This window comes from Vulpes lagopus, chromosome 13 (genome assembly GCF_018345385.1).
Source record: "Vulpes lagopus strain Blue_001 chromosome 13, ASM1834538v1, whole genome shotgun sequence".
NCBI lineage: Eukaryota > Metazoa > Chordata > Mammalia > Carnivora > Canidae > Vulpes > Vulpes lagopus.
The window spans coordinates 27,571,974-27,716,152 of NC_054836.1; positions in this window are offsets into that span (position 1 = coordinate 27,571,974).

Genomic DNA, 144,179 nt, shown 5'->3' on the forward strand with positions numbered 1-144,179 from the left:
TGAAGGAAATGACGTTAAAAGTCTTGGTTAAAGTCACACACCCAGAAAATTTAGAACTAGGTTATAAAGCTCAAAATTGAGGTTCCAGAGCCTATCCTCCTAGGCATGGTATCTGTTCTCACCACTCCCTTGGAACTGCCATCACAAACTTAGTGACTGGCCTAGTGTGGAATGTAGTTAAATTTCTTTCTCTCCATGGAAGCTAGAGGAAACTATGCATTTATGGCCCCCAAAGACAATTTGGCTCTCAAATGCTCTCCACTTATCTTTTTAAATCTCCTTACAGGTTGGCTTTCTTTACAGTTTTCTCTAGCAACTTTGTCAAATGATCTGTTCTTTCCTCAACTTTCCTCCCCTTCTCCATTCCCTCTATCATCAAAATATAACCATGACTCTATTTTATGGAGGGAGTAGAAACTATTTAGATAAATTTCCCTGCACCACTCCCATTCTGTTCTCTGATTTTCTTGAAGAATTTATTTCTCTTAGTGTTTCTGTTACTGTTGTTCCCTCTACCCTTACTTTGATTTTTAACTCCTCCCTCTTGCTTAGGGAGTAAGAAGACCTGCCCTTGTCACTTTGATAAAACACTGTTGCCTCCCTTGTTGGCGAAGTCTTAAGACTTTCCACAAGACTTCCCCCTTCTCTGCTCGTTTCTATTCTCTGTTGTTTCCTTCCACTTCTCTGCTTGACTCTGGACTCCTATTGTTGCATATGGTTCAGTTCTAGCCTTCATTCTCTCATGCTATGCAGTACTTCTAGGCTCTGTAATCCATTCTCAAGGTTTCAGTGATTATACATACTTTGACTAAAAATCTATTTGTGGCCTAGATTTCTCCTGAGCTTTAAACTACTGTATTGAAAGGCAAACAGACATATATAAAATTTTAAGTTTACTTCAGTAAAAATCTATTACAACCAGGCAGCATCCATTATAACAGATAGAAAGTTCCAAGATGCTGTACAAATGAAAAAGCTTCTTTAGGCAAAAGGGAGCAGGATCATTGAAGTTACACTAGGAAAAAAATGGGTTTGTTTTTGCATGCTTACTTTTTTGTAACTTGTCCAAGGTCTCTCACATTTTATTTTATTTTACTTTAAATGTTTAAATTTAAATCCAATTTGCCAACATATAGCATAACACCCATTGCTTATCCCATTAAGTGCCCTCCTCATTTCCTGTCACCCAGTTATCCCATCCCCACACCAACCTCCCCTTCCGCAACTCTTTGTTTCCCAGAGTTAGGAGTCTCTCATGGTTTGTCTCCCTCTTTAATTTTTCCCATTCAGTTCCCCTCCTTACATTTAGCTGGTGGCAGGTGTCTAACAGTGCCAATCAGGTGGTTCTTGATTGACTGGTTTAAAATTTCATTTCCAGGAGAGCCCAAAATGTAATTAAGTTTCAGTTTGGTAACTAACATGGACTTCACATGAGATACTTCATTTTGGATTTGTTGGCTCCTTTTGTAACAATATGTAATAACATTTTGAATATCTTTCCTTGAATATTCCATAAGTACTTTAAATTCACTGTGTAAAATTAAACTTTCATTTTCCTCTACAACTCCCCATTTCCTCCCGTATTTTAGTGAATGGGATCATTTTGTCCTCTTAGTTTTGCAAGGTATAAACTTTAAAACAAAATCATCCTAAAATGTTGCCTTTTGCACAAATCTTACCTTCAGTCAGTCTTCAAAACTTAATTGTAATTCCTATATGCCTTTTGAATACATCTATTGCTAAATTAATTGACCTTTCTTAATATGGAGAATAATATATGTTTAGTTTAGTTTTGCTTTTTTTTTTTTTAATTTTTATTTATTTATGATAGTCACAGAGAGAGAGAGAGAGGTAGAGACACAGGCAGAGGGAGAAGCAGGCTCCATGCACCGGGAGCCTGACGTGGGATTCGATCCCGGGTCTCCAGGATCGCGCTCTGGGCCAAAGGCAGGCGCCAAACCGCTGCGCCACCCAGGGATCCCTAGTTTTGCTTTGACTAAACTCTTGGAGGTAATTTAATGGTCTCCTAATTGCCTTCTCTTCATCCGGTAAAGCCATAATATACCCATAATAATCATAATCTTTCTAATGTTAAAAGAGACATTGAGGCATATTAAACATTGTAAGAATTTATTTGAGTAAGAATCTGTTTGAATCAAGCAGCCCCAGACAAGAGATAATTAGGAGTGTTTCACCAACAGGAGCTGGGGAAAGACTAGTGAAGATGACAAAGCAAAACAAGGAAATTATTTGATTGGCTATTCCTTAAGTGTTTGCTTTATTTGGAAAAGTCTAGTTGGCGGTTTGTGATTGTTTGTCCTTAGATTTCCATTTCTTAATGTGGAGGGATTCCCAGGCTTAGATTTCGGTTTGCTTATATAAGCTGCCAAAACATTAGAACCCTATCAGTTTCATGGCCTCCTTGTTTAATTAACATCAATGAGGAAAAACAACAACAACAACAACAACAAAAACATCAATGAGGAAATAGACTTCCTCCTCCAAAGATTTAACAAAATTTCAGCCCATTAGGGTATGAGGCTCATGCTTGAGGTCCTGAATCTCTATATTTCTATTGAAGCACATATGGTCCCTTTTAATCTATAGACTTGTGAATTGAAGAGACTACTTAATTGCTCTGCATGCATCCAACATATACTAGTGGGACAGAGTTAGAATAATTGCAATGACTCTCCTGATCAACGCAGTGCTGGGGGAGTGAGTGGGTAGGTTTTACAGGAGGCCCAGAGCAGTCACCAGTTCCAAACAATTCTAAAATCTAGGTACATACTGACATGAGAGTTCTATCTATGATCCAATTCTGCTTCCTAGGAGTGGGTTTCTGGCTTTTGGCTCCTTCCTCTGGACCCTTATTTCCTTCCCTCAGTTATCCTTCCTTTTCCATAAGAATGGCTCATGTTCACTGCTGAATAGTTTCTCATTCTGCATTCTTCACATAAAGGTTAAGAACACTGTGTGTCTCTCCATTAACGCTTTCTTTGTCAAAGAATAATAACTCTCAGTGTTTCACCAGTGAAAACCTCTGGTGCTTTATGCTCACAGCTGACACAGTTCACTATGGTGTCCTAGGAGTAGCTCTTGGTTCACCAGGAAGTATATTGTGGTGGCCAGCATGGCAGAGGGCATGGAGAGATTAGCAACAGGTAGGAGTGAAGAGACAGAGGTGGTATCAATGATACATATACCTCCTGCTCTGTGAACACTTTCCTTCTCCTTTACTTAGCATTGGCCTTCTGGAGAGGTTTCTCTGTTTGGAATCATCGTTTTCCTTAGACAAAACCACCCAAAGTAATAATAAATACTAAAACACAGCAACAGAACAGAAAACACCTTCATTCCCATTTAACCATTTTGTTAATTTCTCCAAGAGAAGTAAGTTTTGGTCAGAATAATTTTCACCAAAATATGATTATTTTACTCTACCTGACACAGTTAAAGAATGTTTCTTGTGCTGACTGTTCTTCTGGCCAAAGAACAGAACAGAAACAAAATTCTTAACTCCCCTGAAATGATAAATAAGCTTTTCTAATCCCTTGACTATTTAGAAGTTTAAAAGGTTCACAGAAGCTTTCAGATCTTTAGTCTTAGGGTTAAATGAAAATATTTGAACGTATAAAACTAAAATGGTTTAGAATAACATTCATTTTGTGAGTAAAAGTAACCTTCAGATCGATTTCCCTGAAATATCATTCTTGCAAAAGAACACATGCTAATAGATAATTACTGGTAAGTCTGGTCTTCAATAATGTAATTATCTTGTTTTGAGGGGTATGTCAATTACAGATCAGGTGACTGTCAGGAGAAGTCTGGAGTACTTCTTGCATAAAATCTTTTCTTTAGAGCCCGTGTATATGTCCTTCCCCTAGATCTACTTAAGCATTTTGTACTACTCAAAAAAAATACAAATGTATTTGTCCTCAAAAAGAGAGTATTTTCATTATAATATATGAACATTTGTTCGCAATGGCCAATCTTGGTATTTTTTCAATAATGGTATCCTGTTGGAGGAAACATTAAATTATTTAAAATTACCTCTTCCCTGCCTGACTTGTCTATTCTTCAGGCAGAAACTCTTCAAAGATTAGCAAATTATCACTAAAATTAGACATTCACTCTGAAAAGGGATAACTGATAGTCTTTTTCAATTTAGGGAAATTATAAATTAAATCTTTAGCCACACCTCTATATGGAGATCCTGTCACAAAGTCAGTATGACACTTTTCCCAGTATTATAGATGAAACTAGAATTTTGACTTCCCAAGAGTAATTTGAAAAAAAAAAATCATAATGTTTTCTCTGTTTTACGGGCTAGATTTTTGAACACGGTATCTGTAGTAGTAGTGTATCCTGTGTCAGCTTAGTTAATATAGAGTTATGTTACTCCAAAGCCCCTTCCCTGTGTAGTGTTGAGTTGACCAAAGGAAAAGTTGTGTGGAAGGAAAGTAAAGCAGTAGCAATTGTTTTCTGAAGGTTAGTGTGCTGAGACGTGATTCAGGCACAGATGTGATGGCAGATTCCAGCTTGTTCTTACTTTCCAATATTCAGCATCCTGACTGCTGGCCCTGCTGACCAGCATGGGCTCCCAGGGCCCATAACTAGACCTTTGGCTTCTAAAAGGCGCAGTAGCAGGGGGCGGGGCAAGATGGCAGAGGAGTAGGATCCCCAAGTCACCTGTCCCCACCAACTTACCCAGATAACTTTCAAATCATCCTGAAAACCTACAAATTCGACCTTAGATTTAAGGAGAGAACAGCTGGAATGCTACAGAGAGAAGAGTTTGCACTTCTAATAAGTACAACTCCTTTTTAGCCACTCTGCACTGAGCAAAATGATTAGAAAGAAGAACTCACCACAAAAGAAAGAATCAGAAACAGTACTCTCTGCCACAGAGTTACAGAATTTGGATACAATTCAATGTCAGAAAGCCAATTCAGAAGCACAATTATAAAACTACTGGTGGCTCTGGAAAAAAGCATAAAGGATTCAAGAGACTTCATGACTACAGAATTTGGATGTAATCAGGTCAAAATTAAAAATCAATTAAATGAGATGCAACCCAAACTGGAGGCCCTAACGATGAGGGTTTATGAGGTAGAAGAAAGAGTGAGTGACATAGAAGACAAGTTGATGGCAAGGAAGGAGCTGAGGAAAAAAGAGAGAAAAAATTAAAAGACCATGAGGAAAGGTTAAGGGAAATAAATGACAGCCTCAGAGGGAAAAATCTATGTTTAATTGGAGTTTCAGAGGGTGCAGAAAGGGATAGAGGACCAGAAAGTGTATTTGAACAAATCATAGATGAGAACTTCCCAAACCTGGGGAAGGAAACAGGCATTCAGATACAGGAGACAGAGAGATACCCCCCCACCCCAAAAAAATCAATAATAACCATTCAACACCTTGACATTTAATAGTGAAACTTGAAAATTCCAAAGATAAAGAGAAAATCCTGAAAGCAGCAAGAGACAACAGATCCCTAACTTATATGGGGAGAAATATTAGATTAACAGCAGACCTCTCCACAGAGCCCTGGCAGGCCAGAAAGGGCTGGCAGGATATATTCAGGGTCCTAAATGACAAGAACCTGCAGCCAAGAATACTTTATCCAGCAAGGCTCTCATTCAGAATAGAAGGAGAGATCAAGAGCTTCCAAGGTAGGCAGAAACTGAAAGAATATGTGACCACCAAACCAGCTCTGCAAGAAATATTAAGAGGGACTCTGTAAAAAAACAGGATGCCCAAAGAAATAATCCACAAAAACAGGGACTGAAAAGGTATCATGATGACCCTAAATTAATATCTTTCAATAGTAAGTCTGAATGTGAATAGGCTAAATGATCCCATCAAAAGACGCAGGGTTTCAGACTAGATAAAAAAGCAAGACCCATCTATTTGCTGTCTACAAGAGATGCATTTTAGACCTAAGGACACCTCCAGCCTGAAAATGAAAGGTTGGAGAACCATTTACCATTCAAATGGTCCTTGAAAGAAAGCAGGGCTAGCAATCCTCATATTAAATAAATTAAAGTTTATCCCAAAGACTGTAGTAAGAGATGAAGAGGGACACTATATCATACTTAAAGGATCTATCCAACAAGAGGACCTGACAATCATGAATATTTATGGCCCTAATGTGGGAGCTGCCAGGTATATCAATCAATTAATAACCAAAGTTAACATAATAACATACTTAGATAATAATACACTGATACTGGGAGACTTTAACACGGTGTTTTCTACAAATGACAGATATTCTAAGCACAACATCTCTAAAGAAACGAGAGCTTTAAATGATACACTGGACCAGATAGATTTCACAGATATTTACAGAACTTTACATTCAAATGCAACTGAATACACATTCTTCTCAAGTGCACATGGAACTTTCTCCAGAATAGACCACATACTGGGTCACAAATCAGGTCTCGACCAATACCAAAAGATTGGGATTGTCCCCTGCATATTTTCAGACCACAATGCTTTGAAACTTGAACTCAATTACAAGAAGAAGTTTGGAAGAAATTCAAACACGCGGAGGTTAAAGAGCATCCTGCTAAAAGATGAAAGGGTCAACCAGGAAATTAGAGAAGAATTAAAATATTCATGGAAACTAATGAAAATGAAGATACAACCATTCAAAATCTTTGGGATGCAGCAAAAGCAGTCCTAAGAGGGAAATACATTGCAATACAAGCATCCCTCAAAAAACTGGAAGAACTCAAAAACAAAAGCTAACCTTGCACCTAAGGGAACTGGAGAAAGAACAGCATATAAAACCAACACCCAGAAGAAGAAGAGAATTAGTAAAGATTCGAGCAGAACTCAATGAAATCCAGAGCAGAACAACTGTGGAACAGATAACAAAACCAGGAGTTGGTTCTTTGAAAGAATTAATAAGATAGATAAGTCCCTAGCCAGTCTTATTAAAAACAAAAGAGAAAAGACTCCAATTAACAAAATCATGAATGAAAAAGGAGAGATCACCAGCAATACCAAGGAAATACAAATGATTTAAAAAACATTATGAGCAGCTATACACCAATAAATTAGGCAATCTAGAAGAAATGGATGCATTTCTGGAAAACCACAAACTACCAAAACTAGAACAAGATGAAGTAGAATACCTGAACAAGCCGATAATCAGGGAGGAAATTGAAGCAGTGATCAAAAATCTCTCAAGACACAAAAGTCAAGGGCCAGATGGCTTCCCAGGGGAATTCTATCAAATGTTTAAAGAAGAAACAATGCCTGTTCTACTAAAGCTGTTCTGAAAGATAGAAAGGGATGGAATACTTCCAACTCATTCTATGAGGCCAGCATCACCTTCTTTCCAAATCCAGACAAGACCCCACCAAAAAGTTGAATTATAGACCAATATCCCTGATGAACACAGATCCAAAATTCTCAACAAGATATTAGCCAATAGGATTCAACAATACATTAAGAAGCTTATTCACCATGACCAAGTGGGATTTATCCCCGGGATGCAAGGCTGGTTCAACACTCGTAAAGCAACCAATGTGATAGATCATATCAACAAGAGAAAAAACAAGAAAGATATGATCCTCTCAAATAGATGCAGAGAAAGCATTTGACAAAATACAGTATGCATTCCTGATCAAAACTCTTTAGAGTGTAGAGATAGAGGGAACATTTCTCAGCATCTTAAAAGCTGTCTATGAAAAGCCCACAGCAAATATCATTCTCAATGGGGAAACACTGGGAGCCTTTCCCCTAAGATCAGGAACACAACAGGAATGTCCACTCTCACCACTCCTATTCAATATAGTACTAGAATTCCTAGCCTCAGGAAACAGGCAACAAAAAGAAATAAAAAGCATTCAAATGGTCAAAGAAGTCAAATTCTCCCTCTTCGCAGATGACATGATACTATACTTAGAAAACCCAAAAGACTCCATCCCCAAATTGCTAGATCTCATACAGCAATTAAGCAATGTGGCAGGATACAAAAATCAGTGCACAGAAATCAGTGGGATTTCTCTACACCAACAATGAGACTGAAGAAAGAGAAATTAGGGAGTCAATCTCATTTACAACTGCACCCAAAAGCATAAGATAACTAGGAAAAAACCTAACCAAAGAGGTAAAGGATCTATACCCTAAAAACTACAGAACACTTCTGAAAGAAATTGAGGAAGATGCACAAAGATATGGAAAAATATTCCATGCTCATGGATTGGAAGAATTAATATTGTGAAAATGTCTATGCTACCCAGGGCAATTTACACATTCAATGCAATCCCTATCAAAATACCATGGACTTTCTTCAGAGAGTTGGAACAAATCATCTTAAGATTTGTGTGGAATCAGAAAAGACCCCAAATAGCCAGGGGAATATTGAAAAAGAAAACCAGAGCCGGGGACATCACACTGTCAGATTTCAGGTTGTACTAGAAAGCTGTGATCATCAAGACAGGGTGGTACTGGCACAAAAACAGACACACAAATCAATGGAGCCGAATAGAGAATCCAGAAATGTGCCCTCAACTCTATGGTCAACTAATATTTGACAAAACAGGAAAGACTATCGAAAGGACAGTCTTTTCAATAAATGGTGCTGGTAAAATTGGACATCCACATGCAGAAGAATGAAACTGGACCACTCTCTTTCACCATACACAAAGATAAACTCAAAATGGAGGAAAGATCTAAACGTGAGACAAGAATCCATCAAAATCCTAGAGGAGAACACAGGCCACGCCCTTTTTGAACTTGGCCACAGCAACTTCTTGCAAGATACATCTATGAAGGCAAGGGAAACAAAAGCTAAATGAACTTCATCAAGATAAAAAGCTTCTGCACAGCAAAAGAAACAGTCAACAAAACTAAAAGACAACCTACAGAATGGGAGAAGATATTTGCAAATGACATATCAGATAATGGGCTAGTATCCAAGATATAAAGAACTTATTGAACTCAACATCCAGGAAATAAACAATCCAATTATGAAATGGTCAAAAGTCATGAACAGTAATTTCACAGAGGAAGACACAGACAACAAGCACATGAGAAAATGCTCCACATCACTGGCCATCAGGGAAATACAAATCAAAACCACAATGAGATACCACCTCACACCAGTGAGATGGTGAAAATTAATAAAGCAGGAAACAAGAAATATTGGAGAGGATGCGGAGAAAGGGGAACCCTCTTACACTGTTGGTGGGAATGTGAACTGGTACAGTCACTCTGGAAAACCATGTGGAAATTCCTCAAATAATTAAAAATAGAACTGCCCTACTACCCAGCAATTGCACTGCTGGGGATTTACCCCAAAGATACAGATGCAGTGAAATGCCAGGACACCTGCACCCTGATGTTTCTAGCAGCAATGTCCACAATAGCCAAACTGTGGAAGGAGCCTCGGTGTCCATCGAAAGATGAATGGATAAAGAAGATGTGGTCTATGTATACAATGGAATATTACTCATCCATCAGAAACAACAAATACCCACCATTTGCTTCAACATGGATAGAACTGCAGGGTATCATGCTGTGTGAAGTAAGTCAATTGGAGAAGGACAAACATTATATGGTCTCATTTATTCGGGGAATATAAAAGATAGTGAAGGGGATTAAAGGGGAAAGGAGAAAAAATGAGTGGGAAGTATCAGTGAGGGTGACAAAACTTGAGTTTCCTTACTCTGGGAAATGAACAAGGGGTAGGGGAAAGGGAGGTGGGCGGGGGAATGGGGTGACTGGGTGACAGGCACTGAGGGGGACACTTGACTGGATGAGCACTGGGTGTTATGCTATATGTTGGCAAATTGAACTCCAATAAAAAATATACAAAAAAACCCCAAAACAAAACAAAACAAAACCCAAAATGAAAACACAAATTTAAAAAAAAAGGTGTAATAGCTACACAAAAGCAACTGCCCTTTATTAGACGTCTCCTTCAGCATTATTTCATCAACAGTTTGATATCCCTTGTTTCCCACTTCCTCCTGGAAGCTCTAACTTGTCTACCTGTTCCAGAGCTTTTGGCAGTTGCCAGCATTCACAGCAATGCTTCACAGCAATGCTGTTTGTATAAAAATAAAATCCTTGAGAACTAGTATGAAGGAATTACCTAAGGAGTATTAGCAACAACTCAGTGTATCATTTATCTGTTTTTAATAACAAGATTTGTACACAAATTTAGAACCGTAGCAACCACTAACCATTGTGATGAGGAACTAAATATTAATTTCACTTAATTTTAATTTACCTAATACTTAAATAATTGGGGTAAATAAATGGAAATACTAATTATTTTCAAAACTAAAATTAAATCATTATTTTACTTAAATAGTAAGTATGGGCACATTTTTAAATTTGAAATGAAGGCTTACTACTGAAGCAGCATTGAGTGGAGATGATATTAATAGAATAGTGAGGAGAAAAAAGAGAAGATACATAACAAATTTCATGATGAATGGCAATTGCAGGTCACTAGGACAGAGGAAAACCAGAAAATTTTTTATTTTTGTGTAACAATTTTAAATATAGTGGACAACATAAAGACATTTTCAATAAAATCAGAGTAAATTTGATATTTTATTTCAACAAATAGATTAAATTAGCAGCTTAAAATAAAAATTAACAAATAGGATGAATTGGCTAAAATGAGAATTAAATGTATAATGAAAATTTTAAATTGTTTTTTAATAGAATCTGAATTTATAAATGACTTGAATTTTTTATTCAAGTTTTTAAAAATAGATATTGTAAAAATGATTATTATATTAATTTCATCTTTTTATTTTTACCTTTTTTCAGTGTAACTACCAGTTAAAAGTTAAATATATGGCTTGTATTATATTTCTATTGGATAGTGCCAATCTAAAAAGTATATAAGTTAAAGTTTCATTAAAACACATCTGAGAGGTGCAAGATAAGGTTTCATTTCAGCATTACAGATATTTCCATTTCTAGAGGGTCTTTGCAAAGTATATTTTAGTTTTAACTATGTAGCTTATAAATATTAATAATTTCAATATTACTGGCTTTTTCTGTTTACATGCACTAGTAAATACTGATGCATTAAAGACTATTTCTCCATAAGGGGCACCTGGGTGGCTCAGTTGGTTAAGCATTTGACTGTTGATCTCAGCTCAAGTCTTGATCTCAGGGTCATGAGTTTAAGCCCCAGGTTGAGCTCCATGCTGGGTGTGGAGCTACTTAAGAAAAAAAAAAAAAAAAAGAAAATTTCTCCATAAACTTAGAAAATAGACAAAAACAACCGTATACCATACTACCCTACATAGCCATTGTCAGCATACCTATAGTTTTTCTTCTATAGATAGCACAAAATTTCTTTTAAAGTGAAAATAAGTGAATGTTTGAAAAAGACTATTGAAAATAAAGATTTATCATACATTACTAACATGATATGCGATTTTAAAAAATCCGTAACAGTGTTGCTTACACTTAATTATTTTTGTATATTTTGTATTTAAATAATTTTGTAGAATTTTCAGGATAATACTTGATATCATAATTAGTAACACTGGTGCATCTGAACTACAAGTTTTGAATTTAATAAACTGCTTGCCCATTTATAAACCAGTCTTGGATTTTTGTATTGCTCTGTGGTTTCAATGGTATCATTCATAACCATATTGTGTCATTTCTGGAATGAATTTCTTCCACAGATACCATGTAAGCAATGTCCTTGCAAGACAGACAGTGCTCTACCAACCCAAAGGCTGAATTACTAGGCTTGGCAGCAACCTAATACAATGACCAAACACACAATCTGTAGAAACTTGGACTTGCTCAGCTCTTGAAGGCAATTGTAAGCACTTTAATTCACCAGAGATGTGACCTGTTTTGATGAATAGTCAGCAAGGGGATATTGATTCCACCTGAAGATGCCTATCACCTGGGTTGACATTTAATATCTTTTGAAAGGGTTCTCTTGAAAAGGGAAATAAAACCAAGAAATAAAAAAGTCAAATTTGCATGATCATTCTTTGAAAATATTTATCAACTTGAAAGAAAACTAGGGTTAAAAAGAAACATAAGTAAAATCTTCGTGTAAAAATAAATGCCATTGCTTCCTAAATAGGTTGTGGGTGCCCAGAAGTTGGAAGGGACCTCCAGTGACAAAGCCTGAGTCAGTAGTAGTTGCTTCCTGTATCTTGTTCTCAGGATATATCCATCTTATTTGGAGAGTTTGTGTGCAGGACTGTAATCGGTTGTTGAAATCGGTTCATCAGCCTATTGAAATGGACCCCACAGGGACAATTTTTCTGCTATTTTTCTTATTTCATGTTCCTGACTTTGTAAGGCAGGAGTGAAAATTAGAAAATATATGTAATTCAGAGTGTATGTTTGTGCTACTTAGCTAAATATGAAGCTCTGGAACATGAAGGAGGTGAGACTTACAGAATGGCAGAGTAAAACATTCGATGAGCCCTCTTTCCAGCAAAATACCAATATAACTGGTAAAAACTAGAAATAAAATAATCATTTAAAGTCCCTGGAAATTGTGAATGAATGGAGATACATTCATTTAGAAAATATAGTGAATCTCAGAACAACGAAAAGCTGTGACAGTTGAGTCTTGCACAAACTGCCCCTGTAATCCTGGCTTTCAGCTCTCCCTTACGGAGGCTCCATCCCAGGTGCGCTTCCCTGGGCAGATGCAGCCAAGAAAAATTCCTGCCCTCCCCTGAGCTCCTACTCAGGGGCAAGTGCTTCCATTTCTCACCTTCATCCCAGTCCTGCATTGCAGAAGTTCTTCTGTGCAGATACAGTTGAGAGAAACAAAATTTCCCGTTTTACCCAATCACTACTCATAAAGCCAAAGCTCCCCCTAATTGTGGCAGACTGAAAACCAGTATCCCTCTCTTTCTTGGGTTGCTTGCCTTGTAGTGCAAACATTCCATGTCAGGAGAGGCAAGCCAAGAAGGGAAGGGAGCAGCCGTCCTGACTTTCTCCTGTGGCCACTTAGAGACCAGGGTGCTACTCCTGAAAAAGCAGTTATTTATCCCACCAGTGAGGGGTATGAAGATTCTGCCCAGAAGGAAAGGCAGACCATAATAGTGAGTAGCTGCAGTTCTGGCTGAGGAAATCCACTTATTTGGAGCACAGAATGGAAAATTCTATGCCTATGGGTGGTTTTAAAAATGTTAAATCTTATTCAGGCCAGACAAGGAAGAGTAAGCAGAGAAAAAGAATCCAAGAAATACAGGTGAGAAGAGCCCCCTTAGGATCATAGACCATTCGTGGGGTCAGGAAGACTGTGCATGTGAACTGGACTGCACCTACTCTGTAGCAAACACTCAGAACAGGTGTGGTGGACTGTAAGCATTTTCCCGCTGCACAAGGCCTGTCAACATAGAGCAGAACGCTCACTGCCATAGGGATTTAAACACAACTTGACCAAACACAGATTGAACAAGAAACTATTCTCACCTAGTGACTACTAGAAAGCTAGGTATAAAAATAAAATCACACTAATCCCTGCTAGTCTCGGAAATAATGCATACCCCAGGCTACTGTATCTTGGAGACTTCTAAATGGGGATATCTAAACAACCAGTCTCTAAGCTACTAGAATATGTGACAACAAAACATAAACTCCTAGAAGTCTGTTGGCAGCTGCCAAGCCAATAAGTAGCTTATGCCAAACCAGGGGTTACTTTTACAGAGCCAGGCCAAGAGATAAAAACAATGGAAAGAAATCTGAGTGGGAACATTAGAGCCTGAACACTGGAAAGGAATTAAAATTTGAAGAAGTAGTTGAACAAAGTAGTTAAGCAAATAAATGACTTCACAAACAAAAACAAGAATGACCCTCAGGGAGTTCTCAGTATCCAGAGTGGTACAATATTCCTAAAATAATTAACTTTCAAAAAAACACAAAACACTAAGATCTACAAAGAAGCAACTAAGTGTGATCCATCCAGGGGAGAAAAATAGTAGGTAATAAGAACTGCTTTTGAAGGGGCCCACATGGTGAGATAGGCTTAGCAGACAGACTTCAAAGCAGCAATTATAAATATGATCGAAGATTAAAAGAAATAATGCTTAAGGAATTAAAGGAAGGTATGATGACAATGCCTCATCAGAGTATATATGAAGAGATAAAAATTATCTTTAAAAACACCTGGAATGAGAGGCTCCTAACTCTGGGAAATAAACAAAGGGCTGCAGAAGAGGAGGTGAGTGGGGGGATGGAGTAACTGGTTGACGGGCATTAAGGAGGGCACGTGATATGATGTGCATAGGGTGTTATACTATATGTTGGCAAATTGAATTTAAATGTCTAAAAAATGAAATCATAAAAAAACACCTGAAAACACTGGAGATGAAAAGTAAAATAACCAAAATGAAAAATTCCATAGAGGGGCTGAACAGTAGACTAGAGATCAGAAGAAAGAATCAGCCAATTGAAGGTAGATCATTGAGACCAGGCAATCTAAAGAAAAGAGAAAAAAAATGAATAAAACACTCAAAAAAGTACATGATGGGTATACCAGAGGGAGAGAAAAGTAGGAAAAGAACAAGAGAAAAAGTCAAATGATGACTGGAAACTTAACCAAATGTGAAGAAAAGCATCCATCCGCCCATCCAAGAAGCCAAACAAATTACAAGCAGGAGAAATGGAAAGAGATGCATAGCCAGATACATTGTAGTCAAAATGGTGACAGAGGCAAATATTGAAAGCAAGTAAAAAAATAACTCATTGTGTAGAAGGAAACTCTAATAACATGAAATTACCTTCTCATCAGAAACAGCAGAAAGACAGAGTGCTGAATGTAAAAACCTGCCAAAAATCAACCCTTGTAAACAATCTTTCAAAAACAAAGGTGAAATAAAGATACTACAAAATAAAACCTGAGAATAGGATGCTGGAACTTCTGCCTCACAAGACATAATAGAGAGAGTTCTTGAAAATGAACCAGAGATGGTAAAAGTTAAAGGTGTAAACAACCCATGTGTCTATCAACTGATAAAAGCATAAAGGGTGTTAAATCCACAGCAAGGACTGTTGCTCAGCAGAAAGAAGCAAGTACAGAGACATAGTTACCTACTGATAAATTTTGGGGAAAAAAAGTACATTAAATGTGAGAAGCCAGCCACAAAAAGTGATACACGATCTCTTTTATATGACATGTCTATAAGATAAAGCTTTATACAGACAGATTATATTAGTCACTGCTTCTGGCTGGGTGAGGTGAACCAAAGTAGAAGGATTCAGGGCTTCTTCAGGGGGAAAGAAAATGTTGTAAAATCAGATTGCAGTGATGATTGTATAATCCTGTGAATATGCTAAATCTCACTGAATTTTATACTTTATCTTATTTAACTATGCCTGGCACATATCGCTATAATAGTTTGAGATACATAGCATAATGATTCAAGGTCTCTCTATGTTATGCTCTGCTCACTTTAAATGGCTTTTATGGCATGTGGATGATCTCTCAGTAGAGTGTTTTTTTCAAAAAGCTGTGGCCCATGAGGGCATACATCTTTAAAATGTACTTCTCTCTTCCATTGTATCAGTGTGTCTGTCTTTTCCCTTTGGCACTCCACTCCCCAAATGTTCAGTAGATAAAAGTAAGTACTAGTCTCTATCCCTCTGATTAAAGATAAGAGGTGAAATTGTATTATCTCACAAAAGGACATTTTTAGGATAGAATTTACTTAGTTTGGTTACTTATATGTATTAAAGAAAAAAGTTTAGCTCAATAGCAGTGGTGGTCACGAAATAGGAAGATTCTAGACTTTACCATTTCTGTGGCTGGCTATATCCCCGATGTAACAGCATTATTCCCCGGTCTATAATTTCCATAGAATTTGCTGTTTACTCTCTTTTCAGAAGCAGATTCTATAACAGTGGACAACATTGACACATCACTCTGTATTTCAGTTGCCTTCCTTTTAATCATCAGTTATCTCCCGTAACAGCCATTATTAGGACCAGCATTTATGAAATGCCCAATAGCATTCCCCCTTGTATGTGGGCTTCAGGATTGAAGCTCTTAAAAGAAAGAAACAATGAAGATGTTTGTTCAGCGTTCCAAGGGCACAAAACAATCTGGTGGCATTCCTGGGATTAGTACCTATTTTTCTTATTTGACTGCTGGGTGGCCGACTCACTGGCAGTTTCCCTACAGAAAGTGTTTTACCACATTTCATGTTTCTAGTATGTTTGCTGAGATCTGTGTGTTCTAGCAAATTCTAAGGGGCACAGCTCTATAGTTAAAGTCATGCCATTCCCTTGGCTTGCATTTTAACTACTTTGCCATCTGGAGTTGTTTTCTTCCATGCTGTTCTCATCTTTCCTTCTTCCATCTCTTGCTATGTGGTGGTGGGCTTTATTGCGTGTAACTTGAGTGAAATACGCAAACGTTATTTGGATTTTTCTTTTCTGACTGTTAAACATCAAAGCTTATGTTCTACTGTGCAAGTATGAATTTTACAAAGTCATTTAATGATAAACTAGTTCTAAATTAGGGGTTGTTAGGATTTTTACCCTTTCTGGAAATCAGGACTCTTAAAATTGGTGTACATTTTTAAAAGCCTAAGGAGAAGGACAGGTGTGGAATTTTGTGAGCACTGACGAGACTTCTCTTATCCTTATTTCTAAGATGATGGGAAGGGGATCCCTGGGTGGCTCCGCGGTTTAGCACCTGCCTTTGGCCAGGGGCTCGATCCTGGAGACCGGGGATCGAGTCCCACGTCGGGGTCCCGGCATGGAGCCTGCTTCTCCCTCCTCCTGTGTCTCTGCCTCTCTCTCTCTCTCTATGTCTATCATAAATAAATAAATAAATAAATAAATAACTCTTTAAAAAAATAATAAGATGATGGGAAGAAAGAGTACTGATATTAAATCCTTCATAATAACTAAATTGTTTCCTGAATCTCTCTGAAGGCTTACCCTGAGGAAATCCAGAAATGACCATAGTTTTGTAGTATCCGCTTTATATTATTAACATTTCCTGGCCCCTCCTTCTAACAGCACATAAAGCTTCACAGAATATGCAAAATTGCTCAGTTTTTCTTTTCAAAGATTTTATTTATTTATTCATGATAGAGAGGGGGAGAGAGAGAGAGACAGAGAGAGAGAGGTAGAGAGGTAGAGACACAGGCAGAGGGAGAAGCAGGCTCCATGCAGGGAGCCTGATGTGGGACCCGATCCAGCATCACACCCTGGGCTGAAGGCAGGCGCTAGCTAAATCGCTGAGCCACCCAGGGATCCCGCTCTGGTTTTAAAACCTCTGAATAAGTTTGAAAAGTCTAACCTTTTTGTAAATGACCATACAGATGTTCCATCTTGAAAATGACAGAAGCCCCCCCCCCCTTTTTTTTTTTTTGGCAATGGTATTTACTTTATAATCCAAATTCCAAATTCATTGATTGGATTGCTTCATTTCAAGGAAGCTCTAGGGAGAGATTTCTCTGAAGACCATGAAACATGCAAATCAAACTTTCCCTAGAGATTGTATATGTGTGTGCATGTGTGTGTGTGTGTGTGTGTGTGTGTGTGTAGTTTCTGTGTAATAAGTTGTGGCTGTAAAATTGGGCTGCCCCTATAACATAGACTATAGCCGTCTGTAACTGTGTGTTGTACTTATTTGCTTGGAAGAAAAAATAAACACATATCAGGAACAGAAATTGAAAGCTACATGCTTAAAAGACATATAAACTAACCCATAAACTATTAGTGATTTAGTGTCTTGTTGGCTGGAAACTATCATGATGATACTCATAATTTTCTTTCCTAGATAACCAAATTTTCTCTACCACCAATAAAATTATCAGGCAATATTTGTTATTTATTGAGAATATTTTTTATAACCCTTAACATTATCTGAAATTATTTCTTTTAAAAAAGATTTTATTTATTCATGAGAGACACACACACACACAGAGAGGCAGAGGCACAGGCAGAGGGAGAAGCAGGCTCCATGCAGGGAACCCGATGTGGAACTCAATCCTGGGACTCCAGGATCATACCCTGGGCTGAAGGCAGGTGCCAAACCGCTGAGCCACCCAGGGCTGCCCTGAAATTATTTCTTGACAGTCTTTCCCTGCCTCCCCATCAGAAAGCAAACTTTCATGAGAAAAGGTATTTTATCCATCTTGTTGACCACTGTGATTCCAAGACTTGGAAATAGTACCTGTCAGTATTATAAATGCTTAATAAATATGTGTTGACTAAAAGATGGAAACTAGATGAAATACTGCATTAATTTGGAGATATAGTTTATGTAGACTGGTTCAGCGTTTCAACTGCAAAGGTTTATCATTGAAAAATAATTTATTCATGGAAATTCCTTTTCCCTAATTTTTTTCCTCTAAGAATATTTGTAACCTTAATTACTCTTAACTTGTAAATTATAACTAAATCTGTAAATTCTTCTCGGGTTTAAAACTTCTCAGACACCATACACACACTCCAAAAGTATGATTTTAGTAAAAGAATCCCTGATATTGAAGCACAAAGTGTATATTGTCAGAATTTTTCTCATCTTCCTATTTGTAAAAGTTCTACCTAAGATGTCATGGCAGTGCTTTGTTAAATAGGTTAAACTTCTGAAGTGTAAAGATGTTTTACATGTATTTCTAAATAGGCTTTTCTCAGACATTAGTTTCTCTTTCCCCTCAATCTCCATTGTCTGTCTTCCCCACCCTGTTTCTCTCTTCCCTCTCCCTTCTTTTCTGCCTTCCTCCCCCACCCCCTTCATGGTCACATGAGAATTTGGAATGGAAATTTTTAAAATTAAGACTTTATTTTATTGCAGTTCTTTTTAGGTTCACAGAAAAAAGCTGAAGGTACAGAGATTTCACATACACTTTCTCCCCCCCTCCCCACCCAGAGCCTCCCCCTCTCCACTACCCCATGCATAGCCTTCCCCAGCATGGATATCTCTTGCCAGGTGATGCATTTATCAATGCTGAGGAACTTATATTAGTGCATTGTTATCACTCAAAGCCCAGAATTATCATGAGATTTCACTCTTGATGTTGTATATTCTAGGGTTTTGGACAAATGTTTAATAATATATAGCCAACATTTTGGATATTTGAGTTTTTTAAGGCTATAATTATACTAGTATTTTTGCTTCTTTTTTTTTCATTGTACATAGGAGCAGAGAAAGGTAGAATTACAGACCAGCTAATTTGCAATTTATTTATGGCTTCCCTTAAAGGTATAGGTAGGGAAAAATTTGGAGGAATTTAAGAGCAATCCGTAAGGACTGAAATTATTTGACCTTCATGCTCAAGGATACTCAAACTCACAGATAACGGGTAACCTAGATCAATTGCATATCTTCTTCATTCTAAGAGAATTGTGAACAGAGGCTGGGAAGTATTGCACACCAGTACTTTTGGTTCAGAATCAGGCTACCATCTACCAACTGTCAGGAGACAAAGTGCCAGAAAAGGGGTTTTCCATTTTTCTACCTGGCTGGCTTAGCCACAAGTAGTGAAGAAGAACACAAAGAGTGTAAATAGAGAATAAAATAGATGATTCCATGGAAATGTATCACACTTCCTTACACACAGATGGGGTGAACTGTGTGTATATTTTGGGATTATTTCTCTCTGTCCTATCTTCCTGTTAAATCTGAGAGAGGCTACTTACCCAATGCTTAGTTCTCTACATTTCGTGGTCATGTCTCTCAAATCTGTTAACGTTAGTTCTCTTCCTTGGCTGTACATTATAATCACTGGGAAGTAGTACAGACTATCATAGAATGTACTAATAAAATGACAGAATTATCTCTAAAATACACAAGTAGCCCAAATGAGGAGTGGTTAACTCCATTTTGGGGGGTAGGGGGTGGGAGAGAAAGAGGCTTCTTTTAGGTAATAATGGTTTTGCTGAGTTTTGAAAATGAATATGAATTTCCAGGCATTGCAGACCAGAGACTTAAGAAGGAAAAGTCAATCAAGGAAGAGAACAGCACAGGAAAAGCCATAAAACATGAGGTATTTGGGAATCTCTATCCTGCTTTTGCAGAACCAAGAGTTACTGGAGTGCTGGGACATGTCCAAATCGGTAAACAAATCACATAAGATCCATTCCATCTTAAGAGTTTGGACTTGACCTTATGCAAAATGAGTCAGTAAAATTTTATTGCCAGGTGAGAGACATGATCAGATGTAAATTATAGATTGGTAGCACTTCTGATCTTTTGGAAAGGGGTTGAGGCTAGAGGTCCGTGAAACCAGTTAGGAAGCTGTTACATTTGTCTGGAAGATAATAAAGCCTTATAATAGAAATTTCACATGTATTAAAAATTTTTAAAGGAATCATTTAAGATTTTGATGTAGGAACTGAAATGGACAAAGTTAAGGTGCGTCCTTGATTTCTGGTTTTGGATCGTTGGGTCTATGAGGTTGACCATAACCAAAATGTAGTAAGGATAAAAGAAGTTTCCATGGTGGAGAATGATATGTTGACTGTAATATAGCATGTGTTGAATTTGAGGATATCAAAGAGAAGATATCTTACTAAGTATAGTGTGAAGATCAAGAGACACGTCTGGTTTAGAGATGCAAACTTAGGTGTTACTACCTGGTAAGTTACTAAATTTAGACGTAGTTATTCAAGACAGTTTCATTAATTCTGTACATAAGATTATTACTAGAGTTGTTCTGGAAATCCTCAGAAATTCCCATCCTGTTTTGCACAAGAGAACATGTGAACTTAGACACTCAGCGTGATGATTTTTAGCAAGAGGTTGTTAGTATGGTCTTACAAAGCACAAATTAAAGTTTGTAAAGGATCCTTAGGATTAAAGTCCTAAGGATCCATTTTAAGACCACACCCTGTCTATCCTTAGTCTTCATTCATAGCATCCCTTCAAGTTTTGTTCTTTTACTCTTCAAGTGTTGAAAGATTCGTAGGAACACAGTTTTCTGAATTTAATTTAGAGGATCAATTGGATTTGTCTCCAAAGAGCAAATGGAGACTAGAAGAATTAGATCTTTTCTGCTCTTATTTTCATAAAAATTTCTGCACATACCTGCTACACAAAGTACTAGATGAATATTTCAAGAAGGTTAAAGTTTATTATGATGAGTAAATCTACAGCCTTGACACACACACACACATGCACACACATGAACATGCACATGTACATACAGTTTTTAGGATCTGGGTTCACAACTTTGACAGTGTTTTATTCTTCTGAAGGTCTCTAGGATGTTGAGATTCTAGCAAGACAATGAATTAACCAAGAGACTCTGCCTATTTAAACCATATAACTCTAATCTCTTTAATTTCTATGATGGGCTATGGATTTGATTTTTTTTTATTTAAGTGACTTTAAAACCACAGCCACTTGAGACCAATTCTGAAACATACTGAAACACAAATTCCTCCTATTTCCAGGAGAATCTCTGCTTTCACTTAGAAGTAGCGGCTGAAATCTCATTCGACATGAACCTACTACGTCAGTGCCAAGAGTAGCTCATGCCTCAAGCCCCTTTGCTCTTTACTCACTTGCATTAGATTGGCTTTACCAATAGCAATCCAATACCAATAATCCAATACCAATCTTTGCAATAGCACAGATCATTTTTATTTAGATTATCATCCATAATGATATGTTTTCTGGAAACAGTTAAGGCTTTGAGAATTTCCACTGTAGTTTTAAGTATCATCTATAATGGCTATTAATGTTACATAGTATTTTTTAATATTACAAAATGTGATCTTGGGACCATTAGCACTGGTATCACCTGCGCACATTTTTAGGGCTACAGAATCTCAAATCCCACCCCAAGACCACAGAATCAGAATCTGTATTTTATTTTATTTATTTTTTTTTACATTTTTTATTTTAATTTTAATTTTTATTTATTTTTTAATTAATTTTTATTGGTGTTCAATTTACCAACATACAGAAAAAAACCCAGTGCCATCCCGTCAAGTGTCCGCCTCAGTGCCCGTCACCCATTCCCTTCCAACACCCGCCCTCCTCCCCTTCCACCACCTCTAGTTCGTTTCCCAGAGTTAGGAGTCTTTATGTTCTGTCTCCCTTCCTGATATTTCCCAACATTTCTTTTCCCTTCCTTTATATTCCCTTTCACTATTATTTATATTCCCCAAATGAACGAGAATATACACTGTTTGTCCTTCTCCGATTGACTTACTTCACTCAGCATAATACCCTCCAGTTCCATCCACGTTGAAGCAAATGGGGGGTATTTGTCGTTTCTAATGGCTGAGTAATATTCCATTGTATACATAGACCACATCTTCTTTATCCATTCATCTTTCGATGGACACTGAGGCTCCTTCCACAGTTTGGCTATTGTGGACATTGCTGCTAGAAACATTGGGGTGTAGGTGTCCCGACGTTTCATTCCATCTGAATCTTTAGGGTAAATCCCCAACAGTGCAATTGCTGGGTTGTAGGGCAGGTCTATTTTTAACTCTTTGGGGAACCTCCACACAGTTTTCCAGAGTGGCTGCACCAGTTCACATTCCCACCAACAGTGTAAGAGGGTTCCCTTTTCTCCGCATCCTCTCCAACATTTGTTGTTTCCTGCCTTGTTAATTTTCCCCATTCTCACTGGTGTGAGGTGGTATCTCATTGTGGTTTTGATTTGTATTTCCCTGATGGCAAGTGATGCGGAGCATTTTCTCATGTGCATGTTGGCCATGTCCATGTCTTCCTCTGTGAGATTTCTCTTCATGTCTTTGGCCTATTTCATGATTGGATTGTTTGTTTCTTTGGTGTTGAGTTTAATAAGTTCTTTATAGATTTTGGAAACTAGCCCTTTATCTGATATGTCCGTTTGCAAATATCTTCTCCCATTCTGTACGTTGTCTTTTAGTTTTGTTGACTGTATCCTTTGCTGTGCAAAAGCTTCTTATCTTGAGGAAGTCCCGATAGTTCATTTTTGCTTTTGTTTCTTTTGCCTTTGTGGATGTATCTTGCAAGAAGTTACTGTGGCCTAGTTCAAAAAGGGTGTTGGCTGTGTTCTCCTCTAGGATTTTGATGGACTCTTGTCTCACATTTAGATCTCTCATCCATTTTGAGTTTATCTTTGTGTATGGTGAAAGAGAGTGGTCCAGTTTCATTCTTCTGCATGTGGATGTCCAATTTTCCCAGCACCATTTATTGAAGAGACTGTCTTTCTTCCAATGGATAGTCTTTCCTCCTTTATCGAATATTAGATGACCATACATTTCAGGGTCCACTTCTGGGTTCTCTATTCTGTTCCATTGATCTATGTGTCTGTTTTTGTGCCAGTACCACACTGTCTTGATGACCACAGCTTTGTAGTACAACCTGAAATCTGGCATTGTGATGCCCCCAGCTATTGTTTTCTTTTTTAAAATTCCCCTGGCTATTCGGGGTCTTTTCTGATTCCACACAAATCTTAAAATAATTTGTTCTAACTCTCTGAAGAAAGTCCATGGTATTTTGATTTGCATTAAACGTGTAAATTGCCCTGGGTAACATTGACATTTTTACAATATTAATTCTGCCAATACATGAGCATGGAATATTTTTCCATCTCTTTGTGTCTTCCTCAATTTCTTTCAGAAGTGTTCTATAGTTTTTAGGGTATAGATCTTTTACCCCTTTCGGTTAGGGTTATTCCTAGGTATCTTATGCTTTTGGGTGCAATTGTAAATGGGATTGACTCCTTAATTTCTCTTTCTTCAGTCTCATGGTTAGTGTATAGAAATGCCATTGATTTCTGGGCATTGATTTTGTATCCTGCCACGCTACCAAATTGCTGTATGAGTTCTAGCAATCTTGGGGTGGAGGCTTTTGGGTTTTCTATGTAGAGTATCATGTCATCGGTGAAGAGGGAGAGTTTGACTTCTTCTTTGCCAATTTGAACGCCTTTAATGTCTTTTTGTTGTCTGATTGCTGAGGCGAGGACTTCCAGAACTATGTTGAACAGCAGTGGTGAGAGTGGACATCCCTGTCTTGTTCCTGATCTTAGGGGAAAGGCTCCTAGTGCTTCCCCATTGAGAATATTTGCTGTGGGCTTTCGTAGATGGCTTTTAAGATGTTGAGGAATGTTCCCTCTATCCCTACACTCTGAAGAGTTTTGATCAGGAATGGATGCTGTATTTTGTCAAATGCTTTCTCTGCATCTAATGAGAGGATCATATGGTTCTTGGTTTTTCTCTTGCTGATATGATGAATCACATTGATGGTTTTACGAGTGTTGAACCAGCCTTGTGTCCCGGGGATAAATCCTACTTGGTCATGGTGAATAATTTTCTTAATGTGTTGTTGGATCCTATTGGCTAGTATCTTGTTGAGAATTTTTGCATCCATGTTCATCAGGGATATTGGTCTGTAATTCTCCTTTTTGGTGGGGTCTTTGTTTGGTTTCGGAATTAAGGTGATGCTGGCCTCATAGAACGAATTTGGAAGTACTCCATCTCTTTCTATCTTTCCAAACAGCTTTAGTAGAATAGGTATGATTTCTTCTTTAAACGTTTGATAGAATTCCCCTGGGAAGCCATCTGGCCCTGGACTCTTGTGTCTTGGGAGGTTTTTGATGACTGCTTCAATTTCCTCCCTGGATATTGGCCTGTTCAGGTTTTCTATTTCTTCCTGCTCCAGTTTTGGTAGTTTGTGGCTTTCCAGGAATGCGTCCATTTCTTCTAGATTTCCTAATTTATTGGCGTACAGCTGTTCATAATATGTTTTTAAAATCGTTTGTATTTCCTTGGTGTTGGTAGTGATCTCTCCTTTCTCATTCATGATTTTATTAGAGTCTTCTCTCTCTTCTTTTTAATAAGGTTGGCTAATGGTTTATCTATCTTATTAATTCTTTCAAAGAACCAACTCCTGGTTCTGTTGATCTGTTCCACAGTTCTTTTGGTCTCGATTTCATTGAGTTCTGCTCGAATTTTAATTAACTGTCTTCTTCTGCTGGGGGTGGGGTCCATTTGTTGCTTTTTCTCTAGTTCCTTTATGCGTAAGGTGAGCTTTTGAATTTGAGTTCTTTCTAGTTTTTTTTTTTTTCTTTCCAGTTTTTGAATGGATGCTTGTATTGCAATGTATTTCCCCCTCAGGACTGCTTTTGCTGCATCTCAAAGATTTTGAATGGTTGTATCTTCATTCTCATTAGTTTCCATGAATCTTTTTAATTCTTCCTTAATTTCCTGGTTGACCTTTTCATCTTTTAGCAGGATGGTCCTTAACCTCCACGTGTTTGTGGTCCTTCCAAACTTCTTGTTGTGATTAAGTTCTAATTTCAAGGCATTATGGTCTGAGAATATACAGGGGACTATCCCGATCTTTTGGTATCGGTTCAGACCCGATTTGTGACCCAGTATGTGGTCTATTCTGGAGAAAGTTCCATGTGCACTTGAGAAGAATGTGTATTCAGTTGAGTTTGGATGTAAAGTTCTGTAGATATCTGTGAAGTCCATCTGGTCCAGTGTATCATTTAAAGCTCTCGTTTCTTTGGATATGTTGTGCTTAGAAGACCTAACTAGTGTAGAAAGAGCTAGATTGAAGTCACCAAGTATAAGTGTATTATTATAAAAGTATTTCTTCAGTTTGGTTATTAATTGGTTTAAATATTTGGCAGCTCCCACATTCGGGGCATATATATTGAGGATTGCTAAGTCCTCTTGTTGGATAGATCCTTTGAGTATGAGATAGTGTCCCTCTTCATCTCTCACTATAGTCTTCGGGGTAAATTTTAATTTATCTGATATAAGGATGGCAACCCCTGCTTTCTTTTGAGGACCATTTGAATGGTAAATGGTTCTCCAACCTTTTATTTTCAGGTTGTAGGTGTCCTTCTGTCTAAAATGAGTCTCTTGTAGACAGCAAATAGATGGGTCCTGCTTTTTTATCCAGTCTGAAACCCTGCGCCTTTTGATGGGGTCATTAAGCCTGTTCACGTTCAGAGTTACTATTGAGAGATATGAGTTTAGTGTCATCATATCTATTCAGTCCTTGTTTTTGTGGATTGTTCCACTGAACTTCTTCTTAAAGGGGAATTTTAAGAGTCCCCCTTAGAATTTCTTGCAGAGCTGGTTTGGAGGTTACATATTCTTTCAGTTCCTGCCTGTCTTGGAAGCTCTCTATCTCTCCTTCCATTTTGAATGAGAGCCTTGCTGGATAAAGTATTCTTGGTTGCATGTTCTTCTCATTTAGGACCCTGAATATATCCTGCCAGCCCTTTCTGGCCTGCCAGGTCTCTGTGGAGAGGTCTGCTGTTACCCTAATATTCCTCCCCATAAAAGTCAGGGACTTTTTTTCTCTTGCTGCTTTAAGGATCTTCTCCTTATCTTTGGAATTTGCAAGCTTCACTATTAAATGTTGAGGTGTTGAACGGTTTTTGTTGATTTTAGGGAGGGATCTCTCTATTTCCTGGATCTGAATGCCTGTTTCGCTTCCCAGATTAGGAAAGTTTTCAGCTATGATTTGTTCAAATACATATTCTGGCCCTCTGTCCCTTTTCGGCGCCCTCGGGAACCCCAATTAAACGTAGGTTTTTCTTCCTCAGGCTGTCATTTATTTCCCTTAACTATCCTCATGGTCTTTTAATTGCCTGTCTCTTTTTTCCTCAGTTTCCCTCTTTGCCATCAACTTGTCTTCTATGTCACTCACTCGTTCTTCCACCTCGTTAAGCCTCGTTGTTAGGACTTCTAGCTTGGATTGCATCTCATTTAATTGATTTTTTTTTATTTTTATTTATGATAGTCACACAGAGAGAGAGAGAGAGAGAGGCAGAGACACAGGCAGAAGGAGAAGCAGGCTCCATGCACCGGGAGCCAGACGTGGGACTCGATCCCGGGTCTCCAGGATCGCGCCCTGGGCCAAAGGCAGGCGCCAAACCGCTGTGCCACCCAGGGATCCCTCATTTAATTGATTTTTAATTTCTGTCTGATTGGATCTAAATTCTGCAGTCATGAAGTCTCTTGAGTCCTTTATGGTTTTTTCTCGAGCCAGCAGTAGCTGTATAATAGTGCTTCTGAATTGGCTTTCTGACATTGAATTGTAATCCATATTTTGTAACTCTGTGAGAGAGAGGGCTTTTTCTGATTCTTTTTTTTTTTTAGGTGAGGTTTTCCTTCTAGTCATTTTGCTCAGTGCAGAGTGGCCAACAACAAGTTGTATTGGGAAAAGGAGAAAAAGAGAGAGAGAAGGAAAGAAAAGGAGAAGAAAGAAAAGCAGAAGGAAAGAAAAGAGAAAGAAAAGAGAAAAAGAAAAAAGAAAAAAGGAAGAAAAAAAGAAAAAAAGAGAAGAAAAAGAGAAAGAATAAGAAAGAAAGGTGAAAAAAAGGGTGGTGGAAGCAATCAGAAATCAAAAAGAGTGAAACAAACAAACAAACAAAAAAAAAACACGGGGGAGTATCTTCCGATTCTGTATACTTTAACTCCCTTGACTTCCTCTGGAACTGGTCCGTCCAGCTGGTCTTCTGGGGGAGGGGCCTGTTGTGCTGATTTTCAGGTGTTAGCACTTGGGGGAGCTGCTCTGCCCCTGCCTGGTGCAGGGCTCAGTGGGGGTTGTTCACCCCGTGAGGCCCCAGGAGGAACAGCCACAGTGGCGGGGGCAGCTCTGGAGCCCTGGAGTCAGCCCCCGCAGTCACTCCGGGGCTCTCTGTCTGCAGGGCCTGGGGGCTCCGGGGCGGGGCCGCTGATCTGCTCAGCTCGGGGCAGGAGTGTCCTTGCTGTCCTGGGCCCTCCCGGCCTCTGCCTGTCCCGGGGGGAAGCCGGATCCTGGGCTGTGTCCCGGCGCCCTGTGCTCCGGGGCCTGCGCTGTTGGATTCGGCTCCCGGCGGTGCAGCCCCCTCCGCGGAGCCGCCGCCCGAGCCCCTCAGAGCTGCTCCGGGTCCTGCCGTGCGCGCTGCAGCCCTTAGGGAGCTCGGCGCACTCTCCCGGGGCGCAGGTGCCTGTTACTGTCCCAGGGAGCCCGAGGGCATCCCCGCCCTCCTGGGGGTCCTGCTCCAACTCCCTGCGGGCCCCTTTCCCCCCGGGAAGGTCGGTGCAGCTCCTGCTCCTCCGGGCCGGGGCTCTCCTGTCCTGGGGACACTCGCCCCTGGCCTCAGCCCGGCTCCTCGCGGGGCCCCTCCCCCTCGGAGGCCTTTTGTGTCTTTATTTCTTTTTCCCCGTCTTCCTACCTTGATAGAAGCGCGAAGTCTTCTCACTGTAGCGTTCCAGCTTGTCTCTCTTTAAATCTCAGGCCGAATTCGTAGATTTTCAGGATGATTGGAAGGTTTTCTAGGTAATTTGTTGGGGACAGGTGATTTGGTGACTCTACTCTTCCACCATCTTGCCCCTTCTCCCAGAATCTGTATTTTAATAAGATGTTTACATAATTTGTAGGCACATTAAAATTAAAAAGCACTGTTGTGGGTCATAAGCATAGTCTTTGCTAGCTAGTGGCTCTTAGCACTTTTCTGCTCTGTTCTCTTCTTTGTTTTGCTCTGATCAGGCTCAGTCTTCTTTTACCCATCACTTAGTAAGATATTGAAAGATATTAGGAAGGGTTGCCTATGGTTGAACTGTCAGATCAGAATTGCTTCATTCATACTAAGAGACCTGATCTATATGTCCAAGCATTTTATTTTCTTCTTCTTTACTCTATGATATGGTATTTACCCTTATTATATGAGCAAACATCTTTACCAACAATCTGCAAAGTGGTCAGGAGGCTTAATTACACAGCTCTCTGTTTCTCTATTTTCCTAAACCCTTACTGGAATAGTCAGTGATTGTCATCAAGTGTTACTCACCTTGAAAGTAGGAATAGTCCCAATATTAGGCATGATGGGGTTTCCATAATAACTGTTATTTCTGCTTTTTAAATTCATCACTCTGGCAAAAACTCATGTATCAGGTAGGATGTCTATACTGTGTACTTTTTCAGATTTTCTTGGCTCAATTGTCTCCTGGAGCCTCAGGTGAAATACTTCACCCCAGCAATTACTTGAATCATCAATCGCTTGTGTTTGGCAATATTTTTGCCATCTGAGACCAATGGCTCTTGAGTTTGGTATGTCTCATCACTTCTGAAGTTGGATAAAATGTCACATGATAAGGCATGGATCTTTTTCTTCCAGGTAGAAACATTTCAACTAAAGGTGCTGCAGTATATGACCCAGAACTACAAGGGAGCTAAATCCAAAGGGGAAGAACTTTGAACATGGAAGACAGGAGATGAGAAGAAACTGAGTAGACACATTATCCTTATTTTTCTCCCCCTCATGAAACTTTTCAAGGCACAATTTCTCTATTCATCTTTTCTACAGATTTCTCATGCTGATAGACCTGTGCATGTGAAGAGTTTCTCAGGAAGTAAAAGCCAGCCCACACATCACATTGTTTCATTTCCTTTTTCCTTTTTTGTTTTTCCTGGGATTCCACATTCAAATAAATGACTACCAGTTAATCTTGCTTCAGGATCCGTTTTCTAGGAAACCAGAGTGGTTCTAGAAAGCAAAACCTTAGGACATGATTTGGAAGTAAACTGTTCATCTCTGTAAAAGAAATAAGGACCTCTTTGCTGGCAACACTGGTGTGGGGTAATATTAACTTATGGGCATGTAGTGGCTTTGCAATGCCTTTAAACCTTAACATTGTTAATTGGGAAGAAGTGTAGTTAGAGGGAAGGCATTTAGACATCAAGTACCTGTGGTAATTCATCATTACAGGACAATGGTAATTTTAAGGATAATAAAATAGGGTAACTGTTTTTAATGGCACAGAAGACTTTGAAAAGAAATTGACAGGTATAAGGCAGTTAATTGCAAACTGAGAAGTGATGTTCTGAAGCTAGAGGGCCTGTATGACAGTACAAGAGATTTTTATTTCCTGCAGCCACAGGGCAGGGTTGCTGAACATCAGGCCCAGAGTTTGATTATATACTGAAAGGGAGACTAAATTCCCAGCCTCAATAAATCTTATGTTGACAGCAGGGTTTTAATGGAGAAAGGGTGGAATTCTGACATGTGTATAGTGACACTTCAATGGGTGAGTTTGAGAATCTTGAACCCTAACTTCATCTCCCAGAAACCCCTGTCTGATAGATGTCCTTTACTCCTTGCCAGAGGAGAACCCTGTAACAAATTTCTGTTAACAAATGCCTTCCAAGATGATGCCTGTTTTCTACAAGACATATTAGCACCACTACTCATTGTTCCTGGCCCTGCAACAAAAATCAAACTTTACAACATCCTGAGCAGGGAAGCATAACCCCTTTGCCAGTAAGAAGTAGCCTATACTCCTAAGAAATTGTAGTACCCATGTAATATGTGCTGACACGTTAGGGTTTGGGGGAACCTATGTAGATGTGCATTTTGATGGTGTTAGTCTGGGCAAGGGGTGAATATGAGGCTCAATGGAGAAACGTTTATTGTAAAGGTCTAGAAGGTCTAGCTGTATTTTTGCAGGACCCTCTAGAGGTAAGGAACTGGAGCTAACATGCAGTGCAAACCAGGGTTTGAACATTCTGTGATGGAGTACAACAACATGAGAACTGTTTTAACTTTGATAGTGATGGTCATTAGTAAGAGGATGAATAAAATCTATGTTTGAGGGTTTATCTATGGAGACTGCTCTAGACAAAGGACTAGTCTAGAACTATATAATAAACTGATGGTGATACAATTCTAAAATTAGATTTTCTTAAATAACACAGTATTAGAGATAGGCTTTAGAATAATTTTTATGTTCTCAGTAATTTTCAATAAAACATCATTTGACAGTGTATGTAAACATCAGAGAGAATTACTTAAGTAATCATGAGGGTATATATAATCTCTTTCTGGTCACAATATCAAGAAGTAACTTCCTGGGCAGCCCTGGTGGCTCAGCGGTTTAGCGCCGCTTTCCGCCCAGGGTGTGATCCCGGAGACCCGGGATCGAGTCCCACGTCGGCCTCCCTGCATGGAGCCTGTTTCTCCCTCTGCCTGTGTCTCTGCCTTTCTCTGTGTGTCTTTCATGAATAAGTAAATAAAATCTTTAAAAAAAAAAGTAACTTCCTAGCACCAAGAAGCTTAGACAAGTGTATTTCCACTTGTGCATCCCTCTACACAGTCATCTCAAAATGTATGCAAGGAAAAATGACCAAATAGCACTGGTTTAATCTAAGATTACTAAAATTGCTTGCTTACTTATTAGATAATCCTTTCTAACTGAGGTACCCACCAGGGTTCTAAATTGTAACACTCAAGAACACATTTTTCCAAATTAAAATGAAATCCCGTGTCTCCTTTGCCCACTCTACTCATGTTGTCCAGCCAAGAAATTTCTCAAGGCAGTAATTTGGTTTCATGTTTGCTTTTACTTAGTAGCTTGAGATGAACTCAAGTATTTTTCCTAAATTCTGCATTATTTCATGACTGCTACTGGATATAGGTATTCCCAAGATACAGTTCTTGTTATTAACCCCCCCCTCCCCCAACCTTTATGGTCCAAGCATACAGTGTAATTTAAGATACATCCTAGTCAATCTGAAATAATTCAAAATATTTTTCTCTTTAAAGGGAAGATTGAATTCTTGATCTCATTTGTTCCATAAGGTTCTTGGACCTCTTAGGAAAATTTAGTTGATCCCCTCCAGTTTTCTTTATACTTTCTATACCAGTAGATACTCTTATGACAACAAAAAAAGTCTACCTTATGAGCAATATAATAATTGCTATTTTTTAACTGTTTGCCATGTGACAGTCAATAGGCTAGAATTTTTCTATATAGTCTCTGAACCATCCTCCTAAGTAGACATTGGTGTTCTTATTTTAGGTTAAAATTAAGTTAAAATTTATTTGTCAATATCACATAACCAGTAAGTATCAAACTGAAATACAGACCTTTCTAGCTTGAGCTGTTTCTGCTCATCACACCACCCTGCACTTGTTGAAAAAGGTGAACTTGAAGATTTCAGTAGAGTTGTGTTGTAGGAAGGTAATGTCATCCTACACTTGGATCACTTAATGGCTAGATTTATCTGATGGGACTATACTCTGACATACTAAACTTCGTGGTATGCGGCTAATTAGAAACTTCTTTTCTCCCAGAGCAATAGCAGGCAGAATGGCACAGTTAATGACCAGTCCAAAAATGAGAAATACTGCTTTGGTTTGAGTTACTCTTCAGCATTTAAGGAAAGGATTTCTAGTGTAGACTTCTTTTACGAGATCAAGATGACATTTGAGACTAACTTGGAAGTCAAAATGCTAACACTTATCTATTAGTAATGGAAAGAAAGAAACCTACACCCAAGTGTGGGAGAACAAATTCAAATTTCTCATCCCTAGAGCATCCCTAGAGTATTTGTCTAAGAAAAAGTTCAATCTTCTGAACAATCTCAATTTACAAGTTTTCAGTATTAATTCAGATGAAAATGTGTCAGATACAGTATCAGAGCAAGATGACTCAGAATTCCATGGAAGAGCTATAAAATGCTGTTGATTTCTGGTGCCTGTTGTGAGAAGAGTCGTAATCTTCACATACTGGGTAGAACAATATTAAACATTCCCAAGGTCACTTGACAGCTAGCTCCACTGTGTCATTACTGGGGAAAGAACAGAAAACTCCTCGGATAGTTTAAAAATGCAAGTTCACACCCAGACTATATCTATTCTAAGTTTTAGGCCTAACAGTCTCATTATCTCTAGCAGTGCTTAGAGTATTATTTTTCTAAACAATTTGCCACATTGTCAGGAAAAATTTGATTGGAAGAAACCTGATAAAATTTTAATGACACTTACAGCAAAAGAAGTATCTGCAGTTGTGAAGCTCCTAGAAACCTATATTGTCTTTGCTCTTCAATTGAAACTTTGCCTATCATTCAATAAGTTTTTACTCAATTCTTATTCATTGGCTACATTGCTGTAGATAAAAAGTGTAGATACAAGGGAAATAGCAGGACTGGTATCAGGTAAAACAAATACAGGGGAATATTCCTTCTAGGTTTATGAAAGATGGGTGTCATAAAGACTGTGTTTTAAGGCAGATTTTTCTCACACACTTCTAAAAGCTATTGAGGGGTCTCAATAGATTTTAAAATATAGTTTATATCTATTAATATTTTCCATATTAGAAATGAAAATTGAGGCACATAACATATAATAGGTTTGTTATTGCTATTTTTATTATTTTAATGTAAAATAAAACAATTTTCTAAAAGAAAAGTAATTAGTGAGAAGAGTAGTCTTGTTTAGCATTTTTGCAAATCTCATTAATGTTTGGTTTCAGAAAAGACAGTTGGAATTGAGTATCTATTTCTGTTGTAATATCACATGTAGCCTCTGGAATATTTCACTATACACTCAGGAGAAATGAGTAACACAGAATATAACATCTTAGTATGAAATAGTTTTGATCTCATGGACCTCCTGAAAGGGAATAAGAGACCCCTGGTGGTTCTCTGGACCACACTTTGAGAACCCCTGTTCAAGGCTGAAAGCAGCAATTAGAGATTATCCACCACTATAAAACTGAAAAATGTGTGTATTTGGGTGTGACAGTATTTATGCTAAACTCTAGCTTTGTTTTTGAGAACTACTCTTAAAAAATCTATATTAAAGTATGACCAGTATTAGCAAAATGAATACAATTTGAGGCATTATTCTCATAGAATTTTATGTTTGGTAGCTACGGGAAGATTCATGTGCACCTATAGATAGTTTACTTACTCTATTTAGTTAAATTTTCAGACTATCAGCAAAAGGCACTCCATTGCTTTTTAATTTTTCTGTTTTCATGCACAAGACTTTTCAGCCTTAGAAAGATAGCAATGTTGATGAGTGGCCATTCTCATTGAACAGCTCATTGATTACATTATTTTATTGTATACATCTGCTTTGAACACTGGCTATCTGAAAAAAAAAAGGTATCTTTTTAGTTAGGTAACACCCAGAAGCAGAGACACCCACAATTTGGAATCAAAAATCTCTTGGGAACAGTACCAAACCAGCAGACAGAATGACTTAATGTTGCTGTAGGAATAGCTGGCCAGGTGGCCATCAAGTAGTCTGAAATTGTGATCCAGAAGAAGAAAATATTAATAATTATATTTTTGTTTCACGACATAGAAGCCATTATGCTTTAACAGTGCTATCAATATAGAGTTTGCTTATTTCTTACACCAGACATCTAATACTATAAAAAATTAATCATGGTTAAATTTATAGAATGAGGGATCCCTGGGTGGTGCAGCGGTTTAGCGCCTGCCTTTGGCCCAGGGCGCGATCCTGGAGACCCGGGATCGAATCCCACGTCGGGCTCCTGGTGCATGGAGTCTGCTTCTCCCTCTGCCTATGTCTCTGCCCCTCTCTCTCTCTCTCTCTCTCTGTGTGTGACTATCATAAATAAATAAAAATTTAAAAAAATTATAGAATGAAAAACCCTAATAAAGGGTCAGGATGGGCCACTTCATAATTTTTCACCTGAAATCTAGTAATGAGATGACAGATAGAATATCTTTGATTCCCCCATTTCCTGTAAGTTTGATTGACAGTTTTCAGAATTTAAAATGATAAAGGGAGAAATAGGCCTAGATGGCATTGGAAAAACCAGTTACTGTTGATGTTCATGGAATGCAAAGGATCAATAGACTAGGAATGTTCTTTTTTCTCCTGTTTTGTTTCTTCTGGTAGTAACCTGATAAAATCCCTGATAACCTTTAGGGAAGCAATGTATTTAGCTTCAAAAACAGGTTTTGCAATGGTAGGATAAAGGGCTGCTTATTTTGTGGATGGTTCCTCTGTACAAAGAACTGTGTGTTACTGACAGTAACACAATAGTCCAGCAGGTAATGGAAACTTCTGAATGGAAGGAAAGAAAATGGCAGGAGAAGCAGAAGATAATCTGCATTTCATGTCAAGTACAAAGGCTGCCCTGTTCAACCATGAAGTTCAGATCCAGAGTCAGTCACATTTGGAGGAGCATCTACAGCTTCATCAATACATGAGTCGGGCATCCTTCTTTATCCTGTGTTTGAAATGTTTGTGTTAAAAAACAAACAAGGACGTGAAAAGTAATTAGTTTAATGCTGTCTAGAAAGATGTCATCTTTCTTACTTTTCTTTTAAAAAGTGTAATTCACGGAACATTTGAGAAATCCAGGTACTGTGCAGGCTCACCACACGGCCAAAAAAGAAAAAAAGAAAAAAAAAAAAGAGGCAGTATTAGGAATGATGATATTATCGAGATTTCACAGTCCAATTTTAAGCAGCCTGAATTTCATTCATTCCCTAGAATGTAGAAGACCATTCATAATCAAAGCCAGAGTACAGACTGTTCTCACTCACATGAAGGTTATTATGATAAAATTTTGCATCCTGAAAGAAGAAAGATAAAAGTTGCATGACCCACATATGGTAGCATAAACATGACTGCTGGCACAGAACGTCTCACATAATAACTTTGAAAAATCTGATAGTGGTCACCATACTAACATTCATTTACAGAATGTGAGAAATATGTAATTCAGCTAAAGTTGAACATCCCCTTGATGGTAGGAAAGTGGCGAGATATTTAAATAGTAAGATTAAAGGAGACAAGTGATTACGCTTCAGTCTCGTTTAATGCAAGAGTTCTGGTTAACAAAGCACTGCAAGTTGAATCATTTGTCTTTGACTGCAATTCCATTCTCAGGCTGTTTCTCATTAAACTTTGTAATTTCACATGATCTTAGAATCTGTTTGATAATTGGTTTTCTTGCTGGTCACCTGTTTTGAGGAACTTTTTCTTCCTTTGCTTTTGTACATTTTAATTTTTTTAGCTCCTCTATAATTACAGATGGGGTCTTTGCATAAATGTATATATGTGTAAATAATACACTTTTTTGTAAAAAAAAGCAAATATGTATATATTAAATATATTGTATGCAGTGTATATATAGGTCTATTTATTTATTCATTTATTTATTATTTTTTAAAAGATTTTTTTTTTATTTATTTATTTTTTAATTTTTATTTATTTATGATAGTCACAGAGAGAGAGAGAGGGGCAGAGACACAGGCAGAGGAAGAAGCAGGCTCCATGCACCTGGAGCCCGATGTGGGATTCGATCCCGGGTCTCCAGGATCGCGCCCTGGGCCAAAGGCAGGCGCCAAACCGCTGCGCCACCCAGGGATCCCATAAAAGATTTTATTTATTCATGAGAGACACAGAGAGACAGAGACACAGGCAGAGGGAGAAGCAGGCTCCCTATGGGGATCCTTGATGTGAGACTTGATCCCAGGACCCTGGGATCACGACCTGAGCCAAAGGCAGGGCTCAACCATTGACCCACCTAGGTGCCCCATATAGGTCTGTTTAAATGTGTATTTCATACAGAAATACACATTTAATACATATATATATATACACACACACACATATTTTTTCATATAAATGAGACATACAAGAAACCTATATTAAAGTCTGGAATGACAAAAATGAATCAATTAGTGATAGCTGGACAGATTACCTGGTTTAATTTGTATAACTTTTTTTTCCCTTCTGATTTTTGAGATTGTTTTCAGTGAGATCCATAATCACCACTCAAGGGTGACCTTTCTGTCACTGTCTTTGTGGGCGACTCAGCCTTCTCCTGCACACAAAGGCTATGGTCAGGCCCTGAGAGTGTGGAATGCTTTGGATAATGGGCTAGCAGTCTAATCAATTTGCTACTGATGGAGAGAAAAGGAGAACAGAGAGCCTGCTTTTGAAGTTGTCTCCTTTGTGGGTCTGAGTCACCCACAGCTGTAGGGTTCCAGCATGTTTGTTTTAAGTTTTATAGGAGGAGCAGGAGCTCCGAGTTTGATACTGTGTTTATTTTCTTCAGCCAATTTGAAAGATTCCTATAGAGCAAAGACAAACCTCAGCATGACTTTTTCCTCTCTACACCAAACACTCAGACACCCACATGCCTTAAATGAGTTGGCAAGCAAAGGAAGGAATCCACCTATATGTGCAACTGCACAGAAACATAGTTATTTTCCAAAATAAAATCAGAGTCTTCTTTTTGTATTCTTTTCTCTACCACAGGGGAAAAAATAATATACTAGAAATATATGATCTGTCTCCCTCATTCTTGTTTCTTTTCTTTTCTTTCTTTCTTTCTTTTTTTTTTTTTTTTTTTTTTGAGTATAGGGGACATAAAATGTTGCATCCTCTCTCTCTCTCTTTTTTTCTACACAAGGTGAAATAATGTGCTCTAGGCATCCCAAGAAATTTGTAGAGCAATTACTACCTTCTTACCTTCAACTTCCCTTTCCCTTTGTGTGGCTCCAGTAGGCCAGAAAACTGGAAAGGCACTGAAGAAATGGAATCTTCCTCGTGATTGCACAAGGAAGCCAAGCCTCCGAACTGTGAGCTGCGGGATTAGCCCACCCTGCAACACTGTGCGCAGGGATTCATTTCTACCACTTTCAGAAAATAAACTGTCTTCTTGTAAAGAGAGGGTTTTATCACTGTATTTTCCCTCTTCTATGGGATTTACAAATAATGTCTTTAGTTTTTTATATAATGAAAAGATCCCCATTGACATTAAAAAAGTATTTGCATATGATCAAATAGTTTGTCTAAATTCTATTTTTTATCATCTTTATGTAAATTTAATAATTTTCTTATATAGCATGTTTTACTAGCAAATTAATTTAGGGATCACCATGTCATGTCTGAGTTAAAGATTTACTGTAGATGAAAACGTGGACAAAATTTTAAACACGTGTCAGTACATGAAAATCAAAGAACTGATTGAGCTACTATTTCTAATTCTTGCATTTGATAAATTATTGTTTTGATAATTGATTTCTTTCTTTTTTAAAAAAGATTTTGTTTATTTGAGAGACAGACCGAGCATGAGTGGGGGGAGGGGCAGAGGAAGAATCAGACTTCCCTTTGAGGAGGGAGCCTGACATGGGGCTCCATTCTAGGACCCCAGGATCATGACCTGAGAAACCCAGGTGCCCCTAATTGATTTATTTCTGAATTACAAAAAATATTGAAGTCACTTTGCAAGTGCAAAAAGAACATTCTCAGTAAAGATAGAAAATTTTTATAAAGGAAAATCTAAATGAATACGTACTCTATTCTATTTACATTGTTTCTTAAGTACAAGAAATAAGCTATGTACAAAATTAATGAGATAAAAGTGAATTGTGGATCTTGTAGAAAGGATTAAGAGGGGCCAAATTTTGCTGAGTTATCATTATTCTTATCTTCCCCACTAATTTGCATTTCAGTATCAATGTTTCTTACTTTGCTTAGAAGTTTTAACAATATATGTCTTGGAAAAAGAACAACTCAAAACTGTGTTGTTCCAAATTACAGCGGGAGTCCGTGTATCATAGGGAGCAAACATACCTGGATCTTTCAGGCCTTAAACTCACACTGGACCCACTCAGACGCTCTCAAACTGAACTATTTTGAAAGGAGGACATAAATGAACAATTCGATTGTTTAAAATAGAGAATCCAGCAGATGTTATTTACCCCTGTACAATCCCAAAGTTCTGAATTGTCTTTCTAAACTTCATACAAAGTGATAGAAACAGTGGGGTAGGAATTATACTATATGTATGAATTAATCTGTCACTCACATTTTGTCTTGCATTTTTAAAAGCTGTGGTTTTTGTATAAAGAGAGCAGAGTTTTCTTGCTTCCTAGGAATGGATATGTGTTATTGACATTTCATTTTTATCTAATTATGTAAGGAACCTGTTTGGTTGTGGGAAAAATTTAAAAAATCCCGAAACCATAGCAAACAAAAAATATCACATTTTTTTTTCTATTCCTATTATTTAGGGAAAAATCACTGTTTTAATTCCTATATTTATATATATATTTATTCACCAGTTAATAATAATTTACTAAAAATGGGATTTTAATATAAATATGGTATAATAATATGATTTATTTTTACATGTGATTAAGTATTAATCTTCATGATGCTTTTGTATGTACTCATTTCCAGATATTTTGTTTCATTATAGGGATGTACCATAATTTTTATAAGCCCTTTAATCTTGAATATTTAGGTAATTTTGTTTTGCTTTTACGAATAAATCTGTTTAGGGATCCCTGGGTGGCACAGCGGTTTGGCGCCTGCCTTTGGCCCAGGGCGCGATCCTGGAGACCCGGGATCGAATCCCACATCGGGCTCCCGGTGCATGGAGCCTGCTTCTCCCTCTGCCTATGTCTCTGCCTCTCTCTCTCTCTCTCTCTCTGTGTGACTATCATAAATAAATAAAAATTAAAAAAAAAACAAAAAAAACAAAACGAATAAATCTGTTTATAGATGATGTTTGTAATAATGACTACAGACCTACATATTCCTCTCATTATTTGTTGTGAGAAATTACTGAAAAGTTTTGGGGCACCTGGTGGCTCAGTCAGTTAAGCAGCTGCCTTCATCTCAGGTCATGATCCCAGGATCCTGGGATCCAGCCCTGAGTCAGGCTTCCTGCTCAGTGGGGAGTCTGCTCCTCCTTCTGTTCCTCCTCCCTGCTCTTGTTTGCTCTTGTTCATGCTCTCACTCTCTCAAAAATAAAATCTTTTTAAAAAAGAAATTATTGAAAAATATTAAAGATTTTTTCATAGAAGTTTCCATTTGTTCATTCATCAGAACTGTTTTTTGAGTGCCTGCTATAAGGCTAGGAACCATTCCGGGTATTTGAACAAAATGGACAAAAGTCTATATACTTTAAAGAATGTTTATTTTTGTGGCGGAGAAAGATAATAACTAAAATAGGAAAGTAAAATATACAAGAGCCAAGATGAAAATTAAAGGAAAAATGGTAAGTAGAACGTATGTGGAAAGAAGAGAAAGAGGGTCAGGCGCCACAGCTCCATACAGGTTAGCTAGAGAAAGCTTTGCTCTTTGCCTCCAGAGGGGGACATTTAGGCAAACTCAAATAGAGAAAATAACTGTGGAGAAAGATCTTTTCTACCACAGTGATCAGCAAGTTCAAAATGTCTCAGCTAAGGTTGTACCTCATCTCTGGAAGAAACTGGGAACAGTACGGTTGAAGCCAAATGAACAAGGAGGAAGTAATAGAACATGAGGAGAAGAAACGAGGGCCAGGTGATGTAGGGTTTTCTGCATTATGATAAGAATGTGGTTTATACTCTGAGGTAGATGGAATGCTGGGGAAGGCTTGAAGAGAGGAATGACATCATCTGACGTAGCTTTCTGACTCCTGTGTTAAAAGTGTAATTATTCAGATTATGAACAGATCTAAGGAATCCAGTTAGGAGACTTTTACTATGCCATGGAAGGAAATAATGTCAGTTGAACACAAGTAATAGCTGAAAATAACAATTGGTGGTCAGATCCTAAAGATAGAATCAGGATTTCCCGAAAGATTAAAAATAGAGAGTGGGAGAAAGAAAATAATCAGAGATGATTCCACGTTGTTTTGTTTTGTGTTGTGTTTTGTAGAGTGTAACTAGAAGTATGCAATGCCAATAACTAGATGAGAAAAACAGTGAGAGGCAGGTTTAAGGAAGAGCCTCAGGACTTCAGTGTTAAACCTGACAAATTTGGCATATCAGAAATGTTGAGGAAGTAGTAGGAGCTGGATTCCAAGCACAGAGAAATATTTTTAGGAGTCATGAGCATTGCATCAGTCAGTTATTGCTGTGTAAGAAATCACTACAGAATCTGAGTAGTTCACGGTAAGATCATATTTCTTTATTTTTTTTTCAAGATCATATTTCATGCATACCTGTGAGATGACTGGGGGTTGACTCAGTCAGAGTGAAGCTTCTCTGCGGAGCTCTGCTTCAGCTCAAGGTCAGGCTGGACTTTGCTCCTCACTATGGGTTGGGTTTTGGCCTTCTCTATGCGTCTACATTTGGGGACTAAGGCTTAAGGGGCAACAACTACCCTCTTGTGGTGGTGATAGCAGGTGCGTAAGAGGTAAGTCCCATTGCGCAAGCACATGTCTTCTATCATCCCATTGGCTACACCAAATGACAGAGCCAATCCTGAAGTCAGGAAGTAGAATTTTCATTCTTGGGCAACAAAGGGCGATATTACATAGCAAAGACTGTGGATACAGAGAGAAGTGAAGAATGAGGAAAATGATTCATTCTTCCATGGACATGTGCATCATATTTAAAGCCAGAAAACTAGATGACATCCTGTTGTGCCCAAGATTGCGAATCCGAGAAACCACCAAGGAGGCGACACCGATGCAAGCACATGAGGGTTTATTTACAAGCTCGAGCTTGGGTCCAAGTACCCCGACACAGCGGAGCAGGGACTTGGACCCTGAGGTGGGTTCCAGCTTAGTTTTATGGGCTGGTCTAAGGGACCTCCAGAAGGGGTGGAGGAATTTCTCAAGTTCTGTTTACACTGATAAGGGGCTTTCAAGGGCATTAAGCTCTGTTCTCATTCTGATATGGGACTTTCTACCATGGGCGTTGAGCTCTGTTCTTATTCTAATATGGGGCTTTCCAGGGCGTTAAGCTGTACACTGTTTTTTTTCCTGGAACTGAAGCAAGGTAAATTTCAGCTCTTATTCACAGGGGCCTGAGATGGCTGTACTTGTGCTAACGCTGAACTTAAGGTGGAATGGCCTTAATTTTCTCGGTCTCCACAATCCAAAATGATGGCACCAACTTACTGTCTCACTGGCTATATCTGAGCATTTCTGTTTCCTTTGCTCTGGTCAGCTCTGTCTTAATGTCTTAAAACTGATTTGCCAAAATAGAGCTAGCTTATGACCCAGCAATTGCACTACTGGGTATTACCCCGAAGATACTGATGTAGTGAAATAATAGGACACTTGCACTCCAGTGTTCATAGCAGAAGTATCCACCATAGTCAAACTGTGGAAGGAGCTGAAATGTCTTTCCACAGATGAATAGATAAAGAAGATGTGATTTATATATATATATATATATATATATATATATATATATATATAATGGAATATTAGCCATCAGAAAGGATGAATACCCACCATTTGCTTCTACATGGATGGAACTGTAGGGTGTAGGGTATTATTTTGAGTGAAATAAGTCAGTTGGAGAAATACAATCATCACATGGTTTCACTATATGTGGGTGGAATTATAAGAGATATTGAAAGGGACTATAAAGGAAAGGAGGGAAACTGAGTGAGGAAAAATTAGAGAGAAAGACAAACCATGAGAAACTCCTAACGCTGGGAAACAAACAAAGGGTGGGGTGATGGGGCAACTGGGTAATGGGCACTAAGGAGGGCACTTGATGGGATGAGCACTGGGTGTTATGCTATATGTTGGCAAATTGAATTTAAATAAAAAAATAAAATTGTTTTGCCAATGTTAGCAATGAAAATAACACTTTAACTACAATAATTGTACTTTTAAATGAATATTAAAACAGAAATACTTGGAGTCAGTGTGTGATTTTGGTCTTCCAGGAGGATTTTCTTTCAAGGGCTCATGATGCCATGGTCTAGTGACCAGGAAGAAAAGTTTGCAGTAGATTTTATTCCCTTTTATATTATTTAACCATTTTTACCCCTTGGTAATTATTAAAAAGGAGTGAGGATGAGTTTCAAATGAGTATGGCTTATAAGGCTAATCGAATACCCATAGTTTGCTTTTAATCACTATTTATCAGAAGAGATGATTTGCTGGTGAGAAGCAAAGCAAAGGATGATAAAAATATACTCTGAGAAACCCTATTGAATATTTGACTCACACGTGCAGCATTGGCAATATAAATTACAAATCTGCCACAGGAAAAACTTGCCATGCTTCTCTGCAGTTGGGAGATTTCCTTTTTATATAAAATCATTGTTATGAGAACGTGACCCATGTAGCTGCAGGTAACTAAAGGCTCACATTTGCCTGTTCATTCTCAGCAAAGGGCCTATGCCCTATTTACAATGCATACAATCTGCTCCAGCCTTTTGAAATTCTTTATGTGTGGGCTGCATATATTTTCAATGAGTTGAAAACATCCTTAAGATTTCTGAGGTATGGTAAATTACATGTTTTTAGTGACTGTAATATTTATCTTAGAAAAGAAATTCTAATTTTAGGATCTTAAGCACTGTTCACGTGCAAATTGCACGTGAGTTTAGCAGTGATCCTGGAAACAAGCACGTGACTGAGAGCAAGGGGAAAGCACCAAAAAGGAGAGAAAGGTTTCATTTTCAGCAGTTGTGCTGAAAAACTATGTTTTATTCGTGCATGTGATAAAGAGCACAGTAAGGCATACTTTGAGGATAAAAATAGAAAATCCATTAAGAAATAAAAGCACTGTTGATTCCATTGCTTGAAAAAAATATTTCTCCATTCACAGTAGGTTTGTTCTCCCAGAATAAGACTTTTTGTCTTACCTTGAATTTGTCCCAAAGAAATATGTGCTGAACTTTAATGAACTAAATCATAGTAAATGAAATTTTGCATTTAATAAGTAAAATTTGTGGCTTATGTGCCCTGTTCTGATATCAAGCAGACTTGATCCAAAGATACATGTTATATATGACTATTTTGTTGTCTTTTTATAGGCAGAGGCATAGCTTTGCTTTTTCCCAGTAAATGCCAAATATGTTTAGTGCTGAAATTATGTTTTTGAAGAAAACTAAGAAGATGTGCCATTATTTGGCTTGGGGAGGTCAGCAAGGGGAAGGCAAACACAGCTGGATTCAAAAGGAGTCCAGATCTTTCTTGGAAGAATTTTCTTCCAACCAGGTCAAAGTGCAAAGGCTTTATATGTATATGAAACAACAACAAAAAAATGAGAGTTGCAGTTAATTTAAGTGTTTTAATATAAAATGAAATAATTCAAACCAAATAAAAGATATTGAAGGACATGAAATTTCTAATATCACAAGCCTTAGGTATTGCCTAATAAATTAAATAGGTCAGCTCTACAGTGTTTTTACTATGTAGACTATCTAAGATGGTTATACTCTGTAAAATACGAAGCACAGAGAAGGCAGGTTGTCTTCCACTCTGTCACTTGAGCTACAGTTCAGTGGTTAGCTAAATAGATGGTGAGAATGAATTTTATAAATGCATTTGTTCAGAGTGCAGCTCCTATTTTTAGGACTTATATAAGAAGAACCATTATAACAGCAATAAATCTGTGATTTTAAATGATACAAATTCTCAAAGTTGCTTTAAGAACAATGATCAGTGTTCCCATAAACATTTTAAATATTTGCAAATGTCTTTTTTGAAAGTCTGTGTCAATTTTCTACAAAGTTTTCAAGTGAACAGTTTATGTTAGGGATATACAGGATACAGGATGGGTAGATAAAAAATATACATGTAATGACCTAAAGTGTGTGTGTGTGTGTGTGTGTGTGTGTGTGTGTGTGTAATTTTTTAGTGGCCTAAAGAAAACATATATGTGTATATGCCTTTGTACAAGTATGCATATACATGAGAGAGAGAAACAACTGTGAATTATAAGTTCTGCTAGCTGTTATATTGAACAGTAGGGGTACACTGATCAAACGTTGAAAAAATAGATCCTGCCTTGAGGTCACACACACTTTCACACATCTCTCTTTACCAAGATGCTGTAAAATTAATGCTAAGTTCTCATCTGTGTGAGGGTCTCTTTGTAGATAAAATCCTTTTACATCATAATCTAAAATACATTATTTGAGTTTCATACATCTTTGCATTTTAAAGCCATACTATCCACACAATATGCATATTCTCTGATTCGGCATAGGAGAGAGAATGGCATTTTGATGTGATCCGTTGGGCAATTAATTCACTTTACCCAACTTGTTGACTCAGATACTCCCTTGGTTTGAATAAATTTCAGAATTAAGCTGTACTGTTAAAACTGCCACATGCCAGTGAATGGTATCTCAAACAGGATTTCATTATCTAAGTGTTAAATGAACTTTTTTTTTTCTCTATTTGTTTCTGTGAGGGGATGGGGTAAAAAGTTCTCACAGCTGCCAGACAAAGAATGACTCTATTTAAAGAGTGGTTGGAAGCACAAATGTTGATTATCTGAATGAAAGAATTTAATTAAGTTTCCTAAAGAACAGGATACTACTGACATCATTGATTGGCTAAATGAAGCCGGGAAATACAGTATTTAACATTACAATATTTTTCACTTAATGATGCCAGTATTAGATGTTGGCTGGTGTCCTGGAATATGCACAATGGCTTGGCAACCAATTAATTATTTTGCAATTGCAGATGTGGAGCTTTGGGGTGTGAAAGTCTCTTTGCCAAGATGGTTTTGGGAAAAAAACCAAAGCAATCATTGTATTTCCTTGTCTATGCGCACATCCTTATTTATGAATATGGTTAAAATTCTCGAGGTCAGATGATCATAATATCATAAACAGTGTTTAATTAACCTCTGAAAGGTTCTTTAGCACAACAGACTGGGGACAAAAAAACCAACTGGTCTGGGTCACAGTCCATAAAAATAACTTAAAATTTGCATAAAATATCTTTAAATAGTTTCCATTTTGATCAAAATAGCTAATGGCTATTAGTCCTTGATAATTATTTTAATGAGGATATTTAGGCTAAAGTATTCTTACTGCAACTGAAAATTACTGTGGTAGCCAATGTTAACCTGAGTTGTTGGTCATGTCACTTTTATCTAACCACAAAAATCCTCATCAGTGAATAGGAACCTCACTGTTAAAGTTATCAATATAAAGAACACTGGTAGTGGTATTAGGCCTTTGGTATCAAATGATACTTATCACAGTATTAATATCACATACCCCTGTAATTACTTTAACAGTTATGACTCCAACTCAGAAAAATAAGAAGGTAGCTGTGGTACTGAGAGTACAATTTCTTCCATTCTTTTTCTTTGTAATAGACCCTAAAAATATCAAGTGTAGTGAAGAACTATACATTCATCTTTCTCTGTGGGGTACAGTGTGAATAGAATTAAGTCCTACACTGTTATTAACCACATAAGTGGCTCAGTGATATTTATTTTAATACTGGCTCTACTACTTGTGGTGTGATGTCAACAAGTAAAATAATTTACCTGAACCTCAAGTTTCTAATATAATAAAAAAAGAAAATATTAAGATCTTCCTTAAAAGGTCATTGAAAGATTTAAATAAAATATGTGTAATAAAAAGAGAAAATATTAAGATCTTCCTTAAAAGGTTATTGAAAGATTTAAATAGAATATGTGTAAAACATTGAATATGTTCCCAGAACAAAGTTGGCATTTTATAAATGCTAGCTATATTCTTTCACATATTTCTTTATTCATAAATGTCTGTGTATACATTTTATGTACATTTTATCTGCATAGCTAAATGTGTATGTATATTACCTAAATATACAGAAATATGAATGTGTATTGCAATTTTTTAGATTTCCTATTTATTGAAGAAAGCATGTATCAAACAGTAGAATGTTGTGCCAGATATATGGATCTTTGTTTACACACACCTAACCACCTATTCCCACCACCTTCCTCACCCATTACCTGTAGTTATTTACCTAATAGTATAAATTCAATACAAGCTTTTCTCATGTACTTTGAAACTGTCCAATTTTGACTTTTGCTGATTATGTCTTTAAATGAAACCAAAGATAGTCAAATAGCATTCACTTCAGAGTTGACATATTGAAAGTGCAGTACTCTCCTTTCATTAACATTAGGTTAAACAGCATGGTCTCCCCTTGTCAATTAGCTTGTTAAACAACATGGTCTCCCATTGTCAATTAGTTTGTAGCATAAACTTGACAGAGCATAGACATAAATGAAAATAAGAATGCGGGATTAACATTACACTTTCATTTAGGTGTACGGACTACATATCCCTGACAATGTAATGTGGGCAGAAAAAAAATAGATGATTATCCTATTGGGGTTCTCCAAAATTCTAACAAAAAAATCATTGTTTTATCAAACTTTGATCTGAGAGATAAAAGTATATATATTTTTGATCTGATTGATACAATATTATTTAAAAATGATTTTGGATTCACTTGCTACTTTCTAAAATAGAATTGTGGACTTTCAGTTGTCCCCAAAATTAGTTCTAAGGTGTATAAATTCAACAACATATATTGTGATTACTATTCAAATACCAAAGCTACTCAAGTGTTTGTATGTTTGTGTGTTGCTTCTAGTGTTTATCTCCTTTCTAAATAAAGCTCTTGTCAAGAATTTATCTTTATGAATATCCCAAATTATATATCCTCACACTTGTACTAGAAAAATAAAATCACTCTCTTTTGTTGTCTTAATGTTCATGATAATGGATTCTCTATTGACATAATGAGTTTGGGTCTTAATGAAGATTCCCATTGGGATCTAATAAATTGGAATAGGAATAAACTGAAATTTCTAGAAATATTTTGAGAAGAGTTTGCACGAGAGATATTCTAAATCAGAATTTATGAAAAAATGACATGAATACTCTGAATTTAACTAACATGATTACAGCACTTGGGGAACAATATCTTCCTCTGTGTTGATACTAAGAATCCTGTGGTTTGATTTTAAAATTGATCATTGTTCTGGGCTTAACCTCGGGGATACTGTGGCACCAACCTGAAAATTAAATAATAAAGTAAAAATATCACCCCCTTGAAGCTGAGCCAATGTAAGTTACACTTGGGATATTTTCTGCTCTTTACTTGCTTATGCTTTCAGGAAATTGCTTAAGGTATCTCTAGAACATCTTCATATGTAGAATCTCTTTTTTTTTCCAGAATAAAAAGGAATAAACTCGGCTTCTTTTTCTTACCTTATGTCTTGAACCAAAAATATAATTTAACTATTGCCTACCAACTACCTAAAGAGAAAAATGTTTTTATTCATTATAAACAATGAAAGGGACTTCACCGTGAAGCTGAAATATATTGTGTAATGAATCAAAGCAGCTTTGAGTTCTTGGCTTCCAATATCATTGCCTGTTCGGACTGCTACATGATGAGTCCATTGGTGGTTCCAAGATATTTCATGGCTTCCCTAAGGAGCCATGAAAGAGTAAGAACCTGGGATGTGTTCTGAATTAGAATCTCCTGAGGCCAGTTTTTGGATTTCTTCGAATAATTCTTTACTTTGTCTTTAATGTGTAGATCCATTGAATGACCTTTGATTTGTGGTCCCTACAAGTGGGATCTGATCAGAAATTGGGCTGGGTTAGGGAACAGGAGATAGGGCAAGGGAGCCATTTGCTATGGTTGCCAGGACATCTTAGGGAGATGCTATTCCATCTGGTTGTGTTTAATGTATTTTGTTATTGATAGGGAAGAGATTTTTAAAAGTGCATTAAATTATCCTCATGGGGGATACTGTAGACTACAAAGGCATATGAAAAGCAGTACAAACAGGATAACAGGAAGGAAAGTATATTTTCCTTGGACTGTAATTCCCAGCCCCATTTTTTTAAAACTGGAAAAGAAAAACACAGACACTCCCTTCCCAACAGTTCCCCACCCCCAAACACTGCAGCTTAGGGAGCTATTAATTCCAACTGAAAATTTTGATATTGGCAATTTATACAAATTTAACTTACTCTTCACAATAACACTAAGAGGAGGTGATATTACGGTCACATTAGGATGAGAGGGTTGAGCAAGCAATTTGTCCAAGTATAATAGCTAGTAAGTGGCAAAAACTAAAGCTGAATTTAGAGCTCTCAGACATCAAATTCATTCATGCTCTCCTTCCCTGGATGGCTTTGCTTCTCCAAAATGTAGAATTTAGAGCACATAAATTTAGTTGGGTTTTACTGGTAGATAATAGAAACAGTATTTTAGAACTAGCTAGTTGTCTCTGCTTTATGAAATTCTGTAGAGCTCGTCAGGACTATTAAATATTCTGAGTACTTGTTAAAGCTAGAAATATTGTGATGATTGCATTTCCCAAGCTAATAAAATGGTAATTGGCAGAAGATACACAAATAAAATATTTAGTACAATATCTAAGGAAATATTAGCATAACTTAGATTTATGTAAACTCATGATTTACATAATAATTGGTTTATATCCAAAAATCTTAAAAGAATTAAAGTATATATTTGTGAAACTCAAAACTAGTAAGGAGATTCTAGGATAGAAATGAGACATATAGGAATAAATCTACCTTATTTTCTATTTATATTAATATGCTATTGTAAATTATCTCTAAATTTTCAAAAGCTAAATGGATGGTTAAGGGAGTGAGCTCTAGATTTAGACTATGTGTATTTAAATAGTGTACCAGCTTTCAGCAAGTTGTGTTATTTATCTGAGTTACATTGCCTTCTTTTTCTTTATCTGCAATATGGGCATAATATTATAAATAACCAATATGATAAGGTACAAATGACATCGTTAATACATGTAAATCATTCTGAACCAGTACTCAGCATAAGTCAGCTGGGTGGTAACACTGAGTAAGTGCTAATTATTATTATCAGCTCTAAACATATATTTTAAAATTTGTGTAATCATTAATATATCCCAAAATCGATTTGATAAAGTGCAAATATATTTGTCTTGAATAAAATGCTACCAAGGACATTACAACTAACCTGTAGTATCATCTCTGTGTAAGAGCAACTGGGCTCAGTAAGTGCTAAATAAAAGTATGCCTAGCAAAGCCATAATACTACATTCAAAATAATATAGCAAAATAAATATCCCAAGGACTGGCTAACTTACAAAGCAATCCTTCTTGGGGAGATAGATATTTCAGCCAGAAGACGTTGCCTTTGTTGTCAGTTATTTTTGAGCTATTCTTCTGGAATTTGCCAGTGGCATTTACAAATACATCCAAGAGTCAGTAATTGAAGATCTTCATACTTTGAACAAGATTTCAATTTGAGAAAACATGCATTTGGAGCCAAGTTTCATGAATAAGTTGGTTGATCAAGACTAGATGATGAGATTGATTTTGATGAGTGAGTCATAAATAGTTCTGAGAGCAATTCCAATATTTGTGGTATTGGCAGCAATTCATATGTGCCAGAAACTTTGCATAGGACTTGGCAAACTGACTCTCAAATATACCCAGGATGAATTTAGGGTCAAATCACTTTTTTTTGGCATTGATAACTTTAAATTTGGTGTGGAAAAGCAGTGTCCACTAACTTATATTCACGTGTTATTTTTGCAAATCGGATTTTAAACATATATTGGAAAGGGGCAAGAGTTGAGTGATGCTCTCTTGGCAATTAAAGTTGTCTGCTGGCAGGGAGGCAAGGAGGTATTTCACTTATGTACAAGTTTGGAGCTGCCTTGCCAAAGGGACAATGTTGGTAGGGAATGGTATGAAAAGAAAGGCAAGCATCATCCCATAAAGGCTTGGAGGAATTTTGCATGATAAAAACCAGTTTCCCAGGTCCCTGGATAGAGCTGTTGCAAGGGTGAGAGCTTTGAGGCACAGAATTATTTGGCCTTTTTTAGCTATGTGACATCCCCCTTAAGGACACATTGTCTTCTGGCCACCTTCATGCTTGACTTGAACTCTTTCAGTCTTGAGACAATGAAGGCATGGATGCTTCTTTATGAAGTTTTTTCCAAATGAATGTACTCCAATTTAATTCTCAAAACATATAACTACAGTTAAAAAATAAAGTGCATGTTAAAAATATCCCAAGCTGTTAAGAAATACACTTGGAAATACTGAGATACTTTATTGCCTTATCTGTGTTGAACTGCTTTGCCTTTTGTGGCTATGTTTGTAATTACCCTTCCAGTGACCTCCTTCATTGTTGCTCCAATAATAGTCACTGTTTTCATGGGAATTGGGTAAAAGAAATCAGACTATGCTGTGAATGGAGCACTTCTCCAATCCCATTAATTTGCAGATGCATGAGGTGACGTCTTCTTGCCACCTGCTGAGGAGCAGCAGAGGGACTGCCTCCTCACTCAGCCGGAGAGCCACTGTAGTCCACAGGCTCTCAGGCAGTGATTGTGAATGAGACGCCTCTGTTTCTTTAAAGCCTGATCAAGCCTTTATGTGAGGCACCATAATTCTTCTTTCCTGTCCACTGGCATCAAAGTCTCTTTCTAAACTTGGGTCTCCACAGCCAGAATCAGGCTGGCTTTCTCTCCCAGAAAATATGTTTATTTTCATATAAAAAGATGATCTCAGTTCCCTACAGATGATATTAAAACTCATCTATGCATCATTTACATGTATAGTACATCAGCTGCTGTTCCCCTTGATATGAAATAAAGAACCTTTACTTCAAACTGCTTTCTTAGATGCTATGCTTGATTGTGCACACATTTCTTCCTACATAGAGAGCATCTAATGGAAGCAGAGTAAAAACTGAACCCGTGCTTGTTATTATCTGCTTCAATGGAGACTTTTCTTCATCACTCGCTATTCAGTAAAGTTACTTTTCATACACTGTCCTTAGAAGTTGAGTACTCATTTGTGGTTAGGAAGAACACAAATACCTAAAAGATATTTGTACTAGTTGAAATTTTATATGAAAAAGATTTTTAATCCAGTTAAGTAATAAGCTTTGAACAGTGTTTACTTAACAAAAGCCGTGAAATTGGGCCAGTACATGGAGGGGTGCTCATCACTTCTATAGCAGTGATGCCAGAGTTTATTATCTGGGAGGGAGTCATAAGGGGATCAGCAGCTGTTATAATTTATAAATGTTTGTTTTCCCTCTTGGATTGAGTCCACAGTGTCAGGAAGAACAAATTTTGGTTAAGCTGCATTGGCTTAACAAGGAGACTTTTTGGAATTAGAAAGACTGCAAGGGTTTGGAGGCCCACCTCATGGATTTTGAGAGTATTTCTGCTGCTTACATATTGAATAATCTTGGGAAAGTTACAGATGCTTAAAACTCAGTTTCCTCCAAAAAATCCAATTCAAAAGTAGACTAAGACATTGAATGGACATTTCTCCAAAGAAGACACAAAATGGGCAAAAAGCACATGGAAGATGTTAGAGACCACTAGTTATTGGGGAAATGGAAATCAAAACCACAGTGAGTTACCACTTCACACCCTTTCATATATTATCAAGGAAAAAAAGGAAAAAAAAAAAAAAAAGGCAATGAGGATGAGAAATTTGAACCCTTGTATACTGCTGGTAGGGATGTAAAGTGGTGCAGCTACTGCAGAGATTTTTAGCTCAAAGAGTTAAACATGGAATTACCATAGATTCCACCAATTCTACTTCTAGATATATACCTAACATAATTGCAAGCCAGAACCCAGATACTTGTACATCAATATTCATAGCAGCATTATTCATAATAGCCAAGTGGTAGAAAAAAAAACTCATATGTCCACTTATTTATTAGTGCATAAACAAAATGTGACTTATACACATAATAGAATATTATTCAACCTTAAAAAGAATGGAATTCTGATACATGCTACATTATGGGTAAACCTTGAAAACTATACTAAATAAAATAAGTGAGACACGAAGACACAAATATTGTATGATGCCACTTATACTATGTACCTAGAATAGGCAAATTCATAGATACAGTCAGTAGAAAAGAGGTTAGTAGGGGCTTGGAGAAATTAGAAATTTTTGTTTAATGATTGCATCAAACACACTAATGTGTGGGGGGATGAAAAAGTTCAAGAAATGAAGAAGAGGTGGTGGTTGCAGAATATTGTAGGTTTATTTAATGCCATTGAATTGTATACTTTAAAATGGTTGAATGATAAACTTCAGGTATGTTTTATAACAATTTAAAAATCCCCTCAATTTCCTTCTCAACAAAATTAAAATTCACCTCTCATATGTTTGATAATTAAATTCCATCAAGAAAAAAAAAACACATTTCTTACATTTGATAACTATCTTGGAACTAGAGAAGAAGATTCCCCAAAATATAGCTTATTAAAGCAGACAGTGAAATGGAAAAGAATCTCTTTCTCGTTTTATGGAATGAATTACCAGATAAGGCAGGTTATACTTAAAGCCAGTCCTATTCATGCATTTTTCGGTTGAATAAATACATTTACTACTCATCTCTTGCCTTTTTTTTTTAACTTGGGTTTTCATTTAGTATAATTGTTCTTTATAGGGTACACATTTACTAAACATTAATATTCTTTTATGTCATTATTTGAGATAGAATCATCTTTCCCCAACCCCATTCATCTAACTGAGGACCAATTCCCTATGCTCTTAACTAAGCCTCTTAAAAATAAAAAATAAAAATGCATAATGGTGGGTGCTTTACTGCCAGAGAAAATGACCATGAAAGCAGTGATCAACATTTTCATCTTCTAAAATATCACATGCATTCTCTGGATACATGAAGCAAAGAAAAGGGATAATTCATTCTTGAGGAACAAATTAGTGTTTTGCTTATGGGTGACCACAGCTGCATCATACTCATAGTCTTTGTATCCTTCCTGTTGGCAAATAAAAACTGTCGCAGCCATATGACAGAATCTTATTAAGATTCTACAGTTAAGTCTCATAGTCAGTGACCATGACTACTTAACAAATCTGTCATTTGCTCCCAGGTAAGATAACCCTAAAAGAATGTGTTCTCTACTAAGCAATTATTTTAAAGCCTCTAGAATATAGCTGAAAACCAAGAAAGAAACATACCATGTTCTCAGCCATCAAATGGGATGCTAGGCCAATGCACTCAAGCTTTCTATCAGAACCCATTTGTATTTGTAAGGTATAGATGTTTTGACTGAGTATGGTTATCGGTCCTTTGGACATTCAGAGCAAATTACATTTCAGATAAATATTTGCCATACTGACAGCATGTTACCTGATGTCCAAGATGAATTTGAGGGGATGGTTTAAGTGTGTCAAAAGTATAACTGTCTGTGGCTATATTTCAAATATCCCTAGTAGATCAAGAGACTTAGCAAATTCCTTAAGAGCCTAATAGCTCTCAACCTGAAAACTTCTATATTTGATTATTGAGGATTTACTTGGCTTCTACAGTGAGCAAGGTATTGGACTAGTCACTTTTGGATACAAGGTGAAAAATTGATAGTTCCTGACTTTAAGCCACTAAGAAGCTGCTGTCTTAAGTAAGTCTTTGCAGAATGAAAGTTTACTTAAAATGGCTCTTCTAAAAATTGTTACTTAATAATAATCATCGAACTCTGAGAAAAGTGAACTTTCTTAAATGCGCAGAAATATTTGAGATTTTGTAATTTTTAAAAAATAGGTTCCATGCCCAGTGTGGGACTTAAACTCATGACCCTCAGATCAAGAGTCACATGTTCTACTTAGCTAGCCAGGCTCCCTAAGGTTTTATAATATTTAAAAAGGATATGCTACAATGACTCTTTTCCTGTAGAGACAAAGGAATTTAGTATATGCAAATCGGATTTTAATAATAAATACACACATACACAGAGCTGAAAAGTGTTGGACAAGGACTTCCTGAATATCAATTTTTAACCTGTGATCCCTGAATCATTTCTATTATACTCACAGTCTTTGTTTTAAAAAAAATGGATATTTGAGAACCAGAAACTAGTAGTTCAGGATTGGTAATCTTAGTTTTAAGTTATCTTCTGAAAAAATACTTAGGCATATTAGAGCTTGAAAATCTCTCCTATAGATCATCAAGATGAGCAAAATGTCTGTATTAACCATGTCTATAGCCAACTTAGAGTAGATCTACAAAAGATTTCAGTATTTCTTTCTGCTTTAATTAGAAATGATTATTCTGACTTCTTTTCATAAAAATTTTAGAGAAATGATACACTTGAAACACTAATGTGTCCTTTTTATCTGATATTTAATGTTTTATCCGTGTGCTGACTTCTCTTCAAATGCCTGGAATGCTCCATGCTCATGGCCTTGGAGAATAGAAAACAAAGGAAAAAAAAAGTGTTTCCTTTTGGTACTTAAAAGCTAAAGTCACTAGGAAAATCAAACTAATCTTGGTTTCAGTAGAATAAGTTAGTGGTCCTCAAACTTACTGTATCAGAATTCTGCAGATAGCTTCTTCATTCCTTGATTGCCCTACCCTTCTCCCATCCCAAGATACTGTCATCTTTTGGGTTTGTATATTGAAAGACGGCATTTTTTGGCAAAGATCAGGTAATGCTGATTTTGTTCATATAGGAACTAAACTTTGAGAATTGCATGAATAAATATTTGAAAATAGTGGGTTTGAGGAGGAGTATTTTCCCTCCACACCTCCCTCATTCACCAGTTCCCGATGGACCAGAAGAGATTCCCTCAAGTGGGAGAGAGAAAATGAGAGATGAAGTGATCAAGAGGAGGCAGCAAAATTCAAATAGGTGTGTGTTATCTAGAATAGTGGATTCCCTGCTGTCAATAATGTAAAATGGGACCTAGACTTGCTGTACAGTGAGTCCTGGCAGGCAAAAGCTCCGGCATAATGAGACAGTAGTTAATGCCCTAGACTAGCATGGAATATACAGCATGAGTTCCATCATGTGGGGTTTAGAATTATGGGCAAAATTATTTTGGACCTGAAAAGGCCTGATCAACCAACAAGGTCACTACCAAACAAATTCTCATAAATACTCTAGAGGATCAGACTGGTGAATATACGTCTTACTATTAAGTATAGAAAAATCTGAGAACCAGGTGGTTCCTTCCACTCCAATCCTTTGAAACTAGGTAAGGACCTTGGACATTAGAACTGACCTGGGAAAAGAGAGAACCCTCAGTTGACTGCCGCTAGATTTTTATTATTCCAGTAGTGGCTTAGATTAAAATAGAAACTAAGGTAATTTTATACAATTAGCTTTTATGTCTTGCACGCTTGAGAAGGGCAATGAATGTGTACCACATCTACTGCATGAAGCTTACAGTTTGAAACTAATACATTTCATGTTTTGTTTTGTTTGGTTTGGTTTTATCTCTTGGTCAATATTATTTTCCAAAATAATTCTAGACTCATTAGAAGAAATTAGATCTGGGGTGCCTGGGTGGCTCAGTTGGTTAACCATCCAACTCTTGATTTGAGTTCAGGTAATGATCTGAGGGCCATGGGATCAACCCCACTTCAGGCTTCATGGGGCGTCTACTTGGGATTCACTCCCTCTGCCTCTGCTCCTTCCCCTGCTCACTCTCTCTCTCTCTCTTTCAAATAAATAAATCTTTAAAAAAGAGAGAGAAATTAGATCTGGGATATCCTACTTTTCTCTTAAATGATCATGGTTTAGACAAAAATGGGTTCACACCTGCAGTTGCTAAGGACATACCCTTTCATTCACTTATTTTGTGAACCTTCTCTCCCTACTCATATCTGAAATATTGTTAAGAATGAGTTTAACAAAACATAAAACAAAACAAAACAAAAGAATGAGTTTAACAGAATAATACATTTGCTTACTATTTTAGAATTTTACTCAAGCAGCAAAAGTTTAATTTTTAGAAAGAAAATAAAGTGCAAGGGCCAGTTCGCCCCTGCCAAACGAAGTAATTTTAGCCTACATAAGATTATTTGAACTTGTGAGAATTTATGGAGAACAAGTGTCTGTGCTTTGACTCAATCCTTCTTGTCTGGATTAAAGCTGAATTTGAGGGAATGTACATTCACTTCAAGATTTTGAGAGCAGAAAAACAATTGTACTATGATTCTGTTGACCTGTAAGTGAAGATGAGCTATTATTAAGTAATTGACTTTAAAACCACCAAAAAGTGATTTTTTATAAAAAGGCTGCAACAGCAAGTCATTTAGGGGAAGAGATGGAGTATCAAACTGAAGCAATTCATATAGAAATAATTAAGGAAAAAATTAACATTGCTTTAGTAATGTTTTCCATTAATTTAAATTGTTTTTACAGCAGAGAGTGTTATTAAATTACTCAAAGTCTGAGAACAAGCTAGAGTGAAAATCAATTGTGTCATCAAAAGTTTATTTTAAATATTTAGAAGTCAAAGTAGTGAACAAAGACACAAAAGAAAACAAAAGAAAAATAAAATACAGAAGTACTAAGATTGCCATTCTTCAGCTTTAGCATCCCACATCGACACTAAAAAGTCTCTACATGTATTAACTAATGACATGAAATCTAATTCATCTATTTGTTGCCTTGTTGTAATTCATTTTAATGAAAATCAAGATGCAGTTAGGTCCAGATACTGCACAGCTGCACCGTGATAAAAGAAGGGAAGGTTATTTATGGTAAATCTATTTTTATGTCACCTTTCTACCTTAGGTAGCCAGAAATTGTCACTTTGTTCTTCTTTAAGTCTTCCAATTAAAAAACAAATTCTTTAAAAAATGGTCATGAAAAGCTTTATGTTCAGTATTTTAGTATATTAAAGCATTTTTTTTTCTTTTTAGAGATGGGGGAAGATTGAGTGCAAGGGGCAGGGTGGAAGGAGAAAGAGACAGAGAATCCCAAGCAGGCTCCATGCTGATGGTGGAGTCTGATGCACGGCTCCATCTCACCACCCTGAGATCATGACCTGTGCTGAAATCAAGAGTTGGATGCTAAACTGAGCCATACAGGTACCCCTAAAGCATATGATTTTAAAATGTTGTTGTGTAATTAATATTAGTCCCTGTCTATCTCTGCCACTGCCTTTTCTCTCCTTTAACACTTTATATTTTCCACACTTCCTCTCAGCTTACTTGAATCCTTCAAGTTTTTATTTGTTTGTTGAGGATGGTTGTTATCATTGTCAGTGTGTGTGTGTGTGTGTGTGTGTGTGTGTGTAAGAATGTGTGTTGTTGTTACTGTTACACTCCCTAACACTTTATCCTGAAGTGAGATGAGGATTAAAATATAAGTATAGTCTGGGACTAAGACTTGCAGAGCTGCTTTCAAGGAACTGCGAGTCATAAAATGAAGGAGATTCATTTCTTTTGCCATCTCATGTATACATTAGTGCCCAGTTTGTGAATTACTTAGGATATTCTACTTTTCATTCTTGAACTATCCATTTGATTATTGTTCATAGTTTTTATTTGTCCACTGAGTTGCCAGATTTCTGAAATCATGATCATCGTATCTTCCTTTATATTAATATAGCTTTCTTTAATTTTAGAAACATATTTGTAATAGCTACTTTGTAACTATTTTGCACTAGTCTGTAATAAATCCAACATCTAGGTTACATTCAGGATCAGTTCCTATAGGCTTGATTTCACACATTTTAAAAATCTAAAATCACATGACTCAAGTTTTTGTTGAAACCAGACATTTTTATGTAATGTAGCAAATCTGGATTTTGATTTCTTTTTTTTTTAAGATTTTATTTTTAAGCAATCTCGACACCCTACGTGGGACTTGAAGTCACAACCCCGAGGTCAAGAGTCACATGCTCTATCCACTGAGCCTGCCAGGTGCCCCTGATTTATTTTTTCTGATGATTGCCGTGTGCTGTTTGTATCCTGCCTGTACTTAAACAGTAGAATCTGTCTTCTTCACTGTATGTAGCTGTTGAGGTCTCTACTATTTTCCTTCCTTCCTTCCTTCCTTCCTTCCTTCCTTCCTTCCTTCCTTCCTTCCTTCCTTCCTTCCCTCCTTCCTTTCTTCTTTCCTTCCTTCCTCCCTTCCTTCTTTCCTGCTTCTCCTTTATCTATATTTCAGTCATCAACCAATAATTTGGACAAAGACTATGCTCAAACACCTCAAACCTGTAAGGCTTTGATAACTCTTCAATATTATAATTTTGTGTCGGTAGAGAAATACATTCAAAGGTCCAGCAGTTTTCAAGTCTATCTCAGCTTTGACTTTCCTCCTGCCCTTGAGTCTCTCATGCACATGTGTCTAGTGTCGGAGTCAGCCAGAGATTTGTACAGAGCTTGTAATCTTTCTGTGATTGTCTTATTTACAGGGTCTTTCTGTCACATTTATTGGGCATTCATTGCCTTACTCTGGGTAGTTCTGCACCCTCGTGATATCAGAGCTTCAGGTTTTATTATTTGTTTCCAATCAAGTTTGCTGCTTGCATCGAAAGCACTACTGGGCATTTGACTTCACCCTGTGCTCAAAATCAAATCTTATCCTCTGTCAGTGAGACTGCTGGGCTTTCCAGCCAGTGCTGCCCCAGTACAACTACAGAGCTGATGGATCTGGATGTAGGTGGCAAGGGGAGGCAGAATGGCACTGCAAACTTGCACTCTCATTATCCAGAGATCTAGCACAGTATGGCCATGAGTGAACACTTCTCATTCATGCTTTTCCTTTGGTCAAACTCCAGAGTCCTGAAATGAATGTGTTTTGACTTTTTTTCCATTTTTCCACTTTTTAGAGGAAGGGATTCTTTGACTTAAAGTGACATTGTTGGAAGTCTTGGTTCATTCTTTTATTTTTTAAAAACTTTTTTTTTCTGAAATAATTTTAGATTTATAGAAGAGTTACAAATACTGCATAGAAGAGTTCCTGTATACCTTTTACTCTCCTTCCCCTAAAGTTAATATGTTATATAACTGTTCAAGGAAGAAATTGACATTTGTATAATCTTTAGACTTTACTTGGGTTTCAACTATTTTTCCATTGATGTTGTTCTTCTGTTTCAGGGTTGAATTTTTTTTAAGATTTTATTTATACATGAAACACACACAAAGAGAGGCAGAGACATAGGCAGAGGGAGAAGCAGGCTCCCTGCAGTGAGCCTGATGAGGGACTCAATCCCAGGATCTAAGCCAATGGCAGACACTCAACTACTCAGCCTCGCAGGTGACCCCATGTTGAATTTTTGTTGTCACATCTCCTTAGTCTCCAATATACGACAGCCCCTCAGTCTTTTCACGAAGACCTCGATACTTTTGAAGAGTGCTAGTTGAATGTTTTGTAGGATGCCCCATAACTTGGGTTTATCTGATGTTTTCTCATAACTATCCTGGGGTTATGGAATTTTAGAAGCAATACTCATAGAGATGAAGTATACTTTTCATCACATCATATTGAAGTGCATGATATCAATGTGACTTATTGCTGGTGATGTTAACCTTGATTACTTGGTTCTAAGGTGATATCTGCAGCCTTCTCTTCTGTAAACTTCCCATTTGTTCCCTTTCCATACTAGGTTTATTAAAAGTGAGCTGTTAAATTCAACTAAGATTTAAGAAAACTAAGCTATCATTCTTGGAAGGAGGAATATAAAAATTTGGAGATGCATTACAGCTACTCAGTAATTAATAAATAACCTGAGGGAGGTACTTTAAGGCTATGCAAATATCCGATTTTTCCTTATTACTATGGTGTTTAATGATGATATTTCCAATCTTATTCCTTTTACATGATTATGAACTCTTTTATAAGGAATTTTTTCATTATTTTCTTAAAGATTTTATTTATTTATTCATAGGAGACAGAGAAAGAGGGGGGGGTGGCAGAAGGAGAAGCAGGCTCCTTGCAGGGAGCCTGATGTGGGACTCACAATCCCGGGACTCTAGGATCACGCCCTGGGCTGAAGGCAGATGCTAAACCACTGAGCCACCCAGGAATCCCTCATTATTTTTTTGAAATAATTTTTCTGCTTTATTGACTTTTAGAACACCATTGTCCAAATGCACCATGAATTTCACAGGTCTGGCTTCATTTTTTTTTTCATTAGTACTGTCAAGAATATCTTTTTTTTTTTTTTTCCTCCCTTTGTTAGCAAACCTCTTCTCCTTTGAGAAGTAAAATGCTCCTATTGGGGCCTATGCTCTTAACCACTACATCACATTGCATCACAGCGCACAACCTTATTTGATTTATCTTTAACACAAGAGTATTATAGCTTATTCCCTCCTTAGGAAAAGGCTTATGCTTTGAGTTGAATTGTGTTCCACCAAAGATATGTTGAAGTCCTAACCAACGGAGCTTCAGAATGTGACCTTATTTGCAATAGGGTCATTGTACCTGTAGTTATTTAAGATGGGATTATATTAGAGTAAGGTGGGCTCTTTATCCCATTTAACTAGTGTTTCTATAAGAGGAGAACACAGCAGAGTAACAGGAGATTGCCATGTGACATCAGAGGCAAAGACTGAAGTAATATAGCTGGCTGAAAGACAAGGAATGTCAAGTAAACCATCAGAAACTGTAAAGAGGCAAGGAAGGATTTACCATATAGGTTTCAGAGGGAAAATGGCCCTGCTGACACCTTGATTGTGGACTTTTAGACTCCAGAAATGTGGGACAATAAATTTCTGTTTTAAGCCATCCAGTTTGTGGTAATTTGTTATGCAGTCCGAGAAAAATCCTGGGGTCCTGGGATGAAGTCCTGCATTGGGCTCCCGGGGGGTAGCCTGCTTCTCTTTCTGCCTATGTCTCTGCCTCTCTTTCTGTGTCTCTCATGAATAAATAAATAATAAATAAATAAAATCTTTAAAAAATGTGAAATAAGTTGAATTTGTCACAGACTTGTAATTTTAGGACCTTAGAGAAAGACTTTCTGTTTTTGGTATAGAGTTCTATTTTAAGGTTAGTTACTAAATTCAGAAGATCTGTAGTGTATTCATGTGATCTGCAAGTGACAACACATATCATTCTAGAAGATGTATGGATTTTGGACTAGGGTAAAGAGAGATTTCCTAACATGGCTTTAAATTATTATTAGGATGAAAGGTAACTTCCTATTGACTTCACTGTTAAGTCACTGTTAAGGAAGAATTGAACTAGAAAGTGAAAAAAATTAGTATGCCTTTGGAAATAAAAAGATAATTCATAGAGAGTGGATTATTTATATATATATATACATATATATATATTTGGAACTAGAGTCACACATAGAAGAGATTATAGAGTGTTTGTTTTTAAAGACAGATTTAGAAATTTTATATTACTTTAACTACTAATTACTAAATACTTCTGGTGCTAAATCTATTCATTCTTTAATGTAACCAGCATTTGTTGATTATCCAGTTATGTGCCAGGCACAGTGCAAGAGGTAGGAATATAAAGATGGATAAAATGATCTCATATTTTTCATTTAATAATTAAAAAACAACTTAAAAGTAGGGAAAGCAAAGTAAGAATAACAGTAAAGTCACTAATGTTTGCCATCACGTGATTTTGCAAATGGTTGAGGAGCATTGTTTATTTTAGCCAATAGATATAATGTAACTGCATTTCATGGAAATCTACCAAAGTTATATGTTTCATAAGGGAAATTTATAAAAAAATTCAATGGCTTTTTAAAGATTTTATTTATTTTTTCATGAGAGACACACACAGAGAGGCAGAGACATAGACAAAGGGAGAAGCAGGGTCCATGCAGGGAGCCCAATGTGGGACTTGATACCAGGACCCCAGGATCATGACCTGAGCTGAAGGCAGATGCTCAACCATTGAGCCACCCAGGTGTTCCAAAAAATGCAATGACTTTTAATTAAATAATGGTGTTAGGTCTATTTCAGATTGGATCATTCAGATGCTGATAATACCATATTAAAGTGCATTATGTCCAGTAGTGTGAAAATGCATGCAGAAAAAGCGTTCAGATTAATACAAAACTTAGACTATGTAGGAAGAAATAGAACAGAAAGGCAATACACCCGTTTGGAGAACTACGAGGCAGGGAAGGATAGCAGGTAACCAGGGTCTGATGAAGCTGGGTGGTATGATAGTTTTTAAAATTAATTTTTTTATTAGTTTCAGAGGTAGAATTTAGTGATACATCAGTTGCATAAAACACCCAGGGCTCATTCATCAAGATCCCTCCTTACTGTCCATCACACAGTTACCCCCTCCCCGCTCCTTTCCTCCCCTCCAGCAACTCTCAGTTTGCTCCTTAGAGTTCTGCGTCTCTTCTGGTTTGCCTACCTCTCAGTTTTATCTAATTTTGTTTTTCCTTCTTTTCCCCTATATTCATCTGTTTTGTTTCTTAAATTCCAAACCACATGCTTTTAAATGGCCAAGGTGACAGTCTTTGAACAAAGACAGTAGACAACTGAGAGTGAGTTATTCAGAAATATAGAGGAAGAACGTTCTGATCAGGGTAACTAGTAACCTAAGATCTCTGAGGCAGGATTCTGTTTACCTTTTTGGGGGGAATTGCAAGGGCTCCAGGGAAGTTAACGCAGGGTAAGCAAGAGTGAAAAAAAAGTAGATGAAGTCAGGCAGCTTGTGAATGGCTGGATTGTGTAGGCCTTTATTGACTATCATAAGGACTTCTGTATTACCCAGAGACAGGAAACCCCTAGAAAATTTGAGGAGAAAAATGATGTGATAATCATAGAAATGATAATACATGTAATATTAGAAAGAGACTGGTTTTCTTTCTCTAGACATTAAACTCAGGGAGAGAAACTGATAGGGGAGAACTGAGTGTTAATTGTACCTCTGTGTAAGTGACTTTGTTTTCCTCCTTTGGAATGTTTATAACCTTTCAGGAAATACACTTTTTTTTTTTTTTATTGTTGCTAAATCACAGAGCTGGGCTCTGCTACTCCAAGACTATATTTAAACTTGATTATAAGACAGCTACTAGATATGACGGCTGTAATAACATCCTATCACCATTAAATATAAAAGCTGACAATAATTACTACCCCATCTTGGCAGATGCTGGATCTTTTTCTGCAAAACATGTTTTGTTGCTTACCGCTCTAGGAAACCAAACGAGTTGGATTTTGGACATCACCATCAAAATGTCATTGAGTATTTTAGGCCTATGATTGGTTAAGTAACCATGCCTTAATTGCCAAGTTCCAGTAAATTTAACTGAGAAAATACTTTGTAGAAACCCTGCTATACTTGACTATGTTAATTTGTTGTATTTTTCTATCATAAGTAAGAAATCTTAGCAACTAGTAGTGATCTAAATATAAAAGAAGGCATTGGGCCTAATGGCCTTCTGTTAAATTTTCAAAAGGGGAATTGGACTTTTGTATCACATTGTACAGTAAACAAGACTGGTGGACTTTTGGGCGTGACTGAATGCACATAGAAGGTGGCTGATGGAATTCAGGATGGAAATAGGTTACTCCTGTGTGCTCTGGGACAAAGCATCTCCAAACTGAAAAGGATTCCATGCCTTTTTGCCCCTGTCTCTAGTTACTAGGAAGTTACTAGGTAGGAGGTCCACTAGATGCCAGTAACAACTACTCCTGCCACCCCATCCCCACTTGGCATGAGCAACATGTTTCCAGACAACAGTACCCTGAGTTAGCAACCATTGTCCTAGAAATAGATACATCTAGTAAGTAAAGGAATTTAAAAGAAGCATAGAACAAAGTTCTTAAAATTATCTAAGGAGTTGCTTTAATTTTCTTAATTTCGTATACAGGCATGATCTCTTCAACAGCTTCTGCTTGGGAATCCCCTGATGAAATATTGAAAGAAGACATTTTGATATTAATAATTATCCCCTTAACACTGAGCTCAGGCTGATGACAACTTATTAACGTGTGGATCTTTGGTTCAGGTGAGGGTATATAATTTTACGTGGATCCACCTAAGTCTACTCATTTCTGGATATTCAAACACCCACACATACATGACTTGCCCATTTTGGTAAATGACTTGATTCTTCCTTTGGCTATCAAATATAGTCTTAAAGTCTAAAATCTTATAAAAGACAATTGCATGGATGGGGACAGTGTTTGAAAAATCTTAAACTATTCTAAAGGCCAATTGAGAAAGGACATAGTGAGATCTCAAGTAATGCAGTGCTTTGTTTTGCCTTTTTTTTTTTTTTCCCCTGTTTGGGGCTTCTTTTGCTTTTAGAAAGCTAACATTTACTAAAGGAACTGTAAAAACAGGGGTTAAATAGAATGGATGTTTATCCTCTCTTCAATAGCCCCATGGTTCTTCCAAACATAAAGCAGCTTATGCAATCAATGGGAGTTCTGTGCCAAGGAGAGAGTCACAATGATTGGAAAGAAAATGAGCATCAAATTGAAATATACTCTTGTGGTTTTGATCATTTTGGTAACCATAGTGATGGAAGACCAAAATAGCACTTTAAAAATAACACTCAAAAGGAATTTTGGAAAAATTTTATTTATTGAAATGCTTGGTAAGAATAATACTGTTAATTTGGAAAACCAGTATTTTTGTTGCTGAACAATTTGGGCTTTAACATATTGGCAATTTAGTTTTTCACCTTTTTCTTTCCAAAATTACAGGCAGCAACCTAACAAAAAAGGAAAACTTTTTAAAAAATATTTTATTTATTCATCAGAGACACAGAGATAGAGATAGAGACAGAGGCAGAGGCAGAGGGACTAGCAGGCTCCATGCAGGGTGCCCAATGTGGGACTCGATCCCAGGAATTCAGGATCACGCCCTGGGCCGAAGGCAGGCATTAAACCACTGATCCACCCAGGTGTCCAATAGGCAAAATATTTTTTTTTTATAGAATTCAGTTATTTAAAGGAAAAAGTGAGGATTATAAATAAGGATTACAGAAAGGGAGCAAAAATATATTATTAACACAAATATATACTAATAAATCAAATTTGTTTCTGAACTTCCTGGTACTCAGAGTATAAACACATACAAGTATTCTTAATCTGAAATAATGCAGGACACGAATGAGAATAATATTCTGAAACTAAGCCTGACTTTAAGGTACTTATTTAAAAATTCTGTTTTGTTTCTGTTTTTTCCTCATAAGAATCCTTATAGCAAGGATAAGAACAAGGTTATTAACATCTGTGCTATTTTTTCTTGGAGTAGAGTTAAAATGTCCATTCAAAGACATTTTTGATATTATTTAATTGTACATTTGTGCTCCCGAAATATTTGCAACATAATTTAGTAAATGTCTTTTGTCTAATAATGCATTTTAAAATGAACATGTAATTTTAAGGAATTCTGGGGATTTCAGGTTTGTGTGTGTGTTTTTCCAAGAATTTTGGGCTCAAGAGTTTCCATCATTCAAATAAGGCTGCCATGCAGATCCTCACCTGGGCCTGAAACCTAGGGTTTTATGGATTGGATAACCATTCTATTCAATACACAACTTCAGAATTTTTAAATTAGAATCATTGTAGTGTATGTAGAGAAACTGAAGCTGTTTTAAACTCCTTTTCTCAATGCTTGTTTCAATTTAATTTTGGAAAAACTCTGTGACACAGGGAAATAGGTATTTTCACCACTTTAGTAAATAAAAAATATACTAAGCCACAAAAAGTAAAAAGCAATAATGTAGCAGAGATGAAACCAGAGGTCCAGGGCTCTGACTCCCACTTCTGACTCTCACCCCTTTCCACTATGTGACCCTGAGCCAGCTAGATGATACATTGAGATACAGATAAGTATATGCACCTGTACATAATATGCATATATACATAGGTGTTTTTGTTTAGATAAATATACACGACTATCTTTTTTGCTTATTTTGTTTAAGTTTGATTTAATGGGTTGATACCTCATTGACATTTTTAGAAAATATTCAGAACTGTTGCTGCCTTTTGTAGAGGAGCCTAGGAAACGTGATGTTTGACAGCTCAAAACTCAGTAGGAAAACCTACATACTTAGGTTCACTAGATGTTCTAGTTTGCTTTGCATAGTCCAGATTTTTTGCCTCTAGTCCTGGGAAATAATTAATAATATTTCTTCCACTTTTCAAAAATGCCTTGGTTTGAAAAATAATGATTTAGTTTTTCTCCTAACTTTCTTAAAAACTCTGGAGAAAATAAGTATAGAATAGAAATTGAATCAATTCTAGAGTGAAAGAGTTCCTAAATTGTTCTTTAGGGACCAGAGATCAACCAGAACTTCTATTGCACTGGAACTTTTGAGAAGTGAAATTATTCCAATGTATTGAGCTATTTTAAACAGAAATATAGGCCAAAAGCATTGTTAGTCTTTGCAAACTTTATGGCAGAAATGCCACATTTACCTTCTCTGTGGTTATTCTCCTCTCTAGCACTTTCAACAGGTTAACTCTGGGTCTCATCCTGGGTAAAACCAGGCAAGGAAAATGATGACTGTTCTACTTTACATTTTACTAAATATGAGATTAAGTTAATTTTATAGGACTAGTAATGATTTAAAGAGTGAGTGTCATTTTTACCCTACGAAAGAAAATGTGAATATTGTTATTATTTTTTTTAATAAAGAGAAAAAAATAAGATGAAATAACATTTACTCTGTACTGGAAAATTCCTCAAATCATGAGACAATTTTGTTAGTTATAATTATATTATGTGATTAACTTTTTTTCACTGCCGAGATTTTCTTTAAATGATAATAATATCTTACATATACACATGAAACCGATTAGGCAGGATTTAAAAAAAAAAAAAAAGAACACTTGTTTCAACAGATTTAACCATTATAGCATCTCTGGTTTATTTACATTAGTTAGAATTTTACTTTAAATCCAAGTATAGTTTTTAAATAAATGACTAAAATCTTAGAAAAGCATCAGCAAACTAATATATTGAATTGTTTTGGTTTGCATTGAATGTAAGGATGACTAAAGAAACTAACTTCTCCACTCTCACTTAGTTCTAGCGGTCTTTGTTTTTTACTACTTACCTTGTCTTTATTACTCTAGCTTAACACCTATCCAGCTTCCACGCCATACCTCAATTGATCCTTAAGAATAAATCTCAAATCTAATTCTGTTTCTGCTCTGCTTGAAAATCCTTTACTCCTTTCACTAATACTTTCACCATGTTGATAAACAAGAGAGAAGAGAGATTGCACCAGAAAAAAAAAAAATATTGGGAAGAGCAGGAGTGATAACAATAATAATAATAATAATAATAACAAAAGCAAACATACCTAGCATTTTTTTTAAATTTTCCTTCTGAAAAAATGTGAAAGAAAGAGAGGAATAGTACAGAGTTCTTGGTTACACTATCTCTATCTTGCTAAATGTTAACATCTACACTGCTTTATTGCGGTTATGTAGTTTATTATATTTTTATTTTTTTAATTTTTATTTATTTATGATAGTCACAGAGAGAGAGAGAGAAAGAGAGAGAGAGGCAGAGACACAGGCAGAGGGAGAAGCAGGCTCCACGCACCGGAAGCCCGACATGGGATTCGATCCCGGGTCTCCAGGATCGCGCCCTGGGCCAAAGGCAGGCGCCAAACCGCTGGGCCACCCAGGGATCCCTATGTAGTTTATTATAGTTATTAACCAGGAAAAAGGCATGCTGACTGTGTTAGTTGCCTAGGGATGCCACAACAATTCTTATAGATGTGAACATATACCTACCTATGACCCAATAGCTTCATCATTAGATATTTACTAAAAAATAATAAAAGCATATAAGTACACAGGCCCTTGATAATAGCAACTTTATTCATAATATCCTCAAACTTGAAATAACCTCAAAATATTAATGTCACTTGAACAATTGTAATATATTTATCAATGGAATACTATTCAAAAAGAAAGGAGCAAACCACTGGTATGTAGAACATGAATGAAGCATGATGTGCAGAAGATGGTCAACACAAAGTTGTATATACTGTTTGAGTCTATCATATAAAACTCAAGGTAAAATAAATCTAATATATTGTCATGAAATAAACCAGCTGTTGTGTGGGGCTGCTAGGGTGTGAGTATGGCAGAGTAATTAACTGCAAAAGAAGCACAGAATTTTGGGAAGTACTAAAAAGTTTTATATCTTGATTATGGTTATAGTTACATAGTCATTATATTCTAAAATATATGCTTAAAATATATGCATTTATTCTTTGCTTAAATTTTTTAAAAAATTTTTTTGAAATATTTTATTTATTTATTTATGAGAGACAGAGACATAGCAGGTTCCCTGTAAGGCGCCCAATGTGGGACTTGATCCTGAATCCTGGGATCACGCCCTGAGCTGAAGGCAGACTTCTGAGCCACCCAGACGTCCCTATATGCATTTATTCTATGCTAATTGTCCCTAAACAAAGTTGATTAAAGAAATACATAAAGACAATAAAAGTTATATGAGATAAAGCTGAAATTACAGTCCTGACAAACATAAAAGTAGTTTAATGAGATGATACTAGACAAATGTTCAGAGCTACTATATATATATTTTTAAAGGTTTATTTATTTATTTTAAAGAGAGAGTAAGAGCAGAGGGAGGGGGATGGGCAGAGGGAAAGAGAATCCTCAAGCAGACTCCTGCTGAGCACAAACCTCAATGTGGGGCTCCATCCCAGGACCCTGAGATAATGACCTGAGCCGAGATCAGGAGTTGGCCACTTAACCCACTGAGCCACCCAGGGACCACTGAGCTATTATATTTTTTAGAAAGAATAAAATAATATATTGTCAGGAGAAGAATAAAGGTTTTTTTCAAGGATTTAGCATAAATGCACAAATGGCTGTGCTGAAGAATCTTTTTAAAAAGCTTTGCGATTAGTGTGGTTTTAAAATTGTGCTTTAATTTACATGGGGGGGGGACTAGGTAAAGCTAAATGCTCTCTGATTAACTCAGGTAAAACAACGTATGAGGCTTCTTGGTGGAACACTTCAGCTTTAGAAAGGGTAAATTTATACAATGTAGTGTAAAGTGTCACTGATCTGTTTGATCCTTCTTTTACTTGGTCATATTCTTTGTTAATTTTTTTTAATGATTTTACTTTTTCATTATAAAATATTCCAGATACCTAAAAAAAAAGTACAGAGAAGACTATAACACATTTTCATTTTCTCTAGCTTTGATTAATAATATAATTTTGTCGTATTTGCTTATTTTATAATTTTAAAGAAAATAATGTTATAGACAAAGCCAAGGTAATTGGCCCTCTCTTGTTACTATATTTTCTCTCAGGTAACAACAGTCTTGAACTGATAGCTATACTTTTTCAGCATGGTTTCATAATTTATTAAATATATGTACCATGACAATATATTTTATTGTTGTCATGTTTTTGCTGTTTACATAAGTGTAATTTTCATCTTTATTAACCTGCTTGATCTTTTTCATTTTTTTTTTCAAGAAATACTCAGGTTGATAGATGCAGATCTAGTTATTCAATGTCCTTTATTCAGTGGAATATTTCAGCATACCATCCCAGTCTACAACTACGCCACCATTTATCATCTAGTCTTCACTTTTATTTCAGGTTCTGTCATTTTGTTGTTGTTACTATTGCTATTAAAAAGTCTCAGAAAAAAAAAAGTCTCAGTAAATATCCTTGTGCTTGTCTCTGTGTGAGTTTTTCTGCTCTTAGGATTTATACCTAGAGGTAGAATTATTTTCTTTTTTTTTAAAGATTTTATTTATTCATGAGACACACACACACACACACACACACACACAGAGAAGCAGACATAGGCAGAGAGAGAAGCAGCCTCCCTGTGGGGAGCCCAACGTGGGACTTGATCACAGGACTCCAGGATCGTGCCCTGGGCCAAAGGCAGGTGCTCAACCGCTGAGCCACCCAGGGATCCCCTAGAATTATCTCATTACTATTATTGAAACACTACTATTTGAAGCTATAGATTTTTCCCCAGCTTTATTGAGGAATAATTGATAAATGTAATTTTGTATATTTACTATACAATGTGATGATTTGATATACATATGCATTGTGAAATGATTACTACAATCAAGATAATTGGTATATCTATCACCTCACATACATAGTGAAACCTTTCTTTCTTTCTTTCTTTTTTTGGTGGTGAGAAGGTTTAATGTTTACTCTCAGCAAATTTCAAAATATATAATACCTTATTATTAACTATATTCACCATTTGTATTTTAGATCCTCAGAATTTATTCATCTTAGAACTGAAATTTTTTATTCTTTCACTGACATCTCCCCATTAAAAACATTTTGTTCTTTAAAATCTAAGGACAGAAAGTCAGAGTTCTCATTGCCTTTCATCCTTACCAGCCCTGGATGTTGTTAGACTTCTAAAGTTTCTTGCTAATGAGATATGAAGTGGTATCTTATATTTATTTCAATTTGCATGTCCATGATTACCAGTAAAGTAGAATATTTTATTATGTGTTTATTGGTCTTTTGGATTTCCTCTTTTGCAAACAGCCTGTTTTTAACATTTTGCCTAATATAAAAATCCACTTTTATCTTTTACTAATTTTTAAGTTTTTTTTTTTTTTTGGCTTATATGTTAATGCTTTGCAGGGCATGTGCATTGTGGACGTCTCCCATCAGTGGCTGTGCTTAATTTTGTGTATGGTGAGTTTTGTTATGCTGAACTTTTAAAGACAAATGTAACCAATTTAAAAGCTTTCAAAATTATTTTTGTGTATCTTATTTTTAAATTTAATGCTTTGTTTTTCACAGCCTGATTTTTAATCTGTCTGGAATTTATTTTTTGCAAATGTTTTGAAATAGAAATCTGATTTTTTTTCTATATTGATGTAATTTGTTAAAAAAACATTTAGTCTCTATGTCTTCCATCCACATCTGTCACTTATCAAGTTTATGTATATCCATAACTTGATTTCAATACTCTGTTTTCTTTCAGTGACCTTCTACCTCTCTCAGTACTACACTTTCCTTTATTCAGATTTTCCATGGATTTGTGGTGAAGGGAGGGGTAGTAATGAACTGCCACATTTCCAGAGTTGAAAATCAGGTCATTTGCAATTCATAAACAAATGCCTTATTATCCATAACTGCAAAGCAAGAGAATTCGAAGGATCAGGATTCAGCTGTTTTAAGCGACTAAGGCTTGTTTTTGAAAAATATTTACTTCTGGAATGCAATTTGATGACGGGTTAGGAGTTCAAGAATCATATGCCAATGATATTTATGCCAATGTCCTTTATTTACTTCTCTGCTGCCCATCAGTGTTTGATGCTCAACTGCACAGTCATCTATAGGCAATATGTTTATAGGAAACCACCATCTCTTTCACAGAAACCATTTATTTCCATACAGCCTTATGAGCTCTGTGTGTGTACTCATGTCCACTTCTCCTTTTCTCCTCTATTAGACTCTATTGCATATAAATAGCAATATCTAAGATCTTTTACACCCTGATTTTCTTCCTCATTGATGAGGGATGGCTAATGGCTGTTGGAGAACTTAGATTTTTACTTGGTAAACAAAAGAAGGAATGAATGGATGAATGCATGCATGCAGGCCTTTTTCTAGGTTTTCTGAGATCACCAAGTGTCAGATCAGCTAACTTCCATGAAAATTTGGGTTTAGGGACAACATTTAATTTAATAAAGTAATATGCGTGAAGAATCTTATGTAGTTCTTTTAATACGTTCCTTACGGTGACTTAGATCTCAAATAACCTACATAACAGGTGCATTAGGGTGAAACCTCAAGTCAATATTTTTATTTGTTTGCCTGTTATTATTTGTTGTTTTCATGTGTTTCTAATGAGATAAATTAAAATACACTACACCAGTATTTGGGATTGATACCATCACTAAGTTATCTGTGTTCTGTGTATTTTTGTTGTTTTAGTTGCCGTTTAGAAGTAAATGAAGCTATAAAAACTTACCTTGATTAAAAAGAGATAACTCAGTTATCTCCTACATTAAAGCAACATGAAATATTTTTTTTTCCACTCTGACTGGCAATATCTTGCTTTCTTCTGCAAGAGAACTCCATGATATGAAAACTGGTACTGCTACTGGAGCAGCAGAAAAAAACATGTTTTTTCAAGTTACTCTTTGGTAGCTCATTATTTGTTATTTATTTATTTATTTATTTATTTATTTATTTATTTATATTTTAAAAGATTTTACCTATTTATTCATGTGAGACAGAGAGAGAAAGAGAGAAAGAGAGAAAGAGAGAGGCAGAGACATAGGCAGAAGGAGAAGCAGCCTCCCTGTGGGGAGCCTGATATGGGACTCAATCCCAGGACCCCAGAATCATGACCTGAGCCAAAGGAAGTTGCTCAACCACTAAGCCACACAGGTGCCCTCAGTAGTTCTTTTATATGTCTCGTAGTTTCAGGACAAAAGTCCAATATTAGAAAATAGTGGTGTTTTGTTTTGGTGTGTGGCAATACCGACATTGTTACTGTATGTTGAGTTCATTAATCAAGATATAGGACCCTGTGTATGTGCTTAACTTTTCCTTTTTTTGACAGTAATAATTTGGAAATTGGGACTGCCAGCAAAATGCCTATTACCTCCAGCTACTTTGAAAAAAAAAACAAGCAAAAACCCTCAGACTATAAATAAAAGTACATATCGTTATAAGAAGTGCACCAGACCTGGTGTCTCTTGTGAACAGGTGCTGGGTTTGTCTGCAGAAATAATACTGTAGGTACTCTGACTTGATATGTTCAGCTCTTGTTGACTGTTCTTTCACCTCTGTGCTGTTGCTTCAGGTTACCGCCTGTTCTTCCTTATTTATGCCTGCTGCTTCCCGGGGCTGTCCTTCTCCCTGCTTCATGGTCCACATTCATGATCTCAGGTACCACTCTTGGGTATACCTCTCTCCCAAGTCAGCTGTTGAAGGATTGAATTGCCAGAGTGTGGTGGAAAATATTAACACTTTGTGAATGTTAACTCTTACCTGGTTTTCTTTACCTCTGCCAGGAACAACTAAATCATCACTTAAGCTTTTTCTGATCCCTAGAACCAAACCTACTTGTAAGCCAGAAACAGCTAAGAAACTTAAATCCCACCCAGTGGGGATCAGTAACCTACATCTGGGATAGTTGTGAATTTGCTCATTTGTCTGATCAAAGTGTTCTGGCTAGTTCCTCTCTGGCTGAATGTTGTCTTAAAGACCTACCAAGGACCACATGGCACCTCTGAGGCAGGCTTCTATTCTTGGTGGTAAAGCAGAGTGCTAGCTGGTATTTGGGGGTCTTAGTCCCTCTCCAGAGCACCCTGGTATCTGGAGCCTATTTCTTGCTGAATTTCCTACTGTCATGATCCACCCACCAAGTGCTTGCATGAAATTCCATTTGCTACTTGTCAGGGGTTGGTAAGTCTCATTGTAGGTCACAGTAGTATGTCTATTTTCTTGGCCTTTCCAGAATGTCTGCTAAAGTGAAGTGTACCATGGGTGGTTAGCTTCCAGGGCCTGGCTAAGTTCACTTCATCTTCCCTAATCATGGCTGCCTGTAGATTCCTCATGCAGTGGAGTCAGGAGGGGGTTGGGTGTTGACTGGAAAGGGCTGTGCATGTTTTCAGTTCTGTCCAGGCAGAAGAAATATCTTTTTTTTTTCTGTGTTCATTCAGATGAGGTATGATTTCCTAATGTTTCCCATTGTGCAGGAAAGGCGCTGGTAGCAGCCCACAAGCTGTTCTGCTTCCCCAAGGTTTCTGCCAACTATTGTTTCAGTAGCTTTCTCAGATTTGTTATCATCTCAGCACAAATTTTTTCTAAGATATAAATTAAATTTATTTTTTTAACTTTTATCCCCTAAGTTGATTTTTCTTAATGATGAAAAAAGAGGAAGCACAGAAATACTTATTCTTGCTCCATGTCATTTTCCTTGTAGCTCATTAGCTATAAAAAGTTCACAGAACAATGTGAAATGGAAATGCATGATCATTCTCTTTTGTTGTGGAGGAAGGCTGGGGTGAAATGAACCCCTCAGTTAGGAGTAACATATGGTGGTAAGGAAGAGGAACTTCGCAACTCTTGGGAACATGAGAAAAGAAAAAAAGAAAGAAAGTTGGACAACCAAGGAAGCCAACTAGAACTAAAAATGGTGGAAATTTACACTGCTTCACAACTCCACCTTCCAAGTTCATTCATCTGGCTCCATGGAGATTTTAGTCCCATGTTCCCCAACTCCTGCCAAGTATTATCTCCTAGCTGCCTCCTCACTGAAGAGCTCCTTGTCCTAGAGGTAATAGAGATTCAGCAAGGACTGGGGTTGGAGGCATCCCTAATTACAGTGATCCTCATCAAGATCTGACTCTTCAAACTAAAAAATACAGTATCTCATCTTATTTCACTTCTTTCTAAGACTCAAGATAAAAATACTCTGGTTTAGAACAATTTGAAAGCTTCACATTTATATTAAAATGAAATTCATGCTTTGACATTGCAATTGCAATGTTCTGTAACTAAATAATTGTTTAATTTTTTGCCTTCTTGACAGAGATGCAAGAAGCAGGTAGGTGAGACATGGTTTCATTTCCCACTGTATCTTCAATAGTAAATATGCACAGAAAGACGGAAACAAGTGAAGAAAAGAGAATTAGCTAACAGATATATTTTTTATCCCACTATAAAGATTAGAGAAGCAAAAGCTCTGACTAGTTTCCTCTAGCAGAGTTGTTTTTACTTGGGATGTGTATGGGAACAATGACGGGATCTTACATATGATTATGTAATGCTTTCAAACATGGAATAAATTGATTTTGGCAGGATAATCTGGGAACTAAAACTTGTGCATAATGTTATTTTTATGGTAATATCTGTAGTGAGTTTTAGACATATGAATGCCAATCCTTCAAATGTGGTCTCTTTTGTAATTGATGTACAGGCAGTGTCTTGTTAGAAAATAAGAAACCAGAGATTTAAGACTAGAAATTGGTTCCAAACATGATAAAAGCTCTGGAGAAGTAAATGGGAGGTGTGGTTGGGGGACTTGAACAGCCAAAAAGGGGCCACTGAGAAGCACATAGAAGAGGGTGTTAGCCAAAGAGAAGGAAGCCAAGACTACTTCTGGGATTAAACTCATAAACTCACACTTACTACTAATCCTGTAGAAGTGCTGTTGTTGCTTTTATTGTTGCTCTTGGAGTTTTTTTGTTGTTACTAAATGCAAACAGCCTCCTGATGTTGCTGAACCAAGAATTCTACTTCTAAAGCCACCCTTCACCTAGTTGTTGTTAGACCCACAATTGCCCAGTATACACTGTACTTCTCCATTGCTGTTGCTCCTGCTGCGAGAGCTGGGGAAAGCAGAGCAAAGAATAGCTCCTCCATTCTTACCTCCAGGGTCCCTCATTGTGAAACCTAACTGAGAGTTAGCTAGCAAACATCTGGGAAAGATAAGGAGGGGGACACTGAAGAACAGATATCTAGATGAGAAGCAAGGGACACCTAATGTGTACAGTCTTGCAACTGCGTTCATTGGACGGTTTCCTATATTTAATTTTGTTAGGAAGTTTTTTATTCTAACTTTTCCAAGATGAAACATGGATCCTAGATGTTGATTGGAAGATGGATTATTTTATAGAGGTGCTGCTGAGCATTCAAAACACCATATGTACTTAGTAGGTCTAATCAGTAGAGTTGTTTGATGCTAGAGGAAATAAATAATCTCTGAAGCCTGGCCTTGAGTGTGAACACTGGAAGGGGTTTACATTAATATTTGTATATAGTAATGTGGTCTTGCAGGGGACTCTCAGCTAGTCCATATAGTCAGTTCCATTGTATTTTATATATCAGAAGTCATCTGGAGTAATATCTGAAAAAAAAAATTGAAAGCTCTCATCAAGTTTGGTGATGTGTAATCTAATTTGTTAAGAAAAAAATGTGAAAGAGAGAATACAATAATGAGAGAAAAGCTAAAACAAAAGCAAAGAATTTTTAATGATGATATTCATTCTCTACTCAAGATAATAGATAAAAGAAGTTACCTCACAGCTAAGACACAATTTTGCTACAATTTTAAGTTATTGTTTCTCATATGAATTCTAGTGAGGCTGTCATTGGGTAACACTAATAAAACCTTGCCTAACAATTAAGTAATCTAGTGCAACAGTAGCAGAGGATGTGGTGGGCAGTCATAATGTTTCTGTGTCCAAGTCTGGACCTCCCTAGGATTGGTTCAGATAATTGGCTTGTAGGCAATTCTCAGTCTTTTCCAGATTAATAATAATAATAATAATAATAATAATAATAATAAATTAATTCTTTGAAGAAAGAAAGGATAGTTTATGTGTTTCTTAATTTCTTTACAATCGTGTTTGCATAAATATAGATGTTACTTCAATTATCATATCAATTACCTCTGAAATGATATCCAAGATTCTAATGCATCCCTTAATATTCATAAAGACATTGCACCTGTTGGATTCTTCTATCACTTAGTGAGTACATACGAGCATATCATGGAAATTATTCACCAAGTTTGCAGTGGCCTCAACCATCATAACATCTCTCTCTTACACCTGTCCAGAGTTTAATAAAACTTAAGTGTGGCTTCTTAAAAATGAAGAAAAACTTTTTATCATTAGCTTCCTAGATACTAACTTGATTTCCATCTTTATTTCCAGGGAATTGTCTGGTTTGGTTTTCTAACAGGATTTAGTCTTGTGTCTACAGATGGAGGCTTGTCAGTCACTAAAAAGGGGAAACTGAAGCACTTAGAATTGTGGACAGTTTTATCAAGTGCCTAAGACCAGGAGTTTGAATAGAGGCAAATTGACTCTTGTATCTGGAAACTTAATGTTTTCTATTTTCTTAATCCCCTTGCTTTTTGTGGTATGAGGTTGTTGGTTAATAACACAGAAATCTGATTGCCAGAATTTGAATATTCTATATATAAGGATGTATAACCTCAGAAAGTTAAGTTCCTCTGTTTCAAGAGTACTTTATTACTATGTATTTATTATGTGTTTCACTATTAATTTATGCTTCCGATTTCCTTCATTGATCTTAAGTTTTCTTCCATTTCTTTGTTTGTTGCTCCTTCTCCTTTCTGCTGTTCCTCATGTAGGTCTGGTCAATCGTATTTACTTCAAATCTAGTCAGTAGTGCCCATTCTTTTATTTACCTTCTTTTCCAATGCCTCTTTCTCTGTCCTTCTTGTGCTTTCAGCCCTCTTTCTTCTTTTCCTTCCTGCTCACTGTGCTCTAAACTCAAAAGCCACACTTTTACTAGTTCTAGTCTCCATGGTGGTGCTTACTTTAAAGAACGTGCAAACGTGAGTTGTCCATCTTGTTTACTGTCATGTTAATTCACCTTTGTAAAACAGATCCTGTATTTCCTTGACTGGTGAATAAGGAAAACCAGAAATACCGGTACAGACACTGTAAGTGCTCAGTCTGATGATTTCATGAAACTGATCATCCAGAGATGCATTTCTAGTGAACCCAGTCCATAGCTTCACAGAACATTGCTCACTTATGTCAGTGATCATCTTTTATTAGGGCTAGTGCTTTTCAAAACCGAGGGAGAAAGCCTCTACAGGGGAGACTTTTGAGGATTATAAATGAGGAAATGAATGAAAAGAAAGCAATGGATGAAAAGAATGTAAGAATTTGTCAAGACTAATCTTGGAAATAAGGAGGGAAGAAAACTTTCTCCAAAATGGGAGGAAAGAAGAACAGGATGAAAGAGAATCAAGTAGAAGTGCAAGGAATACACTTACACTAGAAATGATTTATGATGTGCAACCTTGATCTTTTCAATAAATGGAAGGCCATTTTCTAACTGAGTTGAGATTACTGTTTGATGTAGACATTTTTTTTTTTCTTTTTAAGTACATGATCATGGTATTTCCCATCTTCCCTTAGTAAATTTACACTTTTTGTGGAATCTGTTGCTTCTTTGGTGAATGGATTGTGACAAACACGAGCAGGGAGGCATCTCTGATTTTGCATTGCAGCTCTTCAGGCCACTTAATGGTGAGTTCAGCAGAAGGGTCTGGCAGTTGCATCCTCCGGGCAGTGGAAAAGCCCATTTTTATGCTGCCAGAGTATAGTTAGCATCCTTAAGAGAAGATTGGTGATGGATTTAAGGTTGGGAAACTTTGTTTTGTAACCCTATTCAACAGCTTATCATAATCCAATGTAGGAAGATTTATTTTGACAATCTATCAGCATTTAATAAAATTGCCTTACAAAATATCCTTGTTATATTTTCTGCTTTATCTTCTTAAATTTTTTGGCCTCCCATGTTACCAGGGTTTAGAGTCTAACTTTCTAAATCTTCATTACTTTTGCCAAGGGAAAAGAGAATTTTAATTAAGAGCTTTTCTCCTTCTCAACCATAGCATATTGAGTTTCTTTCTTTCTTTTTTTTTTTTAATTAGGAAGAAGAAACAGCACTTTTTCTATCTTTCTGTATCAGATATACTTTAAAAAATTGTGTTAGCAAAAATATCACTATTTTTCTGGAAAAAAAGAAACAAGGAAATATGGGGTGACCAACTGCAGATCATTTTGTAGAAGTTTTCAGTTATGGAATCTCCCTGGCAAAAATCTCTTTCCCCCGGATTCCAAACATAAAATTGGATGATACTTGTGAGCTTCCTTCAGTGATCACAGCAAAACATCAGTGGCCAAAATTAAACATATCCCTGTCCCTTTGTGCTGTAAATAGTCAACTGCCCTGCTTTCTGGTTTTCAACACTTAATTATTTTTAGTGTAAAGTGAATGAGTACAATCAAGGTAACTCAATAAACAGATGTTCAATAGCTTCAAGAAGCATATTAATAGTTTCCCTTTTTACTTTCTTAAATTAATCCCTGAATCTACTAATTTCATGAATTCCCAATCAGTGATCATCATTTTACTTGTTTATTCTAAGCATCTGATGAACTATCCTTTGTGCATAATATTTTTGTATTAGTGACAATTTGTTGCAGTTTTGAATACAATAGAAGGTCCAGGACAAACAGTTTATATAAGGATGCCAATGCTGTGGTGGTAAACAAAGATAAGCCAGGTTTTGTGGGATCCAAGGAATAAGACCTCAAGGGGAAACAGGTACCAAAGTCCCAAAACTAGAAGTGGAGTTAGTTAGGAACCAAGAGATTGGGGACATGTAGCTGTAGCTAATCTCCTGGTCTCCATTCTCCCAGGCACAGTGGGGTTTGTAGCTAAGAAGGGGATATCTTGTTCTCTGTTCTCATAGCTTTTTTGCAACTCATAGCTTATACCTATTCCTGACATCAGTTGTTTCAGGACCCAACAAAGCTTCTGTCTCTGAGGGCTTGATCTGCTTATCTTTACATCTTCAGTTCCCACTAATTGTTTAAATTTTCTGCTTCAAAGTTGGACTGGGGAAAGAATTTGATGGACCTGTCCTCTTATCACTGGCTTTACAGAAAGCAGACTGGGCCACCTCTAAGGCTCTCTTCCGGATCATCTGTGGTCACGGAAGATAAGAGCTCCAGATATGGATGATCACAGGGATGATTCCAGCCTCTCTTCAACTAGTTCAGTTGGGCATTCTTCCCATACACTTAGTTTAAACTGTGCTTTCTGAGGTTATGAACCACGTCCATTTGCCAAAGAAAATGACCACTTTTCATCATTCCTCATAATTTTGGCTCTTTCATCAACAGAAAATTAGTTGACCCTTACATTTTTTTTAAATTTTTATTAATTTATGATAGTCACACAGAGAGAGAGAGAGAGAGAGAGAGAGAGAGAGAGAGAGGCAGAGACACAACAGGCAGAGGGAGAAGCAGGCTCCACGCAGGGAGCCTGATGTGGGATTCGATCCCGGGTCTCCAGGATCACGCCCTAGGCCAAAGGCAGGCGCCAAACCGCTGCGCCACCCAGGGATCCCGACCCTTACATTTTTACTGAATTTTTTCTCCTGTTTTTCAAGACTCCACACTCTGCTGTTTTTCCTCCTACATCTACTTTAGCTTGGTCTCCTTTACTAAGTACTCCTCCTTGGCTTAACCTCTAATACTCAGACCTCAGGCTTAGTCTTAAACTCTATATTCTTCTCTAACTCTACTCTCTTTTTTGAAAATTCTCTGGCTTTAAGCAACATTTATACTGACAAATAATTGTATGCTTCTAGCTCTATACCTCTAGCTACTGCCCTCAGTATCAAAGTCCAATTGGATATAGTCACTTGAATTCCAGTAGGGCATTTCAAGCTACGTAGATCAAAACTGTGCTCTTGATACTACCCTAAAACCTGTTCTACCCAGATGCCTGAGCCCAAAACTAAGAAATTAAACACACACACACACACACACACACACACACACACACACACAGAAAACAGTCTTGATTCTTTTCTTATTCAACATGCAATCAATCAACAGGTGCTATCAGCTGTGCCTCCAAAATTCTTGGGCTTCTCTCCATTTCCACCACTGCCCGTTAGCCTGAGAAACCATTATTATTAACCTTACTTAGTGTTGTAGAGTTTTAACTAATCACTCTTTCCCCTTACAACACATGTTCTGTAGTCCCAGTAATAATTTTAAATATGACAATCAAACCATATCACTGTCCTGCACAAAATCCTCCACTGGCTTTTACCTACACTTAGAAAAAAAAATCCAAACTCCTTAGCATGCTCTACAAGGCCCTGTATTATTTGTCTTCTGACTACATTTCTTACCTCATATCTATTCAACCACATTTTTCCTTCCTTCCTTCACTTCCCTTTTCTGTTTTTCAGTTGGAGCAAGTTTATTCCTGAGCCAAAAGCCTTTCCACTTTCTGAACCGTCAGATCTTCTGTAATGTCTTCAAATAGTTGGCTGCTTTTTCCAATCAGGTCCAGCTCAAGGGTCACCTCTGGAGAAAACTTCACAGAACATCCAGATAATTTAGCCACACCTTGAACTTTGTAGAAGAACTTGTTTTCTGCACTTTAGGTGATGGACCTTGAGGGCCATTGTATTTTAGATATCAAGAGAAACATGACAAATATGACTTTATTTTGGAGTCATAGGATGGTGAAATCTGGAGAAAATTTAATTACATTTTGAGTTTGTATGTAATGTACTTTTTATCTAAACAATTTAATTTAAATAGTAATATAACAGTGTTTCAAAATATGCTTCAGTTTGCTTTATATTCTTGGAACTCCTTCAAATTTTACATTTTGATATTCACCAAGTTTAGCCATCAGAGGAGTTCACTTTCTTTTTTTTTTTTAAGATTTTATTTGTTTATTCGTGAGAAACACACACAGAGAGAGAGGCAGAGACAAAGGCAGAGGAAGAAGCAGGATCCCTGCGGGGAGCCTAATGTGGGACTTGATCCTGGGACCCTGGGATCATGACCTGAGCCAAAGGCAGGCACACTCAACCGCTGAGCCACCCAGGTGCCCCATACTACTACCATACTACTAATAGTGAAGATTAATTAGTGTTGCCTCTGAGATTGAAGTTTGAAGTAGAAGGAAAACAAATTTCATGCTGTTTTTGTGGGCAGCTGCTCTTCGTCTTCCCCCTCCTTCATCTTCCTTATCCCCCCTTCTCTTTTTTCTTTTCCTTGATTATGAAATAATTTTATTTTCTGGATGTTTTACTTACTAAATATGTTTCCAACATCTGGTCTTATATTTATTTTTTGCAGAAACATCTCGCTAATTTTCTCTTAGTGGATGTTATTTAAGAGAATCTACAAATACATTGTTTAAAGTAAACAAGACAGGGATGCCTGGGTGACTCAGTGGTTGAGCACCTGCCCCTGGCTCAAGGCGTGATCTGCGGTCTCAGAATCAAGTCCCACATCAGGCTCCCTGCCTGGAGCCTACTTCTCCCTCTGCCTACGTCTCTGCCTTTCTCTCTCTGTGTCTTCCATGAATAAATAAATAAAATCTTTAAAAATAAATAAAATAAACAAGACAGACACTTGAATCACTAAGCACATTTTAGTATTGTGTCCTTTATAAGAAATGGATAATACTTTATAATTTAATTTAATTCTCAGGTTTTATTTGACTTAGTTCTTTTGGTTTAAAAGAATAGAATTTTTTAAAAAAAGATTTTATTTGAGAGAGAGCGAGAGAGCAGGGAGAGGGTCAAAGGGAGAAAGAGAATCCCAAGCAGACTCCCCATTGGGCATGGAGCCCCCAAATTGAATTTGAACCTATGACCCTGAGATTATGACCTGAGCTAAAATCAAGAATTGGATGGATGTCTAACTGACTGAGACATCCAAATATTTTTTACTTCATACTGGAGCTGGTTATGAAATGTGATGTTTGTTTAATTTCATTTTTACATGGATATGACCATGGCTGGAAAACCAAAGAGCCATTCTGAATGAAGATAAAGTTCAAAACATTAGATAATTGGCACTTTATCATTGGAGAATATTAAAGAGGATCCAGGTAATAGCCTTTATGCCCATGTGTCTTCTAATATCCTCCATGTGCTTATGTGGTTAGGATAAAAAAGAGAGGCCCCATTTATAAGATTAACAGTGTTCTTTATTCTGCTGTTCCCAGGTTTATTTCTGCTTCTGTCTCAGGAGCTGAGCCTTGATCATTATAGTTTCCAGGCTTCTTTGTTCTCTGGTTTCTGGCTGGGTTGAGTGAGAAATAGCAGGAAAAGAGGAAGGCAAAGGCCAGGCTACTCTATCCTTTCCCTTCTTAAGGGAGCATCTCGTCCACAGGATCAACTTCAATGGGTCAGCCTTTTTCTGGTTACCCAAATTACTTAATCTAGACCCATCTTGCAGAATGGCTCTACCTCCTGGGTTCCGGTAATGCTGGTGCCTGCCTATGTCCCTAAGAATATGGGCTTCTTTCTGCACTTCCTGCTCTCTGGGCTATCTCATTATCCAGAGGGTTTGTTTTATTCTGTTTTGTCTTGGTTAGGTCTTCAAGAAACTTTAACCTAACTTTCCATGTTAGGGTTGCTTTATGCAATAACCTAGTGGCCCATGGCCTCCTTGGCTTCATGAATCCTGAATAATTGGAGTACTTAGTGGAAAGAATAATAACCAAGTCATATTTTATTTTTTAAAAAATATTCCATTCAGCGCCTTCAAAGTTTAGTTGGGTAATTGTAAATGGAGTAAGTAATAAGCCTCAAATGTAGAAATTTACAATAGACACTGAAGCTTAAGGACAAGTTCATTCACAGTGTTTTTCTTTTTGTTGGATAGTAAATAAATATCTCTTCAGCACATTATTTCCCAAGCTTAAAAAAAGGACAATTCTAACATTGTTTTCTCGAGTTTGGAAAATTACCTTGATACTGATTTTTTTTTTTTCCAAGAGAATAAGCAACTATTAGTTTATTTTGAAGAATTATCTGCCAGTTTTTGAAATTTTGATGCTACTTTTTCTTAAATTAGCTTTTCTTTATAGTTTGAGATTAGTTAACATTTAACCTTGTGTAAGTTTAAGGTATACAATGTATTGACTGATTAGATATTGCCATATAATTACCACCATAGCTTTAATGCCTCTATCACATCACATCATTATTTCTTTTTTTGGTGCGGGGTGAAAACATTTAGGATCTAGGCTCTTAGTAATTGCAAAGTATGTAATACAGTATTTGTAAAGACAGCTTTGCACCAAAATTTCTATGTGGTTCTTATTTTTTAATGCATACAGTTTTCAACATGTGTTAGCATCTCATTTCTGTAATATTTGGTATTATCTGTGACTCAGGGCTGGAACTTGTTTAATCAGACATGAAAGAGTATGATTAGTACCTAAGTTGGGGGGGGGGAGTAACCTAAATATCTTTGAATAATAAGTATCATTACTTTGTTCATTAGGATATTTCAGTAAATAACATATCTCTTAAAAATAAATGAGGTACTTTGGAAGATATCTTAATAACATCATAACAAAAGCTTTATTAAAATTAGAAAACTATAGAAATGTGAAGAGAAATTGTAATATAAGATTTATCAGAGCAATGTAGATAAGCTCTCTTTCCTTAAGGGAGCATCTCTTTCTGGAGAATTGAGATAAAAGTAAATTTAAAAAAAAAAGTTAAAAAAAATTTCCATACCATAGTAAAGTGTCAAAAATGTTGCAATAAATGCATTTTTATAAATAAATATGTAATAAATATTAAAAGTAGAATTCAATATTAGGAATATATCCATTGTCATGATTATTAATTGTTCTCAACATTTCAAGTGTTCAAATCATGGTAGCAATTTCCCATTGAGAAAAAGATTTTGAAAAGCAAATTGTGAAGGAAAAGAAAAAAAGTAGAACAGAAGATCAAAGATAAGCTTTAAAATTTTCATGAGAAATACTTGTTAATCCTTTATTTCGAGAGTGTTCTACTCTTATCAGTTCCCACAGGCCACAAAAGTAAATATTAGCTATATTAAAAAAAAAAAAAGACAAACTATTTAATGTGTTAGCCTGCACTAATCTCCACCAAAGGAATAGTTATTTAATAGGGAAAATGATTAAGGCTGCTTTGCAGGGGAGGTGGGCCTGGGTTGCAGGTAGAACTTTGGAGGGTGTGGCCACAAAGTGCTGGGCATCAGGAAGCAGCAGATGCCCAAGATGCTGGGGGCAGGCCACACAGCTGCAGAAAGAAGAGGGGGAGGGGTTGATGCTTCTTTTGTCTTTACTTGGGGAGAAAAGGGGGAAATTACTGTATTTAAGTAAAAAGGCTGTCTTCCTGGACATAAACCCAGGAGCTATGGAGCCCTTTCCCAGGGCTATCTAAACCTCGTTCAAAAACACTCCACATCTTCATATTCCCTGACTTATCAACAGCTGGATTTTCACTCTGTCATGCCAGATGCAGAGATACTGGGTAGTAATGGAGATGGAAGAAAGTCTGGATTTTGGAGGCAGACAGATTTAAATTTCCATACTACCTCTGTATGTATTCAGTGTATACTGGTTACTTATGGTTTCAGCTGTTTAGTTTCTTCTTGTGAAAATAACCATATCTGGAAGTATACTTTTGGATTTTGAAATGCTGAAGTTAACTAAATAATAGATTACTTAGTACATAAAAGTTCTCAGTAAGTGATACCTGTCTTAAGGAAACAAAGAGTCTACAAGCTTAACATCTCAGTTTGCAGCTCAAGTTGCTCCAACCTTATTATTAAAAGCCCCAAAACCCTCCCTGCCTTGGAAAGCTGCTGTATCACTCTGTAGTGACTTTTCAAGGCTCAGCTATGAAGTTGAATGTGAATCTGTTTTATAAATGTCAGAAAGTCACATCAGCTGTTCTCATAATGGGCTCCATGGAATTGTTATGAGGGCTGTTAAGAGCTGTTCCTCAAAATACATTCTGTGATTATTTTAGCCAGGAAACACAGAATTTAGGACACTTGACAAATGTCTGCATGTCACTGTGATTTCTGAAGATCCTGGTAGAGGGTGAGTGGGATATAAAGCATTTTTTTTTTTTGGTGAGGCTTTTCATGACTACTTTCCAGGTAAGACTTGAAAATAAAATGTGTTTATAATTATTGTGAAAGCAAATTAAGAAACACAATTCTTTCCACTTCTCAATTATGTATTTTTCCTGCTAAACACACTCTGATCCATTAAGTAGAGCCCTGTAGCAATGAAACTTTAACGCAGAGATTCTGATATTCATTTAAACATTACTTTTAAAGGAATATGGAAATTCTGTATGCCACTACTAAGGCAGTAAAAAAAAAATGTTTATCCAGGTTTGCAGAGTTCTGATGTGATTAGATTTCATCGAATTGCCCCCTAGGTAACAATGTCACTGATAATTATAAAGGAGTAAGGGGTGAGGGTGAGCAAAAGATGATTGAAACTTAGTTTTAGACAATGAGAAAGACATTGTCTTAAAAAAAGGTCATTCTTCTCATTGGCATGATGAAGAGTAATACTTTATTTTTATTGTTTTGGATTAATGTGCTCTAAATATTTTGACTTATATCCTGCTGACAGTAGGACTTAGCATAGTGTACATTTGTAGTCATGTCAATATAATTCTCTGCTTCCTTACTGGAAAGGTAGGTAAAATTCAGTCACTATATAATTTTAAAAAATCCCTCTCCAGATGCCTATTGTGTTCCTCCGAAAGTCAGAATGGAATCTGACCCTTAATTCTCCACATTGTTTTTTTCCATTAAATCAGTATACTGGATTTGACATTTTATAGGTTCTATAAACACTTGGATGGGACTCCAGAGGGAAATTGAAATATTACTAAGAGTTCTCCAAATATATTTAATAATCACAATTGTGAATATTGGTGGTGCTAGTGCCTCTGGGATTCTTTCTAATATTTTAGACATGAAAATCAACTAAAGGAAGACCACCTCATGACAAAAAAAAAAAAAGAGAAAGAGAGAGAGAGAGAGAGAGAGAGATAGACAGAGATAGGGACATTGGTCATTTTGGGGTTAGAGACTATTGAATTCCTGCAGATCAACACAATGGTCCAGCTGGGACTATTTTTTCCACACAGTCTCTCTCAATGAATAGCCTTTTCTATCCCGGGATTGATAGTTTATTTTCATAATAATTCATTGTATCACAATAGTAATGTTATTCTTTACAATAATCATTCTGTTGGCATGAAATGATAGCCTTGGGGAAGGGAAATCATGAAACCTATAGGTAAGGATTTACATATCTGCATTAAATCCTAACCTTGGCCATATCATAACCTTAGTCCTAAATCAAATTCAGGGCTTTCAAAATCTTCCTCTTTTAGTTCTTTTGATGCCTGACCCGTACAGTTACACAGCTGTACCACTCTCCTCTTGGTAGCAAAGATATTTCCTTAAACGTGTTTAGCAATTTGTGACTCTCTTTATTTTGGAGATGTAGAACATAGAGTGGGAATTGGGACACAATCAAAGCAAAACCAGATGGTTCAGAAGACACAGTTTATTTTCCTCAAGCTTTTAACCTGGCTAAATGAGCTAATAAAACAAAGCCCAGCAAAAAAGAAGCCTTCTGTAGGATTTAGTGGAGATGAAGCTTTGTAGATTGTGGCAACAGGAGAGCACAGCAATAGGCGAAGCCTGATGCTTTCCAGCATCTGAATGGATCCGTCCAGGGCAGCAGAGAAACAAGAGGAAAAGCAGCCAGTTAGGAGATTAAATCTATGAATGTCCCACAACACTGGCTGTTCATAACATAGAGAAACTGAAGCTGATATCATAAGTAATTTTCCTGTCACTATATGACATTTTAAGAAAGCAGGAGTCTTTGAAAGAAAATTAATGAGGCAAAAGAATTTCCCATAGATATTGTATTGGAGGAAATCTCTGACATCTTGAATATCCAGTAAGTGCTAACTCCTCCCTGGGCACCAAAGCAGTAAAACTTTAAAAAGTTACTGGGATCCATGAGATTAACACTTGAATCTCATTATTTGGATCTATATATTTCTGGGTTTTTAAAAATATTTTATTTATTTATTCATGGGAGAGAGAGGCAGAGACATAGGCAGAGGGAGAAGCAGGCTCCATGCAGGGAGCCCGATGTGGGACTTGATCTCAAGACTCCAGGATCACACCCTGAGTCGAAGGCAAACGCTCAACCACTGAGCCACTCAAGCATCCCATATATTTTTGGTTTAAAAACATTTTAGGAAATTCTTGCACACCTAAATGAACAAGTAAAGAATTTTTGGAAAAGAAGCAAACCACCATAGGACTTTATTAAGTTAGCTTTACCATATGAGTTTAGGTATATTTCTGTGAGTATGGTTGACCCTTGAAGGACATGGGAGGAGTAGGCACACCAATTCCCCCAAATAAAAAATCCACCTATAGCTTTTGATCACCCAAAAATGTAATTACTGATAGGCTACTGTTGACCAGGGAGCCTTTTGATAACATAAACAGTTGATTAGCACTTATTTTGTATGTTTATGTATTGTATGTTGTAGTCTTAAAAAGAGGAAGTTAAAATCTCTAAAAATCATGAGAAATAAAAATTATTATAGTACTATTCTGTATTAATCGAAAATAATCCACATATCAGTGGACCTGTACCTTTCAAACCCATTTTGTTCAAGGGTCAACTATACATAAATGTTGCATGACTGATGACACATTTTGCTATCAATATTACATTATTAAAAATAAATTTTATTTCTGGGCCTTTTAGGCATTTGCATTTATTTGAGTTTGTTCAGGGTGCTATAACAAAATACTACAGACTGTTTCTATTGACTTATTTTTCTTATAAACGGGGACTTATAAACGGTAGTAATTTATTTTTCAATGTTCTGGGGGCTAAAAGTCCCAGATCAGAGTGCCAGTATGGTCTGATGAAGGCTTTCTTCCCAACTGTAGACTTCTCTGTGTTGTATCCTGGTGAAAGGAGCAAGGATGAAAGGAGCGAGGGTGCTCTCTGGGTTTTCTTTTTATAAGGGCATCAGTCTCATTCATGAGAGCTCTGCCCTCATAACCTAATCACCTCCCAAAGGCACCACATCCTAATACCATCACATTGGGCGCTGTGATTTCAACATACAAATTTCGAAGGGACACAAACATTCAGACAGTAATAGCATCAAACACTTAGGACAAATCTATATGCTTTTGCTTGCTTTATCCTTCTTTGTAGCTGCCGGGTATATCTCATTTTGTTTATATCGTTGTGTGCTAAAACTTAGGTACACTCGATCTTCTGTAGGAAGAAAGAATAACTGCCTTATAGAACAATACCTGTAGTCTTAAAACCTTGAATGTGGTAAGAAATAAGCCCATGGGATACTCTTGCTATTGACTGTTTTCTCCTAGACAGTAAGCATATTTTGACCTAGACTATGGGAGGTGGCCCTTAGATATCTTAACACTTTTACTCAAAGCAGAGAGTTGCCTACTCTGTCAGCTACCTAAGATGTTTCTCAGTTTTTATTCAGACTTCTCTCAGACACATCTCATTGAGATATAATTTTGTTGTAGGCACTGGAAACATATTGGTTAAGGCCAAAAAAAAAAAAAAATGTGTATTTGAGTGCCTGTGCAGTGCACACGCACGCACACACAGAGTTTACTAATTTAATACTTAGAGTCTATTGAGGGGCCGTAAAAAATAATTGTGCTTTCTTAAATATATGTTATAAAAGGAAACGTATAATAGAGTGGAAGACAGCCGGGGAATTACTAAATATAGGTCCTTTTTCTAATACTGATGAATTGTGATTTTACTTTTTTTTTGACCAGTCATGCTAGGGATTTACCAATTTTATTGATCTTTACAAAGACTCAAATTCTTTGGCTTCATTAATCTTATCTATTGCTTTTCTTCATTGTATTTATCTTTGTTTTCTTTTTTTTCCTTCTACTTACTTTGAATTTAATTTGTTCTTCATTTAATTTTTAAGACTTCTGCTTTGCTCATTTATTTTATTTTTTGTAATATTAATTTTACAAAGTTTTAATTTAAATTCCAGTTAGCTAACACTTATGAGAATGCATTTTTTTCTTATATAATATGATCATTTGGGGGTATAAGTTTCCCTTTAAGACCTGCTTTGGTTGCTTTCCACAGATTATGACAGATTCGGATATCATTATTATTTAAAATATTTTCTAATTTCCATTGTTAACTCTCTGGTTTCTTTAACTCATTGGTTATTTACAAAGGTGGTGTTACTTCATTCCCAAATAATTAGTTAGGAATTTTCTACTTGTATATTTGTCATTGTTACTGATTTTTCATTTATTTTTGCCTTCATATTTGAGAGATATATTCACTTAATATAGAATTCAAAGTTGGCAGTTTGGGGTATTTATTTTTCCCCCTCCCTTCAAGCCCTCTAAAGATATTTTATTTTCTTTTGGTCTTCATTCTTTCAGTTGAGAAATCAAGTCATTGTTTTTGCTGTTCTTCTATGTACAATATCTCTTTTGGTTCTGGTTGACTTCAAGACTTTTTTCTTTATTTTTGATTTCAAGTAGATTAATTAATTAATTCCTTTGTGTCAATTTTAAAAAAGATTTTTATTTATTTTTATTAGAGAGAGAGAGAGAGCTAGAGAGAGAGCATGAGCAGTGGAAGAGGAAAAGGGAGAGAGAATCAGACTCCCTGCTGAGTAGCGAGCCTGACACCCGAGTTGGGGATTGATCCCAGGACCTGGCGATCATGACCTGAGCCCAAGGCATACTTTTAACCGAGCCACCCAGGTGCCCCCTGATGTGTCAGTATTTTATTCTGCTTATATTTTACTGATTTTTCTACAGTTTTGTGCTGTTTTTAAATAATTAAATTTGAGAAAATTTTGTACAGTATTTCTTTGAATCTTTTTGTTGCTCCCATCTTTCTATTTTCTTTTTTACAAACACCAGTTATGCTAGGCTGTATGATACTGTCCAAAAGTAATTTTTTTTACTACATTCTTTATCTTTACTTCAGTTTAAATTATTTCTTTTGGTCTCTCAGCAGGTTCACTGATGCTTTTGTCATCTCATCTCTGCTCTAGTGAAATTTACATTTTAAAGCACAGCATTTTAATTCTACAATTTTGATAGGCATCTATCTTTATAGTGTCCATTTCTATGCTAATATTCCCCATCTGTATATTCTTCATGGCCATTTTTTAAAAAGCTGCTCTAAAGTCCTTGTTATCATTGTCATCAGATATGTTTCTATTGACTATTTTTAACTTCAAACATGTTTTACATTCTCTGGTTTCTTCATATATCATGGGATTCTGATTGAATTATCTACATTGTGGCCAGAATGTTGTAGGCCTTCTGGATTCAGTCTTCTGTAGAGCATTTCATTATTTACTAGCATTTACGCTACTAGCTGATCATTGTTAATCTGTGGAGTTTTACTTAGTTAATACAGGTGTGTTTCAGTATTGCCATTAGTGTAAGCAAAAACACTAAGCCCTGCTACACAGCCTTTACTTGAAAGATGTAGTTCTTTTGTAATTTCAGTGGAGAGAATGAGATATTTATTAAGCTCCTCTGAATGAATATGACCCCCAATCTAAGCTTTTTCCCTTGTTGGAGATTGATATCTGAGATAACTGCTTACTCTTTCAGGCTTCTGATTGATTGCCTTCTACTAGAAGTCCCCCCAAACAAGTGGGTTTCAAAGTCAACCAGTGAAAAAAGGGGTATGTAAATACATGTGAGGGAGTTCCATCCTTTGGATCCTCCTCATTTATTGTATTTTCATTTTCAGTTGCCAATTGCTTTGGTGTCCCAAATTTCATTATGACACCTTAAGCTAGTAAAATTGCAACTTTTGCTTTAATCCTTTGCATTCCATGTTGAATAGTCTTGGAGAATACTCTCAGGGAAAAAGGCGCACAGATAGAGTATTATCTGGGAGTCCCATTTTTAAAGAATTGAGTGTTGAATTTATTCTAATTTCCACCTATTTTTGTTTTTTAATGCTCTTAGGCCTTAACTCCCTACCCTGCCAAACTACGCCCCTCCAAATATGCATATGTGGAAGTCTAAGTTTGCTAGAAGCTACTCTACAAGTATCAGAGCCAGAGGAACTTTCAGTGATATATTTTTGTATATAAAGTTCTTCAAGATGCCATTATATCCCAGAAGTCCACACTTTGATCGAAGGCTTCACTGTTGATCTCCATTTGTTTACATCCTTTCAATCTAAGGAAGGCTTGTCCCTTGTTCTCCCTACACCTGAATCAGGTATCTGACTTCAGGTATGGAAGCTGCACATTGTCTGCTTGCCTATAAAAGATTTATTTTAGTTTGAAGCTCATCTTATGAAGCCTTTTATGTACTCACTGCTTGTTAATAGCCCCCAAGAAAAGTGAGGTTTGTATTTTATCCATTTTTCTTTGTAATTCATAGGGAAGCAAAGTTCTTTCATATTGTTCTACATTTCAACTAAAAAGGAAAATGCTCTGCCTTCATTTTGAAGAATATTTTTACTGATAGAGAAATTCAGGTTAACAGGTATTTCCATTGAACATTTTAAAGAAATCATTATTGTCTTCAGATTTCCATGTACTTGATGAGAAGTCAATTGTCACTGTTTCAAGGCAGTTAACGTGTCATTCTTTTTCCTTGCTGTTTTTTTTCAGATTCTCCTAGTTTTGATTTTCAGAAATTGTAATATGATGTGCTTTGATGTAGCTTTTTGTGTCTATTAGTTTTGACTTCCCAGCACCACTTGATTTCATGGCTTAGTGTCTTCCATGGCTATGGAAATCCTTGACCTCTTGACCTTTCTGTCATGTGTAATACTTTACCACATTCAGATCTATGAACTCCAATTACACTTCATTAGCTTTGTCTTTATTATATCTCTCACAATTTTTTTCTGTGTTTACCACTTCCTTTTTTCTACATGCCACAGTCTGAATATTTTCTAATTCTATTCCATCCAGTTCAACAATCTTTCTTGTGATTTAAAACCTAGTCTTTTTTTAATGTTTAGTTGGAAATCTTAGTAATTATTTTATTGATCCTTAAATAAGTTGAGGGATTTTTTTTTGGTCATTAATACAATAATTGTTCAAAGTACACAAGCTTAAATAGTTTTCTCAATCTTTATTCCTCACATCTAGTTCCATGTTTTGTGTATCTTAACCCCTGGTATCTATCTATACTCTATCTGTTTTTATTATTTCCACTTCTATTGCTCTATTAAATATACTTATTTTAGATATTTTTGTTCTACTTAAAAAGCTTAGTAAATGTCATTCTTTATTCACACCAATCATCTCATCCCTCCAATACATGCTATACATAGACTATTCATTTTATTGTATTAGTAGATGTCAAATTACTCAAAAACAACAACAAATTTTCCCATGCAGGAAATCTATATATGTAAAATATTTTCCCTCCTTGTGCATCCTTGTGTTAACAGCTTATCAATAAGTCCAATGTATAAAACAGTGCAGTGGGACTCCAGGAGTTCTCTTCTGTAGGGTTCACTAAGGCACAAATTGAAACAACTTGACCTAGTGATAGAGGTCACATTTTTGAAATATGTTTTCAGTACTGCCCACTATCTGTTTATATGCCATCTGGCTATCTTATTTCCCACTATTTCTCAATGGAAACATCATTGATGTCACCTGGGAATTGGTTAGTAATGCAAAACCTAAGGCTTTACCTTAGGCCTACTGAATAAGAATCTATATTTTAATATTAATGTGCTGGAAACATTGCACATGACCTTAAACTCTAGATAAGATTTGTTTCTATTTTCAAGTGTTTACCGTTTTTTTTTTTGATTTTCATATTTATTTACATCTTCTTCTCTATTTGTAATTATCTTTATTCTATCTACTTGATTCCAAATTCAAACTTAATGTCTCTTTATATGCCACCATGGACTGGTTTCTGTGCATCAATAGCTCTTAGTTTATACAATTCATATATTTGTTACATATAAATTATACTTTGACTATGTATATTTGAATCACAATTGCTAGCCTGTGATCTTCTTAAGAACCATATCTATTGCAAGTTGCTGTCACCTACAGTGTCCAACACAAAGATCTGTAGAAAGATTTGCTAAATTTTTGTTGTATTTTTTTTTGTTTGGTTAGTTCAGAGTTCACTATTCATTTTATAACATGCATTAATGATCATTTGACTACAGTGTTTTTAAACTATATAATTTCCTTATATCTATTAACATCCCATTGTTTCTACTGCCATTTTGATAAATGATTTGTAAATCCCCATTTGTAACTCACAGACCCATGAATTCTAGACTCATATTTTCAACTGTCTTCTCTGTTGGAATCTCCGCTGGTCAATAGGAATAGTTCATCTCTTGCTTCTTTAACGATTCCCAACTGTCACTGCCACATATACAGACACTAAACCAGGAAAGTCTGAATGAAAATCAAGAGATCACTTATATTAAAACTGTAGCTCTAGTCTTTAGAGTAGGTTTATATGCAGTAGTATTTAAGCTTCTGCATTAAAAAAAAAATTACTGTGTATTTATTTAAAATTGATTTTTTTCTTTACACCCTGTTTGTGTAGCTAAATTATTAATTTCTTTTCTTTTTAATATGTTGAGCATAGGCCCATAAGAATTGTCTTTCAAAACCATGTAACCTCTTAGGTGAATTTGTTCAGAAACTCAGGAAATCACTTTATTACCTTTAGAAAACGCTTCTAAAATCTTCATTTTCCTTCATGATCTGGTCTCTAATTAGTTTTCCCTAAAGTGTTTTTGTTGTTGTTGTTGTTGTTGTTGTTGTTTTTGTTTTTTTTTTTAGGTGGCAGCAGGGTTTTGGATTTTATTCCAGGTGTGGAGTCCACCGAATGGTTTCATTTAGGGGAGTGGCAAAGTCTGATTGACGGAGTTAGGAAGACGGATGGCTGCTGGTGGAGACCAGAACTTCTGGGAACAAGTCGGAGGAGTGATGCTCAGAGAAGAGAGATGCGTTAAGAGTCTGTGACAGTCACCTGGGTCCTTGTGCCAGCCCACCCCTGTGGACTAGGGGAGTGGCGAGTGGCTGCACACACTCGCACGGGAAGTGTAGGCCGCTGCTTGCCCTGCAACTTCCCACCACGTCACACCCTCTGAGAATTCCCTACCCCTCTCCCACTGCCTCTCTGCTCCTCTAGATGTCCCAAAGTTGAAGATTGAGGTCAGTCCCGGAGGAGCCAATGTAACAGAAGGAGAGTCTGTGATCATGACGTGCCAAGTTATCAGCAGCAACCCAGAATACCTATCTCTATCATAAACAATGGACATATCCTACAGACTAATTGTACTAAATATATTAAAATTGAGAGCAATTTTTAGAACGTGCTATGCACTTTCAAGTCTCTGTTCCTTAGCAATTTCTATTTCTTCTGCTAAAATGTTCTTTCCTAAAAGTTTTGTCTATTAATATCCCTCTAATTTTTCAAGATCCATTTAAAATGCTCTGTAAAACCTTGGCCAATTTCTCAAGTTAAAATTACTTTCTCATCTGTGTTATTTTTAAAAGCTTCCTGGCAAGAAAGAAGAACTTATTTTGGTGTTAAAGAGTTTACAATGGTATTAACTGAGCGCCACGTGGGCTTTATAGAGCTTACCTCAAAAACAATATTAAATTCTCTCTCTAACTGATATGTTGGGGGAGGTTGAAACTAACAATTAAGTGCTTGCCAGGTTAAATGCATTGCAGGTGTCTTACATTTATCATAAAATAATCATTTTTATAACACTATGAAGTAAATGTCAACTTTTCAGATAAGAACACTGAAGACCTGAGATTTATATTTTTTCCTTGTCAGTATTTTTAAAAGTTATTAAGCAAGCAGTGTATTGAGTTATATCCTCTATTAACTGGAGTGCGACTAATCTATTTGCCAATTAAATATCGAACCATATTTAACAATGAGCTAGGTATTTTCCTACTGGAGATGAAAGTGGTTTAATAAATGGCAATGTCAGAATCAAGATTGAAATCAGTATTTTTATACCCATGTCCTTTTGAGAAATTCATCCCCTCCTTCTGAGGTGAGTTGAATCCTAAATATGGAGATATTTACAAGTTTCTGTAGTAAATGAGCTCTATATTTACTCTTGTCATCAATGTTCTTAAAATTCCCTTTAACTTTCCTGTTCCCTACCTTGCAGTTGTGTTTAATATGCCATTCTAAGTTTTAAATTATTTTAGAACATTTTACTGATTTTAGATCCGAATATTTTTGTAATTATACAGCTATCTTTCTTCATCAACTTCCATTTTTTCTCACTCATTTTCCCTTTATATGTGAGCAGCAATTATTTTGTTCATTTTTTGTTTTGCTTGATGCAAATATTGATTACATATAAATGTTTTTTATTAACATAGAACTAAGTATTAAATATAAAGTGAAGTAAAATTTCTATCTTTAAAGACGTCTTGGTCAAGCTAGAAAAAGGCGTATAAATAGATTGTTATTTGGGGGTCCTTAAGACCACACTTGCAGCACAGGTTAGAAAAGATGCCTTAGAGATGTATAGTGAAAAAAGGGAAGGCTTAAAGTATACTCTAATAGAGGCTTTACACATGGGGAAGCTGAAAGCAGGGTAAGCGACATCCATATGATTAGTTAGGTTAGCATACTTGGCTTTCTCTAGTCCATCTTAAGGTGGAAGTAGAGGCAAAAATTTGAGAAGCTGGCGGTTATTAATATAGTCCTAACTACTTTGAGGTAATTGCTACAGAGGTTGTATTTAACTTGACTAGACTGTTTGCTTTCGATTGTGAGTCAGAATTCTATTTTTCTATATGGTCTGGCCACTGTTCATTTGTATATTCATTCCCTCAGTTATATTTAAAGACTTACATAATGACTGATCTTGATATATTTAATGCATATAGCATATTAGAACACGAGGTAGATTTTATGGCAATGGAAGTGTGACAGTGAGTCTGTGCCCACAGGATCCTCAGTTTTACCATGTGCTCACAAAACAGAGGCCACCATCAAAGGCTGTTACAGGCTCAATTAAAGTGCCAGATTGGGTACCAAATCCAGTGCGATTATATGATAAGCCAACAGATGATACACAATACTCCGTGTCTATAAAAGCTAAAATGGCTGGGTCCAGAATCAAAGGAATGGGCTTAGAATTGGTTTTTTGTAACATCTATCTGGTGACCCAAAAGCATAATTTGTGTTTCCCGTCCTTGTGAAATTAATCCTGGTTAGGTTAGAGGTCTGATTTAACTGACTCGTGGAAAACTGAATTTAGTGGCTAAAAGTTATCCTCCGCCATTTTCCTTCTGGATAAATGGTCTTGGAACATAGTCTGTATGACTACTAGAGGCAGTTATCTGGGTTATGGAGGTCCTGTGGTGTGCATCTTCACATTGATTCTTTCTCCTTTCTCCATTATGTTGTCTTTTACTGAAGTACCTACCATGTGATTGCCCTTATTACTAAAGCAATAACACAGACCTCTGTGCTTTAGGGTTTGCCTTCTGTGGAATCCAGGCTAAGGCATCAGGGTCCCAAGAACAGCATCTAGACTTCTGCTCTGTGGAATGCAATTCATGGAGAGTAATTGAACAAAGATTAGATTTAGGACCAAAGGATCATTTTTTTTAGTTGGACTTGATAACTAATTCATATCTATAAAAAATACTAAGAAAGAATTTAGATATATATGCATATGGCTCAGGAAAGGTCAGGACTGCATATAAAATAAGAGAGGAGTTATCAACATATGGATTATAACTGATGCTATAATTGGGATGGATCATCTAGAGAGAATAAGTAGAGAAATGAACAGATCTTTGAGCCACCCTGAGAATTATTACATGTATTACTTGAAATGAAGAAAACAAAATTGTGTGGAAGCAGAGAAGCAGCTGATGAGTTGGAACAACAACAAGAAAAAAGTGGAAGCCAAGAAGAGAGAGTAGTACACATTTGGGATAATTGGCACAACTTTGAATGCTACCACAGAGCCGAGTAAGATAAAGACCCCCAAAACTCTATTAGATGTAGAATCATGAAGATTATTGGTGATACTGTGGGAGGAGCAGCGGAAGCTAGTTTTTTGAGGTAAGACAGTAAAGAAGGCAGAGGACATATAAGGCATTAGGAGGTGCCATGAGGGGAAGAAAAAGCATGGAATGTCCTATAAGCTTCCTGTAGTTTGGTGTGATCAAGTACAGAAATAAGACTGAAGGGTGCTACCCACAAACATAAGTTTTGTCCAAGAAGACATTTTGCAATAAGAAACTTTTTTTTAAAGATTTTATTTATTTATTACAGAGAGAGAGAGAGAGAGAGAGAGAGAGAGAGAGGCAGAGACACAGGCAGAGGGAGAAGCAGGCTCCATGCAGGAAGCCTGATGTGGAACTCAGTCTCGGATCTCTAGGATCACGACCTGGGCTGAAGGTGGCGCTAAACCGCTAAGCCACCAGGGCTGCCCAGCATCATGAAACTTTTCATCATGTGGGGTGAGAGAGGAGTTTGTTTTCCTAACTTAGAGAACATCTAGTGTAGTAGTTTTGTAATAGCCTGTGGTCCTTAGGTTGGATAAGAAAGTGTTAAATAGACTCTCTAAATTTATATGAAATTAGTGTGTGTGTTTATACATGTGTGTTTTACTAGGGAAAACAGCATTTATCCAACTTTAAAATAGGTCCAAAAGCCCTAAAAGATAAATAGCCATTTATGTAGATATGTTCCAGAATCTCTGTTTGCAAAAGATTCATTGCTTCTAGACATTTTTAAAATTGCTGAACAAAAATATGAGACTATAATTATAATCTCAAGTATGCTCGTGTAGATCTGAAGTGTGAGAAACCATTCAGACTCTGATAGGGGCAAGATAATTACAAGCAGCATGCAGAATATAATTGTGGGTATGAATGCCAAGAACTGAGAGAAGCATGAACAAATGAGGGATCTCAAAATAAAATTAATTTAAAGGAATGAATGTGCTCAAAATAACAGGTAAGAGGGGTTAGGTTTCCCTGGAGCAGTTTCTAGAAGAGTTGGTAAAACATTAGTCTGGTGAACTATTAATTATATTTGAGAACTGAAAGTGTAAAATATATTGATTGAAAGCCAGTCTTATTTCCTTGGGTTGTCATGATTTATATCTTCTTTAACTTATTTCCTGTGGTTAACATTAAAAAATGTGATAATTTGGGAATTATCATAATAAGACATGAAACAAACTTCAAGAATCAAAGACTTTATTCCTACATAAATTGATATTTATAAATATTAGAAAGTTTCAGAACTATCAAATGTCACATATAATTTCCCTTCTTTTACTCTATGTGAAGTAGCTGCTTAATATAACTCCAAAGAGTAAACATCAATTAATAGGAAATCCGTACACAGTAGGGATCTGTATTTGATCTCTGACTTTGGTTTTGTCATTTTCTTTTACATAATTAAGCTCAATTGTGCCAGATTCTAGTCCCTAAAGTAAGAGTCTGAATCCAAGGCAAAAGCAGGCTTAGCTCTAAACCTGTTGCTTATCTTTTCTCAGCTGCCTCTAACTCTATCCTAAATGTTTACAATTTGTTGACCAAACTATCTAACTTTTGCCCTGTTTCTTTCTCTTTAATTCTTTTGGCTCCTTTCACTTCTTCCATTATTGAACTTGGAGTTCTCCTGTTCAGATTGGGTTCCAGTTCCCTCCTCTGTAATGCATCCCTGGGCAAAAATGGTTTCAGCTTCCGCCTCATACTTAACCAGATGCCTAAAATGACATCCCTCTTTAAAATATCTTTGTTCAAGTTTCCTGTTTCAATCACTTTCAAATAAATCTTATTTGTTATTATCTTTGCTGTCCAAATGTATATTTTGGTGGTGAAATTATAATTCCCTCCCACTGTTGCCTCTTACTCTTTTATGTTATAATCCATTTACTAGTCATAAAAACTGAAGTTGTTTTATCCCTGTCTCTCTCTCTCTCTCTTTCTCTTATTTCTACCATTATCTGTTATTATCCAACATAATTCTTTTTGCAGTCTCTCAGAATTCAAATTTGGATCCTTACAGAAATAGAAGAATATCTTATCCTTCCTTGTCATTCCTCTGCTTTTACTGAAACAGAACTTTGCAAGTCATGGGTGCTCGATAAATGTGGCAATTATCAATTATTACCAGGCCATTCTTAGATCTTATTTTTCAGGCCTAAGATTGATTTGGTTTTGAGTGATAAAATTTTATTTTGGCTTCAGGGAATACTCATAGAGTTTATAGTTTTATAGAAACATAGGAATAATGATTTCTAAACTAAATTATATCTCTTCCTGATACATTGTTAAACTGAATTATTAATTGGGAATTCTTATTGACAGAAGATCAAGTAATTTCAATAGCAGTTTGGAAGGCTTCTGTCAGAATTGAACAGCCAGAACGGGGCCTGAGAAGAAACCAACTATCATGAATTAAATAATTAGGTGTATTTCCATATCATATACATTATTTTATTTAAAAGAAGTGGGCTTAAATTGACTGTTAATTGTAATAGGAATAAGAATATGTGTATAAAGTATTGTTCTAATTTTGAAGAGAGAGAAGATGGGCAAGAGAGGTGGGAGTGGTTAGAGATATAAAACAAATTAGACCATTGTGTTTGCCAAAATGTGTTGAGAAATTTTCTTTTTCAAAAAAGGGTCACTATCACAGGTACACTGTGTTCTGTCAGATATTTAAGATATTTATAATGGATACATGTCTAATAAGGGTTCTGAGCAGTTAATTTTGTTAGATTTAACATATCCCAAACTTTTTTGACCATAGAACTCTGAGGAATATTGATTAATTTCTAGAAAACAAATATTAAATAGGACATGCTTTGGAAATACTATGCAAGTGTTTATGTTTGAGATTCCTCTTGTGGTTTCATAATGAAAAAAAAAATCTAAAGGAAGGACAGTATCCACCAAGTGTGTTACCTTTGTCCTAAGACTTGGCCATTTAATCATTTAAGTTGGCAAATGTTGTTTCACTTTTCATATCAAATTGTCAAAATCATGGTGTGTTATTTATCTATGACTTACATTTCATTAGATCTACAGTAAAATCTCTAAGCATTTAAAGCTGAACTCTAGTGTCAGTTACTACCTTTAACTTTGAGCGACATTTCTTGTTATCTTGGTAGATGGATAACACTATTTACTACTCACTTCTGAAGTATTAAGAAATGAATTGGGGTTTTTAGAAATTTCATTCACTCTTGTGTCATTTAATCCAACTCCTAGAGGATCAGTTTTATTTAGTGAGATACTATTGAGTACATCTTAGCTTGACGCTTGCCATTTTAGGGGAGTCATCTGTTGCTGTGACTTGGGAAATAAGCTGATGGGAAAAGAAAATGGACTTATCTGTCCTCATTCAGGACAAAATCCATTGGTTTCATGTCTGGTGAGAAAGGGAACTCGAGAGCTATAGGCCCAGGCACACAGTAGAGGGTTCCTTTATACTTCTGAAGCTTTAGACTCTTTCAGCAAGCAAATAGAAAACACCAAGGCCATTGGTACCTTTCTTGGTACTTTTGGTACTTTATCTTGCCATTTGAACAAGACTCCCAGCATTTTCATTTTGCACAGGGATTCATAAATCATGTGACCAGCCATGGATATGGTTGTCAGGTTTTAAGTATGATTTTACATTTAATATATTTTATTGTGTGTTAGGTAATAATAATAAGTGTCTAGATTTACCCAAACTTTGAGCACATTCTTCCCTATCTCTGTCAATCCAGAGTCTACGAAAGAACTTTGGTATCTGGATGGTGTGGGGTGGGAAGATGTAATCAAGAAGGAGAAAGAACTGATGATGAGCACTCCAAGACAAAATGAGGGGAGCACTGTAACTGGTCTACCATGAAGCTTACCGATTTTGTTAATACTTGAGGACATTGATAAGTGAGGGTGAAAAGTAACTGGATGAGTCACCAGGCAGATTCATAGTGCTATGTCACGGATACCTTTTGATTATCATAGGACAATTTGTCCTGCCTCACATGAACATTCCTTGAATAAGTGCTTCCCATAGGAAAAATGTGAGGCTTATGCGAGTGGAGGTGACTGGCATCAAAAGAGTCCTTGGCATACACATGCTGAGTACTTAGAATATATATACATATATATGAATATGTAATAATGTTCATGGAAAGCCTGGAATTGGAAAGAGGAGTACTCATTTATTTTGGCTAGTGATTTTTTTTTAAAAAAGATTTTATGTATTTGAGGGAGAGGAGAGCATATGCACAAGAGAGTACAAGTGGTGGGAAGGGGTAGAGGGAGAAGCAATCTCCCTGCTAAGCAGGGAGCCCTTATACATAACTCATTTAATAGATATTGATAAAGGACTTGGTTTGTTTAACTGACTTATTTTAGATAAGATAAACTGTGATCACTTTATAGATGGCATTGTAAGAGTTAGCCCACACTGAAAGCTATATATATATATATATGTCAATGTATGTCTTTGGCATGACCAGTATTACAGTATTACATGCTGTTAGGTTGGGTAGCCACAGAAAGTAAATCCAGTTCCTAAAGATCTTCATCTTGTGTTTAAGCTTAAAATACCTAACAGTGGGTAAATGAGAACACCTTTCATTCCATGATTTTTGTATAAGCTTGAGCAATACATGCTGGAAAAAGTACACGCTACCAAGTTCATTTTTGATATATATTAGCAACAGATTTTGATAGGACAAGCATGAGGGCACTGGTCAGATGGAGCTTTGCCACAAAAGGAGAGAAAGAGCAGAGAAAGAGACAGTAAAGATGATTGAAGACAAACTGCCTATTTCATAATTTCCTCCTAAATTCAAAAAGTCTGCTGACAAGTGTTCATTCTTATCCTTATGAAGACAAAATATTATAATCCACCAGGGGCCCTCTTAATCACTGCCTGATATACTTTATGAAGCAAATCCTCTAATCTCTCTCAAAAGGACTAGAGGAAATGAAATAAAATAACCCACCAAGTCCACTTTGAGATTAGTGGCCTTTTAGTTTTTAATTAAAAATGTCATGTGGAGTGAGATTATACAAAACTCCTTCTCGATTAAAATGTACAAATATTATTTAATTAGGTAATGAATGACTTTAATATCCCACAAAGCACTTGTGCATGCAGGTCCATAGGCTACTTTTGAATCTGACTTTCTGGTTTAATAACAGGAGTCCCAGAACATGCCTTACAGTGATTTATGTCTCCAAAGAGTTGTGAGAAACAAAGTCAATTCAGTGGAAGTCTTCGGGACCTAGTGCTTGCTTCATTCTAGATAGAGAATTCTCACTGTGTGGTTTATGAATATACTTCAGCAAGTCAGTGAAAACCCTAAAAGTGTACAATATTTTGTGTATATGTACTTGTACTTTGGTAGGTTGTACATATTTCATCAACCTCTCACAATGATTCATAGCTAAAACGTTCATAACTATTGTATTAGGGTTATCTCTATTGATATTTTGGATTATGAAGCACTCAATTTTGAGACAAAAAATGTAGACTTTAGCTTTAGTTCCACTATTTTAAACTATGTGATGTTGAAAATGTCCTGGAGGGCCTTAATATCTTCACTGGTATGAGATGTGATATTGAAAATGTCCTGGAGGGCCTTAATATCCTCACTGGTATGAAATTATTAGCATTAACTAGCCTATTCTCACAGATTAATAGCATCAAATACAATCATGGGCATGAAAGTACTCTGTAAACTGTACAGTGGTGTTGAAATACATGGTGGCATCATTAACCAAGTGTAAAGAGTAGCATAAAAGGTAAATCATGTTCTTCAAACAATTAGTGGAAGGAACCCCAAAGGAGAGTGTATTTCCTAGTGTGCTTGAAATGATTCATGCACTCCGGAGTATACTCATTTTATCTCATCCTTTTAAATTCACCTTTTGTGTATTCTTTATACAATTAAAATATATTAATACAGTATTCTAGAAATAGAATTTATAAATTCACTTAGCAGCTAATGAGCTAGCTATTAATTAATATCTTTATAAGTTTTGAAAATACAGTCCAGAGTATATAAGAACAGTTCCAGGGCAGAGGAGAGAGAAACAGATAGGAAAGTAGAAAGAACATCTTACATTTCTTGGAGAGTTTTTCTAGGACAAACACTGATCTAGGTCTTTCTCTTTATAACTTCAATCTCTAATATAAAAACAAAACAACATAATGTGTCCTCTTTGCACCTAAGCTCTAAATTTCCAAATATTAGAGAATTAGAATGCTAGGAGTTACAGTTTCTATTTCATTATTCTTTGCAGCCTTTTATCTCTACTGAAGAACTTTGCAGCATGTCAGCTCCTGCAGTTATAAGGATCAATGTTTAATGGAAGGAAGATAGCCTGCTAAGCCTGGAAACCCACAGGAAACATGTTCTCCAGTATTTGCAAGGCACTAATCAAAAACTCTTGAAAAGCTGTCTCTCTCCTCTCAATCTTTCTTCATTCTCTTCATATATAAAATAGAAGCCATACCTTCTTTTGAGCTTCATCAGATTTATGTGATTGTTTGGATATAAAACCTGCTGCCATTTAGCTACCTGCCTCTGAGGATAGACGAGCAGTGTCATTTTTGATACAAGAGCCAGGCCCTTTGATACTGAAGGATAAAAAGACTTTCTGGGTAACTGCAATTCAAGGCCAGGATTTTCATATATCTGGCTGAATTGCTAAAAATCTGCAGGCCAGTAGGTTCCTATAGATTTGCATTATTTTACAGATGAAAACAGTTGGCTTAGGATGTGTGTTTGCTGCTCTGATTAAGAATACTCTGTTTTATCTATTGAGATAAGAGAAATAAAGGTGAAATGGATTATACAAGTGAGTGGCTTGTGAGTAGTGTGGACAGAGACAAACAGCACATGTATGAGATGAGAAGGGATGAAAGAGGTTATGGGTTGAATTGTGCCATCTGCCCTCTGTATTTGTCAAAGTCCTGCAGAGAAACAGTATCAGCAGAATATTTTTTTTAATTTTAATTTTTAATTGAAGTGTAGTTATATTAGCTTTGGGGATATAATGTAGTGATTTGCCAATAATATACATTGTCAGTAGAATATTATCTATATGATTTTATTTATTTTATTATTTCTTAAAACGATTTTATTTATTTATTTGACAGAGAGAGAGAGCACAAGCAGAGGGAGCAGCAGAGGGAGAAGGAGAAGCAGGTTCTCTGTTGAGCAGGGAGCCTGCTGTGGGGTTCCATCCCAGGACCCTGGGATCATGACCTGAGCCGAAGGCAGATAATCAGCTGATCCACCCAGGCACTCCAATATATATTTTATATATCTATATTTACTATATATTTATATTTACTATGTATATTTACTACATACCTATATTTACTATGTATCTATTGAATGTATCTATTGTACAAATATATATACATACATATAGGGAGAGATACATATATATATAGGGAGAAAGAGATTTATTATGAGGAATTGGCTTATGTGATTATGAAGGCTGAGAAGTCCCACAATATGTTGTTTGCAAAATGGATGCCCAGGAAAGTATAAGTTCCAGCTTAAGTCTGGAGGTCTGAAAATTAAGAGTGCCGATGTTGTGATCCAAGTCCAAGGGTAGAAAAACCTATTTCTGGCACAAGGAGCCTAGCAGAGAGACGATTCAAACCTCTTCCATGCTTTGTTCTATTTAGGACTTCAATGTGTTGGATAATGGTCGCTCATATTGGGGAAGGATATCCATTTTACTTAGTCTCCTTGTTCAAATGCTAATCTCTTCTGGAAACACTCTAATACATACTCAGAAATAATGGTCAGTGAGATATTTGAGCATCCCATGGCCTATTCAAGTTGAAACATAAAATTAACCATCACACCCTGAACTCTCTATATTGGAGTCCTAAACTCTGGAACCTCACAATGTGGCTTTATTTAGAAAATAGGATCAATGCAGTTGTAATTAGTTAAGATGGGGTCATCCTGAAGGTGAGTGGGCTCCTAGCCTGATAAGACTGGTACTCTTATAAAAAGGGGAAATTTGGATACATACACACCTAGGGAGAATGCCAAGTAAAGATGAAGGAAGAGAAAGGGTGATACAGAGGGCAGATTGCCACAGATTGGCAGCAAACCACCAAAATCTGGGGCATGGACATGGATTAGATTGTCCCTTACAGTCCTCAGAAGGAACCAACTCTATGCCTTGATGTTCCAGACTCCAAGAAGGAGACAATAAACTTCTGTCATTTAAGCCGCATAGTTTGTGGTACATTGTTATTGCATCCCCAGCAAAGAATGCAGAAGTGCTTAGACACTAAGTATTCATGAAGCCTGTAGGAGAAATGAGTATGGGGAATGATTCAGGATGTGCTCGTACCCTGTCCTAAGTGTGTTGATGTATCCCATCTCTTTCCACTGACTTCCTGCTATGTGTTTAAGATTGAGTAATAAGCTGTATGATTCAAGCATTTTAATTCGGTCTTGAAGACTTTCTGTCCCATGATATCTGGATTAGCTTGCCTGGCAGTGTACCCAATGGCTTCCTATCAGATCAACACAATTTCCCAAGCTGATAAACCCTTTACAACCCCAAATCCAGTTTTTAGGCTCTTCTTACAGTGATGTGTGGATCTTTAAGAGAAATGGAGATTCTTTCTGCTATTTTTTATTTTACAGATTGTATGATCAATATTTCCCATAGCCCTTACTATGCTTGTTTCTCATTTTATTTCTGGGTTGTGATTTTATTTTAAGAACTATTACGAGTGTTCCTGAAAGCATTGATTCACTACTATGAAGTCTGTGTTTTTCCAAAGGAAAAAAAAAATCATCTTACATGATGATAAAAATCTGTGTTAAGTCTTAACTCCACTTTAGATTTTTTCACCAACTAAAAAATTTTAAGTCTTAAAATACAGTCACAAAGAAGCCCTAAAGCCCTTAGGAATATGTTTTGTAAGGAATAGGCTATATTTGCTTACATTAAGTGATGTTTTCCGAGGAACTCTTGATTGAACTGATTTTCAAGATCTGCCTGACTTTGTTTCAACTTCTACATTTGTAGACTCGTTGTTTATTATGACTGCAAATTCCCTTTAGGGGTTTTTAGGTTTGTATTTGCCTCTGCTCTTTTATATTTAACTGTTTACAAAGCTAAGAGGGGTATCATTTGGTGGGTTGCTTCCTATTTATAATTGGAATTCTCTGGAGGCAGGGGTCAAATTAAGACCATGAGTTTGGTCTTTAGCAATTTACCTTTCTTCTGTTTACTTCTTCCCATAAGTAGGAATGTACCATTCAAGCATGCTATTTCAGTAAGGGAAAATGAGAGCCAATAGCCTAATTGTTGATAAAACTGAATGTGATTAAATAAATAGCAGAGGATGAAATACATCCTTCTCTAGTGACAAAAAGGCCTTGTGTTACAGAAATAAAGCAGTGGTTAATTAATTTATTTCTTAAAACAGTCTTTACCTTGGCTGCAAGATATTTTGACTCCTGAATTTGTAGTCTAGTCATTTACAAAAGGACATTTTGCAAACCAACTGATAGCGTGTTGGTTGAGCACAAGAGGCTATTTGAAATCCTGGCTTTAGCCACAGCACCTCTGACACTGTAGGCCACTTACTTAAGGACCTAAATAGGCCCCATGCCCCCCATCTGTGATATGAGGGTCACAAGACCATCAGCCTATAGGAATATTATGAAGATTAAATATGATGACACAGAAAATTCTTAGCACATTATCTTGCATATCGGAAGGGCTTTATATTAGGGGCCTTTTGTTAATTTTTACTTTCTAATATTTAGTTTTGCAATTTATGTCTTTCTCCTTTTGAATGAGGATGTGGATTAGACATATGCCAAATACTGGCCCTTCAGTAGAAGCTTTCCCAATGTAGTTAGGAGGAAAACACATGAGAGATTATTTCACTACACTAGGACAAGCAGTGGTTTCGGTCAGTACATAAGACAGGCATTCACTCCAATGTGGAGAGTCCAGGAAGGTTTTCTAGGTAATCACAAAAGCTCAATAAAATGCAGTCAGGAGAGGAAAGGAAACAGCCTGCGCAAAAGACAGAGCCACATAACACCACACAGCTAACCAAAACTTGCTGGATTCCAGGGAGTAAGATACAAAATGGAGGGAACAGGAAATAGATTGAGAGAGGTCCCTGTGGAGATGCCCTTCTCCTGAGCTTGTGCTTATTTGAGTGATAGAGATGATGTGAAGTCCTTAAGCTTCGCTGTTGCATAAACCTTTCTGTGTGATGTGTGGAGAGTGGACTTAGGGAGCCAAAGCAGAGAAAAGATATGCTCATTAGAAGGGATGCTGACCATTTTTATCACGGCAGCCACCATGAAGGTGAGGATGGGGTGGTGTGAAAAATGTTCAGGAAGCAAAGCAGGCGAAGATTGGTGATTGGCATGAGTGTGGTGTGTGAGGAACAGAAAGACTGAGGATAAATCCAGTTTTCTGGGTTGAGTAATATGTTGCATGGAGCTACTCTTTACTGAGGTGGGGAATTGCAGAAGCAGGATGAAGAGTGGGTGGGGACGGGGGTGGGAAGCAGTGATGACGTGTTGACTTTGGCACCTTTCCTTATGAGATAGCCAGGAGTACATATGGATCTGGGGATGAGGGTAGTCGACTGAAACCAAAGAAATGGAAGAGATTGTTATGCCATATGTCAATTCACCAGTCTCTAAGAAGAAATCATATTTGCATGTATATACAGTATTTAAAACTCAAAGCAGATAAAAGTGTTGAGCTTTATAGTGAAGATAACTATCATTTATTATGGTTATACTAGACTTCTCATTCTATTTATTTATTTACTATTTTCTATTATTTCTACTCATTTTAGCTGAAGATTTTCCTAGTTCCTTTTAGTTTTGTTTACAGATTTCTTGTTTTTATCTTGTTAGGTGGAGAGCCTGAAGAATTTCATCTAAATATTCTTTCTAAAACAAATTACACATTCAATTAAACCCACATCTCCCCATCCCACCCTACCCCCCCCCTTTTTAAAGTAGGCTCCATACCCAGCATGGAGCTCAACATGGGGCTTGAGTTTACAACCCTGGGATTGAGACCAGAGCTGAGATCAAGGGTCAGAGGCTTAAAACCTACTGGGCCACCCAGGTGCCTTCAAACCCAAAGTACTTTCATGATGTACTTAAGCTTTACCGGATAATGAAAGGAGTGGTTTCAGAACAAAATATAAAATTTTATGCCCTTACAAGACACAAATATTTTCAGAGGTCACCTTCAATTATTTTAAACTTCTCTTTCCCTTCCAGCTTTCTGGTTACTTGTATGAAAATTTCAATCTACTTAATCTTAGAAATTATAGAAGCTCCATTACTGGCTAGACTTTTTAAGGAAACTTGGAAAACAGAGGGGCAAAATCTGCCCTCTCTCTTCTCCTAGCTTCCTGGAGTTTGGGATAAGAAGGAAGGGTTGGGGTTATCTACATAACTGGTTTTCTATTCTGTTCTTGTTCTCCGTCTGCTTTGGTCCTGCTTTATTTTGCTCTGTCTCCATCTCCTTCTGATGGATGGTGCTAACATGGTTCTCTTGGAATAGGGCTTTCCTTAGTTTCCTCCATGAACCTAGCATGTCTTCTCTCAACCTCCATACAGTCTGTCTTTATTATCCATGCCATTCCTAGGTAGGATTATCTTACTCAGCCTCTTATTTCTTGAAAAGAATACAACTTTCTCCCACTCTGTGACTTTCATGATCATTCACATGGAACCACGTTGCACTGAGTTCTTTTTTTGTGTTCTCTGAAACAGAAGTTGTGGTTGCCCCCATTTAATTCCCAGTTTTTACTTTACTCTCATTTCTTTCTAGCCTGCTGGTATTGGCCATTCAGTGGGCTTTGTCTCTTAGAAGACGTGTCAGTTTTGCATTCACATGTACCCCCAAACCACATAAAATGCAAGACAAGGGCTCACAACAACTCTCCCCTCTTCTTCCCTTTGCTCCCAATGACGGCAGCATAATGAACATACCCAGTGTGCAGCTAGTGGAGGACCAGTTAGGGAGAAATAAAAGGCTCCCCTGTTTCCAGTCTCTCTCATCATTTTTACTTTTCTCAGAACGCACTCTCAATTGACTTTTGGGAAGAGGAACATCACCATAAACTCTATATATCACATGTGAAGTTTTACTTAGGCCTCAATTCCCTCATTTTAACCCAAATTTCCACGGTTCCCTTATTCCTTTCTTATATACTAATAGGAAGGGAATGGTTGATGGCAGTAGTGCCAGTTTTGCCATCTCTTAAAATGACCTTGGAAAATGTCTGGCTCCATTGTTGGTTGCTTTCTTTAGAATATAGGGTGTTTGCTTTAGAATGTATGTTTCTTTATCCTAAGCTTTGAGCCTTAACCACAATTCCAGGATAACAGGAAATGTTCCATTCAATACCCTGCTACCAAATTTAACACTAAAACAAACTTAGTGTGAGTTTAGGAAAGAGCTATTTAAGGACCTTCACATAGACGACAAATCTCTAGCCCTGCAAGGATACCCTCCCTGAGGAAACCACCTCCACTTGACCAGAGAAGTCAGATGCTCATAGGGAACTCAGTTAATGAACAAGGTTGGCAAAGACGTTTATAAAGACAACAGAAAATCAAAGGAACTTTTGTGGAAAGATAAATAGCCTAGAATTGGGCTGTTACTCAACTGCCTTGTTAGCAAGTTACTTTAATTCCCTGATCTTTGTGGCCTTTCTCTGGAAAGAGAGAAAAAAATTTAAGATGATTTTAAAGTTCTATAATTCTAGGACGCAGATTTATGATCTAATAGCTTTCTAGATGGAATATGGAGCGTGAAGGCTGACTTTGTTAAAGCTCACCTCTGAAAAGCCCCATGGGGCAGTTCTTTGGATTCTTTCAGAGCTGGATTTCATCACATCGACTTGGCTGAGCTTAGAATTAAATTAGTCCAGGCCAGATTTCTCCAATCCCTATAGGATACAGAGACATTAAATGAGTAGTCTTTTCAGTATCTTTAACGAGCTGAAACACCAATGAGAGATGGCTAACCTACACATAGGGGTAAACTAGGCACTAAGAAAATCTCGTTAATAAGTAAGTAGTATGCAATAATAATAACTGTTTCTAAAAGTCACATGGAATTAAAAGAGATAATCTATCAAGGTTGTACTAATTTTTATCAGTATCTTTAAGCACACACATGCATCTATGTTTGCTTTTTTTTAATTTTTTTTAATCTACATTTATGTTCGCATCCTGAATTTGGGAAACTAAGCTTTTTAAAATAACTATTTTTACTGTCTTTACAACCTGTCTTTCTTCAAGAAACAGAAAATATATACTCTTACTAATATAGTGGATAGCACCTGCTATGGAAATGAGACAGAAGTGGATGTTGGAAAAGATATGTATATTACATCAATAAAAATTTTGCTACAGATAATAGAATTTGTGAAGGAAAAAATACTATATACTATAGTATAATTTAGAAGAAAAAACATGTACAGTAGTAGTATTTGTACTAATTCAATGTTTCTCTCTCTCTCTATGTGTGTGTGTGTATATACGTTTGTATGCATATATATTTGTATATATGTATATATAGAACTATATATATGCGTGCATATGTGAATGTGTATGTACAGATAGACTACTAAGCCTTTCCTCGTCAAATTGACAACTTTTTTTCAGGCTTATAGAGGTTGGCAGTAATATATGAAAAATATGCATTTTAGAGCATTTCTAGTTTAAGTTACTGTCCATTTTAATCTTTTAAGACTAAATTGGCAACAAGTATCAAGGACCTTAAATATGTCTTTATATTCTGACCTAGACATTTTCCTCTAAAACATCATCTTAACACTTCAGTCATGGAATGGGCAAATATTTATCGTAATGGCTATTTCCTGCGATATATTTTGTAATATGGGTAACTGGAAAATGTTATCTAGTATAGTTATACAATGAGCCATTTGTGGTTTTATATATATACATAACCATCATATTGTAGGGTATTTATGTAAGTTAAATAGTCACAATGTTTTGTAACTGAAAAAAAGTTAAAAAATTAAACACATGATCCCAGGCTTATGTTAAACGAACCCAAGATAATAGAAAATTATTATATCTCCAAAGAGAACAATGGAAGAACATTGACAAAAATGTTGACAGGCCTTATCTATCATTGGTAAAATTCAGAGCGATTTTTATTTTTATTCTTTGTGGAAACAAGCAGTCCTTCCTGCACTCATAAGATAAAGATGGAAAGAAAACTTCAGTCATATAGAAACTCTAGATATCATATACTGACATTTATTTATTTTTTTTAATTTTTTTTTTATTTATTTATGATAGTCATACAGAGAGAAAGAGAGAGAGGCAGAGACACAGGCAAAGGGAGAAGCAGGCTCCATGCACCGGGAGCCTGATGTGGGATTCAATCCCGGGTCTCCAGGATCGTGCCCTGGGCCAAAGGCAGGCGCCAAACCGCTGCGCCACCCAGGGATCCCCATATACTGACATTTAAAATAAAAATGGTACTTTATCATATCATAACGACACCTCATATTTATATAGCAACAATTTAAGAGGGCCTCCTATAGTCATCATTTCATTTACTCTTCACAGTATATGTGCTAGGAAAATATATTCCTTGGTTTATAGCTGAGCAAAAAGAGCCTGGGTGATAAAGTAAGAAATTATGAATTAATTTATTTGATACATCCATTGTAATGGTGAGAAAAGGCATTTCTGTAGTAGGCACTAATTTTCGAAATTGTTAAAATTTCCCCCGCCTCCCCAGATGTAAACGAAAAATAGACTTCAGTAGTGCCAAAAGGAAAACATAAATAGCTCGTAACAATTAATATATATGTATAATGTGTTTGTGTTTGTATATCTTAATCAACAATTGTGTTGTCATATCTTTTTACAAGCAAAGAGCAAAATTTTATTTTTTGTTCAATGTTGTGGAAGATAATTTTGACAAGCACAGGATTTAAAAATAGTAAATGTAAACTCTTTCGCACTTCTCTGTCTCCTTAATCATTCCCAGCATGCCTAACCCTCACTATTCATTTTTCTTTTATATTTAATCTTATTTCAGCCATAGAATCAGCTCATAATTAGCCTTCTGATGTAAGAAGAAAAAAGACTGACTTCCATTCTGCTTTGCTCTTCTTGCTAAGAAATACCTGTTTTTCTCTTTTTGATTTTCTATTAAAATATCTTTCTGCACCCTCATAGCCACTGTAACTTCTGGGGATAAGGATGACGTAAAACATCTTCTTTAACAGGAAAGAAGTATTTGTCATTCCATCCACTCATTCATTTAATATGACAAAGGTTTACTGAGCAATACTGGGTACCAGACATTGTATTCCCCACGAGGGAACGATCTTTAAAAAAGAGACCAAATTATCTACCCTCTGGAGCTTCATTTGGGAAGGGAGGTGGACAGTAATCAAGAAAGTTCAATAAAATGCATACAAAATTAGGTCAGTAGGGACGCCTGGGTGGCTCACTGGTTGAACATCTGCCTTCGGTTCAGGGTGATCCTGGAGTTCTGGGATCGAGTGTTCCACATCAGGCTCGCTGCATGGAGCCTGCTTCTCCTCCCTCTGCCTATGTCTCTGCCCCTCTGTGTGTCTCTTGTGAATAAATAAATAAGATCTTTAAAAAAAAATAGAAATTAAGTCAGTAAAAAGGAGACAAAACAGCCAGAGGAGAATTAAATAATGTGAGTTTACATTTTACATAGGTTATCCTAAGAAGGTCTCAGTAAAAATTTCAAATCAGTCAAGACACAAAGGAAATATGGGTATAAGCCACAGGATAACTGGAGGAAAGGATCCAAAAAGTTTATTTTTTAAATATTAATTGCATGCTTACTATTATATGTAACTAATATAACCACCTAGACCAGATCTTGTTCCCCTTGAACTTGAAATTAAGATTTTAACAGAGTAGAAATAAATCTCATCTTTCAAATCCAATGGTTGATTTGAGCAGCCTTCACTTATTGTCCTATTTAGCTTTAGAACTGCCTAAGAAGTGTTTATAAAAAGAAAACTAAAATTTTAGGATTAAATGAATAAGGATTTAACTAGTTTAACTAGAGCTTATGCTTCAAAATTAAAAATATTTTAGTGGGATAGGGTGGAGGGAGAGGGGAGAAAAAAAAAACTACAACAAATGCTGACTGTGGAGTCTGTGGCCTTGGCTTCTAGTACCACTTCTATGTATAGCTAGGTGTGCTATGAAAATGCTGACTGGTCATTTCAGAAAGCTGTGCTAGTTGGCTCTGGCCATTAACTAAAAAGAAAAATTTAGCAGTATGATTTTAAAATGAAGGATACAGAATAGAAAATATGTCACTCTTTGCATTTAAAAAAGACTTAAAAATTTAAGTATAATTGATATGACATTAGTTTCAGGTTACAATATAATGATTTAATACTTGTATATATTTTGAAATGATCATCACACAGTGTCTAGTTAACATCCATCAGCATACAGTTACGGATGTTTTTCCTGCGATGAGCACTTTCAAGATCTACTTTCTTGACAACTTCCAAATATGCAATACAGTATACAACAACATTATAATGTTGTATATTACATCTCCATGACTTATTTATTTTATGACTGGAAATTTGTATATTTTGAAGGGGGTCAAAATATTTCTTTTCACCCCCCCAATAAAAAATTCTTTAATCCTGCATCATTATTAGGAAAACTTGTTGCTGGGATACAAGTTCAATGAGGGTCAGTCATAATGTACAAATGCCTAGAACCATTACCATACTTGACTTGTGTCAATACGTCCTTCTGCCTTAAAAGTATCATGGCTCCTTCCCATGTGGGTCATATTCCACTTTTCCTGTTACCGACCTCTGTGAACTTGCTCCCTGTGGCTGCGGAGAAGTTCATCAGGCAGTTACTGGACACTGGGCAGGAAGCACCTGGCTGCTGTGTATCTGAGCGAAAGTAAGAATCGAGGAGCTTAATGTTAACTCTTGTAACTCTTGTCTGGCTTACAGGAAATCTCTTAAAACCTTTCCTTTGCTCCTTATGAAATAAAATTTTACCTTTGCAGGACCAGTTTCGTACACACAGTGGATGGTAAATAAAATGTATCATCCCATTTCCAACTACTGTGAGGAAAATAACTAGCATGGAGTTTAAGCGATTCTTTCTAAAGTATACAATCAAAAGCAAAGCTTGTATTTTTGCATTTTTATTTGGGACACACTTTGTTCCAAGCAGGGACTAGAGGAGGAAACAAGACAAAACACTACCCCAGTCAGCGGCAAGTTGTGCAGCTATATAGGTCTGCGCTAGTTGAAGTTTCCATAGGCCTACATCTCAGCCCTACCCTGCCCCACCCCTCTTCCTGCCTTGTCTGCTCCACCTGACTTTCCTTTGCTGGCTCTGCATGTCTTCAATCTTTAAACATTGGAGTGTTCTCAATCCTTAGACTTTTCTCTTTTTCCTGTTGTGAATTTCCTGATTTAAACCCTTGTCCAAAGTCTTTAAATGCCATTTGCATATTGTCAACACCAAGTCCTGACCCCTCTCCTGAACTTCAGAGTTAACATATCTCACTCAACACTTCCATGTGAATGTCCAATGGGCCCCTTAGTCTTACCAGGATCCAAACCAGATTATTGATTTTAACTCCAACACTCGACCCTGCCAGTATTCCCATACCCACTTCAGGAAATCAAAACTCTTTTATTCCACTTGCTCTGGGGGAAAAACATTATAATAATCCTTGACTTTATTCTTTATGCTTCACTCACTTCTATTCAGCAACTACTATTAGCTTTAATGTCACAATATATCTAGTGGCTTTTCTTGAGTTTATGGTCATCATCAGGCCACCTTCCTAGGGGGATTATTTCAATAAGGCAAAACTTATTTTAATCCGTGTCTCCTGACTTTCAATCCAGGCCTCATTTTAAGCAACAAGAAAAGATAAGTGGAAGAAATATCTGGAATCCATATATTAGATACTTTTAGAAAGATAGAGCTCACAGGGAAAGTCTTAAAACACATTCTCATCATGTGACTCTTGTCTTTTTTAAAAAAAAAAACAAACAAAAATTTTTTAGAGATCCCAAAGGAGTTACAACATAATAAGAGATTTTTAAAAATTTATACAGAGAAAATCACTATTTTAAATCCATGAATGCTATATATAAGTACTTTCAGAAGTCAGGACACAGGGTGGATTGTTCAGGACTTTGTATTCCCAAGAATTTATTTGAAGTAAACTCTGTTGGGGAGCAAAATTTAGGAAAACAAAGACTAAAGTAGGAATAGAGGAAATCCTCAGCTTTGCCATGCATCCATAAGCACCAGAAGATTCCAGGCAGCTGAAGCATTTGGGGAATTCAGCTGCCTAAGATTATGGGCATTAAAACCCCCTTCTCTCAATCACCTCCACCCCCATATGAAAACAGAAAACTTAACAGTAAAGATGTTTGTAGCAGCTGTGTAAATGTCTAACCATTAGAAGAGAAAGTGGAGAAATAGAAGTCTTTACATTTTGTTTTTTACTTTTTAGTTGCCCTCTGAATTTAGTTCTTTTTAATGGAAATTAAAAAAAAACACTCATCTGAATATTCAGATGCATAAGATCTATAGATTTCAGCCACTTTAGGAATTAAAGGTTTTTGTATAACTATGAGTGTATTCCTATGACAAATATTTCTCCATTTGGAATTTTAAATCCTTTAACAACTTTGTCATTCCTCCTCACTCCAGTTACTCCAGAGTGGTCATGATGGTGGAGTGGAGTGGTAGGGTGTTTGGGAAGATGTCAGCTAGGCTTTCACGTACCAGTTGAGAAAGAGAACAAGTAGGATGGTAAAAATATAGGCCATCAGTGGAGTGGAGGGTGGAGGATGTGGCTGGAGGTACTCTGTTGATCAAAAGGAATACTGAAATACTCCACATCCATTAGTCTACTTTGTGCTTGTCAGATCTGTTTTCTTTTTTGCAAGCCCCCAAAATGCAGTCATTTTTAAAGATGGCCGTCTTAGATGGAAAAAAAAATCTATATTATGCCTCAGATTCCCTTGTTTTTGTAATTCTGATTGGAGACTGTGTTCCTTTGAAGATATTAAAGTCTTATTGGGATATCCGAAGAGATGATACAAGAAAATTAGCGTTTGTGGAATTTCTCCTATGTGTCATTCTTGGTATTCAACTGTTTCTTTCATCACAACCTAAATTAATTGTCATACAAATGTGTGAGGTGAATCTTAAAACTCTCACTTCAAAATTGAGAACACTGAGGCAGTGTAACATGCTTTTTCTTGGAAACACTGCTCGGAATGGAAGAAGATGGGAGATGTCTGAGGAAGCAGGAAAATGATAAGACCCCACTTTCCATCTCACTCTTAAAAGAAAATCTCAAGGATTTTTCCTTTTATAGTTTTCAAAGTCAAGTTTACAGAGATAAAAAGTTAGATTGGAGAGGATGTAGAATGTCCCTGTTATATTTATCTACCTATTACATTCACACACACACACACACACACACACACACACACACACACACACACACATTTGCTAAACCACATAGTATTTTTCTTTTCGTATAAGCTGTGTCACTGATATCTTTTCTGGTTCAAGACTGCAGGAAAACGATGAATTACTGGATTTAGGTCCATTAACCTTGTAAGACTCTAAATTAGTTTGTGCTTTACCTGCTTCTCTTTTTCCCCAGGCTCTTCGATCATGTAAGTGGGAGAATGGTGTAGAGTCTTTCTCCTGCATCCCAGTTTTTATCATTTCTTGTTATAGTTACCCGTTCCTGATGAACTCTCAGTTCATTTAGAAGTTGTTAGTGGACACAGATATAGTTTCCTGTCTTTGTGTCAATTCAGTCAGTGATAATATCTGCTAGAGTGCTCATCTGCTGAAAGTATCTAGAAGGTTGATTACGAGAGAGAGGTGTGGTACCTAGCAACAGTTCTGGTTTACACCTCTGTAGCTACAATGCTACCCTCTAGTGGCACATAGAGGTATGCCCAGGATATACCGTAATTTTGGCAATTCTAGTTGGGAAATACCTGAAGACAAATGAAAAAAAAAAAATTCCTTTGAAGTCTGTGCCATTATTTCATAAGAAAATAATAGACCTGTTTATGACTCAAGAATAAATACAATATGTATCTGTCATTAGCTATATAATTTCCCAACATCACTTGGGATTATTTTGGACAGTGTAGAGAATAATCATTAAAAATAAAACAAAATAAACAAAATTTGGATTACTGGAACTTTAGTTTTCTAAATCTTGGCTAGATATCATGTTTTTTGAATTGAAGGACTTATTATTCTTTTCAGCACATTTATATTTAATTGAATATGGAAATGTGAAAAATATGAACTTTTAACTGTTTTAAATAGCAACCCATATTTGAAACATTTCTCAAAGTGAGTGACAGGCAATTAAATCTACTTTGCATAAACTTGAATGTGAAGTGGAAACCAACTGATTCTTTGAAGATGGAAAGGAAAGAAAAATGAGTTATTTAATCTTTGTACTGCATGATGTGGTTCTTGAGAGCAGGGAAGACAGTTGATGGGAAATCAGGAGAACATAAATGTTCATTTTTGTATCACTATTACTATTCTCTAAATGCTAATCCAAAAAAAGAAAGAATATTAGAATAGGGAACAAACTACCTTCTTACTAATGGTGTGGTTTACATTTGCCATTACAGATCAACTACAGTGAGCCTCTTTCATATTCAAATAGATTTTTCTAGTGTGACATGATGTCTGTTTATATAAATGCTACATCTTCATGAGATGTAATATCATAGTACTGTGAACTTTGTATTTGCTATAGCCTGACACTCAAAAATAACAAGTGGAATTAATCTTTCCTTTCTATAGATATTATGATGCTATAGACTTAACAAAGATTTGTTTTATTGGCTTCACACATCTAGGTCCCTTCCTTACTAATGATGATCCGATTCATCAAAAGTTCACTCTAAATGTCTGTTTCTTGTATCTTCTATTCCACTGTAAAGCTTCCACCTTTGAGTGCATGATCCTTTCAACACATTTTCTGCCAAATAGATTCCCTTGGTAGGAAAGAAAAAGTTGGGTGCTAAGAAGTGATAAGGTTACTGTGATGTACTAAAAGAAAGAAAGATTTTAAGCTTAAAAATCTTTGTAGTTTAAAAATTCTTGTAGTTCCTTGACTTTAAGGAACTTGCAATATAAGACCAAATCATGTACTTTTTTTTCCCTGGGAAATATGTCTTTTAAAATTATATGTTTTAAACATGAATTTTTGATATATTTCTGTATTAACATGCCAGGTTTTATTTTGAACTTATAGGTACCAATGACCTAGATTTCTGCCTTTAAAAAGTTTGAAATATAGTTGAAGTTGGAATTGGGTTAAACAAGTAAAGTAACTATGATACAGGGGATCCCTGGGTGGCTCAGCGGTTTGTTACTTGCCTTTGGCCCAGGGTGCGATCCTGGAGTCCTGGGATCAAGTACCCTGTCAGGCTCCTGGCATGGAGCCTGCTTCTCCCTCCTCCTGTGTCTCTGCCTCTCTCTCTCTCTCTCTCTCTCTCTCTCTCTCTCTATGTCTATAATAAATAAATAAATAAATAAATAAATAAATAAATAAATAAATATTTTTAAAAAGTAACTATGACACAATCTGGTAAGTAAGTACTATATTAGAGGTAAATATCGGGTGCCATGTTAGCTTTTAGAGCTACCATAATAAAATACCACAAATGAGGTGGCTTAAGACATCAGCAGAAGTTTATTTTTTGACCTTTCAGGAGGCCAGGACTCAGTCCAAAATCAAGGTGTCAGCAGGATTGGTTCCTTCTGGAGGCTTTGAGGGAAAATAATTTCCATGCCTCTTTTCTAGATGGTGCTGTCTGGAAGTCCTTAGTATTCCTTGGCTTGTACATACATCAATCAGGATGATTTCTGCCTCCATCTTCACATGGCTGCCCTCTTTGTGTCCCATTCTCCCTCTCCTTTCTCTTATAAAGACGTGGATATTTGGAATGAGGGCCCACCTTAAGTCCAGTGTGTTTCATGTCAAGATCTTTCACTAGCTGCATTTGCAAAAACCCTATTCCCAAATAAGATCTCATTCTGAGATCCTAGGTAGACATGAATTTGGGGGAGATACTTTTCAACCCACTATGGGTGTTATGGGTAAATAAAAGAGTTAACTTATTCAGTCCTGTCTGAGTGGGGATGATCTTTCAGGAATATTTCTTAAAGCCAAAGATATCCAAGTTTAATTGGAAAAGAAAAGATGAGATTAAGGAGATGGAGAGTAATCAGACCATGAATGGTCTCATTTGCCATGCTGAAGAATGTGTACTTTATCCAGAATTTAATGATTTTCTTCCTTTTTCTCCTGTGCTTCTGCACAGTTAAAGGATCTAAGACACTCCCATTAAAAATAGCAGCTGTCTGCGGAAATGATTATTTTTTTAAAAAAGGTTTATTATTTATTTATTTATTTATTTATTTATTTATTTATTTATGATAGACAGAAAGAGAGAGAGAGAGAGAGAGAGGGAGAGAGAGAGAGAGGCAGAGACACAAGGAGGAGGGAGAAGCAGGCTCCATGCCAGGAGCCCAACGTGGGACTCGGACCCGAGACTCCAGGATCATGCCCTGGGCCAAAGGCAGGAACTAAACCACTGAGCCACCCAGGGATCCCCTGTGGAAATGATTCTTGAGTGGGGAGGTCACACATTTAAAAGAGATGTGCAATTTTAGAAAGCATTTTGGATGTTTCAGATATAACTCCTTTCCTTTTCTTTCTCATAGAATATTGAAGGAAATGGCAAAAGAACTTAAATAGATCATATGTGTGTGTGTGTGTGTGTGTATGTATGTTTATGTATGAGATGTAATGTAGTTAGTGTTATTTGTATAATAACGCAATATGTATATATTGCATTATCTTGCATTACCTTAGTTTAGAATGAAAATGGATTACAAAGGGTTGACTAGAGGCAGAGAAACCAGTTAGACTATTAAAGTAGTCCAGGGGCTTCTGGGGGGGGGGGCACTGTTGTTTGAGTGTCAGACTCCTGATTTCAGCTTAGGTCACAATCTTGAGGTTGGGAGATTAAGCCCTGAGTCAGGCTACTTGAGATTCTCTCCCTCTCTCTCTGCTCCTCCCCTCCCTATTCAAGTGCTCTCTCTCTCTCTCTCTCTCTCTCTCTCTGTCTCTTGCTTTTTTTTCTCATGCGAGCTCTCTCATAAATACATAAATAAAATATTTTTTAAAAGGCCATTGAAGTAGTCCATGTTAGAGATAGTGCATGTAGTAATGATGATGGAAACATAGAGATGTAATAGATTTAGGAGCTATACATGTGGTAGAATTAGCAAGATTTTACAAAAAATCATTAAATAGGACTATAGTGATGGTTCTCAGGTTTCTCATGGTATAAATGCCTGGGGAATAAACTAAGAAAGAGGATAAAAAGGAAATGTGGTTTAAAAGAACAGTTAAAAATTTTGGTTTTAGATGTGCCAAATTTTCTAAATCTATAAGATATCCTGGTAGAAATGTTGGGTTGACAGTTTAATATGTGACTGTAAAGAAAAAAAGAAATAAATTATGAATTTACAGCATATATATATATATATATATATATACATATATAAAACAAAGAAAAAGATCCCATAAAAGAGCAGCCAAGAGGCAATAATAAAGTCCAAGAGGATTAATATATTGAAGCCAAGAAAAGAGGAAATTTCAAGAGTGAAGGAGACTAAAGTAAAAATGTCTGTAGTTAAATAACTTATACCTGGAAATCAATAGTCCTTGTGAATTTAGAAAAAGTAGGTTTTGTAAGTATGGGAACAGAGGCTGGAGAGTAATGAACAGTGAAGAAGTTGGCATGTTTCTCTAAATGCATAGCATATTTGGTATGCTGCATGTAGGTGTGTGTGTGTGTGTGTGTGTGTGTGTGTGTGTGTGTGTGTGTGTAAGTCAATATGTTAGGCCAGCCTTGAGCGTATTTGGCACTTTGATCAATTCAGTTGTGATTTTAAAGGAAGTAGCTATCTTCTAAAAGCCTACTTTTGGGGCAGCCCCAGTGGCCCAGAGGTTTAGCGCTGCCTTCAGCCCAGGGTGAGATCCTGGAGACCAGGGATAGAGTCCCACGTCCGGTTCCCTGCATGGAGCCTGCTTCTCCCTCTGCTTATGTCTCTGCCTCTCTCTCTCTCTCTCTCTCTATCTTTCATGAATAAATAAATAAAACATTAAAAAATAAATAAATAAAAGCCTGCTTTTGGAGTTTCTACCTCAGTAGAAAGGAAAGCTATCAGATTTGAATGCAGTCAAGACTTTTTTTTTCAATTGCAGCTGATTCAATTCATACTTAATTTATAGTAAAATCTTACAGTGTAAATAAAATATGCTTTAGTGACATCAGTCATTAGAAGGTGTTGGACAGGGACACATTGACACTATTTGCATTCTTCTGATACAGAAAAGAAAAGTTTGCTCTGGCGAGTATTGAGTAAAGAATAGATATCTTGAGAGTATAACTTTTATTAAAGAGCAACTACTTTCATAACTACTTCATTATGTCCATAAATTTATGTTAATCTGTAAAGGAAATTGTTCAGGGTACTCTATGATTTTTATTAGAATTTATCTAATAAATGCAGTCTGCATGATGATACTCCCCTCTAGGCCAGCCAAAACAATACTTTGTGCAAAAAACATTTTTAATATCAGGACTTCCAATACATGTGGATTTTTTTTGTTGTTTGTTTTTTGGCCATCAACTCTCTATGATTTATATCATGTAGCCATTTCTAACCAATCTTCACAATTTATCCTAAAGACTTCTTCTAGAATTACTGAGCAAGGTGATGATAGAAGTTATTTTATATTATCCTATGCACTTTACCACATCTGCTCTCCAGGCACCTCAAATATTTCAGACTTTTCATCATATTTAAAGGTTGTCTAGTTTCCTTATGATTGGTGTTGAGGTCATGGACAAGAATTGTGGGCAAGGGTGGTGACAGGTGGAACAGGTGGCAAGAAATCAGCTGTGTATGTTGTTTCTATGAGTCACCTTGATGGAATAAGCAGAAGCTTTTAGTTGCTTAATATGTAGCACCCAGGATTGATAGGTATATGAGGATTTTTACTTGATGCATTCATTGGCATAGATCACGAGTGTATTTTACAAAAAACTGTAGAGACAGTCTGCACTAGAGTGACAAAAGATTATCCATGAAGATGATATTTTATCATAAGAAAAACACTGAGTTTCAGGCAAATTTAGATGCAAATATGTTTCAAACATATTTGTTTTCGTCAATAATTTTTATTTTTAATAGATATGTAATGCAATTACCTCATCTCTTTTGTCCTCAGCTGAAATCAGCATTAGGTCAAAAAGCTTCAAGCATTGTCTCAATCTGGTATTTCTTAAAGTAACTTTTCTTTAATTAAATACAGGGTTTTCTTGTACAACTTTATTCTTGTACAACATTATCTTACCCTTTCAGTTCATTTTCACTTTTTGTACACATCTTGGGTGCATGAACGAGGGATGAAAAAATTTGGCCCAGTGTATACATGTGAAAAAAATCATTAAATACCTAGTGTTAATTAAGTGAAAGAAACAAGAATGTGGGCAACTAAAAATTAAGAAATTCTGGACGCTCCATAAGCCTTGGCATGATGGATTTACCAGTGTGAGAGGACAGATAACCGATAACAAAAGGCTAAGCTCCTGAGCCTGGAGTCCTGCCTATGAATCATGAACCAGCCTCGAAAGAGCCCAAGAACTCTCAACTTGAGTTTTCTGGCCTGCAAAATAAGGATCGTAGTAATTATATTGCAGGGCGTTTTTGGATTAAACTGGATAAATTCTGTTAAGTATTTAGAGAAGTCCCTTGTACATGTTTAATATCAAAACAATTTGGATGTCATTATAATTAGTATTATTATAACAGAGGACGGTGTATCTTTCAAACATTTGTACACTGTGCACTGCTCAGGATATTTAATGTACATGCTCTATGCTATATATAATCATGCTTTTCTGAGTCTTGAGATCAGAGTATTTCTAGCCTAGGCTTTTTCTTTGAGCTCCAGATCAATATATCCATCTATCTGACAAGCTCTTTCTTGGATGTCATAATTAAAAAGCCCCTATATTTACAGCAGTTTTCCTTACAAAGTCCTACTCCTACACTACTACTGTAAATGTATTTCACTGAGATGAATACATGCGTAGACTATCCTAACTTCCTTAGTTTCACCCATCAATCAACCGCATAACTGTTAATTTTATTTTGTCTGCTATCTCTATTATGACTGACTCTGCCTCATTTCAATACTACCCACTCTCTTTCCCTCCCTTTCTTCCTCCCTACCGATCCATGAATGGATTAAGATGAGGAAAACCAGCTTCGCTGGCTCACAATATTTCTTGGAGAAGTCCCTTATATTTATCAGTTGCACTGAAAAGCCCAAGCCCCTGAAAACACTTAATTTTTTGTTTTCTTAAAGTCACACATTAAGATATGTCCATCATCACGCTCATGATATAAAATATTTCCACCTCATATTAATCTTTTATAACACCCCACTTTTAACTACCTACTATCTCCAGTACCCTTTCCTAACCCCTAATAACCACTAATCTGTTTGCTATTTTTAAAAAATCTTTCATTTCAAAATTGTTATATAAAAAGTTTTTGGCCTTTTAGGATTGGCTTTTTTCACTTAGCATAACTCACTTGAAGATCATCGATGTTGGTCTGCATATCAACAGTTTCCTTTTTATAGCTCTATTCCCTTGAGAAGCTTATGCCCTGGAACTACTTTATTTCTATGTACTTTAAAAAAAATATTTGATTATAGTTGACACACAATATTACATTAGTTCCAGGTGTACAACTTAGTGATTTGACAAGTTTATAGATTATGCTATGTTCATAAGTGTACCATCTGTTCCTTTACATCCCTATAAATAATATCATTCACTGCATTCCTTACGCTTTGCCTTTTATTCCCATGACTTACTCATTACATAATGAAAGCCTGTATTTCCTACTCCTCTTCGGTCATTTTGTCCAACCTTCTACCTCCCCTCCATTTCTATGTATTTTTAAGATTAATTTTATTGAGGTACAATGTAGTACAATAAAACACACTAGTTTTAAGTGTGCTGTTAAGTAAGTTTTGACATATATATATATATATATATATATATATATATCCATGTAACTACTACCACAGTGTTGATATAGAAAATATGCATTATCCCCAAAGTTCACTTGAGCCACTTTTGCTTAACAGGATTTTGAAATTATAAGCATTAGGGAATACCACATTATATATTTGAAAACCATGAATTTTAATGCCATTGCAATTGAGACCAATTACAAGGTTTAGAAATTTTTGGAGGATTTAACAAATGAAGATTATCTCTTCAAAGAACACCTCATTTATTATTTATAAAGAGGAATAAAATAGTTTAATATTTTTATAGAACTTGTTTTATGATTCCCAGATATTGCTATCTGAGGGATTTTTATTGTTTGTTTATTATTCTGACTTTATGATAGAAAGATACATATTTAGAAGAACTAAAAAAGTTGGACTTATTTAAAATTATATTTTTTTCATAGTAGGAAATAGAAAATAAGCCGTATTTTCCATAAATTGTTGACTATGTTGCACAGCAGTTTTGATTGTTTTATTTTCCAAATTTGAGTTTTGTAAGTATTTAATATATTTTTCACATCTTAAAATCTTTTTAACTTATTTTGTTTAACTTTTTTATTATAAAGGCAGTATATCATAATAGCAAGTTTTAAAAATCCAGAGGAGGAAAAAAATAAGGCCGCCATCCTACTGTTATCAATATGTATAATTTTATATTCTTTCCCAGTCTTTTTTTATTATGAAAATATAATATTCAAAAGAAAATTCTGAATTTAATTTCCCTTCCTCCTTTTATTGCTTGCTAATTACAAAAACAAAAACGCTGAATTAACTAGTATTCTCTTCCCAGATATATCCATTCATTTCAGTCTCAAAGATGAAGCTCACACATGCACATACACAGTAACATGTGCCTACATACACACAACACCTGACCCTCTGGATTTGACTACTTGTATCCAAATTCTGGTATTACAATGGAATATTACTCAGCCATTAGAAACGACAAATACCCACCATTTGCTTCAATGTGGATGGAACTGGAGGGTATTATGCTGAGTGAAGTAAGTCAATCGGAGAAGGACAAACAGTGTATGTTCTCATTCATTTGGGGAATATAAATAATAGTGAAAGGGAATATAAGGGAAGGGAGAAGAAATGTGTGGGAAATATCAGAAAGGGATACAGAACATAAAGACTCCTAACTCTGGGAAACGAACTAGGGGTGGTGGAAGGAGAGGAGGGCGGGGGGTGGGGGTGAATGGATGATGGGCACTGAGGGGGACACTTGACGGGATGAGCACTGGGTGTTATTCTGTATGTTTGTAAATTGAACACCAATAAAAAATTAGTTTATTAAAAAAATAAAAAATAAATTGCCAAAAAAAATTCTGGTATTGACATTTTCCATCGACTTTGAGTCAATTATCTAAATGCTCTCAGATTTAGTCTTAGAGTCTTCAAATTCAATATATTCTCTCAATGCCTAACACAAATACATAAAAATATAGAATATCTGAACAACACAACCAACTTAATGTGTTTAAAGAACATATCACCAACAGAATACACATTCCGTTCAAAATCTTATGGAGTATGTGCTAAGATAGAAGACATTCTTGGCTATTAGATAAGTCTCCATACATATAAAAGGATTCCAGTCAAAGTATTTTCTCTGAATACAGTAAAATTAAATAAAAACCAATACAAAGTGTTGGGGAAAATCTTCAAAGAATTCTAAACTACTAGCAGTTTTAAATAATTCATGAGTCAAAGAAGAAATCAGAAGAGAAAACACAGAGTATGTTGAGCTGAATGAAAATGAAAAAAAAACAGCACATCAAAGTTATTGAGATGCCACTAAAGCTGTACTTAAGAGGTCATTGATTGTACTAAATGCCTATCTTAGAAAAGAAGAAATATCTCTAATGAATGACCTTGGTTTCTATCATAAGCAATTATGAAAAAGTATTAAACCCCAAGTAATAAGAGAAAAGGAAGTAATACGAAACAAAGATCAATGAAATAGAAAACAGAAAAACAATAAGGACAAACAAAACTGATAAATCTTTAGCCATATAAATTGAGAAAAAAGAAAGAAGTTACAAATTACAAATATCAGGTAGGAGAAAAGTAGTATCACTACAGATTCTAGAAATGTATGCATATGAGGATATTATAAGCCACTATATGGCTGTGAAATCATAACTTAGGTAAAATGATCAAATTTCTTGCAGACACAAACTATTAAAGCTCAATCAAGAAGAAACAGATAAAAAGAAAAAAAAAAGAAGAAGAAGAAACAGATAACCTAAAAAGTTCTATATCCAGTAAAGAAACTAGATTTGGAGTTTAAGCTTTCACACAAATGAACTTCAGGGCCACATGACTTCAGTAGTAAATTCTACTGAACATAAATGGTAAAACAATAAACATTTTCACAAACACATATAGAAAAATAGAAGAATAAGGAATAATTTTGAGCTCATTCTCTAAGACCAGCATTACCTGATACCAAAACCACACAGAGACATACGAAAGTGAATGTAAATAAATAAATTTACATTTATTTATTGTAAATAATGTATATTATTACTTACATAATGTAAATAAATGTAATGTAAATGAATGTAAATAAATAAATTTACTAGTGAATGTAAATAAAAAAATTTGTAAGAACGTTTCAGCAAAATCCAACAAAATATGAAAGTATACTACATTATGAACAAATGAAGTTTATGCAAGTTTGGTGTAATATTTGCCAGTTAAGGTAATCAACCATATTAAAGTATTAAAAAAAGTAAAATTATAATATACACACAAAAAGCATTTGAAAACAATCAAAGATTCATGGTAATAAAAACCCTAAGTAAAATAGGATTATAAGTTAAATTCCTCAATCTGATAAAAAGTGTCTATGACAAACCTATAGCTAACATCATACTAATGAGAAAGGTAGAATGTTCTCCCTAGGAAATCAGAAACAAGAAAACAATGTCTATTCTCACCATAACTATTTAGCACTATACTGAAGGTTCTTGCTGATTAGAAAGGCAGAAGTAAAAAAATTTACTTATAGTAAACAAGTCTTATATATAGAAAATTTGATAAAATCTACAAAAAAATTCATTTGAATGCATACAAAAGTTTAGTAAGTTTGCATATTACAAGATCAATGTACAAAAATTAATTACATTTCTATTGCCAGGAGTAAACTAGAACTTGAAATTTTAGAAAGTATCATCCCATCAAAAATGTGAAAAACTTAGGGACAGATCTGTCAAAAATTGTAAAATACCTATACACTGATAACTATAAAACATGTTGGCAGAGATTAAAGACATAAACAGAGATACATCAAACATGTGGATTGAAAGACTCAATATAGTTAAGATGTCACTTCATTTCAAACTGAGCTACAGGCTCAATAAAATCTTAATTAAAATCCAAGATTTTTTTTCTTGTAGAAATTGACAAATGGACTATAAATTTCATGCAGAAATACAAAGGACATCAGGCAAACAAAACAGCTTTGAAAAAGAATTAAAAAGTTAACAATTGTACATGAAGTTAAGGCTTATTATTAAGTTATAGAAATCAAGACTGTAGACTGAAGTAAAGCTAGCCAAATGAATCAACAGAATGTAACAGAGACTCCAGAAACTGATTTGCACTTATCTTGACAACTGATTTTTGAACAAAAATGCAAAGACAATTCAGTGAAGAAAGGATAGTTGTGTTAACAAATGATGCTAAGGCATTAGATATCCACATGCCAGCAAATTAACTTGAATCTGTACCTCATGTTATATGTAAAAATTAATTCAAAATGGATCATAAACCTAACTGCAAAACTGAAAGCTATAAAACTTGAAGATAACTTTTGAACAAAATCTTCATGATCTTCGGCTAGACAGAGAACTTTTAGATCTGACTATGATAGAATAATTCACAAGGAGTAAACTTTTGGATTATAGCTTTCAAAATTAAAGACTCCTATTTTCCAAAGATACTCTCAAAAGACAGAAAAGGCAGACTATGAGAGAATATCTGCAAGATACGTACAGGATGAAAGTATCCAGAATATGTGAAGACCTCACAAAACTTAATAGTAGAGAAACAAGTGACCTAAATGATTGAAAAAGAGCAAAATTTTTAAACATTTTATTTTTTTATTTTTATTTTATTTTAATTTAAAACAATTTTTAAAGATTTTATTTATTTATTTACGAGAGACAGAGAGAGAGCAAGAGAGGCCGAGACACAGGCAGAGGGAGAAGCAGGCTCCATGCAGGGAGCCTGACATGGGACTCGATCCCGAGACTCCAGGATCACGCCCCGGGGCGAAGGCAGGCGCTAAACCAGCTGAGCCACTCAGAGATCCCATTAGTGAATTTTTAAATGCACATAAACAAACCGATGTAACGTGCATTTTCTTCAGTTTGCTAGTTAGCTAATGTAAAACTAAACAACGTATTAAATGGACTGTAAAGCGTATTAACAATAAAACCCTAAATGTGTTCGTGGCGATGGCGGGGAGGTGTCTGATGCTCTCCTGCAAACCTGTGGGTTGCTGGCTCCACCTTTCTCCTTTACTTCCCCACGTCCTTTATCTTCTCTGGTCTGATGCTTCTGGTAAGATAATTCGATTCGGTGAGATAAGGACAAGACACTGACGCAGGAGCCCGAGTAGGGATTCCAGTTCTGCGGTGCTGGGCGCCCCACTTAGGAAACTTTGGTTTCCTGATGAAATACTTCATAGACCGGGTCGCCGTCGGACGTTAAGATTATCAGACGCGCCGCACCGCCAGCCCGGGGGTGCACAGAGGGGCAGGTCCCCGGCGGAGTCCCTAAACATTTTATTAAAAAAAAAAGACATACAGATGGAAAATGACCACACTGAAAGATGCTCATCATCACTAATCATTTGAAAATTGGAAATTAAGACCACACTGAGCTAGGAGTAAGCATTTATTAGAAGAGCTAAAAATAAAAAGACCATAATAAATGTTGACAAGGATTTGGAGGATCCGAAACTTCCACCTCCTCCTGGTGGATATGTATAATTGACCACTTTGGAAAATAATTGGGCAGCTTCTTAAGAAGTCATTAATACACATATACACATACCGTAGGAGTCATTTATTCCTTAGGTATTAATACAAGAGAAACAAAAGCATATATTAACAAGAAGTTTGTACATGGATATTCATAGCATTTTTATTTATAATAGATAAGAACCTAAATAATCCAAATATCCATTGTGGGACGATTAGATAAACAAATTGGAATATCCATACATACTCAGCAGTTAAAAGGAATGTTTCATGTTACAACATGGATTGATGTCAAAATAATCCAGAGAAAAGAGCCAGAAAAAAAGTGCATTTCTGTGAAATACTTGAAAACACAAACTCATTTTTAATTGACAGGAAAACGATGAGCCATATCTGGAGACAGGTTTGGGTATCAATGGACTTACAAAGGGGCATGAGGCAACTTTTAAGGTAATGAATATATTCACTATCTTGTGATAATGGTTTTATAAATGTATATATGTGTTAAATATTATCAGATTATATGGTTTTAATGTATAATTTATTTTATGTCAGTTATATTTAAATAGACCTGTTAAAAAGAATCAAAGTATAATTGAGAACCACCTCAGATTTCTTGAGTCTCCAAAATAAATTGAATAGTTTTTGAAAAAAAAATACTGAATAAATTATTTTAGTCTCCATTCTGGGCCAAAGACAGTGCCAGAAAATGATGTGTGTTCAGCAATACTGTGAATTTGTCAAGTGTGTATTTTTCTCTTAGAGGTATATGTGATCATCTCTGAAAGATGTATATGTGATCATCTCTGAAGAAACATGTATTGAGAATAATAAAATACATGTCCTAATTCTTCCAATAAAATATAATTAAAATATCACATCAGGTGATAGAAGATATTTTCAAATAGCTGAAACATTAAGACATCCAGTTCCCTGTTTTTTAAAAAAATTCATTTAATATTAGCTGAAAGAGTGAAATTAGAATGAAACAAGAAGATAAAAGAATTTTAAACCCTTCCCAGGTCAGGTATGCTCTAAATTCTTAGAAATTATCTTATTTTCCTTTACATTTTATATTGCGTGCTTCAATAATAAAAGTCATTGATTTCGAGGGTGATGATAAAGGATATGATGTAATGGAGAAGTCCTGGACTAGGAGTTTGTCAATACAAACTATATTGGAGAGGTTATTTAAAAGTGTTTCTGAGTTTCATTTCTTCATCTATAAAATAAAATGGTTAATAACTACTGAAAGACTATGAATTTTCAGATGCAAATATCCAAATTATAAGTTGCTGTGTTTTCTAACCCTAAAATGAGCCTAGGCTCAGTAGTGTGTGTGTGTGTGTGTGTGTGTGTGTGTGTGTGTGTGTATGCTTATTTTAGTTTGACCATAAAGATGGAGACTATAGTAGACACACACTCCAACCATCAGTAGTAAGCTTGGAGCTACCATGCTTACTGTAAACATTTTCTGCCTTTATTTAGTGTTGAAATTTTTCATATTTTATAGATGTGTTCTATATATAAAATTAATGTTCTATATTTTTATTCATTATCAAAGTTGAATAATTTTTTATGAGAACAACAATAGCTCTTGTGTACTTAATGGTTCATAATCATTAGTACATTGTAAAAACACCTAAAGATTACAGAATCAGAGCATATTACTTTCATTTTCAAAATAATATTTCCTATATATTTTGCTTTCTGAAAAGACAATCATATTTTTTAAAAAAGTAAACTGCTTTCAGTAGCTGAAGGATAATCTGTAGGTTTGTTCATCTTTACAAAGCTGAACCCATCAGAAAGCACTCAGCTCAGCATGGGACAGCATCAGCGTGCTGTGACCTGGATCGAGAATAATAGCATTTGAATAACTACCTCTGATTTGTTCAAAGTGATTTCTCCAACAAAGAGAATTTTGGAAATGACATGAGGCAGTTTTCTTTGTGTTGAATTCCAGTCTGAGGGATGTTAGTACTTAGGCTTATAGAGGATGTAGTTTATGGTCTTTTATTCGATCTTATATTATTTAATTTCTGGTTTATTGATTAAAACAATTAATATACTTTTCCAAACAATCTTTAATTAATACACAATTATTTTGATGTTTTAGAAATTTAAAACTACTCACTCTGCATTTTACGATGACAGGACTCCTTTATTTGGGAAATATGATTGAAAATATCCTAAGTGGCACTCAAGCAAGCATAAACACATTTTCAAGCCTCTTAGCTAAAGTATTCAGACATTCTGAATTATACGCTCTCTGTTCTTCATATTTACAAAACACTGTTATCAGGCATAATATTTCAAAGGCTTAGAGCTTATTTCTCAGTAGCTAGACAATGACCAGTTAAGAAGACAAGCCTTTCTTTGGAATGTGCAGAACTTGAGCAACCTAGGTCTGTTGAGAATCCTTTCCTGCACACATGTTGTGTCTACTTTTGTGTGTCAGGTTTCTTTCAACTCAACATTATGCTCATGAGATTTATTCACATTATCTGTGGTTGTAACCTTTTGTTCTCATTGTTCGAGCATTCTTTTGCATGAGTGTATCATAATTTATTGACCCATTTTCCTGTTAATGAATATTTGTTTAATTTTCAGGGTTATTATTATTATTATTATTATTATTATTATTATATTATTATTATGTATCACGCAGCTATGAACTTTCTGGTACAGAGTTTTTTCGTGACACTATATATATATTTCAATTGAAGTTATGCCTAGGAGTGAAATCGCTGGATTGGAGCATAATGCATATACTAATAAGCCTAGATAAATACTTCAAAATATTTTCCAAAGTGCCTGTATTGTTTATATCAGGACAAGCAGAGGATGAATCTTGCACAACCTTGCCAATATTTGATGTCATCAGTCACTCACTTTAGCCATTCTGGTAGGTGTAAATAACAGTATTTTATTTTGGTTTTAACTGTATTTTGTAATGAAATTGGGCCTCTTTTCATAGTTTACTGACCATTTGGGCATCATCATTTGGAAAGTGTTCATTCAAATTTTTTGCCAAATTTTCTATTAACTTTTTTCTTGTGACCTGTAGGACTTTTTTGTCTTTTTAAAGTAGTTATATTATTGCAAATACCTTCTCAGGCTGTGGGTTTTTTTCTCTGATTCTCTGAATGATATTGCTTAATAAAAATAAATTTTTAGAGGTGTCTGGGTGGCTCAGTTACTTAAGCATCTGCCTTGGGCTCAGGATCTCAGGGTCCTGGGATTGAGCCTCGCAACTTGCTCCCTGCTCAGCAGGGAGTCTGCTTCTCCCTCTGCTCCCCTCCACCCCTTGCTCTTGCTCTCTCTCTCAAATAAATACAATCTTTTTAAAAAATAAAATAAAAAATAACAAATATTTAGCTTTAATATGGTCCAATTTTTCAAAATGTTTTTATGGTTAGCATTTTTATATCTTACTTTAAGAAATTTTTGCTTAGGGGATCCCTGGGTGGCGCAGCGGTTTGGCGCCTGCCTTTGGCCCAGGGCGCGATCCTGGAGACCCAGGATCGAGTCCCACATCGGGCTCCCGGTGCATGGAGCCTGCTTCTCCCTCTGCCTATGTCTCTGCCTCTCTTTCTCTCTGTGACTATCATAAATAAATAAAAATTAAAAAAAAAAAGAAAGAAATTTTTGCTTAGTCCAAAGTCACAAAAATGTCCTATGTGTTTATCTGAAAGTTTTATTTATTGACCTTTTACTTTTAAATCTGCAATCCATTAAGAATTGATTTTTGTGTTTGGTGGGAGATAGAGATCAAAGTTCGTTTTTTTCATGTCATTATCTTTTGAATCAGCATGGTTTATTGTAAAGATTATCCTTAATGGGGAGTAGCAATTATTATAAATAAGGTGACTGAATATATGCAATTGGATTCTGAACTTTTTATCTTGTTGCTTTGGTAAATTGGTCTATTCTTGTGCTAATGCCGTGTTGTATTATTTATATAGCTTTATAATTTGCCTTGATTCTTTTATGTTAGCCCTTCAGTTTTATCCTTCAGATTTTCATTCTGTTACATTACATATAGACAGTAATTTGGGGTCACTTGGCAACCTTATTATTTTGAGTTTGTACCTTCCTTCCATAAATAATATTTATCAGTCTTTTTGTTTAACTCTTTACTTTCTCCCTTAAATTGTGTCTCCATACATCTTTTTTTAAAATATTCATTTATTTACGTTTTTTTTAATTTATGTTCCTGTGAACACTACTTAAATTTTATTTTTCTTGCAGGTATATATAGAAATTCGGTTATTTTTTAAATATAAGCTGAGCATGCTAAATTTACTTATTAATTCTAAAAGCTTGTAGATTATTTGGAATGGCTAGGAATAGGATTATGGCATGTGCAAATAATGACAGCTCTATTTTACCTTTCTAATCCTTATATCATATCATTATTTCTTTACCTCACCACACATGCTAGGACCTCCAGTGTAATATTGAATAGAAGTAGCATTATCAGGCATCCTTATTTGGTCGATAATCTCTGAGAAAATGTTTAAAAATTTAATCGTTTATATATTTGCTGCAGGGATTTTTCTAGATTATGAGATTAAGAAAATGCCCTTCTGTTTCTACTTTACTAAAGTTTTTTTTTCTTTTTAACCCTATTAAATTTTATCAAAAGCTTTTTTTAAGAGATGTTTGTATAGTTTTTTTCTATTAATGTGGTTAATTATATTGATGTATTTCCAAATATTAAATCATTCTTGCATGTCTGAGTAAAACATTGTGGTGGATTATCGTTTTATATATTACCATATTTGATTTGCTAATATTCTGCTAAGTGTTTTTGTATCTATATTTTGAGAGATATTTATTTGTAATCTCTTCTCGTGTTTGAGGTTTTGTAAGTGTTAGAATGAAGTTGCACTTAGCTCATAAAAGGAGATAAAGTGTTGTTGTTTTTTAAGGATTCTGTGGATGAGTTTGTGCAAGACTGTCTTTATTTATTTCTCAAATGTTTGGAAGAAATTCACCTAAAGAAATTGACCTGTGAAGCCATTTAGACCTGTCATTCTTTTTTTTTCTTCCCCAGTAGATTTAATTTCTCCAATAGATATTGCACTATTAAGATTTTATATTCCTTCTTACATCAGCTTTGGTAAATTTTAATCTTCAAAGAATTTGTCTATTTTATGCAACCAGTTCATATTATTTTCAGAAAAGGCCAACTGGTTAATGATAAAAATAATTAGCTTTGGTAATATATTAAAGTGGAGAATGCCTTTTTGAACTTAGGTGACAATTCAAATATTTTTTTATCATCAAGTTTACAAATAGATTTGTCCTCCAAGCTGACATCGGTGGAAGGTGTGACCATATTGTCAGAATGCCTCTGGCCTGAAATGAAGTGTATTTATTCACTTTTATATAATTTTGTTCCTTACTTTTTTGAAGGTTGTACTTCATACTCCAATTACAATCAAATTATCTATCTCTTGTCATATTAACAGTCTAACATGAAGCAACTGAAAGAATAAATCAGAATTTATTGCAGTTTTGCATAATAGTAGAAAAGTACATTGAATGGATATTTTAAAGACTCATTTGTTCATTTTAGAGAGAGAGAGAGAGCATGTGCGAGTAGGATGAAGGGCAGAGGAAGAGGGAGAGAGCAAATCCTCAAGCAGACTCCCACTGAACATGGAGCCATGCACCGGGCTCTATCCCAGGACCCTGAAATCATGACTTGAGCCAAAATCAAGAGTTGGTAACCTAACTGACTGAGCCCGCCAAGCATCCCTGAAAGAATAATTTAAGCAGGAGAAGAAATTGTACATCAAACAATTTTAAGATACTGAAAAATTCATGAAGGATGTTTTAAAGTTCAGATGGTAACTTTTCAGGATTAAAATGCAATTTGCCAAAACATATGTTTCTTTTTTGTTTGAATATCTTACTGATGAGGACGGCAGAGGGAGTGATGTTTATGACCTTTCTATGTCCTAATGGAAACATGAAGTATTACAATACATTCTATGAAATAGGAACTTAATGATTTTTAATAAAATACACATAAAAGTAAACTATTATTATTCAAAATAATTGATAGTAACAATTGTTAGAAATCAGTAGTCTTGGGTTAAGAAAGTCAGAATTGAGATGAATAGTCTTTTATAATTAGATCACCTATTTCTATATTCTTTAATGATTTTGAGGTAATATGTATCTGGATGGAATGTTGTTGACCATGAGTGAAATGGATAGGTCAGGCATCAGAAAAATGGGAAAATAAAACAGTGCCAAGGGATCTCTATTAAAGCAATTTTTAAAAATAAATAATTTTAAAAATATTTCAAAGAAATAAAGAAATAAAATATTTTTATATTTATTATATGGAACAAGTTTGTAGAAAAATACCTTGAATATTGAAACATCTGCTTCCTAGAATATGGCCTCAGTAATTGTAATTTGCCAAAAAGAGTGGATATAAAAAATCAAAATCATGAATGTCAAACTACTAAAACGTAATACTTTTCAGTGTTTGAAGCAACTATTCTGTTAGCCTAAGAGCTAATTATAAAAATATGGTAAAAAGTAATACCATTTACTAATTATATTAATGATTAATTACCAATTATTAATGTGTTAAATAATCATTAATATGTATGAATTTTTGTGAAAATTTTTAACTTTTTCATGAGAGACACAGGGAGAGAGGCATTGACACAGGCAGAAGGAGAAGCAGGCTCCCTCCAGGGAGCCTGATATGGGGCTCCATACCAGGATCCCAGGATCACGACCTGAACCAAAGGCAGATGCTCAACCACTGAGGCACCCAGGTGCCCCAAAGTTTTGTGAATCTAAAAGAAAAATTTAGAATACTTTAGAAAACTGGGCAAGGCACACATATGGCAATTGACTAGGGAATATAAGGAGAGTTAAGACGTGTCTACCTAACAAAGTACTGTGTAGCCATGTAAATGATGTAAACTTTTTACAAATTTAGAAAAAAAATATCTTAAGATATTTTAAATGAAAAAGACATTCATTTGTGTGTATGCACATGTCTATGTGTAAATACACAAATTTATTATGTGAATACACATACATAAGCCTACATACATGCACACATACACACACAGACCCTACTTATACAGTCTTTCTGAGGATTTCTGATTATTTCTTAAAGATAAATTTCTGGAATATAATTTTTGCATCAGATCTTAGATATATTTTAAATAATATAAAAAAATAAAAATAAATAATATTGATGTTTATGGCAAAATTACCCTTGGGAAGATTTTATCTATTAACATCAATTTGCAGACATAATTTTGAAAAAAGACACTAAAATATTAACACTGGTAGTCCTCTCTGAATGGATTGTAGATAATTTCATTTTTTAAAAATTCTTTATTATTAATCTATTGGGCCAAGGGCTTGGGATGCAGAGGAGTTTCTTTGGCTCAGGAGGCCTAAGGTGGACCGAGTGTGGATGAATGATGTCCCAGGTATAGACCGCAGAGCTCCTGACTCTATATGTTGTACAGCTCTTTGGCTGTAGTTGTAGTTACCTGCCATTCTCAGTTTGCCTCTATAATAAGCAAAAACAATGCAGAGATGCCTTTCAGACATAGATTTAGAATATAAATGACCCCATCCATACTCACTGCTGTCATTCTAAGTATTTCAGCAGTACTTTAAAAAAGAAACTTAAAAGAGACCCCTCCCCAGCACCTATATATTTACAAACAGTCCTTCATTGAAATTTACATATAATTCAGTCAATATAATGAGGTCCCATGTCTGGCGCTTTACCTGTTTGAAGTAACTATTCTGTTAATGTAAGAGCTCACGTTAAAAATGTGGTAGAAAGAGGAGCATTTAATTATTCTGACTCACCTGGTTGGCTAAATGGAACAGAAACCACTATAAATCATAAAGGGTGATACCTGCAGTTTTGGAACTTACATACACGTAATCTTGATCAATAGAGGTAGCAATTTTTTTAAAGCACGATAGGCTTGCACATTTCTGTAACATTGAATAATTGAGATGTTATGACATTATTAGTACCACTGAATTACTAATTACCTACTTAATTGCTCAATATATACCTCATACTGAAAGTGTGTTTCCACCTGCTTCGGTTTGATCTTTCAAGTAGCTGAATGTCTTGCTGTGACATATCACTAAATGAGAATAGATAAAACTAGGAATGAGAAAGCTGAGTTTGAGGTAATTTGAGGGATTTTAAAACTCGAGGGGATCATAATAATCATGACTGATAACAAGAAAAAGAATGAAGTCATTTTTTGAAAATAGTTTTGTTGAGTGATTTTAGGGCAAAAAAAAATGTATCTTGTAAATAACCTCAAAGTGCTAACATCATGGAGAAGAATTGGAGAACTTGGAAGTTTGCAAATGAAGATAAATAGCAATAATAAAGTCAGAATATAAAATCATGTTTTAAATTAATGACAATATCTTGTTTGTTTTTCAAAATGTAATAGAGAGGAATACAGAGGATCAAAGGGACCCTGATTAAAATTCTAAGTGCACAGCTTGTACTGGGGCAGGACACACATGAGGTCCCCAGGGAACCCCTGGTGTTCAGGACGTCAGAGCCCAAAGGGAATAAATAGATAAGGATCAACATTCATGGCTGTATTTCCCTCTACTCGAATTATATTGCCAAGGTCAAAAAAGCTGAGGGAGAAGCAGCAGCTGTACTTTGTGTGGCCAGATTTCACCAGCTAAATCAAAGCAAGAGGTCGGACAAGTAATAAAATAGAATTTTTGATTGTGGTCATATGAGGAGTAAACACGCATATCAGGAAACTGGGAAGCAAAGACATAAAATCTGGTTGTGAATGTGAGTTCTTGCATTAAAATCTCTGTGATCTTGAACAAACTTTTAACCTCTCTGAAACTCAGTTTCTCAATTTCTTCTATGTATCTCTGAAGGCTATGTAAGCAAGGAATGAATTAATGCATGGCAAGCTTTTCTGAAGAGTATAAAACACTGCACAGTCCTTGCAGGCAACTTAGCTTAGTTGCTCTTAGTCTTAGTTCTAGTTAGAGAATGAAAGGATTCAAAGCTAAGATCTGTCACTTACTAGCCCTGTGACCCTGTGCCTTCTGGTCTTCTGGGTATAGTGTCCTTAACCTTCAAACAGGTATGTCAGTGGTGCCTATTTTCTCGGAAGTTCTGGTCATTGAGTAAAATAACAAGCTGAAGCATCCAGGTCAGTGCCCAGAACATGGTAAGGATTCAAAAACTTCTGGCTACTGTTAAAAAATTTGTGAAGTTTTTCTTAGTTAGATCATTGGAATGTTCTAAAAGTCCAGTAATTATAATAATAAGTATTAGAAATGATAACAGTGACTCTAGTCACTCAGTCAAAATTGAATTGATTTCAGGAAGTATCTTTTTTTTTTAACCTAATTGAATTTATTTTGGTATTTATCATCATAGCAAAATAAAAGAGAACCATGGTTTCTTAGTTATGTGCATAACAGTTCTATAAAAACAAAGGTGAAAGTCCTTTCTTAGTTCATATTATACTCTCATTTCTGTGTTGTTACAATCACAAGAGGCTTTTGTATTAGCTTCAGGGGAAGTGTCGACAAAAGGAAAAGTATGTTTTTATTGGCATCTGTTAATCTAATAGTCCTAGAAACAACTCAAAGGAAATTCAAAGAAATTTCTTTGTTCAAATTTACCAGGAAGTTTCCATAAATCCTTGTTCCTCTGACAAACATATGGTGCTCAGAAAGCCTAGGTTGTAGTCAGGTCTGAGTGTGAATACTGGCTCAACCAGTTCCTGGCTTGGGATCTTGGGCAAGTTGTTAAACCTTTCTGAGCTTCAGTTTCCACAGTCTTAGAAGGATTGTATTTAGTGTGATTGTTGCTATATTTTAAAATCCCTGCACAAAAATATTAATTTGAAGATGAGCAGCCGGGTTGGCTCAGCGGTTTAGCACCGCCTTCAGCCCAGGGCCTGATCCTGGAGACCTGGGATTGAGTCCCAATCAGGCTCCCTGTGTGGAGCCTGCTTCTCCCTCTGCCTGTGTCTCTGCCTTTCTCTCTCTCTCTCTCTCTCTCTCTCTCTATCTCTCTCTCTCTCTGTGTGTGTGTGTCTCATGAATAAATAAAATCTTTTTAAAAAGTATTAATTTGAAGGTATACACGCACATGTTCATAGCAGCAAAATTGACAACAGCCAAATTATGGAAAGAGCCCAATGTCCATCGACTGGTTAGTGGATAAAGAGGATATGGTATACCCAATGGAATATTATTCAGCTATAAAAAGAATGAAATCTTGCCAATTGCAACAACATGGATGGAGCTAGAGAATAGAATCCTAACTGAAAAAAGTCAGAGAAGGACAAATACCATATGATTTCACTCATATGTGGAATTGAATAAATAAAACTTTCCTTTAGGAAGATGAACATAAGGGAGAAGATGAACATAAGGGAGAAGAAAGGGAGGCAAATCATAAAGCAGACTCTTAAATATAGAGAACTAACTCAAGGTTACTGGAGAGGAGGGAGACAGAGGGATGGGTTTAAATGGACAATGGGTAACAAGGAGTGCACTTGTAGTGATGAGCACCAAGTGTTGTATGGAAGTAATACTAAATTCTACACATGAAACTAATATCACAATGTATGTCAGCTAACTAAAATTTAAATAAAAACTTGAGGGAAAAATGAAAATCTCTGCATGGTGAGGAGTAAAAACTGATAGTCATCATCAGTTATCATCCTGAATATTCCATTAGAAAATCCGAAACTGGGATCCCTGGGTAGCTCAGTGGTTTAGCCCCTGCCTTCAGCCCAGGGCGTGATCCTGGAGTCCCAGGATCGAGTCCCACATCAGGCTCCCTGCATGGAGCCTGCTTCTCCCTCTGCCTGTGTCTCTTCCTCTCTCTCTCTCTCTCTCTCTCTCTGTGTGTGTCTTTCATGAATAAATAAATAAAATATAAAAAAAAAGAAAATCTGAAACTGACCATTGTAGAAGGTATTAGAGCATATTCCATCAACAGAGATGGCCCATTCATTCATGTTTCAATCTCTACATAAAATCTTCTGTAACCATGAAATGTGATGATTATAAATGGATTTGGCACTAAATGCTCACAACAATAATTTATTATAGATTTTATACAATAAAATTAGTTTGGAAGTCCTCTATGTTACCTTGAAAAGAATTCTGTCCATGAATAAAATGCTACTACATATTTATAATCACTCAATATCTTTCCTTTATCAGTTATGTGTAAAAAGAAAAAATCTTTAATGTCTAGGAAGTGAATACTAGTGAGGAAAGCAGGATGTCAACAATTGCCCCCTCTCTTACTTTTATATTTCTTTTTTACTTAGATCTGAGGAATAAATATAAAGTTATTTCATTACAATTTTAATGATGAAGCCGTACATCAAAACTGCAGGACTTACTCTTTGTTCCTAAAATCTAGAAACCATGGACAATATGGAATAATAGAGTGGACTCTTGAGGTGCATGAAGAAAATATCTCAAGAATTTCATGTGTCCAATATTTTCAAATACAACTATTATAAAGCATAACATTTTCCTAATAAAATATAGCAGAAAATTATTAGTTATATGTGACCTTTGAAGGCTCATCATAGACTTATAGGTAATAGTAGTAATAATTCACATGTATGGAGCACTAATTGCATGCCATGTACCGTTATGTCAAGTCTTTTTTTTTTTTTTTTGTCAAGTCTTTTTTTAATCCTCACAACAATCTCAAAAAGTGGATTTTATTGTTTTTTTTTTTATTTTAAAATTGAAAAAAACTGAGGTATGAAGAAATTAAATAATTCACTCTAGGGATTACTTCGTGGTGGCAGTGACGTGTTCAATACAGACAGTCTGGTTCCTGAGTGCACTTAGGCACTCAGGTATTCTCTCTCCAATATAAACACTGTGAAAGTCCTTCAGAAAGCTCTTGTCCTAGATAAGGTCCACATGCTTGTTGATATGCAAAGTCTTGGACAAAGCCTTATTGTATTATAGATATTATGCTGTCAACCATTTACTAAAGACTGCTTCTCCCACCTGACTCTAATTCATGCCTCAGCAAAGTTGCACATTATTATAGGTCAGCAGACCATCAGGCACTTGCACAATATTCACAACTGGTGGGATTATATTTGTGATTCGCAAGAGCCTTCCATACAGATAGTCATGAATTCATAGCTAGTTAGGTTAACTATATTTTGGTGAAAGCGAGCTATTTGACCTGTTTTTAAAGAAAAAAAAATCATTTGAAATGTCAAAAATGCAATTCATCAACACTTTGTAGGTTTCTTTTGTGTGTGTGAACTATAGATAAAGATATATAATTTTATGCCATTCTCCCCTTCCCCACACTCCTTTTTTTTTTCTGCTCATACTTAGGGACCATGACAAACTTCTAGGACTTTATGCTCCAAACAGGGCCACTGAACAGACAGACAGACAGACAGAACAGACAGACAGAGAAACAATGTTTCTATTTCTCTTCCTGTGTACTTTTTCCCTTAGGTTCTTTAGATCTACATGGTAGAGCTTGAAGGTTTTTTTCTCTTTGGAACATGCTACCCATATTATACTTTGATCAAGATTGGAATGTGACTCCTAGCAAAAGAAGGTGAAGTGTGGGCTACTCAGGACTTTCTCTTTCCTGAATATCAAAAGAGAAGGATAAGAGTAAGAAACCAAGGTGAACAGAAACCACAGTGGGGAAGAAGAATATAGAAAGATTTAAGGTAAAACTTCTTTCCAGAAATAAGTAGGTCGAACCTGGAATCTTCTGTATCTTACTTTACTAAATCTAATTCAATATAATTCATTAAATATTCTTTGAGCTTTAATAGAGTAAAAAAGTAAGTGCTCCAAGTGCTTCTTGGAGGTGGCTGGAGTTTGCCTTGGTTTGGGGCAGATATTTCTGAATTTGGGTTCTCAGCCAAAGACCATAGCATAGGTGGATCCCTGGGTGGCTCAGCGGTTTGGCGTCTGTCTTTGGCCCAGGCCGTGATCCTGGAGTCCCGGGATCGAGTCCCACATCAGGCTTCCTGCATGGAGCCTGCTTCTCCTCTGTCTGTGTCTCTGCTTCTCTCTCTCTCTCTCTCTCTCTCTCTCTCTCTCTCTCTGTCTCTCTGGAATAAATAAATAAAATCTTTAAAAAAAAACCCATAGCATATATTCACTTATCTGTGGAAAACCTTGTGGAAAAATATAATTATATTCTTTTTGGATTTTCAGGGTTCTTTCCCCCCTCTGGATTACAACTGTCTTTTTATTTCCTCCTTTTTATAAAAGTTCACATCCTAATTTTTTCTGATTGTTACATTCTTCTCCAAAGTTAAGGTGATATGATGGAGTTAAAAATGTATATGATTCACCAGAACTGCTCCTTAATTTGTTTAGAAGATATATTTTGAAATGTGTTTGGATTGGGGAATAAGAGGAAAAAGTCATGCTCAAGAGTAGCAATAGACTATAAAATAGTCCTAGACAGACTAGAAGAATAATGTGATCCTGAAAAGTTTAGCTGAGGGAGTAGAGGTGGGCAGGACGGCATTGAACAGAGAAGGCCAGGCACAAAGTGGGCAGGTCCTGAATAAAGGCTTGTTACGTGAATGAGGGACCTTGACTGTTTGCCAAAATCCACTAAATTAGTTAAGTTGAACAAGCCCATAAGATGCTTATTATGAGTATGTGTATATTTATAGGTGGCTGTATAAACAACGAGACTAAATTTCTATTACAGTGAATTTTATTACATGAAATGAATCAGATAAAGCAAATTTGTGGATACAAGAGCCTCAGATTATAAGCATGTGAGAGTTAAGAGTGAGTCATTTCCAGTTACATTTACTTTGAAAAAGATTACTAATTTCCAGCAAAAGAGTGTGAAAAGAGTCCTTTCTTTACTATGTTGGAGTTAGCTTAAAGGTCTCTAGGAATGATTTTAAAAAATCTTATCAATACAAACTACATCCATTGTAGTATTTCTAGAAAATTAAGCCATTTTCATAACACTGTGTAAAACATTATGTTGCAATATAATTGATTTGAAAAAATTATTTTCTTCCGTAAGTTTTACATTCAGGAAAGTTTTAATTACATGAAATTAGCTTTGGAATTTGTGCAGAGCCTGTTACAGAAGACAAAGTTTGGATTTGATTAAGATTCTTAACAGGTTCTATGAGTAAACATCATGTACTATGTCCAAATAATGCCATGGAACTTCTGATATATTTAAAAACATGGTGGGATGCTTTTCACAATGCAGTCTTTCCTGCTTTGAGTTTCGTTGTGTAAATTTTAGTAACTACTCTAGTA